Source organism: Haliotis rubra, unplaced genomic scaffold (genome assembly GCF_003918875.1).
Source record: "Haliotis rubra isolate DU_JTF1 unplaced genomic scaffold, ASM391887v1 Scf487, whole genome shotgun sequence".
Taxonomy (NCBI): domain Eukaryota; kingdom Metazoa; phylum Mollusca; class Gastropoda; order Lepetellida; family Haliotidae; genus Haliotis; species Haliotis rubra.
In genome coordinates, this window is record NW_025767176.1 from 85,193 (window position 1) to 207,065 (window position 121,873).

General features: G+C 40.0%; 3 protein-coding genes and 2 long non-coding RNA genes across 5 annotated transcripts; 2 read left to right on the forward strand and 3 right to left on the reverse strand.

Annotated features, from left to right (window-relative positions):
* Positions 1–3,732: 3,732 nt before the first annotated feature.
* Positions 3,733–36,116, forward strand: LOC124291233 (ankyrin repeat and IBR domain-containing protein 1-like). Its single transcript, XM_046728177.1, is given in 25 exon segments — positions 3,733–3,823; positions 7,339–7,550; positions 8,107–8,308; positions 9,751–9,807; positions 10,289–10,414; positions 10,897–10,950; positions 11,379–11,496; positions 12,251–12,426; positions 13,558–13,646; positions 14,222–14,366; positions 14,879–15,063; positions 15,825–15,913; positions 19,316–19,333; positions 20,240–20,370; positions 20,941–21,075; positions 23,470–23,556; positions 24,697–24,766; positions 25,245–25,387; positions 26,660–26,872; positions 28,718–28,889; positions 30,285–30,413; positions 31,144–31,264; positions 32,199–32,362; positions 33,618–33,784; positions 33,787–36,116. Coding segments are annotated over 24 exon segments (4,122 nt in total). The 5' UTR covers positions 3,733–3,823; positions 7,339–7,362; the 3' UTR covers positions 34,930–36,116.
* Positions 36,117–48,375: 12,259 nt separating this feature from the next.
* Positions 48,376–58,063, reverse strand: LOC124291229 (tRNA wybutosine-synthesizing protein 5-like). Its single transcript, XM_046728175.1, has 7 exons — positions 57,931–58,063; positions 57,313–57,467; positions 56,622–56,691; positions 55,219–55,401; positions 53,593–53,680; positions 48,932–49,048; positions 48,376–48,701 (listed from the first exon to the last, which is right to left on the reverse strand). Exons 1-7 carry the CDS (start codon positions 58,030–58,032, stop codon positions 48,436–48,438), a joined length of 981 nt encoding a protein of 326 aa, XP_046584131.1. The 5' UTR covers positions 58,033–58,063; the 3' UTR covers positions 48,376–48,435.
* On the forward strand, positions 58,054–68,494 carry LOC124291230 (m-AAA protease-interacting protein 1, mitochondrial-like). The gene is made up of 5 exons (XM_046728176.1): positions 58,054–58,629; positions 61,213–61,284; positions 63,147–63,276; positions 65,393–65,525; positions 67,435–68,494. The coding sequence occupies exons 1-5, from the start codon at positions 58,054–58,056 to the stop codon at positions 67,523–67,525; spliced, it is 1,002 nt and encodes a 333-aa protein (XP_046584132.1). The 3' UTR covers positions 67,526–68,494.
* Positions 68,495–68,560: 66 nt separating this feature from the next.
* LOC124291232 lies at positions 68,561–77,119 on the reverse strand. Its single transcript, XR_006902171.1, has 3 exons — positions 77,109–77,119; positions 74,147–74,156; positions 68,561–68,673 (listed from the first exon to the last, which is right to left on the reverse strand). It is a non-coding gene; the product is annotated as an uncharacterized LOC124291232 (long non-coding RNA).
* A 1,858-nt stretch (positions 77,120–78,977) lies between these two features.
* LOC124291231 lies at positions 78,978–88,610 on the reverse strand. The gene is made up of 3 exons (XR_006902170.1): positions 88,599–88,610; positions 83,755–83,761; positions 78,978–79,103 (listed from the first exon to the last, which is right to left on the reverse strand). It is a non-coding gene; the product is annotated as an uncharacterized LOC124291231 (long non-coding RNA).
* Positions 88,611–121,873: the final 33,263 nt, after the last annotated feature.

The following is a 121,873-nucleotide window of genomic DNA, read 5'->3' on the forward strand; positions in this document are numbered from 1 at the left end:
TTTTATGATACCTTGATAAAGAAAGACAATCTACCTCAGGTCTGTACAAAATGGAAAACCAAATTTCCTGAAGATATGAACTGGAAATATATATTCACTAAATTTAGAAAATGTACTAATGATGTTAAATTGATCGATTTTCAATACAAATGTATTCACAAGATAATTTACACCAAACGTGAGTTGCTATATATGACAATTGTTGATGACGATGTTTGTTCGTTCTGTACGGAAGAAAGAGAAGATATAGAACATGTGTATTATTATTGTCAGCATATCAACAACATCTGGTCTCACTTTGAAGCTTTTTTGAAAGACAAAATACCAGGTTTTGTCCTAACTAAGTCCACAATCTTTTTGGTTCCCATTCCCAATACTCATAGATTATCAAGATATCATATCATTCTCCTAAAAATAACAAGAAATTTAGAAACATAATCCCAATGAGATAATAAAAAATAACATTCCTGTATTATGGAAATTCAAGAAATCTCTCAAAGAGATAATGAAAATAGAAAGATATATTGTAACAAAGAACAATAAAGAATATAAATTTGAGCAAAAATGGAGACCACTGGTGGGTATGCTTCAATAGTTCCAGTCTCAGTATATCTTTTGGTATAACATATGAAAATGTATTTGACATTTAGATATTTGACATTTAAATGTATCTACATTGAATCAATGAAGTGTATATAAAGACTATGTAAATATATGAATACTCTTGAACTGAATAAAAATATGTGACAACCCCCCAAACCCAAAACAACCTCCCCAACCTCCCCCAAAAACAACAACAAACAAACAACAAAACAAAACAAACAAACAAAAAACCAAACAAAAACAAAACAAAAACAACAAAAAACAAAACAAAAAAAAACAGACCAAAAACAAAAACAAAACATTTATACGTGGCCGCAAAGGAAGTTTCACATGCAGAATGTATGTGACAATTAAGGATTGGTTACTTGTTTCGCATGGATCAATATTTGAAATATACTTATTATCTAGTAAATTTGCAGGCTGATTCCGGGCTAACGTTTTAGTTTTAACTTGGGAATCAACAAGTAATAATATACAAAAGGATATTATTGTGAAAAAGATTGAACACATACACAACGGAATACCTATGGACATTTGAATACCGGGGTCCCCTTCCAAAAACATCTGAGCATCTGATTTGTTCTGCTATATCCGAACGCATCAATACAAACGCTATACTGTCTTCTATATCAAGTCTTTGCAAGAGGCTAGCAAAGTCCTGTCCACTACCACCGGAGTAAGAGGCGACTAACGGGATCGGGTGGTTAGGCTCGCTGACTTGGTTGACACATGTCATCGTATCCCAGTTGCGTAAATCCATGTTCATGCTATTGAAGCTGGATTGTCTGGTCCAGATTATTTACAGATCGCCACCATGTAGCTGAAATATTGCATGCAGAGTGCGGCTTTAACCAACCAACAAACTATCACCGGCAACAACAATTGGCGTCAAAGGAAGCACCAAGACACCACTGATATTCATGAATCTTGCGCTTGGGACTTCATGAATTATCTGTGTTGCTATCCATCTTGGTCGTTTATCCATCTGACTTTCATTTGTCCATCACTATCACCAATCAGTCCTGCTTACCCCTTGCTTTGCTGGCCGCCTCCGTGGTGTAGTGGTTAGAGCGTCCGCCCGGAGAGCGGAAGGTCGCGGGTTCGATCCCCGACCGCGTCATACCAAAAGACGTTAAAATATGGTACTTGTTGGTCCCTGCCTGGCGCTCGGCATTAATGGGTACAACAAGGACTGGTCGACTCGGAGTCAGTATAATGTGTCTGAGTGGAGTATTCATGCTTCACTGCGGCATGGTATCTCAGTGGGCTAGCACTATAAAACCAGCTTAAGTCTGGGCTAGCAGCCGCACCCACACATACACACGCATGCACGTCGTCATATGAGCGAAATATTCTCAAGCACAACGTTAAACCCCATATCACCTCACCTCACCTTGCCTTCCTGTTGTCCAATGGACGATCTTTTTGGAGTTTATATTGGAAACCCATAGCAGTCAGTGATTATTACCTGTCAGCATCACTTCACTCTGGTTTCCCTTGTAAGGTGTCCCACTGGTTTTGTTGTTATCACATGTTCAAATATAAGCTCTTAGCTTTCATTCACCCGATGAAGAAGGATATACTCCGAAACGTGGGGTTCATTGTTACGAAAAGATGGCATTCATACATGTCCATTTAAGGCGCCATCGGGTAAACTAAAATCAAACCTAAACGAAACACCACCATTTTCAAAGATGAGTACCAATATCTTTCCAAACGTCTATGGTTACCCTCCTACATACATGTAATACTTATCACTTTGACGATTTTAAGTCTGGAGAACCACTGAGAGACATCATGGGCATCGACCCACGCACGAGGGTTACAATGAGGTGAGGTGAGGTGAAATTGGGTTAAACGTCGTGCTTGAGAATATTTCGCTCATATGACGACGTGCATGCGTGTGTATGTGTATATGCGGCTGCTTGTACTAGCCCAGACTTAAGCTGGTTTTATAGTGCTAGCTCACTGAGATACCATGCCGCAGTTAAGCATGAATACCCCACTCAGACACATTATACTGACTCCGAGCCGACCAGTCCTTGTTGTACCCAGTAATGCCGAGCGCCAGGCAGGGACCAACAAATACCATATTTTAACGTCTTTTGGTACGACGCGGTTGGGGATCGAACCCGCGACCTTCCGCTCTCCGGGCGGACGCTCTAACCATTACACCACGGAGGCCGCCCAGGGTTACAATGAGATGCAATCACACTTCTTCAGTTAACTCCATCCAAAAGCATTACAATCGATATATTACTGAAAAAATGTAACCCCGATTACATACGTTTCATTTGACCATTTTAAAAGGCATTGTGCATTCATCTTATCACGAAGGTATCCATTGTCAATATAACTCATTTTACAAATACCTACCTGTTATTTTGCAAGTTACGTTAAAGAGATATGGAGAAAACCGGTTTACAAAGAGTCCGGGTTTGTCAGATTCCACTGTATATGTTTTGACTCAACACATGTTTAGAATAGGCCCCTCACTAAAGGTATTGGGTAAGTCAGGCTTAGGTGATTGCATCTCATTGTATCCTTCGTTCGTTGGTCGATGCTCATGATGTCAGTCATTGGTATGTTTGATCCAGGCTATATTGCTGTAAAACACTGACTGTGACGTTAACCTACCAATCAACCAACAAACAAAAACACTTCCCCAATGTTGCGAAATTTGGACGGAGTTCAGATCTGACAAACCGAATCCTGAAATGTGGCAGATTTTACGGACGCTTCCAAATATGATCATCTCGCGTCTGAATGTAAATTTACTACTAGATAATTAAATATTACTTTCATTAGAGGAGTTAGTTGCTTTGAATGTACGAGACTTTTTAATTAGGAGGATGATTGAAATTATAACTATGCTTTTTATTGCATTCGAGTGCATAAATGTTCGTGTCGTCCCGAACTATTAAGTATCATCATATCATTGCTCGAAGCATGTTTGCCCTTTATGAGACTTTTGATCATAAAATTGTGGATTAAAACAGGAGTTTGACAGTTAACATACAACTAAGAATCTCAAATACAGAAAGCAGCTGTCAAGTTAGTGCACCCACTTCGACTTACTTCGGCTACTTCCGTACATTTCCGTCCTACTACTTCCGTCAGGTGCGCGATGAAGCGGAACAATATATCATGGAGTCTAGCATGACCGTGTTTTGGTGTGAGGTGTGATTTTGTCGCTCAGGGCCCTGTCCCTAACGTCCAGGTAACGTGATCTCAACATAAACATAACATTCGATGAATAACCACTTCAATATGTCTAGAATTCCGACATATTCGGAGGTCACGGTGAAAAAAATCCACTTGTCGCTGACGTATTTTGTTCTCGATTCCGACATAAACAAAGCCAAACTATAGACCTGGGCCGACACGCCTGAGAGGTTCACGGCTGACAATAGACTGGCGTTGTGTCTGGCAACACCCCCACCCGTCGAAATGTTGTCTGTTTACTTCGTGACTCAGTCAGATATGACTGGGACGCGAGTATAAAGGTCCGTGTTTATTTTTATCCAGACATTTAAATAAAATCAATTCCAGAATGCCATCTGCATTTGAAGGATATTTTCAGAAATCGGAATGCAGAAATGCGAAAATTCCCAAGTGTCTGTTTCTCTGGGCTTTGTCCTGTTCGTTGTGCATGTTGTTATTTTTTTTATGCATTCCTGTTGGGTTTAGTCACCAAATGTCTGAGTGTGATTCTGAAAAGAATATGGCAGAAACTATACTTATTTACTTCATCAAGCCCATGGTCAGTGTGTTATAATGACATGAGATACTATCCTCAGTCTGGAAATTTATATGTTTAGATATTTTTCATACCTGACGTTGTACCAGATGGCAGAAAGGAATACTACTAAACTGATGAAATCACCATAAACATGAGATATGTTCTATGTATATGTGGACTGGTGTTATCTTGGCCTAATGGTAACATCAGGACTGATGAACATTTGATGAAATGCACCATATGCTTGACTGAAATGGGACATTCATCATATCACTACATCAACATAGGTCATATTGGTACAAACACCCTGATTTTGTCTGTGAGTGGTTTGTTAAATGTGAGAGTGGAGGTACTAACATAAATCATGTCAAAATATTTGGAATATTTTTATTCATACAATGTTGTGAGAAACAGCATTTATTATTTGTATTAAAACTTCTTAACATGTTGGACATGTAAGGTTTTGCTTTAAGATTGGATGAGACTGAAGGAATAATGACATTTTATGGTTTACTGTCCATTTTAATTTATAGAAACTTTAGAGAGAGATTTAGTGTATGTTTTTTAAACAATGCAAAACATGTAAATATTACATCTTATAATTCAATAGAGGAAACTGTGTCATTCTTGACCATGTTTACCACATTCTAAAATATCCTGTAAAGACCCTTGAAATTAGTAATTGCGACTCCACTGGACTCCTAATTTTGTAGGGCAAGGTACAACATTTACATACTCTACCAGTCAGAGACCGCCTCCGTGGTGTAGTGGTTAGAGCGTCCGCCCGGAGAGAGGAAGGTCGCGGGTTCGATCCCTGACCGCGTCATACCAAAAGACGTTAAAATATGGTACTTGTTGGTCCTTGCCTGGCGCTCTGCATTAATGGGTACAACAAGGACTGGTCGGCTCGGAGTCAGTATAATGTGTCTGAGTAGGGGTATTCATGCTTCACTATGGCATGGTATCTCAGTGGGCTAGCACTATAAAACCAGCTAAGTCTGGGCTAGTACAAGCAGCCGCACATACACATACACACGCATGCACGTCGTCATATGAGCGAAATATTCTCAAGCACGACGTAAAACCCAATTTCACCTCACCTCACCAGTCTACTTGCCTGAACTTAGTATCATTTTCAGTAGAATTAATTGATAATGTGTGCATGGTAACTAGCTGAGTTTAATACATCGAACAGACATTTCCATGTGGCTGAAGTCACAGACTGCTCTGCAGTAGTACAACCAATCATTACCTGCAGTGGACGTCTAGATTGCCTTATTGTGATGTTATTACCTGTCAGCTGTTTGTTGCATCATTCGGCCCCAGTGTATACTTCAGGTCACTACACCTGATTGGCTTCTCTTCAGTTAATCACATCGGCTTCATCATTATGTTGTTGTCCTTGTACACAAGTCCTACCTTGTGTAAACACGCTGACATGTTTACACTGTATATATATTAAATCAGTACCCTTACTCGGTATTCAACTGATGAAGGGCCAATAACCAGCCCTAAACCTGTACAAACAATAATGAAGTGTTTTCAGGTTTACAGTGTGATGGATATATTATATTTTATATATACTAAATAGTTTGGTAAGAAATGGTGAATAATGCATGTAAAATTCTTTAGGGACTGTTCATAATTTAAGTCTGGGGTGGGTGGGGTGATGATGATTTTAAAGGGTGAGGGGGGTGTCACCCATTTTGTTCTAGGGAGGTGGAGGCTGGGGGGTCAGCAATGTTGTACACATGTACTAGGAGGTACATAAAAACGTTGAGAAATGTTGAAAAATTATGCTTAAAAATATGGGAAGGGGAGGGGGGTAATTGATTTTGTTCATGACATGGACATGTGTGGGGGGGGTGTGTCACATACTTTGTACATAAATTTTAGGGGAAGTCAGTCACATTGTACATGCTTCTCCATAAAAATCATCATCACCCCCCAAGCCATAAATGAATGGTCCCTTATTCTTACAAAAAGAATGATCAGTTGTCTTTTGATTTTCAGTTTTCCCAATCACACTTTTGTGGTGGTATGACCTGTGAATAGGTTTTTGGATGATTACTAGCTGTATGAAAAAGAATAATCACGATAATAAAATGTTTTGCAACATTGTACAACAGTCGTGGCACTACAAGTACTTTGTGCATTGCATCCAAGAACTATACACACAAGGAGACTCCTTTTAATCAGAAATTGCTTCTTTATTATTGGCTTAGTCTGCCACACAAAACCTATAACACAAATACCCATTACAGTCCATGCAAGTCTGGAATATACTTGTCTTGTGAAATTCAAAGCAATTATAGCTTTGCAGATTTGTTTAGTCTATGAAAATGAAGAAAGTCTCAGTGTTCCTTTTAATTATGTTTTGTGAAAATTGTTTAGGAACTGCTTTTTTCTGTAAAATATGTAAGAGGCGACTAATGGGATTGGTGGTCAGGCTCGCTGACTTCGTTGACACGTCATCATCGTAATACGATGCTTATGCTGTTGATCACTGGTTCTCTGGTCGAAAGTATAGGATTAAGTTGTTTGTGAATATTTGGTGTGTTTTTGTTTTACGCCGCACTCAGCTATATTCCAGCTATGTGGCGGTATTTTGTAAATAATCGAGTCTCGGCCAGACAACCAGTGATCAACAGCATGAGCATCGTACTACGATGACGTGTCAACCAAGTCAGCGAGCCTGACCACTGATCCCATTAGTCGCCTCAATCAATCAGTCAATGTAAATATGTCCATTTCAAGGTTTAGATGTTAGTCCAATGATTTAGACCACTAAGACAATTTGAAACACTGTTATTCTGTTTGTATTAGAAATTGTAAATGAAAGTAAAAGAAATTAAGACTGAGAGAAAAGGATTCCCTGTAATAGATTAATAGTCTATTTGTACTCCAATATTATCAAGGCAAACCCAAATCAACCAAATCCCTCCCAGAATATCTATTGCTGTTCATTATATTCCATCTCTGTCAATCCACAGACTGCATGTACGGGACTCTGGAGGATGGGGAGCGCATCTTCCAAGTTCCGGAAACATCTCCAGAATGGGGACGAGGTGATGGCCTTGCAGCTTTACGGGAACAACAGTGACCTGCGCAAGGCTCTCGACCCCAACTGTTCCTATGGAGATTCCCACCAGCATGAGACTCCATTGCACTATGCTGCCCGGCATGGCATGAAGGGATTACTAAGGTATAGACTCATGTGCTGCCGTACTGTACTGTACACGGACCGGCCTGGTGGGACCAAATGAGTGGTTAGAGGTTACAGCGTCCGCCAGAGGCCGGAAGGTCTTTGGGTTCGATCCCCTACTCTTTCAAATATACCAAAAGACGTTAAAATATGGTACTTGTTGGTCCCTGCCTGGCTCTCGGCATTAATGGGTACAACAAGGACTGGTCGGCTCGGAGTCAGTATAATGTGTCTGAGTGGGGTATTCATGCTTCACTGAGGCATGGTATCTCAGTGGGCTAGCACTATAAAACCAGCTTCAGTCTGGGCTAGTACAAGCAGCCGCACATACACATACACACGCATGCACGTCATATGAGCGAAATATTCTCAAGCACGACGTTAAACCCAATTCCACCACCACCACCTACTGTACACACTCTTTCTATTTCCCCCATGTCTCATTGTGATAATTTCTGGAACTGACATCCTAAACCATTAACATGATTAAATAATTGTTCATAAGACTCATCATGGTCAATGCAATATGATCTAAATAAATATACATTGCTTTCAGAATATTTTTGGAACGAGTCGGAAATCCCAATAAGACCAATGGCAAGAAGGAGACCTCCCTCCACTGTGTGTGCATGGAGAAAAGCACCCAGTTCTATGTGCGACAGCGGAGAGCTGACAGTCTGCTGCTTATTCTTAAGTGGCGAGGGGCGACTCTACAAGAAGGAGAGATGGAGAAAGCTGACCTTGCTGCCCAAGATGAGGTGGGGTCTTTGATGTTTTGGTCTGCAACTTTGAGTCAGCTGTTCGTACTTGTCTTTCAGGACCTTTTTCACCATATTTTAGAAAGATATTTTTTGAACTGTGGAAATGAACTGTAAACAAATTTTTGGCCTTCGCCCGAACACACCCCTGCTTGTATCTGGACACTCTGGAAGCTCTTGAGAAGCATGCAGCTTGTCCTCTGATCGATCATGTGATCCTTTGTGTAGTCATTTCTCTTTCTTGTCACACTATGGTGCTAATGTGCTGTAAACTGTGGCAAATAAATAAATGTGGCAAATGACTTAAATAACCTTTACATCATGAGAAATAAAGAATCTTCGTCTAGGAAAGGGAAAGTCTCTGCTGATTGTCAGAATATCTTTTTCTACTTTGGATCCTCGTGCGTCTTGCATTAATTGCACTGGACTTTGCAACTAGAAAGAATGATGCAGCGTGTTTATCAAGATGCTAGCTACAGGAAGGTGGGGTCCCAGCATCTTTGTTGACCGGGACTCCAGACACAAGTCAGAAGAATTTGGCCCTTCTTCAACTAAGAAAACCAAGAGGTCCATGAAGGAGGCACATAGAACGACCACACATATATCAGATCAAACAGCTTCTAGATACGCCATCAAATTACCATTGGTAGGAATTCGGATGCATCAAGTGGATCGCCAATCACCCGAACTGGCACGATGTGACGGATCCATAATCGTCGAACTGGCACGCTGCGGCGAACCCACATTCATTGGTATTACAAGATGCGGCGGTTCCTCACAATTCGATGAGACTTCAGACATCGGAGCACATGAACAGTTTTATCGTGGGTAGTGGTCATACAACGTTCTTCGAACCCACATGATTTGTTGAACTTGATCCTACGACTTTTTATGATCACTAAGGTTCACCAATCTCACCCACATTCGTTGTATAATCAAGAAAAATCCCAGGTGGCTCTTCCATACATTGGATGCCTCCGACAGCTGCTGAACACCAGACCTACTTTTCATCGTGAGTGGTGGTTGTTCACTATGTGCCGGACCCCGGGGTTTGTCGATCCAGCCATGATTGCAATCCTACCTACATCAGTGAACACCTTGCTCTCAGTTCAGCCATCCTTGGCGATTATGACCCAGTCCTTGGCTGCACCACCGATCAGCGATTACAACTTACTTGCGGCGTTCCTGACCATTCATCAATCCACGTTCCTGGCTTTCGAATCGGTGGGCGTGGTTGACATGCTGAGCTCTGAATTTGTCTTCTGACAAATTTATGGCGGAGGAAAACCACATTTACTCAGGAGTGCCTACTCCCTGGGAGTTTTGTGCTGAGTAAGCCAAGGGTTTTGGAAGAAGTAACCCATCACAAGTATAGGAGTTATGTAGTCAGTCAGGAGATTGTACTAACAACAGGCCACATGTATTGATTCCTTTGTTTACAGAAGAAGAACACATCCCTTCACTATGCTGCCGCTTCTGGTCTAAAAAAATGTGTGGAGGTACGAACATGATGAAGTGCTTTAGTGGCTTTAAAATAATTCCAAAATGATTTAGGTTGATTTCTTTACCCAGTTCAGCCTTTGCAAATAGAACTTCTAAAGAGCCCAAATATTCCCACCATGGTATGCTCTTTTGAATGGAGATGCCATGACATGCTAGAAGTACTAGGTATGATTTTGCCATTTATTGGACACCCTTTAATGGTTTGTCGTCATTATTTTTTTTGTTAAGTGTCATTAATTATAACGGCCTATTTGTGGGTTTTATTGTTTATGGGGGCGGTGGGGTAGCCTAATGGTTAAAGCGTTGGCTCGTCACGCCGAAGACCCGGGTTCGAATCCCCACATGGGTACAATGTGTGAAGCCCATTTCTGGTGTCCCCTGCCGTGATGTTGCTGGAATATTGCTAAAAGCGGCGTAAAACCAAACTCAGTCAGTCAGTTTTATTGAAAGTTGAGAGTAATGCTTTTTATTTATCAGTGGCTGGTCCATCATGGTGCTCCGCTGTTTGTTGAAAATGATGACAACTTAACCCCATGTGACTTGGCTGAGAAAAACGGACACTCAGACATCGCTCTCTATCTGGAATCAAAGATGGTATTTTCGGTGAGTACTGATATGAACTATTAATACAAACATTATGATTTTAGAGTTTCTTTAGAAGATGGCGTCAGTGTTAGTTTGTAAGGAGTCATTGAGAAACCTTACCTTTTCCAGAAAAATGTAATACTTGGTTGTGGTTTGTGTGTCATCAAACTGTAAACTGTCTCCGGGTGGTGGGGTAGCCTAGTGGTAAAAGCATTGGCTCGTCATGCCGAAGACCCGGGTTCGAATCCCCACATGGGTACAATGTGTGAAGCCCATTTCTGGTGTCCCCCGCCGTGATGTTGCTGGAATATTGCTAAAAGCAGCTTAAAGCCAAAACTCAGTCAGTCAGTAAACTGTCTCCAATGCAGCTGAAGGGTTTTGCTAGAATCATGTTCATTACTGTGACATGCACAGGGAGTAGAACATTTGTCCGGCACTCACCTAGATACGCTGATGTGACCTCCAACTGCTGCTGTCTTATGTTATCCCTCTCTTGTCAGACCGATGGTGTGCCTGAAGAGGAAGAAGACGATTTCACTTTGTCACCTATAGAGGTAATGATTTACATGATCCTTCTTTGAATTGTGTGTAATAAGTGCAACTAGAGCTTGATACTGAGTATTTGTGATTAGTTAAGATTGGTAGAACCTTTTAATATCTGTATTTCCAGTATGTGACTCGTTCTGTGGTTTAAGTTCTTGTGCTAGTTTTCAGTGTTCTTGTCTCACATATTTATCAGTGACCTCATGTAACATGTATAGTAAGCATGATTGTGTTTCCATCAGCCCTAGGACCATTTCAGTGATGCCATTTATACTTTAACGTTGTCTAACTTGGTAAATGGTCACAATCTAACCACTCCTTTACTGACAGTGCCTTCAGTTTGTCAAGTTTATGATAGTAGCAGGCATTTCCTACTGAAAGACATGTGATACTGTCATTGCTGCCAGTTGTTTGAAGGCTCTCTGTCTGTGTATTGCAGGAATACTCCGGTCTGCGGGCCCAGGACTTGCAGGAAGCCAAGGATCAACTGCTGGTGGAGACGGCCGACATGTTGAGTGTTCCGCTGTTCACAGCCGAAGCCCTGCTCAGGAACCATGGTAGGCTGCTGTTCCTGTGTAATTGGGGTGGTGGTGCTGTAGTCTAATGTACTACAATTTGTTGTGCAGTCACATTCCTCACAAGGCGGTATGGTAGCCTAGTGGTTAAAGCGTTTGCTCGTCACTCTGAAGGTCTGGGTTCGAATCCACACATGGGAACAATGTGTGAAGCCCATTTCTGGTGTCCTCTGTTGTGATATTGCCTGAATACTGCTAAAAATAAAAGATGTGCACATAAAGTGTAGTGACTTCATTAATGTCAAAAAGAAATTTTTGATTTATGGAACTTCATTAGTTGTTTTTGTGTGATCATTAAAAGTTCAGGGCCTAGATTTTCGAAGCTCTCATAGCGCTATGATAGTCGTAAGTGCCATACATTAACAATAACTTACGACTATCTTATCCCTAAGAGAGCTTTGAAAATCTGAGCCCTGGTTGGCTATTGCTCCCAAAGCACTTTTCTGACTTCGTTCAGGTTAGTGCCTGGCGCTTGGCATTAATGGGTACAACAAGGACTGGTCGGCTATGAGTCAGTATAATGTGTCTGAGTGGGGTATCCATGCTTCACTGCGGCATGGTATCTCAGTGGACTAGCACTATAAAACCAGCTGAAGTCTGGGCTAGTACAAGCAGCCGCACATACACATACACACTCATGGACGTCGTCATAATATGAGCGAAATATTCTCAAGCACGACGTTAAATCCAATTTCACCTCACCTCACCTCAGGTTAATGTGAATTTCTCTTCTTAGAATGGTCAAGGGAGGCCTTGCTTGAATCATGGATGACTGATGCTTTCGCTTGCTGTGAGAGATGTGGAGTTACTCCCCCTGCCACACTCTTCAGTGAGAAGCCCCTAGTACAGGAACATCTAGCAAGTCCTCTGCCAAGTCCCTGCAAGTCGGAACCAGCCAGTCCAGATACTGAGGCATGTTGACATGACAACCATTAATCATGATGCCTCTGCTCTGGAAACCTTTACTCAGATGATAATGTGGTTGACTTATAGTGCGTTTGGCTCAAAAGCGGATCGATGAATTGCAATCTAACTCGAAAACTAATAAACATATAACACTCAATGAAACGCTGATCATAATCAAAACATCAAACCAACTCTGTGATTTGTGTGCAGAATTTATGTCCTAAAATTAAAAAAGTTGTTTAACAAACTATCATTAAAATATTGACACAGTTCACTTTTTGCACGAGGGAGGAGTGCAGAGAAAGGGACAGCCAGATGTGTGAGAAAGGATGGAGATGGCACAGCACAGGTTAATGAATCATTAACTTTGTCGGCACTTGTGCACGTGCTTCTCTAACACCTGGCTGTCCCTTTCTCTGCACTCCTCCCTCGTGCAAAATAGTGAACTGTGTCAATATTTTAATGATAGTTTGTTAAACAAGTTTTTTGATTTTAGGACATAAATTCTGCACACAAATCACAGAATGGGTATGATGTTTTGATTATGATCAGCGTTTCATTGAGTGTTATATGTTTATTAGTTTTCGAGTTAGATTGCAATTCATCGATCCGCTTTTGAGCCAAACGGACTATAGAGGGTCTTTGACTATTGAAATAATCTCAGTGATAAGATTTTCATTGATAAGATTATGGAAATCATGCAGTGTTGTTGCTCAGGATATCCTAAATGTGTCATAAATCTTAAGACAGCCTTACATCTTCAAAACTTTTCTATTTCATCTTCATCCTAGATAGCAGCATTATTTGCCATAGAACACTGTCTACAAAGCAAATATTTTCATTTGAGATGTCCAAATCCTGGATTTATGGGTTACCTCCCTTTGTCTTATTTTGTGAAAATGTCTATGGGTACTTCTGAACATTCTGCTGCCAAAAAACATAAACAAACAAAAACAATGTTAAACTGTGAGGACTGCTTTTCTAATTTGCAACTTTTACACCTTTCATCTACCTAAAAACAAAATTCAAATGGCTACAGTTATCTTGTTGATGCCTGACACATATATTGTCAGTTATAGTCACTAACATTGTTACAGAATGAAAACATTGAATTGATGGTTGTGATTGTTCTTGCAGTGTGAAATTTGTGCCTGTACTTTCCCTATTTCTGATGAGCCAGTCCACATGACATGTAACCACGACTTTTGTCGAGAATGCTGGGAAAGGTTTGTAGTTCCTAATATTATAACCAGTACACAGTATGAACAAAAGTGTTCTTGACTTAGTAAGAGTGTATGACATAAGGCCCGTCCGACTGCCCGAGACGGGCTAGATTTCTGATGGGCGGTCTACATTTTCAGCTAAAAATTATAGATGTTTCATACATCAGTAAATTCACCATATCTTGGTGTCTGGTCTGGTTAAATCCATTTTGGGCTGGTAACATTTTGAAATTAACAGCCCTGATGTCTGGCTGGGTTTCTGGCGTATTTCATACACTGATAGTAATGATTTCAAATTTCATGTAGGGGTGGTGGGGTAGCCTAGTGGTTAAAGCGTTGGCTCGTCCACGCCACCAAGACCCACATGGGTGCAATGTGTGAAGCCCATTTGTTGTGTCCCCTGCCGTGATGTTGCTGGAATATTGCTAAAAGCGGCGTAAAACCAAAACTCAGTCAGTCAGTCAAATTTCATGTACCTCTTAATTATGCCACTCAAGATAATCTGTTTTAGGACTAGTCTTCAGTAACCCATGATACATGCACACACAGTCTTCACTTATCTTATGTCATGTTTATAGATATCTCAACCTAAAGATCCAAGAAGGCGATGCCCACCACATCACCTGCCCAGCATTTGACTGTACCATGCTGGTACCTGTGGATGTTATAGAGAGTGTTGTATCCAGAGATATGGCACTTAGGTACCTGCAGTTTGATATCAAGGTAAGATGCTGTTTTATATTCCAGATAGGATGGAAACTAGGGCTGCAACAATTCGGTTCAATTCATCGAAAATTGATTCTGACACCTTAATATCGATTTTTGACAACCATTATCACTATTTCGATTCAATATTTGTATATCTATTCAAATTATTTCCACACAACCTCAGCGCAATTTTGGCTCCAACTTTCGAAGTAGTTTGGCTGAAATATGGCTTAAATGTGTTTGGTTGGGCTGGAGGCTAATTATCCAATGAGAATTGTTATTAGTAAACATTGCCTAGTTGACGATGGATTTCATGCTTAAAAAGCTGACTCTGAGAGTTCAATGAAATATGATGTTTTTACTTGTATGAAGAATCGAATCGAAAATGATCGAATCGAGGGTCCAATATTGAAAATCTAGGCCCTGGGATATAGCCAAGTGCAGTGTTCAACAACAAATTCATTATTAATGGCTTCAAACTGTAAATGCGAGGTTTTCTTTATCATTGTATTTGACTGTTATTCCAGGCTTTCGTGGACAGCAACCCAGATATGAAGTGGTGCCCCTTCCCTGGTTGTGGACGGGCAGTCAAACTGCCAGACTTGGACAACCAGGCCTCGTCATCGTCATCATCGGGTCCCCAGGGGCGGATCAAGATCCCCAGTGACACCTCCCGGGGGGTGGACTGTGGGGCAGGGCATTACTTCTGTTGGTAGGTTGGACAAGATGGAAATAAGATACATGTTGTGATGGTAAATATGATAAGATGAGGATAACCTTGTGGCTGCTTGTGCCAAATAGAGAGATCTAAGGAACAACAGGGAACATTTTCTTTGAAACCGTTTTTCTAGGGTGGGTATTACAGAGAATTTTCATATTGCGATATATTGTGATGTGAAAGCATATATTGCGATAGGTATTAAAATATATTGCAAGAAGTTTTTAAAAAAAAAAACTACTCATAATCGAGTTATTACTTGATTTATAAAGCAAAAATACAACTAAATCACTATGTTTGATTAAGCTTTAATAAAAACTTTTAATCATGACAAAATAAAAATGTAAACAATATTTGGCACAAATGAAACAAGGAAAAGAACAATTTAACATCAACTCAGAGATTTTAGACAGCAACTTGACCTGGTCAGAGATCACTGGTCATTAATGAGTAAATATTTAAAACATTTCGATCCAAAACATTGCGAAACACTTGAACAAAAATTAAGAACACAACTTCAAACCGAAGTTAACTTGACTTCCAGTGTGAAAATCGGAAATATCTTAAGATTTCCGAGTGTTACAAAGTTTTCCGAATGCCTGTCAAAATACCGGTTTTCGATGAGCATCTCGCAATATGTATCGTTTTCATGTCTGAACCGGTTAATACTGGTAAACCGGTTATATTGTGCAGCCCTACTTTCTTCCCATGTGGCTGTTACTGTGGCATTAGCGAGGTGTATCATCTGTTCACAGGGAGTGTCTGGAGGACGCCCACGAACCCTGTAGCTGTGATAACTGGAAGAAGTGGGCCGTGAAGGTGTCGGAAGTGAAGCCTGAACAGTGTAAGTGGATGTTCTTCCTCGTGAACGTGTACGCTCTGTTCTTAAACATTGACCACAAGCATTCAGCTGTGGATGCTAACTTGATTTTTGGACATTAATATTTTTGTAGGTTCTCTTCTGTATCTGCTCCCTCCCTAGACATTTTGCCAGGATTTCTTCTCATTCTAATAATAAGTCTGAGATGTAATTTGTCATGAGGATGTTCAGATAAGGGAAGTAACTCAGCCTATATATTTTGTTTTCTTCTTTCCACTAAATCTCTCTACAGAAAAATTAGAATGGCTCCTTCTGATATGGAAATCAGGTTCATCAGGTCCTTGTTAGTGAGGAAAGCCAGTTAGTTGGGTCCTTGTTAGTAAGGAAAGCCAGTTAGTTGGGTCATTGTTAGTAAGGAAAGCCAGTTAGTTGGGTCATTGTGTTAGTAAGGAAAGCCAGTTTGTCAGGTCCTTGTTAGTAAGGAAAGCCAGTTAGTTGGGTCATTGTTAGTGAGGAAAGCCAGTTAGTCAGGTCCTTGTTAGTAAGAGGAAAGCCAGTTAGTTGGGTCATTGTTAGTAAGGAAAATGCCAGTTTGTCAGGTCCTTGTTAGTCAGGAAGCCAGTTAGTTAGTCAGGTCTTTGTTAGGGACCATTCATAATTTATGTCTAGGGGGTGATGAAGATTTTTTTAGAGAAGCATGTACAATGTGAATAGTAAGGAAAAAAAAGTTTGTCAGAAAATTGTTAGTAAATAAGTACCCCGTTAGTCATGTACAAGATCAATGACAACACCCCATAATTGTCAGGTCCCCATTAGTATACCATTATGCATAATTTGTAAGGTCCTTTTTAGTATGTACAAAATTGCAGACTACCCCCAGCTAGTATGTGAACAAAGGTTTGTACCACCCCAGCACACACACACAAGAACAAAAGCCAGTTTGTCAGGTCCCCCCAAATCATCATCAACCCCCTAGCCAGGAAATTATGAACGGTCCCTTAGTAAGGAAAGCCAGTTTGTCAGGTCCTTATTAGTAAGCAAAGCCAGTTAGTCAGGTCTTTGCTAGTAAGAAAGACAGTTTTCAAGGTCCTTGTTAGTAAGAAAGCCAGTTTGTCAGGTCCTTGTTAGTAAGGAAAGCCAGTTTGTCAGGTCCTTGTTAGTAAGGAAAGCCAGTTTGTCAGGTCCTTGTTAGTAAGGAAAGCCAGTTTGTCAGGTCCTTGTTAGTAAGGAAAGCCAGTTTGTCAGGTCCTTGTTAGTAAGTAAGGAAAGCCAGTTTGTCAGGTCCTTGTTAGTAAGGAAAGCCAGTTTGTCAGGCCCTTGTTGTTAGTAAGAAAAGCCAGTTAGTCAGGTCCTTGTTAGTAAGGAAAGCCAGTTTGTCAGGCCCTTGTTAGTAAGGAAAGCCAGTTTGTCAGGTCCTTGTTAGTAAGGAAAGCCAGTTAGTCAGGTCCATGTTAGTAAGGAAAGCCAGTTAGTCAGGTCCTTGTTAGTAAGGAAAGCCAGTTTGTCAGGTCCTTGTTAGTAAGAAAGCCAGTTTGTCAGGTCCTTGTTAGTAAGGAAAGCCAGTTTGTCAGGTCCTTGTTAGTAAGGAAAGCCACTTAGTCAGGTCTTTGTTAGTAAAGAAAGCCAGTTTGTCAGGTCCTTGTTAGTAAGGAAAGCCAGTTTGTCAGGTCCTTGTTAGTAAGGAAAGCCAGTTTGTCAGGTCCTTGTTAGTAAGGAAAGCCAGTTTGTCAGGTCCTTGTTAGTAAGGAAAGCCAGTTTGTCAGGTCCTTGTTAGTAAGGAAAGCCAGTTAGTCCTTGTTAGGTAAGTAAGGAAGCCAGTTTGTCAGGTCCTTGTTAGTAAGGAAAGCCAGTTTGTCAGGTCCTTGTTAGTAAGGAAAGCCAGTTAGTCAGGTCCTTGTTAGTAAGGAAAGCCAGTTAGTCAGGTCCTTGTTAGTAAGGAAAGCCAGTTAGTCAGGTCCTTGTTAGTAAGGAAAGCCAGTTAGTCAGGTCCTTGTTAGTAAGGAAAGCCAGTTTGTCAGGTCCTTGTTAGTAAGGAAAGCCAGTTTGTCAGGTCCTTGTTAGTAAGGAAACCCAGTTTGTCTGGAATCTGTTGGTATGGAAACCCAGTTGGTCAGGATTCTGTTGATATGGAAACCCAGTTTTTTCAGGATTCTGTTGGTACCTCACTATTGCCATCTGATGTTTAAGTAACTGTTTCTACCATTACCATTTACTTCTTTCGAAGTAAAACAGAATCAGATATCTGATCACATTTCATTCTCACATGAAAAGAATGTTTTCAAGTAAAAATATTATGGCTAGCTATGTCATGATACTGTAATAAGCATGGAACCCAATTATTTCTTTCTTTTCTGTCTGTGCTAGAGAACTGATTCAAAGGAGGTATTTCAGACCAGCTTATGCCGATATGACCATGTACATCAATTACCCGTAGATGCCCTGCTTTAAGTTTAGCTCACCCGAACCAAATGTTCCTGTGAGCTTATGGCATCATGAAGTATCATCATCAGCGCCAAGGGGTGGTGGGGTAACCTAATGGTTAAAGCGTCCGCTTGTCATGCTGAAGACCTGGGTTCGATCCCCCACATGGGTTCAATGTGTGAAGCCCATTTCTGGTGTCCCCTGCTGTGATATTGCTGGAATATTGCTAAAAGTGGTGTAAAACCATTCTCACTCACTCATCAGGGCCAATAAAACTGTCATGTTAACTGCTCTATTGGGCTCTTAGACACACTCTTGTATGAAGGTCTAGGATTGAGTGACTCTCGCTAAGCAACAGTCATCATTATTGCATAGTTACCATGACAACCTGTAAATAATAGACAATGCCTACAAGTGACTGGAAACATTCATGCTAATTAATGGGGTACGATGACATGCAGCAAGCCGACCACATGTTAGTTGGAGCAAGACATGCTTCTGTATCCTGCCCATTTAATTATCAAAGGAATCTTTAGACATTTTATCTTGTTTAGATGATAATAGACGATGTCCTAAAATATACTAGTCCACATTAAATGGTGATATATTTGCCTTTCCATTAATATGGAACACTCATTCTGATAACATGTCAAGTGTACTATGAATAGTTAGATTCTTTAGTCTTTGTTTAGTATCTGCTTCTCGTGACAATATGTATTTTTATGTTCTCTGGATAATCTTAGATTGATGAAGCTACTCCTTTGTGTGGAACTAACATTGTCATTCAGATTCTTTACAGAACTCAGAACAAATTTATCGAGTCCACCAGAGCTACGATATTAAAAATGTATTGTTGACCCACAACATGGGAATGTATGGATGTATAATCTAGCATTAGAATTGCCTTTTGTATGAAAATAGTAATGTTCAGCACCTTTTGATTGTGACCGTGATATGACCTGTCTTTCTAAATTAAAACACACCCCATGATCTATAATGTTGCAGATGCTCCTGGGAATTCAGGTGAGCTACGGAATACCTCTATTTTCACACACCCCAGCTGACTGTTTCCTCAGAACCTTTATGCACAAATCTAATAGAATTCTGGCAAACATGAAATGGATAACATTGCTCCGAATTAGCGGCTTGGTTAATCTTTTGCGTTATATTTAAATATTTATGCAGATATCATATATAATTCTCAACAATGTGAAATCTATGTAATCAGGGATGCACTTAATTAACAGCTTGGTGAAACTATTGAGATGTGTGATTATAACTAATAACATGTTAGATAGTGAGATACTGATATAGAGATTTGTGTGACTGTTTCTTAAAATATGTAGAGATACTGATTAGGAGCTTTTTGTGAATGCTTCCGTGAATGGTAGCTGAGATGCTGGTGATGAATCCTGATACACATCTGTGTGATGTGTCAGTGAATGGTGCATGTACATCTGTGGAGAATGGTGTCAAATGTCTGTGATACTGAAGCTGACATTTGGGTGAATGTGTCAGAGAATGGTGTCAGTGAATGGTGCAGTATAGATACTGAAGCAGTGACATTTGGTACATCTGTGAATGTTTCAGTGAATGGTTCTGTAGGTGCAGTAGAGTAGAGATCCTGATCATGTGCTGATGCACATCTGTGTGAATGTGTCAGTGAATGGTGCAGTAGAGTAGAGATCCTGATGCACATCTGTGTGAATGTGTCAGTGAATGGTGCAGTAGAGTAGAGATCCTGATGTACATCTGTGTGAATGTGTCAGTGAATGGTGCAGTAGAGTAGAGATACTGATGCACATCTGTGTGAATGTGTCAGTGAATGGTGCAGTAGAGTAGAGATCCTGATGCACATCTGTGTGAATGTGTCAGTGAATGGTGCAGTAGAGTAGAGATACTGATGTAGAGGTCGTGTATATGTTTCAGTAAATGGTACGGAGGAGGAGACGGAGACAGCCGCCAACTGCCTGTGGCTGGTGACTAACTCCAAACCCTGCCCCAACTGTAAGTCTCCCATACAGAAGAATGAGGGCTGTAACCACATGAAGTGTTCGAAGGTAAGCACGGGGACACTGCCTTCTTACTGACAGAATATTTCTGTAACCATAGTAACCCTGTAATCCAAAGTCAAGAATATCTTCAGTTATGGACCAACATAATATTATATCCCACTTTCTCCAGATTTGTAATCAGTATTTAGTTGAATATTCTAGATGAGGGAAGTCTTGGTGTCAAGGAATATTAAACTTCTTTGAGTGGCATTTAGAAGTTGGTGTGACGAACAACGAGGAGAGTTCTATGGATATACAACTTCTTTAATAATGATATGAGTGACGCGTAGCTACTTCACTGTAGCTAGCTACTAATCACTATCCATGCTTGATTAAGGGTGTTAGTAGCTGCACTGAAACCTAAGTTGACATATGTTCTGGCCTCATGTCATATCAATATTAAAGAAGTTGTATATCCATAGAACTGTCCTTGATAGCAATCGATGTATTTTTCATTCACGTTGTTCAAGAGTCAATATGCTGAATTAACTGCAAAAGATGATTTTGAGTCCTACTGTTGCTGCATTTTCACATCTAGATGAGCTATATAGTGTTTGACAATGTTGATGTTTCCAGTGTAAACACGACTTCTGCTGGGTGTGTCTAGAACAGTGGAAGCGCCACAACTCCAGCACTGGGGGGTACTTCAAGTGTAATAGGTACGAAGCTGTGAAGAAAGTGGAGGAGAAGACTGCCCAACTGGTCACAGAGGTATGGAAGACTTTATTGAGGGGTCTGTGTGTTGGCAGGAAACAAACTGCATGGCATTCAGTCAGTGTCCTGGGATATCAACTGGACCCCTTTCCACAAAGTTTGTCAGATCCTTGTTAGTAAGGAAAGACAGTTAGTCAGGTCCTTTTCTAGGAAGGAAAGCCAGTTTGTCAGGTCCATGTTAGTAAGGAAAGCCAGTTTGTCAGGTCTTGTTAGTAAAGAAAGCCAGTTTGTCAGGTCCTTGTTAGTAAGGAAAGCCAGTTTGTCCGGTCCTTGTTAGTAAGGAAAGCCAGTTAGTCAGGTCCTTGTTAGTAAGGAAAGCCAGTTTGTCAGGTCCTTGTAAGTAAGGAAAGCCAGTTTGTCAGGTCCTTGTTAGTAAGGAAAGCCAGTTTGTCAGGTCCTTGTTAGTAAGGACAGCCAGTTAGTCAGGTCCTTGTTAGTAAGGACAGCCAGTTAGTCAGGTCCTTGTTAGTAAGGAAAGCCAGTTTGTCAGGTCCTTGTTAGTAAGGAAAGCCAGTTAGTCAGGCCTTTGTTAGTAAGGAAAGCCAGTTTGTCAGGTCCTTGTTAGTAAGGAAAGCCAGTTAGTCAGGTCTTTGTTCAGTAAGGAAAGCCAGTTAGTCAGGTCTTTGTTAGTAAGGAAAGCCAGTTAGTCAGGTCTTAGTTAGTAAGGACAGCCAGTTAGTCAGGTCTTTGTTAGTAAGGAAACCCAGTTATTCAGGTCCTTGTTAGTAAAGAAACCCAGTTATTCAGGTCCTTGTTAGTAAGGAAAGCCAGTTGGTCAGGTTCTACTTTAACTTATGAGTTATAACAGTAGTAATGGCACAGTCCTTTGGTGGAACATGATCTAGATCTGAAACACTGCAGGTTTGTTGTTCATCCCAAACGTGATTCAGGAAAGAAAGAACTTTTCAAGAAAGGTTTTCATACACAGTGAAAAGTTTGAAGGATTCCCTGGCTTCAGTTAGCATGATTGGCAGATAAATATCATATTATGTGTTTATATATTTGTGGGGGTTCTTAACTGTTCATACCTTAAAAATGATTTGACACTCATAAATAACGTTTGGAATAAAGAGTGAGTGAGTGAGTGAGTGAGTGAATTTAGTTTTACGCTGCACTCAGCAGTATTCCAGCTATATGGCGGCGGTATGTAAATAATCGAGTCTGGACCAGACAATCCAGTGATCAACAGCATGAGCATCGATCTGCGCAATTGGGAACCAATGACATGTGTCAACCAAGTCAGCGAGCCTGACCACCCGATCCCGTTAGTCGCCTCTTACGACAAGCAAAGTCGCCTTTTATGGCAAGCATGGGTTGCTGAAGACCTATTCTACCCCGGATCTTCACGGGTCTTTGGAATAAAGAACCAATACATGTAACATAAGTGAATAGCTGAACATCTTTGGACTTCTTGTAAATGTTGAGTTGTTTTAATATCATAAAGCATATCATGTATATATCTTGGTGCATTGTGGTGCAGTATGGCAGCCTAGTGATCATGCCGAAGACCCGCGATTGATTCTCCACATGTGTACAAGCCCATTTCTGGTGTCCCCTGCTGTGATATTGCTGGAATATTGCTAAAAGTGGTGTAAAAACATACTCCCTCACTCACTTTGTGTATTGTTTGATTTGAATCTATAACTTCTTGTAACTTGTAACTCTGAAACTAGGCAAAGCAGGAGACAAAATTAAATGACAGTAGAACATATAGCTTTCATTTTTCAGTTGTCACGATTTCAGGTTTATACAAACCTGTAAACAAGATAATTTACCCCCTGAAATGTACATGAATTTTGCATCGGCCCTCATATCTATTCCTCATATAACGTCACAGAGATGCACCGCTCTGATTGGTTGAAATTTCGTTAGCGGGTGAGAATTGTGCACTGTTGTCAAAAAGGTCGATTTAAGTTAATTAAAGATCGAAATAAGTAGTTTTAATGACGGGGTTTCATTTATAACGTTGCCAATTAGTGATTTATGTATTTGTACCCCCCTAGAGTATATGTGATCTTTAAGAAACTCCCGATTTTTTAGAAAAAACTTCTGAAAATATTTTTATGGTATACATACAATTTCGTAAGTCAACGGTGATTTATTTGCCTTTGGAAGCCTAGCGTGTGATCTTTTGTGTGTAGATTATGTGTATTGTGTATTATTGACAACAAAGTTTTTCTGAATGCCTGTCATAGCTCTTTGTATGTAAATGAAACACACAAAGCTTCTGACACTCACACATCACCCATTTCTGGTGTCCAGGCATGACTCGTAAAACCAAACTCAATCAGTCAGTCATGACTCCTCTGTCATTAGACTCAGGGTTGGCATCTCTGCCAATCTCAATCCCTTCTGGATGTGTGTGTTTAGGATGCTGCTGTTTTGTTTCAGGCTGAGGAGAAGAACACTAAACTACAAGAACTAAACCGTTTTGTTCACTACTACACAAGATTCAAGAACCATGAGAACAGCTACAAGGTAGGAAGGCTTACATTCAGTCTTTGTGCTGTTAGGTTGAAGCCCACTAATATTAAAATTGAACATTTGATATTTTCCAATTTTCAAAACATACAGAGGGTCTTATTTATTTTCTTCTATTTCCTCTATTGTTCTATGTTGCTTGTGGTATCTAGTGTTGGGAATTGGTTGAAATCTCACAATTGATGATTGGTTCGATACCAACGACCAATCATCGAAAAAAAATTGGTTAGCCATTTTTTTAGATTTTCCTATTCAGGTTGTAGTTGCAGATAAGTATAAAGAAAAAACATTTGGTTCTCTGTTGTTTTTTGTTTTATTTAGAAACTGCACAAATTACATTTGCAAATTTCACATCCAGTGGAAAATGATTCAGTTCCAGTGTAACATAAACTTCCCAGATCCTTCAAGAAATATTCAGTCATGACTTTTCAGAAAGTGAAGTGAGTTTTCTAAGAATTAAACACGCTTTCTGGCCCCTGACAACTTATAATAATAATACAGGTACGGATGATTGGAAGTCACTTGTAGCAAAGAAATAGATGAGTCTTTAGCCCGTGTTTTGAATGTACTTAGGGAAGGAGATGATTTTAACTCGATAGGAGAGAGTTCCACAGAGAAGCTGCTGCATATGAAAAGGTCCTTGAGCCAAATGATTTGAGATTGTAGCTCGGGGGCAAGTAACAGTTGTTGTGATGAGCTGGTTCTTTCTGGAGAGTAATGTGTCAGAAGGTCTTGAAGGTAGGAAGGTCCTGAGTTGTAGAAAGACTGGTAGGTGAGGCAGAGAATCTTGAAATCAATCCTTTCCCTAATCACGGAGCCAGTGTAGAGAGTTTAGGATGGGAGAGATGTGACAGCGAGGACTGGTGAGAGTGATGATGCGTGCAGCTTTGTTCTGGATTTTCTGAAGGCGATGGAGTTGAGAGGAAGAGATGCCAAACAGTAAACTGTTGCAGTAATCCAAGCGGGATAAAATCAGTGTCCGCACAAGGGTGGCAGTGAGCGGTTCCAAAATCGTTTGTGTTCGATTATGAGAAAATGTGATCGATTGCTTGGTCGTTTGGCCACTGCGACCAATCTTCGATTATTTCAATTAATCGGAACACCACTAGTGGTATCTGTAACTATTTTGCTTTGTAGCTTGAAGAACCCCTGTTAAAAACAGCTAAGAATAAGATGATGAAGCTAGCACAGGCTGTGACTGATACAGGTAGGTGTGAGGGAAACCGTTTCTTGTGATGCTATTCAGCTGATGTTTACAACTTCCTGCAGTTTTAACAAGCTAGACAGCAGTTTCTGTGAATGATTTTCATTGGTCTTATGGTCACATACACTGTCTGAGGATTATGTACATTGCTTGTGTGTATGGCAACAGCTACTGCTTAGGCTGTCCTAACTTAATTTACCATATATTTCATCACTTGTGTCTATGGCAACAGCTACTGCTAAGGCTGTCCTAACTTAATTTACCATATATTTCATCACTTGTGTATATGGCAACAGCTACTGCTAAGGCTGTCCTAACTTAATTTACCATATATTTCATCACTTGTGTATAACAGCTACTGCTAAGGCTGTCCTAACTTAATTTACCATATATTTCATCACTTGTGTCATGGCAACAGCTACTGCTAAGGCTGTCCTAACTTAATTTACCATATATTTCATCACTTGTGCCATGTCAACAGCTACTGCTAACACTGAGACGAAGTTTGTAGAGGATGCTGTACACCAACTCCTGAAGGCCAGACTGGTGCTCAAGTGTTCCTATGTCTATGGCTACTACCTGGATGGGCCAGGCTATAAGAAGATTGTGTTTGAGTTCATGCAGGTAAACCTTTTGTGTTAACAATTGCATGATCCTACTTAGGTCTGTGTTGAGGAATTTCTATTTGTTGCTGATCATCAGCTGATGAGACAGTTGGTTTTACGCTGAACTTTCAATATTGTTCACGATGATCCAGCACAATGGGCTTCACAAATGCTGAAATGTAATGATTACAATTGTGAGCTCGCTTTAATCATGTTGGTTAGAGTCCCCACTACCCCAGAGCCCAAGGAAAACAGTTCTTTGTTGGTCCCTGTGGCTTCGGCATTTTTCAAAATCCGGGTTAGAATCCTGATTATAACCAGCACACAATGTAAACACAAATGTGCTTGAAATAGTAATGATTACAATTTTCATGTACCTCTTAATCATGTTACCCAAGATGATCCAGGTTAGAACTGGTCTTCAGCAACCCATGCTTGCCGTAAGAGGCAACTAAAGGGATCAAGTGGTGAGGCTCGCTGCCTTGGTTGACACATGTCATTGTATCCCAATTGCATAGATGGATACTCATACTGTTGATCACTGGATTGTCTGGTCCAGACTCAATTTTTGACAGACCGCCGTCATATTTCTCCAATATTGTTGAGTGCTGTGTTATGCATCTAATCAGCCATCACGTATATAGAGGATTTTATATGTGTGTCCATGTCATTCTATGTTTACGACACCAGTGCCTAAATGTTGATATTTATATATTTATTTATATATCGATATTTAGGCACGAGTGTCGTAAACATAGTATGATATGGACACGAATATAATATTCTGTTTTTTACTGAAGTCGTAAAATTGAGGAAAATAAACCCAAATCCACTTTCAAACATCGTCTGGCTTCCCGCCGTCGCTGTATGTAGAACGCAACGTCACAGAAGAAAATTGACGTCATAGCATTGTTCATGACGTCACGTCACCATGACAAAGTGATATTTTGCCCTAGGGCATCGTATGAAAAATATGAACCCCGATATGTTCGCCCTCGTAGGTAATAAATACCACAGGTAATGTTTATAAGAGAAATACCTCCAGATTTAGATGTCCAGCAGTTTTTGTGCTCAGGGATAGAAGTATATTTTTTTCCAGTGTATCATCAGGGGCTCAAAGTTTCAGATTTATGACTTCAATATCATTTTACATTTATGTTTATATTAATGTGAGATGTTGTGTACACACATTTCCTAATGGATTTATACATTGTGTGCACTGTTGTTAATTTTTATGCTCTCATACAGACACCAAATATGAAGTCTGTTCTTCAATAATCTGCTGTTTCAGACTGAGTTGGAGGAGGGTATCGAGATTCTTTCCCAGATGGTAAATCGTCTCTATTTGCGCACACCACGGAAGAAGATTATAGACCAGGCACATATTGTTCAGCGTAAACGACTCGAGTTCATCACCGCCATTTCCATGGGGCTGGTGCCTCCGGAGACTCCGCCATCCATGAGGAAGAAGAAGAGGAAGAAGTACAGCATGGAAACAGAGGATGTGAGTACATGTGATGGATGTGTTGTGAATGATATTACCATTAGTGAATTTGAGTTTTCAGCTGAGCTGCTTGCATTTCTTTGTGACGTAGGGGGTTGTCATAGGGAAAACGTTAAAGTTTGACAAGAAGTCATTCTGTATAATTATATCATACTGCTATATTTGCCATAGTAGTGTTTTGGATGTTGTTCAGGTTCAGTAAGCTGTTATGATATTTGCCAGACATCATGACTGTTATGACATGACCTCATGACCTCATGAGGTGATATGAGCCTGACATCATGACATGACCTCTTGAGATGATATGACCTGACATCATGACATGACATGACCTCATGAGCTGATATGACCTGACATCATGACATGACCTCTTGAGATGATATGGCCTGACATCATGATATGACCTCATGAGCTGATATGACCTGACATCATGATATGACCTCTTGAGATGATATGACCTGACATCATGATATGACCTCATGAGCTGATATGACCTGACATCATGATATGACCTCTTGAGATGATATGACTAGACATCATGACATGACATGACCTCTTGAGATGATATGGCCTGACATCATGATATGACCTCTTGAGCTGATATGACCTGACATCATGACATGACCTCTTGAGATGATATGACCTGACATCATGACATGACCTCTTGAGATGATATTGCCTGACATCATGATATGACTTCTTGAGATGATATGGCCTGACATCATGACATGACCTCTTGAGCTGATATGACCTGACATCATGACATCACCTCTTGAGATGATATGACCTGACATCATGACATGACCTCATGAGCTGGTATGACCTGACATCATGACCTGACATCATGACCTGACCTCATGAGATGATATGACCTGACATCATGACATGACCTCTTGAGATGATATGGCCTGACATCATGATATGACCTCATGAGCTGATATGACCTGACATCATGACATGACCTCTTGAGATGATATGACCTGACATCATGATATGACTTCTTGAGATGATATGGCCTGACATCATGACATGACCTCTTGAGCTGGTATGACCTAACATCATGACATGACCTCATGAGATTATATGACCTGACATCATGACATGACCTCTTGAGATGATATGACCTGACATCATGACATGACCTCATGAGCTGGTATGACCTGACATCATGACATGACTTCTTGAGATGATATGACCTGACATCATGACATGACCTCATGAGCTGGTATGACCTGACATCATGATATGACCTCTTGAGATGATATGGCCTGACATCATGACATGACCTCTTGAGATGTTATGGCCTGACATCATGATATGACCTCATGAGCTGATGTGACCTGTCATCATGACATGACTTAATGAGTGAGTTCGTTGGGTTTTACGCCGCTTTAAGCAATTTTCCAGCAATATCATGGCGGGGGACACCAGAAATGGGCTTCACACATTGTGCCCATGTGGGGAATCGAACGCAGGTCTTGGGCGTGACGAGAACGCCATAACCACTTGGCTTCCCCACCGCCCCACATGACTTAATGAGCTGATATGACCTGTTATCATGACATGACTTAATGAGCTGATATGACCTGTTATCATGATATGACCTGATGAGCTGATATGACCTGTTATCATGACATGACTTCATGAGCTGACATTACCTGTCATCATGGCATAACCTGTCATCATGACATGACCTGACCTGACCTGAAATTGTGACCTGACTTCATGACCTCACATGATGTGACCTGACCCTAACCCTGACATTCCCTTACTGAAAGCTGTCTTACTTAAATTCCATCATGGATTATTCATGTATTCATAACCCATTATTACTGTGCTTTGCAGGAGGACCTCCGCAAGGCCATTCTAGCCTCCATACAGGAAGTGGATCCAGCAAACCCCTGGATCAAGGACTCCTCAGGTCGACACACCAACGTCATGGCCTACCTGGAGTGGCCGGCAGAGGACAGTGATGATTCTGACTCTGACATATCTGTCTCCGCCCTCAGAACATATGGTAACATCATCCTTTCTTTGCATTATGATCATCCACAATAGGGTATAATAGGGTCACTGGTGGAGAGACCCGTGAAGATCCGGGGTAGAATAGGTCTTCAGCAACCCATTCTTGTCATAAAAGGCGACTATGCTTGTCGTAAAAGGCGACTAACGGGATCGGGTGGTCAGGCTCGACTTGGTTGACACATGTCATCGGTTCCCAATTGGCGCAGATCGATGCTCATGCTGTTGATCACTGGATTGTCTGGTCCAGACTCGATTATTTACAGACCACCGCCATATAGCTGTAATATTGCTGAGTGCGGCGTAAAACTAAACTAACTCACTCACTCACTCACTCACTGGTGGAGATTCAGATTATGAATATAGTGAGTGAGTGAGTGAGTTAGTTTTACTCCGCTTTTAGCAATATTCCAGCTATATCACGGCGGGGGACACCAGAAATGGGCTTCACATATTGTACCCATGTGGGGAATCGAACCCGGGTCTTCGGCGTGATGAACGAACGCTTGAACCACTACGCTACCCCACCGCCCCGATTATGAATATAGGATCCCATCAACTTTGATGGTTGTAAGAGGCCTTAAATGGATCAGGTTGTCAGGATTGGTGATGACATGTTGTATCCCAATTGTTTGGTGTGATACTCATGAAGTCAGTCACTGGAATCTTGGGTATAGACAATCCAGTGGTTGATATAATGAGCATCGATCTACACAATTGGGATACAATGACATGCATCTTATGACAAACATGATCAATTCTAACCCGGATATTCACGGGTTATCAGGGAATGTAACTATAATCAAATATCTTAGGCGTATGGGGCTCACAGTTCCTCCCACTGTGTGAGTGAGTGAGTGAGTGAGTTTAGTTTAACACTACATTCAGCAATATTCCAGCTATATGGTGGTGGTTTGTAAATAATCGAGTCTGGACCTGGCAATCCAGTGATCAACAGTATGAGCATCGATCTACGCAATTGGGATATGATGACATGTGTCAACCAAGTCAGCAAGCCTGACCACCCGATCCCGTTAGTTGCCTCTCACTCCTCCCACTGGAGTGAAATGATGCCAGGATCTGCTGATCCCCAGTCTGTTTCCAATTTTAACTCCAGTTATGACACAACCCAAAACTAAAAAAGTGGTGTATTTAAACTCACTAAGTATCTTTTTAATAAGAATGACACTGCAGACAGCTATGTCAAGACTTTATTGTAAGCCCAGTCCCCACCCGTGATACTGCTGGGATATTGCGAAAAGTGGCTTAAAACTATACTCACTCACCTACTTATTGTAAGCATTGCTGCTTTTGACGTTCAATTGACTTAACTCACGAATGCTATGTGAAATTTGTGATTGGCACATACACACCATGCCTCTATTTGTAGGCAAATGTTGTCGCCCTGGGTGCAGCCGCCCCCGTGCCCCCAACCCCCGCACTGGGGACGTTCACGACTACTGCAGTCTGAGCTGTTTGAGGAGGGACCAGGAGGAGAAGGTGGAGCAGGAACACCAGGGTGAGTAACCGTGGTAACATCCAAATATTATCTCTATTTTGTAGCATACATTCATTTACTGAGAGATGGATCAATTGTTTTCGTACTGTAGACGTCTTTCACACAGGCAAATAAGAAAACATATAGAATGACTTTGATGTTTATTTGTATTGGGGCGGTTAGAGTGGTGGTATACAAGACCGGGTTCAAATCCCCACATGGGTACAATGAGTGAAGCCCATTTCTGGTGTCCCCCGCCGTGATGTTGCTGGAATATTGCTAAAAGTGGCGTAAAACCAAACTCAGTCAGTCAGTCAGTTTATTTGTATTTGTCAAGTCTGTTTTACAGTTAGCTTATTGGGGCGGTGGGGTAGCCTAGTGGTTAAAGTGTCTGCTCGTCATCCCGAAGACCAAGGTTCTATTCCCACATAGGTACAATGTGTGAAGCCCATTTCTGGTGTCCCCTGCCATGATATTGGTGGAATATTTCTAAAAGTGGCGTAAAACCATACTCACTCACTCAGGTAGCTTATATGATAAGAAAACACATAAATAAATCAAACCCACTTCTGTGCAGATACTTGTTAGGTTGAAGCTGTTCGTGGAAACCCTGATGCGTCTTGATACAATACCTTCAATATGATGCATGATGCACCCAAGCCTGTATTGATATACGTAACCATATGAGATACATTTATCGTTTATTCCTGCAACATCTGCATCTGGGACCACAATCATTGATCTGTTACAGAGGACATTCCAGAGGTGATCCTAGATGAACACATGGATCTGCTTCGAGCCCTGGAGATGTCCCGGCTCCAGTACCTGAGGGAGAGTGGACTCATCCATGTGCCCGACACAGAGGCTAACGTGTGAGTTTATCACCATAGGTCACCTTATCTTCATAATCAGATAACCGCCTGCGTGGTGTAGTGGTTAGAGCGTCCGCCCAGAGAGCGGAAGGTCGTAGGTTCTATCCCCGACCGCGTCATACCAAAAGACGTTAAAATATGGTACTTGTTGGTCCCTGCCTGGCGCTCGGCATTAATGGGTACAACAAGGACTGGTCGGCTTGGAGTCAGTATAATGTGTCTGAGTGGGGTATTCATGCTTCACTGCGGCATGGTATCTCAGTGGGCTAGCACTATAAAACCAGCTTAAGTCTGGGCTAGAACACGCAGCCGCACATACACATACACACGCATGCACTTCGTCATATGAGCGAAATATTCTCAGGCACGACGTTAAGCTCAATTTAACCTCACCTCACCTCATAATCAGATTCCTTTTGTTTAAATTCTAATCGGCTCGTTGCATTAAGATTTCTTGCCACCATCAACTCATTTCAAGTTTGGAAGTTAGTCTGTAAGTGATGTAAATCTAATTAGGGACTGTTCGTAATTTACGGCTTTGGGGTGGGGATGGGGGTTTGATAATGATTGTAAGGTTGGATTGGAGGTAGGGTTGGGGTGGTGGGTCATCAATTTTGTACACATGTACTATGGGGGAGGGAGGAGGAGGCAGCAATTTTGTACATATTAAATATTATAAAAGTTATGCTTAAAAATTATCGGAAGAGGGGGGTCTGATTTTGTACGAGACATGCTTGGGGGAGGTGGGGTGTCACTTACATAAATTATGTCACATAAATCATATGGGGGTCATTCTTATTGTACTTGCCACTCCATAAAAATCAACATCAGCAAAACCTGGCCCATTCCTCATCCCAATATCCCCCTCAAACCCTTTCTCCTCTCTCTTGCTCCGTACATGAACAATAACATGTTGTCTGACTTCTGTATACAGTGACCAGCATATGGAGAGACTTTCCTTCAAGAAGTCACCGGTCAACTCCGGTCGACCCCGATCCAACTCCGACACCATGCCCAAAAAGAAGGGGCTGACCCCGATGGAGGAGCTTGACCAGGAGCTGCAGAGGGTTCTGGAAATATCATCCACGATACCTAAAGGTCAGTGGGTCAACATCTGTCATCAGATGTAATATGATTATCACTGTAATTTAATAACTGGATGTTCGTCTTTATGTTTCAAAATACAATGGTAGGCCTATATTTATCTTTTTATATTTTGTTAAACAAATCTTTGAAGGTGTCGGTGACATTAACTGTCAATGGATATGATTCGAATAAAGCATGAATGTGTGGTTGGACAATGTACATAGTGCCATACATCAAGAAATGAGATGTGAACACTCAAAAGGGCCTTGTTTTTTTTCATTATGTACGTGGAGGAAAGTATAATGTTTTGAGGCAGGATTTTTGGTCATGAGGTAGCAGATAACAGATATCAGGATTTTGGTCATGAGGTAGCAGATGACAAATATCAGGATTTTTGGTCATGAGATAGCAGATAACAGATATCAGGATTTTTGGTCATGAGGTAGCAGATGACAAATATCAGGATTTTTGGTCATGAGATAGCAGATAACAGATATCAGGATCTTTGGTCATGAGGTAGCAGATAACAGATATCAGGATTTTTGGTCATGAGGTAGCAGATAACAGATATCAGGATTTTTGGTCATGAGGTAGCAGATGACAAATATTTTTTAGGATGTGTTAAAAATGTTAATGTACAGTGCCGTTTTTTATAACAAATGTTAGTTTGCTGCCCAGACACCACCGGGTTGAATCCCCACACTGGAGACAAAAGTACAATGTGTTTATTAAGCCCATTTCTGGTGTCCTTTTGCTCAAATTAACACAAAGTGTGATGTTGCTGGAATATTGCAAAAGCAATGCGTGCTAAGGCCAAACTCAGTCAGTCAGTCAGTCAGTCAGTCCGTTACAGATAATTGATGATGGCGTTGGAATCTGATTATGGGGTACCAGACTAATAGAGTCTGTTCTGATGGCGCGGCGTGACTGTATTCCTCTTTTTGACTTGAGAATTATGTACACTGTAGATCCTTGAGTGGCCTGTAACAAGGGCAGCCTGTATTAAAATTATTTCACTTGAAAGAAAATAGAGGTTAATAGAGTAGAATTAATGGCTTTACTGATGGTTGAAGTATCACAATCTTTCACTTAAAAGAAAATAGGTTGTCAGTGGAAATAGCCTGTGTTAAAATAAGAGAGTCATGGTTGTGAGATCACTTCATAGAGCAGGGCCGCAGATGATGTCACCATGGACTTTATATCAGAATTAATGGCTTTACTGATGGTTGAATCATCACAATCTTAAAATATTTCCCTGATATTGCAGAGAGTGACTCAGACGATATCCTCAAGGTGGATGTTCAGAAGGGAGATGGTAAGATTGGACTGCACAAACGGAAATGTAGCCAGTCTCATTTTGATGAGACTACATCAACCCTGGTACCGAGGGTGCCAAACAAGAGCGTGGAGGACTTGTACAGAGGCGTGGCACATGGCTCACCAACCCTCACACGCCGACCTGTGCTTGTGATAAGTGTGTTGAGAGCCTGGGAGCTTATGCAGCCCCAGACAACCCGAGAGGATTCAATCTTCTCAGCCTTGAAAGCAATACTTTCGGTGCAATCAAGGATCTTTCAGTGTCCAATATCCATTCTACAGATGATGATAAAACCAAAGACTTTCTTTCAAAGGATTTTGCTGCTCTGTTTCAAAAACAGGAGAGCAAGGCTGCTTGTTCTCAATCACAAGGTAATGGTGGCAAGCTTTTTGCAGCGAACACACCTTCTGAAGATGACTGCTCTTATGTGCTGAACAGCCCATCATCAGAAAAATCTGCCTTATCTACCCAGTTGTGGCGCCCACGGGCTGCCATACAATCTATATCAAGTGATCAGATTACACCAGTGGATTACGAAACTGATCATTTAGCTCTAAGGACCCCATCAGACACGTACAGTCATACGGATGACAGCAAAGACACACCCCTCTCACCACCAGAAGATCTGTTCACTGAGGCTGACATTCATTCTAACTTGGCCTCAGAACTGGATGAGATTATAGCTTCAGGGTTTGATGACTTGGTGAAGTCTCCCTCCGAGGCAGAACTGTTGGGTAACAAGGTGGACCTGCCTGAACTCAGCGAGGCAGACATTGAGATTGCATTGAATGAGGTGTGTCAGGTGCCGGAAGAGACACCAGACACCAGCTACGGGGACTCAGGCCATGTGTCATTGCTGGAGATGGCCGAGAACCTGCTTCAGATGTCGGAGGACATGCACATGGAGATCGAGGACATTGACCGGATGTACGAGGGTGACAGCAGCGGGATGGGGGGTGAAGAGGACACACATGGGGAGGATGCAATGGGGGAAACAGTGGGGAGTGAAGATGTCGGGAGCGTTTTGGATAAAGACCAAGGTCACATGGACCAGGCAGATGTGTGTTCCGGCAATGTTGGTTGCCTTGGTGATGTAAGTGATGTGCAAGAGGATTTATCTGTGACATCTGGTGACATTGAAGCTGCTGGTGGAAGCGCTGATGATACTGGGATTGTGATTGTTGACTCTGCCAGGGAGGAGAAGAAGGTGAAGAGGAAGAGTAAGAATAAGAGGAGGGAGAGACAGTCTTTCTATGTGTGACGGGCAGTTGGATTTTTGGAGAACAGTGATCAGGATATGTTTCTTTGATATTTCAAAAGCAAATAATAATGACCGAAGTGATGAATGAGTCATGGTGTTCTGATCATATTATGTACAGGAATCATTTCATAATCTTAACAAAATGTATCCAATAACAAGTTTTTCGAGAAATTACAAATTACTGTACACATGTAATGTTAACATGTATCAAACTAAGTTTGACAGAATTTTCTGGATTCTCTTTTGAGATGATCTTGTTTCACAATATTTGAAAATCAAAGGGATATTTGCCAGCAAGAGCTTTATTTATTGTCATTATATTTACACAGCTGAGAGTCAAAACTAGCAACTGACATTCTGCTCAAGAAAGTATTTAAAATAATATTTAAACCAGGTGAGTGGAGATGACATAGTACCAGCCTGGAGAGGTAAACAAGAAATATGGCCTGATCATCCAGTCATCTCTCAACTCCATGAGGAGAGTGCTTGCTGTGTACTATAAGAGTTTATTATAATACTAGTGTGATCGTTGCTTGAGCAGAGGCTGGTGGACTCATAAGTGTGCTTAGTAGGGGATTTTGCACAAAGCATATATATTATACTTGGGAGTAACAAAATGTGTGAACGCTGTGTATGCCTTTGGAAAAGTATGTGAATTTTGATATGCAATTTTTTTGACAAATATTGTTTGATTTGTTTCTTGTTGTAGAAATAACAGTTCAGAGGAATATTTCTATTTTGTGTAACTGCGCGAGTTTTTTGAGAATGATTGGTAGTGATTATAAGAACTGTCACAGTTTAAAATTGGTGAGATGTTGCTTTGTTAACATACATGTTGAGGGCCAAAGGTCGTAGTATTAATGCCCATGAGAAGGATACATATCAGCATATTCTGGTTTTATATGGATTTCATAAATCTATATTATGTTATGGGGCCTTCATCAAGTTCATTTGAAAAGTAAATTTAACATTTTGGAGTTGAATGTTTACCCGTAGAAGTTTTTTAAAAATGGTTACTTCTAACGTGAAGGCAGTTTGTATGGACAGGCATTATTCCAAAAGAAATGGGAAGTAATGTTATGTGCATTCTCTTCCCACAGAGGTTACTTGTCATATCTTCCTACGAACCTCTGTTCTAATACAGCCATATTTCCGGGTTCTCGTAAAATCACCTAGCGGCAAAAGATCGCAACACGAATTATCTCCCTTCTTTCTATCCAATCAGAACGTGTTACATCGACTTAGATTCAATTTGACTAACACAAGCAAATGTGAGGCCACAAATATTCCCCATCTGCCGGGGACTTGTGTTGATGTTACACACAAGACGTTTAATGGCTAGCTTGTCCGTTGTCAACGAGGGCGATGGAGACGCCACTGATCCGCCATAACATGACTGAGTTCTGTCTAGAAGAAACGTTTGCGCATCGCGCAGGGGAAGAGGTTTAGTTTTCTCGAAGTATACGGAAATTACCGAGGCCTTGCGAATGATCACTTTTGAAACAACGTCGCTGATTGCACAACTAAATCTGATTGCCTCCAATCATGAGTCTTAAACGCTCACACCATGAAAGGGCCGTATTAGAACAGAGGTTACGTAGGAAGATATGACAAGAGTAACCTCTGTGGGAAGAGAATGTGTTATGTGTGGCTATGAAGGATATTTTTGTTTTGTTTTGGGAAACATCTTTAACATGGTTTAACATGTTTAATGTTATGTTTATAGTTTCGTAGGTTCCATAGAACCAAAGTGCTACTATCCACAGTTTTGTAATTTATCAAACTATATAATCATGATATATGTATATAGGTGTTGATATTGTTGTAAGAAAATATATAAATCTACTGTCAGCCACTTTGTGCTCATGTTTACTATATTCGTTAGTGTTCTCTCAGATTTTGACGCTCCATCCTCGCCATGTCATGTGATGTCATGGATATGTGCCGAGGATGCAGATGTTTTCAGAATCACGGATGTCCGCAACAAACTTTGATACCCAATCACTTTATTTGACGTGCCGTTACATAACTGGAATACTATCAAAGAGATGTTTAGCCCATCTTCACTCTATAGGACAATAACATAGACCAATTTTTGCTGCAACTGTCCAAACGATAAGGTAGTAAAGCGGCCTTCACAGGGTAAACTAAAGCCTGACAACACATGTTAAAATCTTAAAAGTTGGCAAACTAAGGTTTGACAACACATGTTGTTAAACTTTCGTGTCATTTGAGCGCCATGGCCCTATCGGTGCAGTCACGTGACAATTTTGTTGACTGCGATTGGTTGTTTCTGAACAACATGAGTTTGACAACACTTCACAACACCGAAAGTTTGATGGAAAAGTTGGTGAGAATAGAGACTGATCCTATTTCTCGACAACAGTTTGACAACTCTGAAATTGGTGGTGGTGGCGAGTTGTTGGAATGTTCACACTCTCAAACTCGAGTTTGACAACATGTGTTTGACGTGTGAAGGCCGCTTTAGGACTGTAGAAGTGGAGACCATTCTCTGCTTCCTGATCCCCCTGGATTGGCCAGTGAGAGGTAGTCTTGTAACAAATTGTAGCAAATTATGTTAGTAATAATCATTACAAGTTATGGTTGACAAAAAGGATATCTTTGAATTCTTGAGTTTGAAGTAAAATTGGTAGTAAGTTTTGTATCAACTATCTTTTATTTAGTGACTACTTAGGTACTTTGAAAAGAATATTATTGACCTGACCTGATGTTTTTTTAGAAGTGGTATATAAGTAGTACACGATAGAATACCTTTCTTCTGTTAACTAGTGGGTCCACAGTGCAGCAGGAAGATTATACAGCGTCCTCTTGTCAGTGTGCAAAATAGTTTCCAAATTTTGCTAGCCAATCGGGCTAGCTGTGCCTGAAAGTTACTAGCCCACAAAATAATTCACTAGCCCAAAATTTGAATGTAGAAACGAGGCAAAAGATTGCAAAAATAGATGAGAATAAGATATTGTTGGCATGACATGAGTTTCATCATTAAACTGCTAATATGATGAACATTTTTATCAGGCAATAATCTTGTATTATAACTTAACAAGTCGGAGGGATAGATATATTTACGAAATAACCTCATGAAAATTCACTAGCCAGTCAGGCCAGTGACTGTAAGAGATTTACTGGCCCGTCTAGATGTTTTTTACTAGCCACAGGCTAGCAGGCCGGTGGCTATTTCACACACTGCCTCTTGCACAAAACCTAGGCCTTGTCTGTGTGCTATGGTAGTGTTATCTGTCCCAGGTTAACTAAAACCCAGTGTAGTGTTAGTTATCCTCACATCACCTGATGAAGCTGGGAGGAAAGTTCAATGAGTAGAATTTACCGATTTCTTTAAGAAGAGCACTCTGCAGGAACACGTACATGTAAAAAGATGCATTGGGAATTATTTTGAGACTTCAGAGTTAAACGGATAATTCGATTTTTAAGTCATTCAATGAAATAAGGCCAATGTGACACTGGTATGTATCAAAGTAACATGTGAAGTAGATTTCTGCAAGGTTTTTGCGCATGTTACGTGAGACATCTTGCTGTTGTTACGATGTAATGGAAGCACTCATTGGCCAGACAGCCTGTTGGTGTTTCTCTTGCTGGAACCAAGCCGAATGCTTGGTTGAACGTTGTTGTTTTTGTTTGTTTCGTCCTGCGGCAAATTTCCAGCAAGTTACAGCAGTCTATAACAAGTCAAGACGAAAAGCGACAAGTCAACCAAAGCAACTGGGATACGATGACATGTCTCAAGTGGGTGAGTCTGACCACCTGATCCCTCTAGATGCCTCTCATGACATTGGATGCTGAAGAACAATTCTAACCTTTCCTTCATGGTCTGGTTTAAGAAGCATCTTCATCCAAAAGCAGCCATATGAATTGGTAGGTGATGAAGAAATGAAGAGGAGTGCTTAAGAAAGAATTGACAGTGCTTTGGTAGAAGACATGAAGAGGAATACTAAAGCTGAAGCTTAACAATATACAAACTGGCAATAGATTAGTCTGGGTCTCAGTGAGAGATAACATTGAGACAGTACATTGGAACATGAAAAAATCTGGTGGTTATAACTTGTTTTGATTATATATGTAGGACTCGGATCCATGGCAGGCCTCAAATCCGTGGTGGATTTCCAAATCCATGGCAGACTTTCAAATCCATGGCTAGTTGCCGTACCTACCCTAATCTGTGGCGGATTTCCTACACATCGTCATTAGAGCATTTCACCTCGGTACAATAGGGGTTTATGGCATTTCATTTATGTGTTTCTAACTTACTGATACTAGAGCATTTACTGATACCCCTGGGCCTAGATTTTCGAAGCTCTGTTAGCACTAAGATCGTCTTTCGATATTGCTAATGTTTTTACGACTATCATAGAATTAAAAGAGCTTTGAAAATTTAGGCCATGCTAATCTTGCAAATCTTTACACTTCCCCATTTCGGATTCAGCATTTTCAGTTTTGTAATCTCACATATTTTTTCCATGTCTTTCCTAAATGTTTCTGCATTGGGTTCTTTTGATACGGATTTCTTCTTCTTTGTAGGTGGCTCCACAATTGCAAAACCATCATTTTCTATGGTTTCCATTTTCTTAGCTTTGCAGATTTCTCCTGAGATTACTATCGCCACGAACGGCTAGTGTCGAATAACGTCGGGAACGGTTAGCGATTATGACGTCATTACGCGATGACATCATGTACATTAACAATCGAACCTGCCACGGATTAGGAAACCCGCCATAGATTAGAGACCCGCCACAGATCTGAGTCCTACATATATATTGAGTGACATGCGTAAATATGATCTTGGAAAATTCACTTTGAAATATATCATTATGAATAACAAAGTTTATTTCAAAGTCAAGTTATCCATAGATTTCTGTTCAGAGTAAACAGCTTATCATTTTGACGTGTCTGTTTACATACTACCAGACCCAAGCCTTTCATCATGGCAATGGTATTTGTCATCTGGATAGATGACGGATTTATCTCCACCTGCTTCAAGGTCGATAATCAGTTGCAGCAAAAGAAAGTCCTAATTCCCAAACTGGATGTAGAATATTTGCAGTTTATATAATGTAATAGTCCGGTTTTAGGGCATTGTAGATGAAGAAGTGGAAGCAGCTTTAGTTAAACATTATTTTACTGAGCCTGATGTTAAGATACCCCTACAATTAAGGATTTTATAGCTTCTAAGAAACCACTCATTTAAACAAGGACGTATGTCAGAGGTTTTTGATCTACTAATATACTGAAAATATTAACTCTCTCAGTTTTGGATGATTAGTCCCTAACAAAATAATGTATTTTAATCACATTTCCCAACAAGGGCATTTAGTTGGGAGTTGATTCCCTGTACATCTGTCCAGAACGAGGAATCATCCCTCCACGTAACAGAGATTTGTATTCATAGTCTAGACATGTCGGGCAAATAATCTTCCATGAACAAAATATCTTCAGTCTTTCAAGATCGTGTACACAGCTGTATGAATGAAATGCTCCAGACGTTGGACATGAACTTATATTGTATACCTGTATATGTATCCAAAGGTAGAGAGGTTGATGTGTAGCAGTTATTCCTGTGATTATCAAACTGGATAAAGTCTACAGAAGTTGTTTAATGTGTTCAGTTAGATGCCAGACATTGAATGTACAAACTCAGCATTTTGTCATAAAATAATTATCTGTGTTAATAGTGTTAAGGGCAGATATGTCCTTTGATTCTTGTTTTATTTCTTTTTGGTCTGTATTTCAAGAGGCAGAAGGTTATATTTAAGTAGACAAAAGGGAATAAATAATTTGACAAAGCAACTATAATAAATGTCACATTATATTTTTGTATCATTTTTTTAATTTACTTTAACACGATGGACTTGCAAGTAAGACAAAAATGTGGCCTGTCATTAAAAAAGAGAGCATGTCCTGTGACAAATTAAGACATTAAGAATAGTTTGTGTTTGTTTGTTTGTTTGTTTGTTTGTTTTGTTCTTTTAAGTGAAAGCAATGTATTTATCAGTGTGGCTAGATGGCTGTTCTTGGATGTAAATTTGAACTGATCACCTCCGATGTGATGATGTTAGAGGTACGTTGTGTACAATGTTAGTCTCAGTCAAGGATAATTGTGTTGTTGATGTTTTTGTTGTATTTATTCTGAAAGCATAAGCCAAATGAAGTGTGACTATTTTCTGCACATTACATGCACAAATACATTTGAAAAGTGTGAAAACAGAATACATCATTGAGAAGTCATCCTCTGTAATCCAGGATATGATATCACCATAGAGTTATGATATGTACCCTGGAGTACTCATCTTCTGTAATCTGGGGTATGATATCACCATAGAGTTATGAAATGTACCCTGGAGAACTCATCCTCTGTAATCCAGGGTATGATATCACCAAGGGTTATGATATGTACCCTGGAGAACTCATCCTCTGTAATACAGGGTATAATATCACCACAGGGTTATGATATGTACCCTGGAGAACTCATCCTCTGTAATACAGGGTATAATATCCGTTTTGGTTTATGATATGTACCCTGGAGAACGTGGAGAGAATGGGTTTGTGTCTGGGTTCAACCCAAATATGATTTTACGATTGCCAACACCACAGTAGTACGTTCACTGAAAATGTGATACAACAGGTAAATTTTTCAAAGCGGTATTTTTCTCAAGTGACTTCATCTGTTTAAAGCTCTACTGAATTTTGCAGGCCAATTAGCTCGGGTCTTTTGAAATAAAAGAAAGAAATAGTCTTGTGTATCTCGATTTATTTATGCTATAAACCATTTTTATGTATTGATCTGTTTATTGTGGTGATATAAATGCTGGTACGAATGATAAGTGTAAGACGTTAGATAATTTTACATTAACAGTGATTACCAACTTTACTTCTCAGAAGACTTTGTTCTTTCATAGAACATATAAAAAAAAACCATCGGTTTAATTCTTTGTTTGGGTCCAGTGGACGTGGTTGTTTATTGACAATTAGCATGAAGTCAAATTGAAAAGCTCAGACCAAATAGTAATGTTTTGAAGACTGAAAATCTCCAAGTTTTAAAACAATGTGCATTGTTTATAGTTTAATGCTACACTAGAACAGGTAGATGACCGAAATTTCTATGTAACTGAGTGTGTACCAGACAATTCAGTGGTTGATACTGTGAGCAATGCACCATGCCGTCTGGGTTAGATGACACCCAAATCGTTATGTTCTGCTTATGACCTGTAAATGTTGCTTGGGATCACTTCTAACCTGGAATCACCCGTGAAGGTCCGGGTTAGAATATTGATCTTCAGTAACCCATGCTTGTCGTAAGAGGCGACTAACAGGATTGGGTGGTCAGGCTCACTGACTTTGTTGACACGCCATCAGTTCCCAACTGCGCAGATCGATGCTCATGTTATTGGTCACTGGATTGTCTGGTCCAGACGTGATTATTTACAGACTGCCACCATATAGCTGGAATATTGCTGAGTCGGCGTAAAACTCAACTCACTCACTCTAACCTGGAATCCCAAACACTCACTGATACCTCATTCAATTTATGAAAATATCCTTATTCGTGAATTGGATATACAAAATAAATCCCCATGCTTGTCGTAAGAGGCTACTGAAGGGATCAGGTGGTCAAGCTCGCTGACTTGGTTGACTTATGTCATCATATCCCAATTGTGTACATTGATGCTCATGATCACTGGATTGTCTGGTCCAGATTTGATTGTTTACAGACCGCCACCATATAGCTGGAATATTGCTGAGAGGGGCATTAAACAACAACTCAAACAAAACCTTCAAAATACATCTTTCACAAAAATGTTTAGTTTTGAAAATAGGCATTTCTATAATTGTTTCACCTTTTAACCAAAAGACCATTATCAGTTACAATATTCATAGTAATTAGTTCAAAGTTCATGTGCATATGTAGTGTGTGGAAAATAGTTGGTTCATTCATGAAGCTGTAGCTACTCACTTTGTGATTTTGTAGTCACTATTCGTGTATTCATTGGCTTGTATAATAATGATAATTATTATTATGTGTATATGTATTGTTTGTGGATCATGTATATTTATACATGCAGCGTGGAGCATTTGCCCAATGAACTGCTGCCTAACTACTGTAGCAAGGTTTGTTGTGTTGCTGATAAAGTAATCAATAATAATAATAATAATTATCATGCATATATAACGTTCAGGTATAGTTCATTTCAGAGGCTGATTGCAGGAAAAGGTGAAGAAAATATTCATTTTGGATGTTTTCTGAGAATTTGCAATTGGGGTTTACATATAAAACACACTATATGTTGGATGATATGTCATTTTTTATCTGATTTTATTTATGAATAGTATCCAGATAGTACTGTTTGGTGAAATGAAGTTGAAATATAAAATATTTGTTGTTATGACATGGTTGTGTGATTCCTATGCCAGAAATTGAGATTTGCAAAGCAATGTACGCTGACAACATATATTAATGGAGGTAGACGTTCCAAGTTCCTTGTTGGTCTCATGACATTATTCACTTTGTACAGAAATCTGGCAGCATTGTTTTTCTATATTTTTGAACATAAATAATTATTGAGGTTCTTAAAGGTGTTATATCAGAGTTGTAAGTTTTAAAATATATCTTTTCTGATCTTGTGGTATGTAGAAAGACCAGTCTCGTAGTTAGGTATGGTTTAGTGTATGATAAAAAGGTTATTCTCGGTACAGTTATCAGCTAAAAAATGATTCTTCACACAGGGCACAGCACAAGCCTGTAAGAGATGTCTGTTACAATTGACAAAGTTTAATTATATATGCACAGAACTGTGCCTTCACTGTTTATGATTATGTTGATTAACATTAAATTATACAGACTTGTTGGCGGAAAAATTATCTTTACAACTTAAAAATGTGAAGAAACAAGGGCCAACCCCATGCAACTCTGATCTGACACATTTAATAACACAAGAATACTGATTCATTTACCTTGCAGGGACTAAAATCATCGGAATAGTTCATCCTCTTTGTACGCAGAAGTTTAATTGGCACTAACTAGAGTAGTGTCCCTTAGCTCTGCCAGTAACACATGACTTGTGTCCCTTGGCAGAATGAAAATAAGCTACAAGGAATTCCAGATGATCTGTCCCGAGTGAGTTTCCGACTTTGGCAGGGGACTTTCTATGTTAATTCACCAGGCATAAATCTGTTAGTGTTCTTCATTACTAGAAGATTCTGTAATTTACCTAGTTCTTTTGTCATGTAAGGAAATATAGAATATGTCTGTTGGTCACATAACAAGCTATTGCTGAAGACATGAAACATGTCTCGGGACATAATAATAATAATAATAATGATGAGTATTTATAAAGTGCTGTATCCATCCACAAGGTGCTTGCTCAAAGCGCATGAAAATGTCAACTCTAACAATTAGGCAACACTGCACTGATGTGACATATGACATAGCTATACGTTGCTTTACAAACAAGAAAGACAAAAAAGCCATCAATGCAGATTGGCAAATCATGAAAAATATATTTCTCGAACTACTGAAAAAATGTTCCTCATGTAAGTACCCCAAGTGCAGTGTTATACAAACCAGATATGGAAGTATAGACACTGAAACTAATATTCTGGACTATCTTTCACTTAATTGTGAAAACACAAGAATGGTCACAGACAACATGATCACTGGGTCCTTTTCATTCATAGGTGTAAAATCGTTCTGTATGTGTATATTCTCATGATGCTGTTACTTTAGAAGTTCAGGTAGAACAGTTATCTATGGAGTGAATATAAATGGCACAAATTAGACAGACTCTTCTGAGGTCACATAGGTAAATGACATGATATATACAGCTCAACTTTTGACAGGGATCATCAGGGTCCCTTTCCTCAAAGCAATCTTAGCTCTACGTTGACTGTCGTAAGTCTATGTTAAAGCATGAGAGTTGCGATTATCTTAGTGCTACATTTACTTAGTGGAACAGGGCACAGGATTCCTTTTCTCAAAGCGATCGTAGCGCTACGACTGTCGCAAGTCTATGTTAAACCATGGGAGTTACGATCATCTTAGTGCTACGTTTACTTAGTGGAACAGGGCACAGGATTCCTTTTCTCAAAGCGATCGTAGCGCTACGACTGTGTCGTAAGTCTATGTTAAAGCATCGGAGTTGCGATTATCTTAGTGCTACGTTTACTTTGTGGAAAAGGGCACAGAATTCCTTTTCTCAAACCAATCGTAGCACTTGACGTCTATGTTAAGGCATGAGAGCTTATTATCTTAACGTTTACTTAGTGGAACAGGGCACAGGATTCCTTTTTATCTTAGTGCCGACTGTAAGTCTATGTTAAAGCATGAGAGTTGCGATTATCTTAGTGCTACGTTTACTTAGTGGAACAGGGCACAGGATTCCTTTTCCCAAAGCGATCGTAGCGCTACGACTGTCGCAAGTCTATGTTAAACCATGGGAGTTACGATTATCTTAGTGCTACGTTTACTTAGTGGAACAGGGCACAGGATTCCTTTTCCCAAAGCGATCGTAGCACTACGACTGTCGCAAGTCTATGTTAAACCAAGGCAGTTACGATCATCTTAGTGCTACGTTTACTTAGTGGAACAGGGCACAGGATTCCTTTTCCCAAAGCGATCGTAGCACTACGACTGTCGCAAGTCTATGTTAAACCAAGGGAGTTACGATCATCTTAGTGCTACGTTTACTTAGTGGAACAGGGCACAGGATTCCTTTTCCCAAAGCAATCGTAGCGCTATGACTGTCGCAAGTCTATGTTAAACCATGGCAGTTACGATCATCTTAGCGCTGTTTACTTTGTGGAACAGGGCACAGGTCCTTAAATCTATTTAAATATTCACATCATGAGCATCTGTTTTGTGTGGGATGGAAAGATAAATATTCCTGTTAAAAGTTGAGTGGTATGTATAGACGAGATGGAGATTGTGATAAGAAGGAAGTAGTGCTGATCGGAGACACGTCCAGAGGACTATGAGTCCTCAACACACGTTGGATAAATTAATGTATTTGCTGTCTGAAAGACATGTAGACTTGCTATGATGTGAAGGTGTGCGGCAAAAGCTTCCTTGAATAAAGACTGAAATGTATCTTGTATGTGTTGTGTGCTGTTATTGGTAATACTTTCATTTGGGGGAACAGACCGCCTCCGTGGTGTAGTGGTTAGAGCGTCCGCCCGAGAGAGCGGAAGGTCGCTGGTTCGATCCCGACCGCGTCATACCAAAAGACGTTAAAATATGGTACTTGTTGGTCCCTGCCTGGCTCTCGGCATTAATGGGTACAACAAGGACTGGTCGGCTTGGAGTCAGTATAATGTGTCTGAGTGGGGTATTCATGCTTCACTGCGGCATGGTATCTCAGTGGGTTAGCACTATAAAACCAGCTTAAGTCTGGGCTAGTACAAGCAGCCACATATACACACACACACGCATGCACGTCGTCATATGAGCGAAATATTCTCAAGCACGACGTTTAACCCAATTTCACCTCACCTCACATTTGGGGGAACAGGGATTTACACGACATGCAAATGGACACAGAAAATTCATGCAGAAAAAAAAAAGCACAATATTATTCATTGTACCGACAACACTTCTATGACTTTGCTATGTGTTTGGTTCTTTCTTTCAGAGCAGTTATGTGCATCATTTCATGAACCAGTCCATATGATCAATGATTCATTCCAGGCTCTATAGAAATTATCAAAACGTACAGTTCTCTACACTGTTACGTCAAAGGACCCTCACATTGCCTGCACCCCTAGAACTAATAATTGGGTTAAGGTGATACCCAGGGGGTAGTCAAGTGGATAAAGGGCATATGAACAATGTGTGAAGTCCATTTCTGGTGTCCCCTGCCACGATATTGATGAAATATCATTATAAGGGATGTAAAACCATACTCATTTTGCGGGTATGGTTTTACGACAATATCACGTTGAGGGACACCAGAGATGGACTTCACACATTGTACCAATGTGGGAATTGAACCCGAGTCTTCGGCGTAACCATTAGGCTACCACTACGCCCACATACACAATGTCGTGACTATATGGCTGAAATACTGCCGAGGTGACGTTAAATTTTAACTCACTCACTCACTCACATATACAATGAATATAGTCTAGACTCATTGCTCATTACATTGGACATGAAGCAAGTGCACATACAATACAGAGCATTATATGTATTTTAGTAGCAATCATTTGAACCTCGCACAGGACCCGTGAAGATCTGGGGTAGAATAGGTCTTCAGCAACCCATGCTTGCCACAAAAGGCGACTATGCTTGTCGTAAGAGGCGACTGACGGGATCGGGTGGTCAGGCTCGCTGACTTGGTTGACACATGTCATCAGTTCCCAATTGCGCAGATCGATGCTCATGCTGTTGATCACGGGATTGTCTGGTGCAGACTCGATTGTTTACAGACCGCTGCCATATAGCTGGAATATTGCTGAATGTGGCGTAAAACTAAACTCACTCACTCACCTCGGACAGTTTAGAAAACATCTTCATAATTCCAGTCAAAATTATTCAGATCTACTACACGGCACACAACACTGGAATCGGCATGACCAGTGAACACTTTAGTTACTTTAATCCTGCTGACTTACATGAGATGCATTTTTTTAGGTATAACTGTAATTTTGGTGAAATCCTTTCAAAATATGGGAGTAAGCTTTTGTTATTTTCCCACAAAACACACAGTCCATATGACTGCCCGCTATTTTGGTGAAATCCTTTCAACATATGGGAGTAAGATTTTGTTAGTTTCCCACAAAACACACAGTCCATATGACTGCCTGCTATTACCGGTATCCCAGTATGGTTGTGTATCCATGTCAAACTGCCTGCTATTTTGGTGAAATCCTTTCATATGGGAGTAAGCATTTGTTATATATATGGTTGTGTATCCATGTCAAATGATATATATTGCAATATTTGTTTGTGTTCTGATATATTGGGAAAAAGATGTACATCCAGTTTTGTTTTTACTTGTAATTCAGGTTCTAAGCAACAGTCATTCACTCCCTAAACTAATGAAAGTGGAAGCATGTGAATCCGAAGTAAGAGTGGTGAGTAAGTGAATGATTGTGTTTGGTTAAACACTGTTGAATAGTACTCCAGTATTCCAGTACCATGGATCATCAACTGAATTGAAGTGAAAAGCCTGAAGTGATGCAGAGACATTAATTACAGCTTTGGTGAAACCTACAAGCAAGGATACATTGCTGACAAACCAAGAAACATCACTGGGCAAACCCATTATCATAGGTGCTGACATGTCTAAGGGAGGCAACTCTGCAGAGCAAATTACTGCACCTTAGATCAAAGGGCACCTACTGCCCCAAGTGTTTCAGGATCACCACAATAACCAGCCTTATAACACACAGATGTTCCTATATTGAACTAAAAACACAGAATTAGGTTTCTTCAAAAACATTTAATTGCATTTATTTACACAATAGCAAACAACACTGATGTCATGAAACAGAGTCATCCTGTTTCATGTAGGCTTTGGTCTGGATCCTTGTGACCAGTCGACGGGCGTAGAAGTCCCGGTACTCGGGCGGCAGCTCCTCTAGGGTCTTCAGAGCACGGTCTAGGATCTGGGTGGCTCTGGCGGCTGGCTGGGGGTCCTTGTTGCCATATGTGTCCTTGTGGTCATAGAGGTTTGGGCTGAGGTGTTTCCAGAATACATTCACAGCAACACCAAACTCCAGGGAGATCACATTATGGAACCAAAGGGCTGAAAATAATGGAAAAATCAACATTATTGAAGAATAAAGTCATGTTGTTTTTTGTTTATGTTGGTTAGAAATTGAATCAACATTATGAATAAAGTCTAGTTAGATAATGTTTAATTAAGCTACAAATACACAAATCAGCCAAATAATATTACTTTTCTGACACAACCATCAACAAAAACATTGAAGTTTTGTACAATTTTGAGGATTTTTGTTTTGTTTTCTGCCTCACCAGGAATGAAGAGAATGTCGCCTGGGTCGAGGAATCCCTCATGTCGTTCTGCATCTGGAAACTTGGGGAACCGCTCCAGATCAGGATTGTCGATGTCAATGACCTCTGACTTGTCTCCTGACAACAACAACAATTGATAAATGTAGTTCAGTTGGTTCACACCCGGACTGTCGAATGTTTTATTGAATACACACCCGGACTTTCGAAAAGCAGTGGAGTGTGGCAATGCTCCACACCTGGAGTGTCGACTGCCTTGGAGAACATGAACCTGCGAATAGCAGAAAGACTGCGCTAATCCGCTCTACTCTAATTAACGAGGAAGAAGACGTGAGTATCATTGTTGTTGAAATGAGAAAAGAGTATGACGTCACATACTGGCGCTGTGTGGAGAAAACTTGCAAGGCTACCCTTCAGAGTAGAGATGACGTCATATCCAGTTTCGGAAACCATCTTGACAACCATGCCTCACATGTCTTCCTGCTTCACATCGACCAATTCAAGTCTATGCTCATTCACTACTCCAAGACAGAGACAACAACCATCAACACAATTAAAAGATAAAGCTACTCTGTTTTCAATTTTGCGGTCCTTTATCGTTCATTTAAGACCGCTAAATGTAATTTAAAAAACTAACGCGTTAGCGTGAGGTTTTAAATTAAACATTTAGCTGTCTTAAATCAACGATAAAGGACCGCAAAATTGAAAACAGTGTAGCTTTATCTTCATTCTAGCACGACTGATAAGCGTTTTAAAACCGAACTGTTTGGCGCGCAAGAACACATGGCGCGAAGGGGCCTTTTTCCTGGAAATCGCTTGGAATCGTCCCGTTCAGGGACAGGATGTTTAATGAACAAAATAGGACATTTTCAACATCATAAATGCTTTATTTCAGGAACCAGTATGCTTGTATTTGTAGCATACATTAATTAAAAACAATACAGTTTATACTGTGAGCAAGTACAATTATTTGATTTTCCTCAAGCGAATTATTGATCTCCCCTACTGATCAATACGTGTGTTGTCGACGTCAACATATGTAGATCTGGACCCGATTTGAATATACTGCCCCTTTTGGCGCTGCTGACGGATTTGCAGCTTCTTAGTTTCTCCACTGGGATTTGGTTTAAGATATTCTCCTTCAAACCATTCGCTTTTTACTTAAAAAAACCCCCAAAGATGCCGCCGAGATAAAAATTGCCGATGTCCGACATGTTTGTTTACAAACAATAGGGTCAACGAGTTCGTTGTATTCATACGCTGTGAATCGGTCACTTAAATTAGCGGTCTTAAACTGCTATTTTAAGTACGGTTTTGATGAGCTCTCAGCCAATCAGAATCGAGTATCACACAATGTCGTGCTAGAATCTTCGATGAAGAACTGATCAACATCCGAAGAAATGCCGAGTCCCTGCTAGTGGTGGTCCCATTAATTAAAATAATCGAAGATTGGTCGCAATGACAAAACGACCAAGCAATCGATCATGTTTTCTCATAATCGAACACAAACAATTTGGGAACACTTGTTTGCAATAACAATATTTTTTAATAGGTTTATTTTGTCTCTACATTGCATAAGCACTACAAGCTCGTTCCAAGTCATGATTAAATCTATCTAACAACTCCATCCAGGAAATGTATGTTCCTAACACACTAGTCATCCTTTAAAGATGTGAAATTTGCAAATGCATTTTGTGCAATTTGTGAAAAAACACACAAAGAGAACTACATGTTTTTTCTTTATTTTTTGTGCATTAACAAACATAACCAGGAAAATTTGATAAATAACGCTAACCAATTATTTTCGATGATTGATCGGTTGTAATGAACCAATCATCAATTATGAGATTTACACCAATTCCCAACACTAGTCCCTGCCATATGATATCTTGCAGCACATTCCTATGTTTGACACTGTTAGAACATCCATGTACCAAGTGAGGCACAAGACCATTCCCAAGCTACCCATGAGTAGAGCCACCGTCATTCAGATGGATTTTGAGAAGGCCGCCCTCAACGCCGTGTCGACAGTGTTGCCAGTGTTGCTATCGTGGATGTTACTTTCACTACTGTCAGTGTGTTTGGAGATGTATCCAGAAACTTGGCCTAGTGACTGAGTACAAAGAGTGTGATGACTGGCGACGACGTGTATGACATGCTGTTCACTAGCTTTGGTGCCTGTTTATCAAGTTGAGGATGTTTGGGTCCAAGCTATTGCCGATGCTCCTCAAGGCTCTGCTATCACCAGATTTATGGACTACATCACAGAGACATGGGTGGATGGACCAAATCAGTGGAAGCAGGACCTGTGGAACCAATTCCTGAATGATGGCCATCACACACGTAATGAACAATAATCTAGAAGGTTGGCATCATCGTTTGACCAATATCACTGGGAAATGTCATCCCAACATCTATGAGCATGTTCATATGTTGAAGAGAAAGCAGTCCTTTGTGGAGGCCCACCGTGCTCAAGTGTGTGGCCACAGACGTGCACCAGCAAGGAAGCGCTGCTACCGTGAGCTTGACGGAAGGCTTCAGTGTCTCAAGGACCAGCCTCAGAGACAAGAGATTTCCATAATGAACTATGCTGATCAGACTGGGCTCACTTGGGATGACTATGATGTGAATCAAGGGTCTATGAGCAGCGTACACTGTATATTGTTACAAAGTGGCCACAATAAAGAATGTACTGCATAACATATTTTGTTTTCCTTAACGCCTGGAGAGTCAAACGCCATAGTGTTAACACCTAATTACCCCTGTACGTAATAACTCAAACATCGATTTTATAAAATTTCAGTTTTTGACAGTCTGGGTGGATAGCGTTAAGTTATACTAGTACACTGATTCCCCTTCACTTCCAACTAAGTGCCCTTGTCAGGTAGCATTAAAGCCTCTTGCTTGTTATTAACTCTTGTTATCATTGACCACAATTTGTGGTGTGTCCCCATTTGCCCCGTCCATTTCCCGTGATGTTGTTGGAATATTGCTAAAAGCGACGTAAAACCAAACAGTCAGTGTTATCATTGAAAACTACAGATCCCTCTGAAGGTTATTACCTGTTATGTATAGTTTCCATGTCAAAGCTTTGGTAAATAACTGCCTTTTCAAGAACCAGTTTTTGCATTTCTACAGGTACAAATGTAAAAACTGCATACTTATGCAATCTGTTGAGTGGTGACTGTGTTTATATCTTCATAAATGCCTAGTCCTGTGATTGAGGGTCCTGGGACTCATTCTCAATTTTCAGGGCCTGGGTTCAGTTCCACTAATGATCTTAGCCCTCCCTATTGTAACCCCTAAAATCCCAATCTTAGCTGCGTGGCGTTGCATCCGTTGTCCACTAACCAATCTTACCCATGTCATGAGTATTAAGATCCAAATTCTAAGTTCTCATCCCACTTAGAATGCTAAAATCAATAAATAAATCAACAATTAATGGCTTTCATACTTGTTTGAGTGGCATTTTAGAAGTTGAGACGTACAATATATAACAAGTTTTATGGATAACAACTTCTTTATTTTGGTGAGTCTGACGTTTCGATACAGATTCTTGTACCGTTGTCAAGCAAAGAGTGATACATGAAGTGTAGGAGCTGCATATATATACTGTATATAACAATGAAACAACATGAATAGACAAAGGAAACAACATAAATTGCCACTGATTGGTGCTAAGCAGTAAGCTGATGAAGCCAGTGAAAATACATAAAGGATAGTGAATGGAAGCCAGAGATGTAGTTACAATGAGATGTTTATACAATGGATCTCGATGTTTATACAATAGACTGGGCTTGGTGGAGGAGTGGAGATATAAGCAGATGGAATGAAGTCTCATCTAAGCTTGATTAGATCACGGTTGATGGTAGGCTTGTGGCGTTTGATCTGTTAGTGGAACTTCTAGCTAAGCTTGTAAAATTTAGTGAACTCCAAGATTGATCTTAGTTAAGATCGGTTAGTGGAATGGTCCCTGGACACAACATGGGGTCCATTAAATATTATTACTACTATGTTGTAATATTCCAAATTCACTATCCTATTGTATTGTATCATTTCATCACATACATTACAGTAATTAAACTACTTAGCCTGGCTAGTAGCAGACTCAGTGATAACTTCTTGCTACTGATTGACATTTTACAAAAGCATTCAGACTTTTCAAGTTTCCCCATGTTATGCACTAATAAATTTTGTTGCGTCCGTTGTCAGTTTTAATGAGTATAGGATGCAGGAATTCACATCCTGTAAATCCCTGTAAATGCAATAAATAAATCAACAAATAATAAGTTAACAGCTTGCTTGTTCTATCATTAACATAACTGTATGTAAATACAAGGACAATGACACTGTTCAGAGTGAGGGGCGGTTGGACAGCCTAGTGGTTAAGGCGTCTCGCCGAAGACCCAGGTTCGATTCCCCACATGGGCACAATGTGTGAAGCCCATTTCTGGTGTCCCCCACCCTGATATTGCTGGAATATTGCTAAAAGTGGCGAAAAACTAAACTCACTCACTCCCTCACTGTTGAGAGTAATGGTGCAGCACTGGGATGTCAAATTATTTGTAATAAGTTTACACAAACACAAACACCCCAAACTGCTGATCCGATGTTTATAGGATTTTACTGTTCAGTGAAGACAAACACACTAAAAGCCCACAAACCATTCAAGTATAAATTTTCCACTTCTCTAGGGCTGAAAAGCACCACCCGCTTGCGGCCATTGACTTGTATAAGCAGGTTGTCCATTACCTACATAGAGATGAATATGATATTAACAAATCAACACAAACTCATAGTCTGACATGCCTTACTCTCAGAGTATGGGTTTAAATCCCAGATGGGACTGAGCTCCCCAAAATGCTAGAATTTGTACTTTACTGAGAAAGCGCAATCCCATAATTACATATGTTGAATTAACATTAATGGAAGCTAGGCATGATACTGACAAACCACAAAACTCAGGATTCAAACTCACAATCACAATCAGGATCCTGACAGAAAAGACTCAAATTTGCACATTGAACTTACAGCACCAGAGGTGAGGTGAAATTGGGTTTAACGTCGTGTTTGAGAATATTTCACTCATATGACGATGTGCATGTGTGTATGTGTATGTGCGGCTGCTTGTACTAGCCCAGACTTAAGCTGGTTTTATAGTGCTAGCTCACTGAGATACCATGCCGCAGTGAAGCATGAATACCCCACTCAGACACAGTATACTGACTCCGAGCCGACCAGTCCTTGTTGTACCCATTAATGCGACAATATTTTAACGCGTCTTTTGCCAGGCAGGGGACCAACAAGTACCATATTTTAATGTCTTTTGGTATGACGCGCATGTCTACAGCATCGAACCTGCAGACCTTCACATACTCTGTCGGTGGACGCTCCCAATAACATACTACACTCAGTTTATTGATAATATCATTCATACAGCATTATATTATTACTATTATATTATATCTCATATAGTAAAGGACCCAGTGAAGATCAACTGGGAGTATCTCCCAATATACATATCAAGATACACATAGTTTATTGATAATATCATTCATATCGCTACAGTTAATTCACATCAACTTCATTATATTATTACTATTATATTATATCTCATATGGTAAAGAGATGAACAACAAAGCATAAAACAGATATTTTGAAAATATTTCTGGTGTGGTTTGACAATAAATGTCTCATTACAATCAAATTCAAAATTAAATTCAGACAAAACTTGAGTGTGAAGACGAGTCAGAAAAGTCAACATTTAAATCTTAAAATAAAAAACAATGTACAGATGGCATAATTTATGATGAAACTGTTGATTAAATGGATGTTAGGTCCAATTGTTGCCAACAAGTCCTTTCAATACTGTTTTGAGGTTTTATGTTAGAAACTGGTTGGCATGATGGTGTTACGGACCTACGTTGTGAAAAATATGGTATGTCAAAACTATTTTCATGTAAGCTTTACTTTGGATCGAGAGGTGATAAAAAGGTAAAAGAATCTTGAATTGGTTTTTGGTCTTGATAGTGGCATTTCAGTTTTTACAAAGATGATGATACTAAAAACATTGTCAATCACATAAAAATCCTTTGCATTATTTTTATAGTCATGGTGATCTTTACTGAAGGAGGTATTAAAAAATATCTTCGGATTCTGATTGTATTTGTTTTCTGAAACATCGATTTTTATGGTAAATGGTTAAAGAAATGCAAAAATATTGCAAAAATGCAAGCAGACTGAAAACGTTATAGCACAGACTGTCTCCAGTGATATCATTATGCCCTTACATCATAGTGGGTCCACAACTGTACTCCTGGTGATGCTATACGGAACACGCTGGAGTAGAACTTGGATGGCTCATAGAACTCGGGCAAGTGGATGTCAGCAGCCAACTCCGGGAACTGATGGTGAATATCTGCTATGTCTTTTCTAGGATCATCCCCTAGAGCCCTCAGGTAGTAATGCTCTTCCTGCAACAGTGAGTGGGTGAGTGGGTGAATGGGTGAGTGAGTGAGTGGTGGGTGAGTGAGCAGTTGAGTGGCGAGTGAGTGTATCCTTTTGTAGTTTCTGTGGAAATAAGGCCTAAAAAAAGTTTGTGGTTCGATTTCCCGACCCTGCATCCTAAATATTCCTAGCTGAGTGAGTGAGTGTGAGGAGAATTTATTTTCTGACACATGAGTGTGAAAATATTTTGCAGTGTGTGTACCCCAAACCTACCTACCTACCCTAGTTCTGAAATGTAGGAAATCGGGGTGAGCCCACAACATTTATATTTTTGGGAAATAACATGTGATCTGAGATCAGATGCCTCATTCCCCAAAACTGAAGGTGTTATCCTCATCTGAGGAATGACTCCACTTCCTGCTGTTTAATAGTAATATTTTGCTACTTAGACTTGCATAGTGAGTGAGTGAGTATGAGTGCAATATTCCAGCAATATCCGACAGGGGATACCAGAAATGAGTTCATGGTTCGAACCGAGTGAGTCAGCATGATGTATGGTTTTTTTAAGCATGAGGCTAATATTCCAGCAATATCATAGATGAAAGACAGGGATACCAGAAATGGGCTTCACACACTGTACCCATGTTGGGAATCGAACCCGGGGTATCAGCATGATGAGCAGACACTATAACCATGAGGTTATCCCACTGGCCCCTAGACTTGCATAAAGCCTTGATGAAATAATTTGAATCAACAGATTTGAACCAAGAGCTTCTGTTGAATGTGGGACAAAACCCACAGTGATGCAGATGGTGAAACACATTAAACCACTGATCAAGACACAAAGCATAGAAGCCAATCTGGATCCGAGCACGGGCAAAATATTTATAGTTGAAATTTCCATTCTGGACAAAATGGCACTTCTGACACAGCTAGTAATAACACTGATATCTGGCTTCACTCATGAGATTCTACATATCCACAAAATAAAATGCATGTTGTTTGGGAATTTTTTGTTGTTTAATGCCACAGTCAGCAATATTCCTGCTGCCTGGACCAGAATATCCAGTGACTGACATCAGGAGCATCAATCAATGGAATTTGGTTTTGGTGACATGCATCAATCAAGTCAGTCAACCTGTCCACCTCATCATGTAAGACATCAATTGGTAACAAGAGACAGACCATTGTCAGGTAGTGCCATGACACTCTTAAAAAGATATCTACGGTGAGCAAATTTCCTTACCTCAGAAAGGAAAAACTCGGAATGTCTTTCTTCTGCTGCCCTTTGTACAAAAGTTGAAAATGGTAATGATCTAAAATGGAAAAAGAGATCAGAAATGAAATTAACAATCATAATGGCAAACTAATGACAGTGATGGTCAATGTCTGGAAGGAATAAAAATTATATAAACGATTATCATTTGTAGAAAATGCCAGCAAATTTAAATGTTACTTGATGAGAAGCCATGCTGGATATTTTGGTTGGGTGACTGACATCTAAATGTCAATCAAAGCCCTATTACCTTCATATACATAATAAAACTGAAACATAATAAAGTTACGAGTACCATAGTTGCAATAATAATATATTCTAAGCACCCTATATTTAAAAGTTATTTTGGCAGACGATGTCATTATAAAAACACACATAAAAACTTATATTTGTTGTCAGAGCTATCAAACTTAGTTCAAATGTAGATAAAACTTGATGAAACAAGAGACCATGAATAATTATTTATTTAATGAACCATCCAAAGGTATTTGAGGAAACTCAGATATTTTTGACAATAGTTACAAGGCAATTACTCTCACCTTCCCTGCTGTGATTTATGCGAATATTTTAAATACACTCTTCTTGCCAAATTATAAAACAATCTTGAACAAACATGTTAATGTCAGAAAAATTTATATATAATCACTGTATTGGGTTCTACCTGTAAACAAAATTTTTCTTTAAAAAATCCATCTGTGGAGTAGTGGACACATGAATCTTCACCTCCTTGTCCCCTCCAAATTTTCTGAGATGGTCAACTGACCATTTCTCTCTGCATGGCCCAATGTCTATTCCTCTCAAAATAACAGGTTTTCTCTGAAAAAACATTCACTTCTCATCACATGATCAACACTTGGAACACAATAGATAAACACATTATCGGTGTCATCAATTTCTCTATTCATTATGAATTGAACAAATATTGGTGCACTTACAGAATACCGGATACATACCAACCATATTGTTAATGTCACGTCTATCTAACTCTAACGCTATCCCTAACCCTAAACCTTACCCTAATCCGAACCCTAAACCTTACCTTAACCCTAAACCTTGCCCTAACCCTAAACCTTACCCTAACCCTAGGAGTTAGGAAGGTATCCGGTATTCTGTAATCTTACCCAAATATTTACGACAGTTTTACATATTCTTTCATTTATAGCATTTAATTCATTCCAAAACCAGGAATAATATTCGACAAATGAGCAGTGCAAATGATATTTTATATGCGCTTCTGCCACATGTAACAACGATTTGTCTTAACTAGTCCTGGGTTTACCTTTGGATACACGTCATTCAAGAATATATCTTTTGTAGCATTGTGTATAACTGGTAAATCATAATTCGTTCGGAATATCGATGTTGCGTTGTCACCATTCATTTGTTTCGGTTAGTAGAATCTATGTCTTCTTCGCGTAATGTGAGTAAGAGGAAGTGGAAATCTTTAGTCAAGAAAACCAAAATTGATTCTCGTAGAAGGGAGGCAACTCCAGACCAATGTGTATTTTCGAAAATGGCCTTGCGATCGATTTGGGCTTTTGGAGCGATTATTTACTCAAACATACGCCCGCGTGTTATTTCAAAACTTTCAAAACTTGGCTTGCGGACATTCCCTTTGACGCATAGGCCCAGTCTGAGTCGTGTCTTGTTGCGTCAAACATCAAAATCATCTTGTCAGAACTTTCCCCAGTTGTCAACAATCACATTCGCTAAGCACGAAGATGGTTCTTGTTGTAAAACGTCTGCAAGCAACGTGCCTGGCTCCAAAGTGGAACAGCGCCACAACGCGCGTTCTTTCTCTACAGGATTTGACGAGAGTGGGAAGAAACGTAGAATTCCACTGAAGTTAATGGAATTCCCTGAAATTTTATGGCCTAATATCATAAAATCGATGAAAAATAGAATTTTTGCCTTTTTGATTACAGGTTATTTCGACAAATCATTCACGATTGACACTTTCATAGAGGGATGTATACAGGTAATTAAATTGACTGTACACAACACAAGACAGGAAGGGGGTATATAAATTTCAATGCTGGATTACTGTATGTTTGTCATATCGACCATTTGTCTTTCCAACTTTTATGTCTACAAATATCACAAGATGATATAAAAGGTAACCTCTCTTGCATTGCTGTTACAAATATCCTGTGTTAAGTTTAATAATAGCATCCTATGTAATCAGCAAGCATCAATGAACTCTCATGGCAAAGATGACAATAAGAAAATGCATCACTTTTAGGAAGGGTTATTGTAATAGAAATCTAAAAATAAAACCCGGTAATGTAATTTCAGCAGTGAAATTTGTGTAACCCTCGAAAATCTAGTGTCCGGACATATTCATCAATAAATTATCATAGTTACTTTTGTTTCACACTAGGTGAAGCAGTTGCAATAGATTAACATGATTTTATGTTTAGTGAGTGCCTGTGGACAAGTATTTGAAAACCTCATAATATCATCTTGTTTATAATGAATACAAGTATGACAAGTTAAAGGTCACATGCAACCAAAAAAGCAAACATACTTAAAACACAATTATCACTTATTCATGACATATAATATACATTGCTGATTATGAAAAACAAATAAAAAATTATAAGCATACAATCGCAAATCAAAAGTGCAATATTTTGTACTTGGGTTTACTTCCCTCGAAACAAAGCACCCGGGAGACCGAACCCAGTCAGAGCGGGTGGGTGTGCACTCAAGTGTAACGAGGACTTTCACTGGCTGGTTCATTTGCCATACGTGCTGAGGGCTCATTGTGTGTGTATATATAGAGATGTTGGGTTTTGTCCAGGTGGTTTTTGTCCAGGTGGCTTTGTCCTCCTCCTGGTTTTGTAAATACATGCTCATAATTTTCTGCATTTGTGCTAGATCCAATCAACAAATACTGAGATGGTGAACTACTGCGTGGCTGGAAACTGTCGTTTGTCCAAGTACAAAGCACGACTTGAAACTGACAATCTGAGTTTGCACCGGTTTCCGTCCGATCCAGTCATCCGAGAAAAATGGATGCAGTTTGTTTGCAACCCACAGACATAATAACATGTCATGTGTACAAGTATCACACCTGCCTGTCTGTGTAATTACATAATGTGACAGAGACAGAACTCAGGTGCACGAGCCATAAATCAATGTATTTTGTTTATGGTGTATAGCCTGATAGGTGTTAAGTTAAAATTGCATGTGGTCAGTGATCGAAGTTGTGTATTACATATTGTCATTAGAAGACAGGAAGGCAGACACATAGGTGTCAATAAAACAGATATTGAGTTTTGCCTGTGACAGAGACTGCTTATCACAATCAACATATTTTTCAATGTATCCAATTTAACAATGAAATTAGTATTTCTAAGGCTACACTTTCTTGAAAACTTGGTTTGCAAATCTACCAACCCCCAAAAAGCAAGATGTGAAAACAAATAAGAAAAAGTATGGCACCAGTGTATTTTTATTACTGCAGACCCAAGATGCTTGTAACCACAAGAAACATCTTTTGTTCTCCAACTTCGACCACAGCGATAATCCTTGCACGCATCACTTGCTGTGTTTTTATGAGTCGCCTTCCCGGTTCAAGCCGCGTGAACCTAATCACTGCGCATGCGCTCTGGGCGCAGCGCAGCACAGCTGTTGAAACAACTTTTCACCCCAGCTCGGGGGTGAAATTAGTGAATCGTTTGAACTCCGATTTCGATTTTTTTTTCATCACATATTTTTCAACTTTATAAGCTGAATTTGCATTTTTGATAATTTGTTACTGTAAGTCCATACCGAAAGGTATCAGAATCTGCAAAGTTGTGTTTTATGTTGCATGTGACCTTTAATGTTTTGCTATAAAATGTTGATTTCAACTCATTTTCATGAGAACATGTGGAAGGGAATAACTAATTTCCAAGTATGAATCCTTTTAGGAAAAGTTATGAATATACTCTACAAAGGTATCTGCAATAGTTAACAGCTGGTTAAACATCATGAGGTTAGACAGGTTATTGATGACTCATGATTAGTTGACAAAACCAATTGAAAATTCAACATGCACATACACATTCCTTTCTGACAATTCTTATGATCTGTCCAGCATCATGATCATATCTTGTTGAAAACAAATTAATATCTAAATTTAGCATAGTCTTTTCAATATTATAAATTATTGGAATATTTTTGGGTGGTCAAGCCTGCTGACTTTGGTGACACATGTCATCATATCCCTGTTGTGTAGATCGATGCTCATGGTGGGGCGGTGGGTAGCCTAGTGGTTAAAGCTGCCATTGTCAATTGACCGTGGCTTAAACCAAACAGAATCCCCCATGGGTACAATGTGTGGAGCCCATTTCTGGTGTCCCCGCTGTGATGTTGCTGGAATATTGCTAAAAGCGGCGTAAAACCAAAACTCAGTCAGTCAGTCAGTCGATGCTGATGCTGTTGATCAATGGATTGTCTGGTCCAGACTCGATTATTTACAGACTGCTGCCATATAGCTGGAATACTGCTGAGTGCAACTTAAACAACAAAACAAAACAAAACAAAACAAAACTGTTCTGGCTTTGTTTTTCAGGCTGTGTCCCTTGTCTCCAGCTGCATATCTGTGGGCAACTTTGACAGTCTGCAGGGACTAGTGGAAGATGAGGTAATAAAATCCCTCTCTACTCTATGTCAAGTGTTTGCATGTCATAACAGCCAAAATGTGTGCTTGATCCAGGTTTATCTCAGCCCATCCATGTCATTTATGTGTTTTTCAACTCCAACCCCAATCAGTGAGAGAGTGTCGTGCGAAAAAAAGAAAAGTTTTCCAACTAATTTTGTAACCTTTCTTAGCTTTTTATTTATGACACATGTCAGCCAAGACCAATTGCACAGATCAATGCTCATGATGTCAATCACTGCATTGTTTGGTCCAGACTTGATTATTTACAGTACCCCATCATATATCTGTGGTGTCCACCTATAAAATGAGGCTGTGGTGTCCACCTTTTCCTTTAAAATGCAGCATTTCTGAGTGTGGAATATTGGGACTGTCCATGGTGCAGCATATGCACCACCTTGGGAGCCGTAAATTTTTACAGCACTTCACCACAGATAAATCAGTGGATATCTGTGTTTAAAAACAGCTTTTACGGACATGTTACAGAGTTTTGTTTTTAAAAGAAAGCAAGGAAGTGCAACCTCCTGAAATTCTGCCTACACAATGTTTGGATGGGTTGAAATAGGAATTCATTATGTTTTGTTTGCCCTGAAGCACTTGCCCTGGTCATGCATTTATTGTGGAAGGTGCTCACTTCTGGTACCTGATTGCTCTAGTGATATAGGGAGCATAGGTGGCCCAGATGGATCCAGATCTTAAGATCCACAATTTGCCGTGATGAGTTGTGTCCCATGTGGGTACTCCAGAGTGAGTGAGTATGGTTTTACGCAGCTTTTAGCAATTTTACAGCAACATCAAGGCAGGGGACACCAGAAATGGGCTTCACACATTGTACACATGTGGGGAATCAAACCTGGGCCTTTGGCGTGATGAGTGAACGCTTTAGCCACTAGGCTACCCCACGCCCTTGGTACTCCAGAAACCTATAGTATGACCATTGTTTGTAATCCAGGTTCTACCCAATTATGTTTCTTGATTTGTCAACACAATACTCATGCTTGTTGGATTCACCATAATGATTAAAAGTTTGAGAACTGCTTCTCTTGGGCTTTCTTCCCACATGAGGGGGCGGTGGGTCACGCCAAAGACACTGGTTTGAATCCCCACAAGGGTACAATGTGTGAAGCCCATTTCTGGTATCTCCTGCTGTGATGTATAGTCCGTTTGGCTCAAAAGCAGACCGATGGATTGCAATCTAACTCCAAAACTACTAAACATATAATACTCAATGAAACGCTGATCATAATCAAAACGTCAAACCAACTCTGTGATTTGTTTGCAGAATTTATGTCCTAAAATTAATAAAGTTGTTTAACAACCTATCATTAAAATTTTGACACAGTTCACTATTTGTTACGAGGGAGGAGTGCAGAGAAAGGGACAGCCAGGTGTTAGGGAAGCACGTGCACAAGTGCCGACAAAGTTATTGATCCATTAACCTGTGCTGTGCCGTCTCCATCCTTTCTCGCACACTTGACTGTCCCTTTCTATGCACTCCTCCCTCGTAACAAGTAGTGAACTGTGTCAATATTTTAATGATAGTTTGTTAAACAACTTTATTATTTTTAGGACATAAATTCTGCAAAAACCTCACAGAGTTGGTCTGACGTTTTGATTATGATCAGTGTTTCATTGAGTATTTTATGTTTATTAGTTTTCGAGTAAGATTGCAATTCATCGGTCCGCTTTTGAGCCAAACGGACTATAGCTGGAATATTGCTAATAGTGGCGTAAAACCAAACTCAGTCAGTCAGTCAGTCTTCCCATATGACATGCCAGGATAAAACTGGAACACAGTACTGTTAAAAGTGGGAATAAAGAATTCTGAAACCCTCTATTTTTTACAGGCCATTCAAGAAATCCGGAACTCATATGCAGATTTAGATGTGAGCCAGAGAAGATTTGTCGGTGTTAATCCTCGGGATATCTTCTTCCGCTTTGTGTACGAGATTGGCATGATATTTGATGATCACTCAGGTAAATATAGATGTGTGTAGACGAGATGATTCTGAATCGCCCAAGTGAAGCCCTTATTCAACTTAATACTTGATAACCGCCTCTGTGGTGTTGTGGTTAGAGCGTCCGCCCGGAGAGCGGAAGGTCGTGGGTTCGATCCCCGACCGCGTCATACCAAAAGACGTTAAAATATGGTACTTGTTGGTCCCTGCCTGGCGCTGGGCATTAATGGGTACAACAAGGACTGGTTGGCTTGGAGTCAGTATAATGTGTCTGATTGGGGTATTCATGCTTCACTGCGGCATGGTATCTCAGTGAGCTAGCACTATAAAACCAGCTTACGTCTGGGCTAGTACAAGCAGCCGCACATACACATACACACGCATGCACGTCGTCATATGAGCGAAATATTCTAAAGCACGACGTAAAACCCAATTTCACCTCACCTAATACGTGATACACTTGCAGTATAGTTATAAATATTGTGACAGAAGCTGGAGGAGTACCTGTGCAATCCTTCACGATTGGTTCAGATGACTTGGTTGATGTCATTGTGTCGCTGGATTGTCTTGGTTTTATATACTTCCCATCAAAAGTCTAGACTCACTAGTGTAAATATAGCCACTTACTTCAGGCAACCGTTCTAACTAAATGTTGCAAAATATTCCATACTATTTAAAGGTACTGTTTACACATTAACTGATGTAATGTAAAACAAATTCGTAACGTTGAAATGATTATTGTCATGAGATCAATGAATGATAAAAATCGGTGAAAATTGGCGAATTCTTAACAAAACTTTACACCAAACCGCAGATGTTCACATGCACGATATTTGCACATGCTTTTCAGCAATTTGATGCATGATCCTCGTGCAACCCATCTGCATAAGGATTGCAGTTGGTTCCCCCAAGTTATTGGAGACATCAATCTTCGATGTAACCATATATATATACATAGCTTATAGTGAGTGTTATAAGTGAGTCTAAACTTTTGGTGGGAAGTATATATAGACTGCGGTGTTGGGAATTGTTTAAAATTTCATAATTGATGATTGGTTTAATACAACCGATCCATCATCGAAAATAATTGCTTAGTGTTATTTATCAAAATTTCCTGTTATGTTTGTTAATGCACAGGAAAACATGTAGTTCTTGGGGTTTTATTTTGCAAATTGCACCAAATTCATTTGCAAATTTCACATCTTTAAGGATGACTAGTATGTTAAGAACATAAATCTCCTTGATTCTTTGAGATAAATTCAGTCATGACGTGGAACAAGCTTGTAGTGCTTATGAAATGTTAATTTCATGACACAGACAAATCAACGTTTGAAAAATATTGTTAATGCAAACAAGTGTGTCAAAATTGTTTGTGTTCGATTATAAGAAAACATGATCAATTGCATAGTTGTTCAGTCACTCCGACCAATCTTCGATTATTTCAATTACTCAGACCTCCAATAATATTAGACTGACAGCATATAGCTGGAATATTACTGAATGCAACAACAAACAAACAACACCGATTTTCTACTGACATTATGACAATGATTAATATGTGTGCCAAATTCTAGATTTTGCATGTTGAGAAGTCATTAAAGGCGTATGGAAAGTCTGTGGGTAACATCTGTTTGATAAGACCCTGTAGGACCCAGATTTCTTGTTAAAATTAGTCCCTTGAACCAATGTTAGTTCTAAGAGAGACCTTAATGGATTGGTTGATCTCGCTTGGTGACTTGTCTGATTCATGTCATGCCAGAGGCATGGGTTGTTGCTCATTGTATCGATCACTGGTTTAATATGTCCAAGCTTGTGTATATACAGGTTGCTGCCTCAAAGCTTTAATTGCTAAGTGCCATATTAAACAAATATAAAATATGAAATACAAAATTATCAATCTTTTCATTGAAGACCATCCTATCTCTTCAGCAGGGTGTCAGTTACTGTTTTTTCTTTTCCATTTCCATAATGCTCACTGATAGCTGTCATGGCAACTTAAAAGGGGCACTCGGTATTGTTCAACCCTTTCAAGATGCTTGTTTTACCTTCAAAGTTGAAGTCTTGTATGCCAGTACAGTGTCAATGTCAGTTGAATTGATTTACGTTCTTTAATAATTGGAGCTACTTTTCTTCAGAGAGAAGATTTGTGGAGGTTACAGTGGTGCTCCAGGGTTTCCATGGTTACAATGAAGCCAAAGAAAAGGAACCTATGGAATATTACAATGAAGTGCGAGACAACCAAGAAAGACTGTATATATGTAACTATAGGTGAGTGCATATTCATTTATTCATAGAATTTACCAGTGTGTGCTTCTGTTGCTATGGTAACTATGTATTAATGGTAAAAAAAAAATATAAAAAAAAGTAACTGCCATGCCCTTGACAGTAAACCCCCCCCCAAAAACAACTATGTATTAATGGGCATTATCTTGGTACATGGTTTTTGTTAACATCTGCAACATTTGTTTTTACCAGATATTTCTATTTGTAAGCAAATGTAGTATATCTGTATATATATATATATATATATTTAGGTACATATGCCAAGATTTCATCCTCTGTAAATACCCAGATGAAAACTCAGAAAAGTGTATGAAAAGTGAGAAACCTGACAAGGGCCTTGGTTTCAAGGTTCATGTTTCTCTGTAACCCATGCTTGTTGTAAGAGGCGACTAACCAGATCGCGTGGTCAGGCTCGCTGACTTGATTGACCCATGTCATAATATTGCTGAGTGCGGCATAAAGTTAAACCTACTCACTCACTCACTCATGTTTCTCTGTGGCTTGAAATGCTTTTCCTCTCTCTCTGCTTCCCTCTCTCACTCCTTTTTCCTTCAGACCCAAGCAACTTGCCCCATGTAACTTTCAATACAGATTTATAAACAGAATAATTTATACAAATTTTTTTTATTGAAGATGAAGATAGTTGATGATGATACATGTACAGTTTGTAAAACCGCCTCAGAAGATTTATCACATGAATATGTCTTTGAATGTCAATTTGTTGGGAACTTTTGGCTTAAAGTTGAAGAATTCCTCCAAACCAATTTCACACTCTCTAAATTCATTATTATGTTTGGACTGTCCTCCAACAACCATGTAGCAGATCACATTTTACTACTTGCCAAAAGATTAATCTATACTTCAAGCCTTAAACAGCAAGCTACCAGGATTTCTCATGCTGCTTAAAAAGGCCGGGGCTCAAACCTCCGAAACCCCCGTGGGTTTCCAAATAGTCTCCCATTTGCTACTCCTCAGCAATGAAGATGTTATCTGCCCGTGAGTGACAAGACTGTAACGGCTAAACTACTACTAAAATAGACATGTGTCAGAGGCCCAGATTAGCTGCGTATCCGGGTAAAATACGCATAGAATTACGCATTGAAAAATAATTGTTGCGTACCAATTACGCATTTAAAATGTTAGATACGCAAAAAGTTTAAAACAAATGCGTACGGAATATATTTATAAAAATCTCTTGCGTAATGAAACAGGCATAGATTGCTATCAAGTTGTACTGTCAGTAAAGGATGAGTGATTGTTTATGAAATAATTTCCATTATATTTAAGTTGGTTTTGATTAGGTATGACATAAGGCAGAACATACCTGCTTAGTAAACTTACTCAATGATGTAATACTTAGGTGAGTAAAGTGACTGAAATACGCACATATTTGGCATTTTCCCAGCCTGCCTGAAATATGAAACCCTGAATGAACATTTTCCCCACTCCAAGGCTTGTTTCTATGGCCACCTGACTGACACAGTGGGAAATTCAAATCTGGATTTAAAAATTAGAAATTTATTTTCAAAATGTATGTTTTGTAGACTCTCTGCATCCATACTTTTTGCTGTGAGTCTTCATAACATACTTCTTTATACTATGACTTAATATCAATACATGCAACTTGAAATGGAATAAATAAAGATGAAAACCAAAACCAAAAAAACCTTACCCCATGTGATGTTAATACAAACTCTCTCCTTTGTTTCGGGCGTTGGGGTAGCCCAGTGGTTAAAGCGTTCGCTCGTCACGCTGAAGACCCGGGTTCGATTCCCCACATGGGTACAATGTGTGAAGCCCATTTCTGGTGTCCCCCGCCTTGATATTGCTGGAATATTGCTTAAACGCGGCGTAAAACCATACTCACTCACTCACTCACTCTCCATTGTTTCAGGTTTATCCGAGAGTTCACGAAAGGTGTGGAAGGAGACTGGAGTATCAACAAACTAAACCACTTCTCTCCCAAAGAATTTACAATGATATGAACGATTCGCTATAAACACAATATTCAAATTTGGATGACATGTTTACTCTGGCACTGGGAATTATGAAGACTGGTAGTGCCCTAACACAGTTTTACGGTGACAATATCATGCTATACTCAGAGCTTTAAGGTAGAGACTTTAAAGAAAGACACTTCACTGCTTCCTTCATCAAACTTAAATATATTGTTGTGTTGCTTAAGTTGTTGAAGATATGCCTCACCAACTGCAACTTCCTCCTTGTTTCAGTTTTGAGAACTCACATATTTGAGAATTTTATTTGTGAAATAGTTAACTGGCAGCTAATTGATTAATATCAACCTGTCTATACCAGACTGTTTGACTATGAATCATATTTGAAGTTCTGGGTCCTGATTGTAAAATTGTGCCCTGTTGTAACTCTATTGTGTATCATTTACAAATATTGTAGTGCTATGAACGTTTTGTGGATTTGGATCAAGGCACCAGTGAAATGATCCTTAAGATGTGATGGTTTGAGTTGAAAATAGCTATCTGTATCACCTTATAGTTAAAGCATTAGTGTGTCATGCTGAAGGCCCATGGTCAGTTCACCACATGGGTACAATGTGTGAAGCCAATTTCTGGTGTCCCCTGCCATGATGTTGATGGAATATTGCTAATTTGGTTGATTGGCTAATGGCTATCATACCAATATTCTGAAAGTGTTGATCAGTCACAGTATTGAATACTGGATTATCTAGTCCAGATTCAGTTTTATACAAGTGTCATGTAATTGGAATAGTCTTAGAGCGCTGTGAGCGGTGACAAAGTGGATTGTGTGGTCAGACTCTGTGACGTTGTTACTTGTGTGTCATGGTACCCAAACAGTGCGGATTCTTCCTCACAATATCTAGACCTGTCTGGTCTAGACTCTATCATTTAAAATACCCGTGAAGGTCCGGGTTAGAATGAACCTTGGGATCGGGTGGTCAGGCTCGCTGACTTGGTTGACATGTGTCATCGGTTCCCAATTGCGCAGATCGATGCTCATGCTGTTGATCACTAGATTGTCTGGTCCAGACTCGATTATTTACAGACCGCCGCCATGTAGCTGGAATATTGCTGAGTGCGGCGTAAAACTAAATTCACTCACTCAATCATTTTAAGGTCTGTGTCACAAAGCAGGCTTGCTTAAACAATACAAACAGAATAAGCCTACAAGGAAAGTCATGGAAAGTTGATGTACAATCACTGGTGAACCGACAGAGGAAAATCCATCACAGAATTTACTTTTGTTGGCCATTTGTGTAGCTTTGGGAAGCACGTGTTCTTTTTGATGCTTGGAGACATACAATCATGAGACTGACCATCCAAGCTTTATAGCAGTTGTTTGAGATTCTTAAACATGATTCATAACTTTTCTGTTCCACTTGCAACAAGTTGGAAAAGTTCCAGATTCAGACACTTCTTATCGATCACTTAAAATGAACAATAGATGAAGCTGAAAGGTAAATTGGTTTTCACCAACACATGTATTGAACATTTTTGTTTACTCATTTGTATATATGTATTAATGGTTTATCTGTGTTTATGAAATAGGAATAATCAGAAAATATACCATGCTAACAGTTTGTTTATATTTCTTGCATGGACATCAGGATTCTTGTCATCAGCAGGAATTGTAGGGTTTAGGATCTCTCAGGGTTCCACTAAGCTGCAGCTATATCCACACTCTTGTAATGGTCTGTCTGCTGACTTTCTTGAAAATGTTAAGTTTCAATATCTTTGTTTTTAACCATAACTAGAATGACCGTAGGTTCATATAAGGAGTAAATTTGGGATATTTTTTAGAAACTATTTGACAGGTTTTAAATTTGCTGTTGCTTCTGTTAAAGCTGTGGTTTCTGTATCTCCTAATCCATTCTTTTTTTATATCAGTCATGGATTATCTTGTTCGAAATTTGCCAATATGTGCTTGATGAAAACCATAACTGGGCCAGGTTTTAAAAAATATAATTGTGTCCCCAACAAAAGCACCACAGGTTCTTATTTCCCATCTTGATACTTTTACCAACAATGTGTTAAGCCCATTTCTGGTTCTCCCACCGTGATGCTGGAATATTGCTAGGTACTCATTAATTTCCCATCTTGATACTTTTACCAAAATTTACTTTTGATGGAAAATAATTAAAACTAAGTGATTGAATAAGAGATTTGTGTATTAGATTCTGAAAGTATCTCAGGGAGATGAAGAAGGGTAAATCCTACAGCTTGCATCAGCTGATTTTTGGAACAATCGAAATTTGGAAATCCATGGTAGTTCATGGAAGGAGCAAAGGGGGCATTGAGGTAGCCTAATCGTTAAAGCCTTTGCTTGTCATGCCAAGAGCCGGGTCTGACTCCCCACATGGGTACAATGTGTGAAGCCCAATTCTGGTCCCCCCTGCTGTGATACTGCTGGAATATTGCTAAATGTGGCGTAAAACTAAACATATTCACTCACTAGTAGCAAAGAAAACCTAATAGTCAACAAGTAATGACTGAGAGCACAAGGTAACAGCTACTTCTTTGATTGCTAATGGTAATGGCCCTGGTTGCCCACTGTTTTTTGTGACGGATTTCGGAGCTGTATAAATTGAACCCTGTTAGAGTCAATTTCATATCAGGTTGAATAGGCATGTTATGATTTTGAGGTTCTCAGCATGTTCATATTTCAGTGTCTTGAGTTTACCTCTATGATGAATTTGATACATTACCCAAACATATGTTTTGTTGATTTTGAAGACGATTAACATTTCTTGTACTATGCTTTTGTTATTAATTGTGATTTGTGTTTTGACTTCGTTAAGAAAAGAGTCAAAAGGGCATTAAGAGTTAAAGGGCATTTGGTGTGAGACTGTTCATAGTGACTTCTTTGAGGTGTTTAGGTCACTAAATTGGGGTTGGATTGTTGGAGGGCTAAATAGTTAGGGCATTGGTTGTTGAGTATATGATATACTAGTATACCAGAGGTTCCCACTGCTGACTTGCACATGTTGAACAGATCTCTGTGTGCAGTAGTTTCGCACTTGCATATTCGAGTTTATGTTTCCTGTGTAAGTATACACCTATCTGTAATTCGTAGTCCTATATCTGTTCCAAATTGTTGTTGATGACTTGTTTGCATTGAATGATGTGGTTATGTGAGGTGCTGTGTACATGATGTCAAATACACTGACAATAACAGTATTAAACTATTTTAAACAACAACTTTAATTTGTTTATTGAGAATCTTTCATATAGCCTCCAAGAAGGTGTATTCAAACACGAACAAGAAGAAGGAGGGTTTTGAATGATCATCAGCAAGGATTTCTTTCTTACCAGAAGGGAACATCGAGCAGTGGCCTTTTTAAATTAAAGGGACAAGCAGAAATATTTATATTTGGTGATGACATCTTTAATAAAAGTGGACATGAAACGTTTGATAACAGGCGACAAGAAAGATGTTTCGTATTTGGCAACAAGAAAGATAAGTTTTGAATAACAGTGAGCTGAGTTTCTGTGCAGAGGCCCCGTATGAATAAAATGTGTTAGCAGGTATAGAACACCTTCAGAAACATCGGTGGCTGTCGCAGGTAACTATAACATCCTTTTTTATTGGCTTACTAAACAGATATAACAGCAGGTTCAGAAGACTCGAACGTATGACCACGTTTCACCCGAACAAATAGAATCCCTCTGGCTAAAAGTGTCAGACAGGGTCAGACAAAGACTCAGCCTATCCCAATTGCTTAGATCGATGGTCATGCTGTTGATCACTGGATTGTCGGACCACCGCCATATAGCTGGAATACTGCCGAGTGCGGCGTTAAACAACCACCAATTAACCAACCAAACATATGAATTGTAAATGATTTTTTTTAAAACAACGTAATATTTGGTAATTCGTCAGATCAATGTTCTATCATAACAAATTCACAGACAAATATCATACCTTGTATCAGGAAGCAGAACGACACGCCCTAAAGGTTTCGCGTAAAAATGAAATGAACAATGTTCATATACTGGACAAAAATAGTTAGGGATATATGTAAATTTTGAAATTATGAATAATCTATTCATTCATTGACACGCTGATAACATATCAATCATAAAAATACCAATATCCCTAACTTATTTTGTCCAGTATATGTTATGGTAGCGGCGGCACATCCAAGAGGGCAGACTGAAAACGACCTGGGAATGTTCTTATTTAAATATCAAAGAGATGGAAAGAGAGAGTTACTGGCTGGTTCAGGTCCTGTGGTTGGCCTCGTTTCCTCTCATTCCAGACATGTTCTTTAGAGAACTGGAGAAACAGCCGGCAATGGCTGTACAACAATGTTATACTGTCTCAAACATTCTGTTTCAAGACATGCAACATGTGGACGAACGATATCCTGCTGCAACGTAACGTCCTTGCATTTGCACAGATGCATTTGATACAGAACGATGTCCTCCCAGTAGCGTATGTCATTCAAACTGCCATAAGAAATGATGTGTTGTGTATGGGTTTGATGCCACCGAATACTATAACACTTCCATCCTCTGCTAATGGGTCTCAACAGAGGAAATCACCAAGCTGTAAATCGGGCCTACTGCCTTGGTCTGACAGACAGATCAGTCATGATGACTATCATTTAAGGATCAAAGTGAAAATTGTTTAATATCAATCCAGGGAAATATGAAGTTCAATTGTAAATCCCAAGAAACCAGGACTTCATTCGTTTTTCATTTTTTTAACAAAGCTCTTCATATTTCATCATAGGTGAGTTTGCCTCTTTGCTTTTTCACCTGTGTATCTGGATCCCTTTAATTAAGTGGAGGTATCCATTGTCTTGGTTCTGCGTTTAGTGTATAGAAAGAGTGTTTCCTTGATTAGGTCTCGGTTAGTTTTGCTCTATTTAATCTCATTTTCTAATCTTGTTACTTTGTTTTAGAGTTTTCTTGAAGCATTTCTGTTTTCTTTTCTCCCTTTTCAGTCCAGTCTAATCTAGATAGCAATAGTATTCCTTCTGTTTTATAGTTTTATAAATGCACCTGTTTAGCGTCTCTTAATTTATTTTGTATCTTGATCAACCAAAGTATTTATATAGATTTCCATGTCATTAATTTGGTGTCGAGATACATTTTTCTTATAGGATGAATATTTAATGGCAATGACGAAGAAAAGTGTTAATATGCTAATAATCACTGTTAAGTCTAATTTCCAACCTCATCTAAATATTCTTCATATCAGCCTGTGGTTAATCGTTGATGCTTTCTTAGATATGATCAATTTCCAACTAATTATGAAAAAGAGAATTATAGATATCCAATGTACGTCGTGTACTCATGCGATGTAATAGCCTAACCTGGTCTGTTTAATTAGATTTGGTTGTGTCTGATATTTGTGTCGATTAAACTGATCCCAAGCGTCAGTTGTATAGATTAAAGTCATTTAAAAAATGCCAGAGGATTGTTTCTTCCGGGTCATTTACGTACATGTATTTGTTATTTTACACGTCTATTTTGAACTGTGCTCCAACTTCCACAAATACCATAGTATTTTTTTATATCTCAATTATGATCTTACGAATGTCAGAGGAGGTATTGGATCATACAAAGATGTGAGGTGAGGTGAAATTGGGTTTAACGTCGTGCTTGAGAATATTTCGATCATATGACGACGTGCATGCGTGTGTATGTGTATGTGCGGCTGCTTGTACTAGTCCAGACTGAAGCTGGTTTTATAGTGCTAGCCAACTGATATGCCATGCCGCAGTGAAGCATGAATACCCCACTCAGACACATTATACTGACTCCGAGCCGACCAGTCCTTGTTGTACCCATTAATGCCGAGCGCCAGGCAGGGACCAACAAGTACCATATTTTAACGTCTTTGGGTATGACGCGGTCGGGGTTTGAACCCGCGACCTTCCGCTCTCCGGGCGGACGCTCTAACTACTACACCACGGAGGCGGTCGGATCATACAAAGAGAACTGTGAGCCCGGACGATGAGGTCTTTAATAGCTAGTTGTGACGCCTTGCATTGATTGATTGATTGGTTGTTCTTTTACGCCGCACTCAGCAGTATTCCAGCTATATAGCTACGATCTGTGAATAATCGAGTCTGGAACAGACAATCCAGTGATCAACAACATGAGGATCGACCTATGCAATTGGGACACGATAATATGTGTCAACCAAGTCAGCGAGCCTGACCACCCGATGTCGTTAGTCTCCTCTTACCACAAGCATGGGTTACTGAAGATCAAATCTAACCCGGATCTACAGACCACACAGTTTCTCACCATGCCTACACTGATGACACCCAGCTCCTGAAAGCATTTCATCTGTCAGATCTCTCCACGTCTCTTCAGTGCATCGCTGAATGTACGCAGGACATCAAGTGTTGGATGACAGGAAACATGCTTAAATTTAATGACACAAAAACAGAAGCAGTTCTCATTGGTACAAAGCAACAACTTAGCGAGGTCAAAACCGACTTTCTTACAGTCGCAGACGCTGACGTCAGATTCTCTGATGTTGTTAAGGATTTGGGTTTCCACATCGACTCTTCCTTGACTCTGGATGCTCATGTTAACCGTCTGAGCAGGACCTGCTACTTTCACCTAAGATCCATTGGTAACATTCGGCAATACCTGACAACTGCTGCAGCTCAAGCCCTTGTTCGAGCTCTTGTTACATCTAGGCTTGACTACTGTAACAGCATCCTTACAGGCCTCAGTTCTAAACTCCTTGATAAGCTTCAGAAGATCCAAAACACTTCCACCGCATCATCAGCAAGACCTCTTAACGTTCCCATATAACACCGGTGTTCACAGAACTGCATTGGCTACCAGTTAGGGCCAGAACTGACTTTAAGATCCTCTGTCTGACATACAAGTGCCTCCATGGTTTGGCTCCCTCCTACTTGTCTGAACTCCTACATCCGTATGTCCCCGCACGCATCTTGGGCTCAAACACACAAAATCGACTGGTCATCCCATCCTACAAACTGAAATCCTTTGGACACCGATCATTCTCTTACTCTGCACCTGTACTTTGGAATTCTCTCCCATGTGCCCTTAAAAGCTCTGACACAAATGACATTTTTAAGTCCAGACTTAAACCCACCTTTTCTCAGTATATTATGTATAACTTCATCTATAAATACTCCAGTGTAAATATTCTGTAGCGCTTTGAGCATGCCTTAGGGTGTGGAAGGGGCGCATTATAAATATGCATTTATTAGTATCTTCACGGGTCGTGACGCCTAACAATTTCCTGCTTCTTTTTGATGGATTTCATTTACAACTAAATTGTTATGAAATGTAAGCAAACTTCTCTTGACTGCTCTTGTAGGAACTAAATATGAGCTGTTGCTGCTTGCTGCCGCTCAGAAACATTCCAGCCATACACGACATCCGCTTGTAGACTATGAGTCATTGTAAACACACACATTGATCAAGATGATAATTGATTGTTATCGCTTAACCATGTCATCTGTCAACGAACATGATGGAGATGGGATTGTTTCAACACTTGACCAGAGCATGTTTTAGCTGACGGTCACACTGAGTTGAACGTTTATTGTCTATGGAGCTGGAATGTGGGTATGGCCGCTGACAGACCTTTTCAAATTCCGCCGCGGTTTGTTTACCCATTCATTACAGTTTGTTTACCAACACCATCATGCGTGTCGCATGTTTGTCGAGGCAAATGCTGATGAAGGTGCAGCTCCCGTGTTAACGAGGATGGTAAAATTAATTCAGTAAATGCTTACTTACCGACATGTTTAGTACCATGGCTTCGTCTTTTGGTAGTTTTGAAACCAGTCATTGGGCAAGAGAACCTTTTGCCCATTTCCAAAAGCATGTGGCGCTGGGAATGTTTTAGGAGACAGGCACACTGGAGAGACAGACAATATCCATGATTAATTAAACAAAACAAGCTAAAAGTAAGATTAATAAAATAACAACGATTAATCTACAGGTAACCTAGCTCGACATTAAAAACGCATTATGTCCATTCTATCTCGACAGAATTAAATACGAACTGCGAACTCCTTGGCGTTAGCCAAGCGACACTGAGTGAAAAGTTTGGATCGCGTTCTGGAGCTGAAATAAGAGGAAACATAAATATTCCACGTATCACAAAGGTGCATTATACTCTAAAATCCTTTCTTAGCATTACTATTCTTTTCTCTGCAAGCAAATGGAAACAAGATGGATGGGTACCTCCATCCGATCTGGGTCCCGATCCAGAAAACGTTCATAGCGCTCCCACATTCGTAAGCCTATGATAAACTACAGAGTCACGGCAGGTCGTAACGTTACGAACGCTTTGAGGATCGGGACCCTGGACGATAATGTAGACGCTATTCAACACAAGAACAACCCATCAGAGACACACATTCTTTTATCCTACTTGTGCCTTTGGCTTCCGAGTGTATCCGAAAGATACTCACAAGATTCAGGATAAAAAAAAAAAATAAAAAAAATAAAAAAAAAAAATAAATAAATAAAAGATTCAGGATATTCGTGGTTGCAACAGCAGATAGGTGCATACTTCAACCCGACAATTTGTCACTTCCAAATCCGTCTAGGAAGAGTTGTGGAGCCCATAACGGAACCCACGCCACTGAGCGCTTATGGGCCACAAAAGTTTCGTACCAACATGGTACAAATGAAAGGGATTTTTGGAGTAAATACAAATGCCAACGGATTCTTACTGATGCAGTTTCATCATAGCTCAGATATTGACATCACCAAACAACAAGCAGGAGAAAACGAACCTCAAGTTAATGCAGAAAACCGATAATTGTACACAATGAAACAGGTTCAATGTTCGTACAGACATGTTGTCAAAAACTTCGGTTATTATAAAGTTGAAATGGACGCTCAATCCGGAGGTCTTTCAGTGTAATTTCTCAAATTTGGGAGATGCCTCAGATCTGTTGCCTCAGTCATGAATGTTGTGTGGCCATTCTGTTGATCACCTGCCTCAGTCATCAACGTTGTGTGTCCGTCCTGGTCAGATCATCAGTGTTCAACGATCCTTACTGCACCTAGTTTATACCTGAGACAAGACAACGGATTCTGAACTCAGCTTTATTAGTTCAAGTGGTCCCCGAGTTTCTCCATCTACTGAAGTTTAAATTAGGACTTCCACTATCCAAAAATACTCATCAACATGGACGTTGGCAACATTCAGTGATCAACGCCATTGTATTCTCGGTTATACATCCAGTGATCAACGCCATTGTATTCTCGGTTATACATTGTGTCGGTAAGTGTATTCTCGGTTATACATTCAGTGATCAAAGTCTTTGTATTCTCGGTTATACATTCAGTGATCAACGCCATTGTATTCTCGGTTATACATTCAGTGATCAAGGTCATTGTATTCTCGGTTATACATTCAGTGATCAAGGTTATACATTCAGTGATCAAGGTCATTGTATTCTCGGTTATACATTCAGTGATCAAGGTTATACATTCAGTGATCAAGGTCATTGTATTCTCGGTTATGCATTCATTGATCAAGGTCATTGTATTCTCGGTTATACAATGTGTCCGTAAGTGTTTTCACAGTTATACAATGTGTCGGAAGTGTATTCACAGTTATACAATGGATCCAGGTATTTTTGCATGCTCGTAATCATGCTCTGGCAAATTTCAACAGTAAATTAGTTAATATCTTCTTTATTATTTTCTTTTGTCCACTTTCTGGTTAGCCTCACTGTTATGCTTGTACTCGACTTGAAGGCAATTTAGCACAAACATGAGGGCCACGGTTGCATAGTCGCTCAGTCGTGTATTCGGCTTGTAGAGTAACGTCCCTTATACGTGCAAGGATCGTATGATCGTTGGTTCGATTTGAGATTTTGATTCTTGGTTTTTCAATTAAATGTTTAAGATTTACCTCTTTCTTTCTCCATATACTGTTACACCCGGATGTAGTTGGATTAATGTTGAGACAAATCCTGTATTAAAAAAGAAACGCCTTTTTCATTTTGGACGGTTATACAAGCGAACCATTTTGTAAATTGTATGAATACTCTTCGGAAGGTTTGTGATTAGCAATTGGTTTAAACCTTCTGTGGTTAAAGATGTCCTTATTACAAATCTATATTCGTCCTCTAAACCCATATCGCCTTCCCGTTGTTCTTGGCCTGTGGGGTTTGATTACTGGATAAAGCTTTCATTTGTCACGTCAAATACATGGGTGCCATTCCCTACATGGTTACAATGTGTAAAGCCCATTCTTGGAATCCCACATCGTGAAATTACTGGAATATCGCAAAAAGCGGCATAAAACCCATCCTCGATATTCTCCAAGGGTATACGTTACGATCACTCACCACTGTGTGATCGTAACGTATACTCTGGAGATTATCGAAGATGCATAAAACCATACTCACTCACTAACCACTCTTCTACTGGTAATTACTTTGGGGCGGTGGGGTAGCCGAGTGGTTAAAGCGTTCGCTCGTCACACCGAAGACCCGGGTTCGATTCCCCACATGGGTACAATGTGTGAAGCCCATTTCTGGTGTCCCTCGCCATGATATCGCTGGAATATTGCTAAAAGCGGCGTAAAACCATACTCACTCACTCACTCACTCTCCATTGTTTCAGGTTTATCCGAGAGTTCACGAAAGGTGTGGAAGGAGACTGGAGTATCAACAAACTAAACCACTTCTCTCCCAAAGAATTTACAATGATATGAACGATTCGCTATAAACACAATATATTCAAATTTGGATGACATGTTTACTCTGGCACTGGGAATTATGAAGACTGGTAGTGCCCTAACACAGTTTTACGGTGACAATATCATGCTATACTCAGAGCTTTAAGGTAGAGACTTTAAAGAAAGACACTTCACTGCTTCCTTCATCAAACTTAAATATATTGTTGTGTTGCTTAAGTTGTTGAAGATATGCCTCACCAACTGCAACTTCCTCCTTGTTTCAGTTTTGAGAACTCACATATTTGAGAATTTTATTTGTGAAATAGTTAACTGGCAGCTAATTGATTAATATCAACCTGTCTATACCAGACTGTTTGACTATGAATCATATTTGAAGTTCTGGGTCCTGATTGTAAAATTGTGCCCTGTTGTAACTCTATTGTGTATCATTTACAAATATTGTAGTGCTATGAACGTTTTGTGGATTTGGATCAAGGCACCAGTGAAATGATCCTTAAGATGTGATGGTTTGAGTTGAAAATAGCTATCTGTATCACCTTATAGTTAAAGCATTAGTGTGTCATGCTGAAGGCCCATGGTCAGTTCACCACATGGGTACAATGTGTGAAGCCAATTTCTGGTGTCCCCTGCCATGATGTTGATGGAATATTGCTAATTTGGTTGATTGGCTAATGGCTATCATACCAATATTCTGAAAGTGTTGATCAGTCACAGTATTGAATACTGGATTATCTAGTCCAGATTCAGTTTTATACAAGTGTCATGTAATTGGAATAGTCTTAGAGCGCTGTGAGCGGTGACAAAGTGGATTGTGTGGTCAGACTCTGTGACGTTGTTACTTGTGTGTCATGGTACCCAAACAGTGCGGATTCTTCCTCACAATATCTAGACCTGTCTGGTCTTCACGGTAATTACGTTAGCTGGTTACCTGTTAGATTTTGTTTTGATGCCAGACACTCAGTTGAACACAGTCCGTGAAGGGACAGGAAACATAATAGAAATGAGATGGTCACCCTCTGTTCAGGGACCTGTGAACCTTCGGGTTAGAATTGGTCTTCAGTAACCTGTGCTTGTCGTAAGAAGCGACTAACGGGATCGGGTGGTCAGGCTCGCTGACTTGGTTGACACATGTCATCGGTTCCCAATTACATAGATCGATGCTGTTGATCACTGGATTGCCTGGTCCAGACTTGATTATTTACAGACCACCGCCATATAGCTGGAATATTGCCGAGTGAGGCGTTAAACAACCAGCCAACCAACCAACCAACCAACCAACCCGACCCTCTGCTCTTAAATAGGATGGGTTTTGGTGTTCTGGTATGTCATTTCCAGTTCATGTAGGGCTCGGCAGGTCGAAGGGGATATATATGGAATCCTGGAAGGGACATTGTCGCGTTGTCGCCCTCTCAAATACAAGCAAAATTAAACAAAACGCGACACGCGACATTTCGCCCATTTGTCGCATTGTCGCGTTTTGAATAATATATTTTTTCATTCCTCCAAAGGGCGACACGCGACATAGCGACAATTTTCAGGGTCAAAATATGTCGCGTGTCGCCCTTTGGAGGAATAGAAAAATATTATTCAAAACGCGACACGCGACATCGCGACAATGCGACAAATGGGCGAAATGTCGCATTGTCGCGTGTCGCGTTTTGGTTTATTTTGCCTTACTTTACTTGTTTTTGAGAGGGCGACAATGCGACATAGCGACAATGTCCCTTCTAGGATTCCATAGATATATTAGGTTAATTAAAATTGATATACGATGAAATATGAAATGTAGGCAATGCATAATTTTACGCCATGTTTCTTCTTGTGTTCTGATTCCAGGACGTAGCTGCGGAGACGTCAGTAGGAGACGTTGAATCATCGGCCGACAAAATAACAATTACATATGTGTACAGATTGTGTGGGTTTCTGGTGTAACGGGTAATCCATGACATTCTTACCCTTTGGCGCTTTGACCCGTGAAGATTTGGGTTAGAATTGGTCTTCAACAACCCATGCTTGTCGTAAGAGGCGACTAACGGGATCGGGTAGTCAGGCTCGCTGACTTGGTTGACACATGTCATCGTATCCCAGTTGCGTAAATGGATGTTCAAGCTGTTGATCACTGGATTATCTGGTCCAGACTCGATTATTTACATATAGCTGGAATATTGCTGAGAACGAGTTAAACAACACTTTTGTCTCTTTACCTGACCACCCGGTGTCATTGCTTAGTTTCAGTGATGCAATTAAATTTCCAACGCTTATTTGCCGTTAACGTTCAATAAACTATGTTTTGCCGATAATCGAGACTGGTTATTCTGTTGCTTTATTTTCCAAACAACAGCCAGCAGAGCACAATGACATCCGATGTCTGCGGAATGCTTTATTCGAATCGCTCAGTTTTTAACAGAGTCGAAGTAGAACCCTGAAGGTAGAGGTGTGTCAGCCCTCCGCATTTTTAAAGCCTTTACATCCTAAAACGTTTGTAAAATGACTTTATGGCTATGTCCAACTTGTTTCTCATACAAACAAAAGCGTACGTAAGTCCCAAAACTTTCAAAGTTAAATGTTTGCTTACCCGATTTTTAAACGTAGTATATTTGTTCCTTTAAATTTCGGCTAAACTTGTCCTACAATCGCCAAGGGCTGAAGGGATTGTGTAAATCCAACTAGGGTCCATGCAGGTAGTAAAGGCACTGTAAGTCCCCATGGTCCCTAGTATGGTGATCTACCTTCAGTTGATGGCGATCTTTAGCCCATTTTAACATTGTATTGTCCAGAAATAAATTTCTACTTTTAAAGATATATGCTAGCTAGTTTTAACTCAATCTGTGATAATCTAGTGGTTTTACTGTCCTTCGTTGACAGGGTTTTATATATTATATGTATGTATTATAAATTTAGAACTAGTTTTAGTCACGATATGGCTGAAATATTGCCGATGTGACTTTAAATCTTAACTCACTCACTCACTCACAAACAAAAGCATCCATATATTTGACGTCAGTCTTTAAAAACTAACCATCAAATTTTAGACTCACTAGTGTAAATTTAGCCACTTACTTCAGTCAACTGTTCTAAACTAGATTTTGCAAAATATTTCATACTGTTTATAGGTATTATTTACACATGAACTGATGTATTGTAAAACAGATTCATAACGTTGAAAAGATTATTGTCATGAGTTCAATAAATGATGAAAATCAGTGAAAAATGGCGAATTCTTAACAACACTTTACACTAACACGCAGCTGTTCACATGCATTATATTTGCACATGCTTTTCAGCAGTTTGATGTATGATCCTCAAGCAATTCATCTGCATAAGGTTTGCAGTTGGTTCCCCAAGTTAGTGGAGAAATTCATCTTCGATGTAATCCCATATATATTTGCATAACATGTAGTGAGTGCTTTAAGTGAGTCTAAAATTTTGTAGTATTTTGAGTTTTCTTCCTCTTGAACTCTAGTGACTCTTTTATATGTAGCAAGAGCATGCTCTGGATGGACTATGGATTTTTCGATTTTCGTTGAAGTGATTATCTGTGATCGTTTCTGTTATTAACTTAGATAGTTTAACCAAAATTAAAAATATATAAAATGACATTATTGTATAGAATGCTCACGTTGGTGGTTCGTGTGTCTACTAGTGAAAACGAAGGAGGTAACGCATGCAAATCACCTAAATCCATTTCATTTACTCGGATTCTCTGTCATCAGAGATAATTGATTCTAAACATTCCTCAAGGCATCGATAACCGAGAATGATTGTCAGGATGATGTTCCAATTCGACCCGTCATCGGACAACAAGTATCCTCCGTGGTGTAACAATCGCCAGAACCAAATCAACATATTTCGATATTTCATTAAAACTGCTCCAACTCCCTTAACTAATTACGAAACCTTTTCATTGTTTCCCTACTGTCCAGACTACCTTCAATTGTTATTCTCTTTGAACAGTGAGGTATTTCAATGCCAGGGTCTGCACACTGCAATAGTAATGTCGTCCGGGAAATATAACTCCAAGTCAGACTTTCAGACACATTAACCTTTACTCACCCAAAACCCGAGTACTGCTACTAGTGAATCATTTGCTCATTGAGCTAGCTTCGGAACGTTCTGTGCTGCAAATATTTCTATCATTCTATACTCAAAGGCCACATTTAGTGTGATTAAGATATTTGTTTATATAAATGATAAAGGTTCATAACGTGTTTTAATACTCTTTATAATACACTTAATCTATCGCCCAAATTGGGCCCTGTCTGTAGTTTTTGCTTTGCGTGGGTTTTCGTGCTTTGATGAAGTCCGCGGAAGAAAGGCATAAAACGTGCCCTTTAAAAGTGTGGCTCTAAACCTCGAATCATTGTCACCCAAATCATTGTTTAGACGTCGACGGGTCCGAAAAACACAAATTTGGAAGAATCTGCTTGCATTTCTCTATGCCACGGCCAACTGAAAATGAAAGATGGCGAGCCATTGGAATGCTTACAACCGGACCACCCCTGCGGAACGTTGCATAGCAGTGTAACGTGCACAGGAACACTATATGCCGTCTGTGGAGACGTTATCAACAACACGCCGTCGTTGCACACCGTCTCCGAAGTGTCCGTCCACTTGTAACCACGCCACGCAACGATCGTTGGATTCGAAACACCTATCCACGCCAAAGATTCCAACCAGCCACACTGGCAGCCCGAACACTTCCTGGTGTCAACAGGATATCGCCAAGGACCATTCGTCGGCGTTTGGTTGCAAGCGGAATACGTGCTAGACGTCCTATAAGACGACAAATTGTTGACATTTTGACATTAAGTCTTCGACTGCAGTGGTGCAGACAACATCTGCGGTGGAGAGCACGTGAGGTGAGTGGAGACGAGTCCAGATTCTCCTTGCACCGCTCTGATGTCCCCTATCGGAAACGTCTGGGACGAAATGGAGAGGATATTGTGACGTTGGCCAAATCCCCCAGTCACGCTTCAGGAACTCCGACAGGTGCTTCCACAGATATGGAATGGCATTCCACAAGACTTCTTACGGCGTTTGATTGGCTCTATGAGGTGCAGGTGTCTAAACCTAAGTGCACTTCGCTGTGTAGAGTTGCCTCCCTTATGCATACCAGGCTCCGGTGGTTGCTGGTTCGAATGTAGATTGGCACTGACGAGCTTGTCGTCACATCCTTTGGTTTAATCTTTGAAGTTTCCACGACTGGATACAGATTAAATGCTGTTCCACACACCTTCCTCACTCGCGTGTAAGTATGTAAGTAAACATAACGTAAAGGATACCCATTGATAATCCAGGCGGAAATCTCCATTGATACCCTGCACTTGTACGAGCACGGTATGAATGTCCCCATGTACCATTCTTGCATACTTCGTTACAAAGGGGCCTTTTGAATGGAAATACAATAGATTGGAATCTCGTTGATATTTCACAATATATATCAACGACCTCAAACGGATTAACGCGATCATATATAGAAATGATTAATTATCAGTATATTAATATTTAGGTAACTACCAAGATTGGCTGATACATGATACAGAGTTAAAACCCAGACACTAGAGCTAGACTTACATATTTGACGCTCGATCACACAATTATACGTTCACATTTAGACAATATTATTTCCATTCATAACAGAACGTTTAGGTTATTTCTTTTGGGGAATTCTGTCCTTGTTGGAGGTATACTGACCTCGGAATGAAACGCACCGCCGGCATGTTGGTCTGACTGACACGCGTTGTCAAGGGATTATAGCTCTGGCTACTGTCCAGATATTAGATTTTCTGCCCCAAAGAGAATTGTTTTGGATGTCAACGAACCTCCTTCCGCGGGGGAATTCAAGCAACCATCATAGGTCAGAGTTATCGATTGAATATCATTTTTTGCAGCCTTTTTGTTATTTATAATTATTTAGAGATATTTCCCAATTTTAAGAACAGCTGGCAAGCAACTGGCTAGCTATTCTCGAAACGTTCGTAGCCCTACGAACTTCTTTAGCCCATTCTCAACACACTGGCCACGATCAAAGTTAAGAATTCTTAGGGCTACAATCGTTTCGAGAATATGGGCCCTGGTAACAGTTTACTGATGGGTAACGAAGCATTATGATGTTATCTACAGATGCAAGGAATTTACTTTACATGGCGTTTAGGGGTAGGCCAGTTTGAATGAAATATGGCCATTCTGTGGAAACAGGACGTTGCAGGATATCAGTGTGTACTCATTTGAGAGTCATTAAGTTCACGAATAAAGAATCTACATAGGCGTCCGTATCGTGCCATCTATACCAGGCTGAACGTATTGGATGAAAATGTACATAAACTGGGCTTTAATGTATGGTCCTCAGTTCACTTCTTGATGTTTGGGCCAAACAGTTTGTTGTTGCTTTTTTACCAAAATTATAAATATTTATGCTTAATGCTGATATGATTCAATGACATTTTTTACCTCATTACAGTAATGTCCAACTATCTGGCAGATACCAAATTGTTAACAAGAGTCTTTTGTAAATATAGAATTTGTTTACTAGTTTTTAGGTAGACAGCGCTCCTAAATGCAGAACAGTATATTTTTAAAATGTTCTTCCTGGTTTTGTGGAAAATGAAATCCGTTTTATATCCATTATAAAAAGATATTCAATGTTAAGATCCAAATATTTAATTTGTTCAATTTCAGATACAAGTATACACACGAAGACAGTTTGAATTTATCTGGACCTCATTATATCTTGCTCTCTGAATAATAATTAATAGGGGAATTAAAATGGCAAATCTAAACGCAAAAAAGAACGAAAATCTGTAATTTACTAATAGGTGAGGTAAGGTGAAATTGGGTTTTACGTCGTACAGGAGAATATTTCGCTCTTATTATGACGACGTGCATGCGTGTGTATGTGTATGTGCGGCTGCTTGTTCTAGCCCAGACTGAAGCTAGTTTTTTAGTGCTAGCCCACTGAAATAACATGCCGCAGTGTAGCATGAATACCCCACTCAGACACATATTATACTGACTCCGAGCCGACCAGTCCTTCTTGTACCCATTAATGCCGAGCGCCAGGCAGGAACCAACAAGTACCTTATTTTAACGTCTTTTGGTATGACGGGGTCGGGGATCGAACCCGCGACCTTCCGCTCTCCGGCAGACGCTCTAACCACTACACCAAGGAGGCGGTCATAATTACTATTCTACCATGGCTACGTGAAATGCTCGAATTTGATTGGTCAAGCCATAAAATCAGACGGTATCAATTTGGATTGAAAATGCGTCTGATTTCACGGCGCTTCACTGCGCACGTATACAACACTGCCGCACTACTTCAGCTTGGCCACCAACATGACTAATATCAACACAACAGACGTGATGGAAATGCTGCTGAAACATTGATTAAAACTCGAAAAATACGATTTTTCCTCCACAATTATTAGGGGACCTCACTATCATAATTATTACCTTCTATTATAAAAATATTCAAACTCAATTACAATACACAGCCCCAAACATAAACAAACAATATCTAACATATAAATCAGAAAACCTTGTAAAAATACATCCCTATCTATCCCTATTTGTGCGGCAAAACGTTCGTAAACATTTACCTACCTGTTAAATGGTATATTTGTTTCCGTTATGAATGGGAAATTCGCAATATAACGGTCAGGCGAAACACAAAATTTGCCACTCACACTCCATCATGTCCCGTTGCATCGTTCAAAATGTCAAAAACTGAACCATGAGAATTCAGTTCTCTGCCACCTTCCCCGAAGGCTGTCACTGCTATGTTCGTACACTTTGAAAGGCTTGGCCACAATCCAGTCCCAAATGATGAGAACAATGTTCCAAGGAATCCCAAGTTAGTCGCATGTATACAAAGCTGCACTGTCACTCTTCCTCGCATGCCGGGGTGAAGGCACGTACGTGAAATCATGATCGACACTCGCCGGTCATAAAAATCAACAGTCTTTGATGAGTTACAGGTTATAGGTCGATCAGAAAAGGATCTATTCTTCGATTCTGCAGGGTTCAGGTTCGACAGTCAGTCAAGTATTTTCCACTGTCACTTCGAATTTCAACCTTTCGTAAAATGTAAACACTGGCTCGTCCGTCATTTCAAACTGTTGCGTAACTGTCTACTTCCAAGAAAATAAGTAGGTCAGACGATTCCATTATACTGTGGCCAGGGGGGTACAGTAATACGGCACACAAAACAATAGGCTGGTTTCAGTCTTGTGGAGTTATGATTATAAAAACCAAGCTCTTAGGTGTTACATTATTGCATTGAATAAAAAGTAGTTTGTTTTCTTTGGACAGAATATTTGTTATGTTGCAATGTTTAAAAATACGAACGGAACCTACCACTCCTTTATCAGACGAGTTCAATCATTCGCCTCTCATCCCATGCCGGATTACGCAGTGTCTTCCGCAGGACGAGGAAGTTCGATGTTAAATCGATTATGGTTGAATGGAGATAAACATACTGTGTTTGGAAATTAGATGAATGTTAGACCAAAATTGATAGTCTCTAAATTAATCATTTGAAACCTCACGCTACGCGTTCGGCTTCAAATAAAATTTAGAGACTATCAATTCGGCCTAACATTCATCTAATTTTCAAACACAGTACGTTTATCTCCTAAATAGAAGCAAACATGGCAAAAACGGACACATTTAGTAGTGCTGATAACTATGGTCGTACAACGCTACCAAGTGCTTCATATTCAGGATTCTGGCATACATTCCTCAAGAAATCATAATTATCAATAACCGAGCAGAGTGTCAATATCTGGTGCTAGCTCCGCCAACTGCAATAATATCCCTGACCACCCATCTCACTGACTATTATACGTTGAATTTGACGTTGAATAATTGCCTACCATTCTCGGTGGAGAGTTTGTTCCAATGCTGCACCGTTTTGTACTGGAGGATCTCTCTATGGTATTCAGCGATCTATAATGTCCCAAAGATGTTCTATGGGATTGCAATCTGGACTTCTGGCGGGAAAAAAGGTAGAGTTGGTACCGCCACTTGACGTAAGAAATACCTAACGGCAACCGCACGATATGACCTAGCTTTGTCGCATATGAAGTCTAGCCTTGTGTCGTCCGGTGATTTCGGACCTTTCTGTTGGACAAAAGACGGTATGGAAGCCACCCTGTTTCAAACACGTCACTTGACATGATGATGTCTTGTGATTCTGAAAAGAGCTTTTGACTCTTGGTTGACCTGAACGCTGACGGCCCTTAACGTACTTAGTTTGCTGATGTTTCCTAGCCAATCTGCTGATAGTCGATGGATGACAACCAACACCTCTTGTAACAGCTCTCAATGACATGCCAGCATTACGTATACCAATAACTTGCCGTCTTTGGGCTGTTGTCAGTTGAGGAGGTCACCATTTTTTGCTTATCACCTACGAAATCAATTGATGTTCCATGTTATTGTTATGTAGCCTAGTGGTTAAAGCGTTCGCTCTTCACGCCGTAGACCCGGGTTCGAATTCCCACATGGGTACACTGTGTAAAGCCTATTTCTGGTGTCCCCCGCTGGAATATAGCTAAAAGCGGCGTGAAACCGAACTCACTCACGTGGGGACCAGTTTTAAGTCCTATGCCTATGTGACCTCGTGATGAAGAAACCAACTGAGCACGTAAAATCACGAACATCACGCTATTGACACACATTACACAGGAATGGTCAATGCCCACTGATGACATGTCAACTATTTGTACAGGGGCCAGGTTGTAACTCACCCTGTTCCCGAACCTTCCAAGTAATAAAGCTTTCGTCATATACTTGATAATTGTCTTTAGATCAAGGTTAAAATGATTTTAGGTGATGCGCCCATATGCTTTTCACCATTATTTTGCCTTTTGTGCCGAGTGGAACCGGTTTGGACAGATAATCGAGAATTTATATCTCTGGCTTTGATGTTCTGTTTTTTGTGTATCCATGTAAATGCAAAAATGAATCTCTCTTTAAAATGACTTTTCAAATTTACACCGATTCGTTAATTTTGCATTTTCAAGATAGTAAATGACCACGATTCCACGTTTACGCATATCGCTCAAAGTGAAGTTTCTCATAGGTATCTGTGAGTAGTTTGAGTCTTGCAATGCAAGAGTTTAGAAAACTTGCATCGTTCAGATCGTTCAAATGAAGATATAATCAATGCCCCTTATCGAACCACGCGAAATTTTACCAAGAATCTATATTCTCTAGTACCTTTAAGAGATTAAAGAAAAATAATACATTTCAACATGGTTGACATATTTCTACTCTTTGAACTGTCCAATCACACCAGCGACAAATGGAAGCTTGGATTACGTTTTGTGTGGAAACACCAAGAACTTCCATGCTGTGAGTTTCTTTTTCGTTTGAAGCTGATGCAATATTAACCAATCATTTCAACTTTGAGTGTACCCACTGATAACTGTATGTACACTTTGAGGACAGAGCTACGAAGAGCCCACACACTGATCAAAGATAACATTTCCTATTGCTTAATCAACCGCTTTCAAATGATCCACCTCCCTAAAAATTAAATCCCATATAATCTTCACATTGTCGTAAGCGTTTGAAAAAGCGCCTCTGCGATACATTACACAGCGCTTCAATCGATAACACTCATTTACCCGAAAACAGAACATCAGTTTCATGCTTACGAAAATCCATTAGTGTAAACAGAGATTAAAAGTGTGTTTGTTATGTCGAGATTATAATTGACAGTCGACTTCCTCACTTGAGTATCAAATCACCTTAATTCATCTGCCGGCGTTCCTGCGCTCCACCTGGGTTTGTTCAGCTAATTAAAATAACACACGAAGAGCTGAAGGGCGTGGGGTGAAGGGATCGATTAAATATCATGATCTTGTAACAGTTCCCATCATGCCTCACTTGTATCGTCGCAGCATCGTCGATGGTGGTCTTTGAATGACGTCTACAATAATGAATGAATTAACGTCTTGGTTTGTTAAATTTGTAATGAAGTTTTTTTTACAGGTTCTCTAATGGCGCGGTTGATGTGACGTTGTTAAGGCATCGTGTTATTTTGGGTTTCTCGTAGTCACCTGGATCTAAATTTGGGTCTGTCAGTCGGTTTACAATAACAAAATTTAATTAAATAGTCTATTTGTTGATATTTACATGAGATAATAAGACAAAACCAACTGTAACTTTGGATTCTGTTATATTTTGCCGGTATAGGAGTGGCTATGGGAAATCTGCGTATGGAAAAGAACAAAAGACCTGTCTAATTTATTTTTTATACAACTTATTATTAATATGTACAATTTATATACAATTTATTTATACAACTAATTTATTTGTTGTTGTCTTTGGTTTTCAGGAAATAAGAAATATATGCAGCAAAATCATTTGCTTTCAAATTTTCAGAATTCGAATCCATAACACAGATTCATAATATTGCAAGCAAGGCGACAGAGAACAACAAAGAAAAGCAGCAGAGAATATCAAATAGATTTAATCGGAAATTACTGTCACAAACTTAGACATCTCGGTCATTAAATGTTTTTGATTCTTTAATATATAATAGTGTAAGAAATATAATGTAAGAAAGAAGAAAATTTATGTTAATACCCAGCTCTTAGTTTTCTTATAACCTTTCACTTTTCCTCAACCTGCAGCCTTCATACCAGCACTGACACAGGAAGGAAGCTATTGCACGAGAATTCGGTAATTCCTGAGTTCGAGTTGGCGGAAATAAAAAGAACTTTTTATTATCGGGTCGGCATCCAATTAAGTCGGTCGGGCGATGAGACGCACAGAAATAAAAAAAAGTCCATATTATGGGTATAATGAGTTATCATGATTAATCATCTACGTGGTCCTAAGGAAACAAAAGATTAAATATAATTTGATACAATACTGACTGACTGGTTGACCCCATCAAATGTCCGAACCCGAGTCTTCGGTGATGAGCGATTAGTGGCTGGTAGGCTGACTTGTTTTTGACAATATACTATCACAGGGTTCTTCAAATGTCCAGACAAATGGATGTCTTGTCGATGAGTAATTAATGGCTGGTTGCGACTTGTGATGACAATATTTTTGGATTTTAGAACACATAAAACACCGTCCCCATAAGTCAACAACATGGCAACCATGACATCATGGACCCAAAGTGAGCAGCAGTGGGTTTCAGAATTCATTAGAGGTAATCTCATCAACAATTCAGTTTCCATGTCCGTTAACCTCGCCCACAACAGCCTCAATTCAGAAGCCATCTCCGGTAGCCCGAACCACCACTACCACAAATCAGCTTCCATACCCGTTAACCTCACCCACAACAGCCACAATTCAACATCCATCTCAGTTAACCTCACCCACCACTGCCACAGCTCGTCCACATCAGTTAACCTCTTCAACGACTGCCATAATGCAGCATCCATCGCTGTTAACCTCACCCACCACTGCCACAGCTCGCCCCCATCAGTTAACCTCTTCACCGACTGCCATAATGCAGCATCCATCGCTGTTAACCTCAACGACTGCCATAATGCAGCATCCATCGCTGTTAACCTCGCCCACCACTGTGCGAGTTCATCATCCACCTCAGTTAACCTCTCCAACGACTGCCACAATTCAGCATCCATCTCACTTACCCACACTCAGCACAGCCACAGTTTAGCAACCATCTCCTTTAACCTCACCCACCACAGCCACAATTCAGCATCCATCTCCTTTAACCTCACAAACCACTGCCACAATTCAGCATCCATCTCCTTTAACCTCACCCACCACAGCCACAATTCAGCATCCATCTCCTTTAACCCTGCCCACCACAGCCACAATTCAGCATCCATCTCCTTTAACCCTGCCCACCACAGCCACAATTCAGCATCCATCTCCTTTAACCTCACCCACCACAGCCACAATTCAGCATCCATCTCCTTTAACCTCACCCACCACTGCCACAATTCAGCATCCATCTCCTTTAACCTCACCCACCACTGCCACAATTCAGCACCAACCACTTTAGCATCCACCATAGTCACAACCTCTCAGAACATGACCTACCGCAGTCACAATCTACTAACCTCCTCCTGGAACATCACCTTCCCCATTCACAACCAGCCACCCATCTATAACATTACCACAGCCCCAATTAAACGCCCATTAACATTTACAGCCTGGCAGTTTCATTTACTCGGTTGAACTTCAGATTGCAAATCACTCTCAGATTACAAATAAACCTCCCACATTCCTGCAGAGAACGTCTTCATAAAGTTTTGTACCAGGGACATGGTTCACGAACTTGGACATTTCTCAATCCGGACGTTTTCATGGGACGCTATCTCTACGATTGACGAGATACCACTAAGAGATTGAGCATTTTGAAAATCCCAAGATTCTTTGACACAAAATGTATTTACCTCAACAAACACAAGAATTATAAAATTTGGTGATAAAGGATGAATAATGATATACATCTTCAAAAAATTCTCTCTATGTACTCGACACTCATAGCAGAGCATTGATTTAGTCCTGTCCTAGAGTTTCTGTGAACCGATTCTCCTACATGTGACGGATGCCCGATACATTACACACGATCATCCTGATCTGTATCATATACTCGCGTTGTCATTACTACGGCAGTTAAAATGACCGTAACATCACGCCTCCAACATGAATCTTTCACACATGTCTGATATTATGACTCCTAATGAACATTCGGCCCGATGTCTACAAATTAAAAATGCTAGCGTTTAAACCCGACACCCAGGTGGGGATACGCTAAGCTTTATGTCTCATTAATGATTGACGTTCAGCAGGAAGCACCATCCCATTAGAGCGACAATAGGTTCGTTGGATCACCCACAATCCCGCGGGACGCAGCAGGAAGTCCCTGTTGTTGAGGACGCTCAGCCGTGTCGGAATTTAATCGCGCTGTTCCATTTACAAGAGATATTTTTCTTTATCCAAACTCATCAAGGTAGAGCTCATGAAGTGTGCCGGTAATTAATGAATGTATCAATTAGTGATGCTGATGAGGAATTGACGAATTTCCTGTGATGCAATGGCACTTATGTGTCAGTTGTTGTATATAAACATCTCGTCATTGTTCAAATGATGTTGAGTCAACTCTGAAGGGGGGAATATGTTGGTTATAAATACTTTATATCCGATCAGCGTGATTCACGAATTACAACTTCCTTATTGACGTATCATTTTAGCTGATATCCTGTTAAGTTCGGGATCGTGTACCAAAGTTCGAATGCAGAGGAGTGGTATAATAGTCATATGTTTAATTTTTCACTTAACGAGAGAGTGATTATGGTTTTTCGCAATATTCCAGCCAAACCGGAACATGAGTCTCATTAACCTATTCAGACAATGACCTACTTTTCAGCCACCGGTTACACCTGTTTTGTGTTTTTGCGCTTATTCAGTGTAGTTCTGTAACGCAGAATGTGATTGATATAATATCAAGTCCGTACCAGACCGCCAAACTTTTCTAGCGGGAGAGCCTCGTTTTGAGATTTCTACGATTTCCAGGTTTCCGTTTGTCAGAGCTCGCTGTACGACAGAGCACGCTGCAGGATGTGTTTGCAAGGATTAGAAGGAGCAATATACAAGTGCTTAGATGTATCAAATAATACTGATTAATAATTATGTATCCAGTTACATGAATTGATCTCAAAATTCTGGACTGGTTATTGTACTAAATTGCGCAATAGGACGGGACCCAGTCAACATGAAGCGAGACTGTTTTGTAATCAATTTTTTGACTTGATATCACGGCGTAGGACACAAGAAATGGGCTTCACACTGTACCCATATGTGAATCGAACCCGGTCTTCAGCGTGAAAAGCGGACACTTGAACCACTGGACTAGCCCACCTCCCTGTCACCGACATACAGTATTTGTGATGATTACTGTCTTTGTATCATTAAGTTCTACTTTCCACCCTTAAACACATAATGTGACATACGGTTATTATGTCTAAACGGGACAATATGACTAACAGTTAAAACAATTTACATTTAAAAAAAATTGTCCGAATTAGAAGGTGAGGTGAGGTGAGGTGAATTAGGTGAGGTGAGGTGAGGTGAGGTGAGGTGAGGTGAGGTGAAATTGGGTTATACGTCGTGCTTGAGAATATTTCGCTCATATGACGACGTGCACCCGTGTGTATGTGTATGTGCGGCTGCTTGTACTAGCCCAGACTGAAGCTGGTTTTATAGTGCTAGCCCACTGAGATACCATGCCGCAGTGAAGCATGAATACCCTACTCAGACACATTATACTGACTCCGAGCCGACCAGTCCTTGTTGTACCCATTAATGCTGAGCGCCAGGCAGGGACCAACAAGTACCATATTTTAACGTCTTTTGGTATGACGCGGTCGGGGAGAGTACACAATTAGCGGTGTAACGGCATGATAGAGCTGAGAAACAAGTAGTTTGAGAACTATTGTGCGAACAAACCCACTGATTTTTGTTTAACACTGCTCCCACCAATATTCAAGCTATATATATTCGAGTCTGGACCAGACAATCCAGTGATCAGCAGCTTGAGCATGAACATTAGGATACGATGACATGTGGCAAACAACTCAGAGAGCCAGATCACCCGATCCCGTTAGTGGCCTCTTACGACAAGCATGGGATGCTCTTTCAACTGGAACCCGTAAATCAGGAGACCCCGCAATCCTGTTTCTATAGTGAGTGAGTGAGTGAGTATGGTTTAACGCCCCTTTTAGCAATATTCCAGCAATATCACGGCCGGGAACAAAGAAATGGGCTTAACACATTGTACCCATGAGGGGAATCAAACCCGGGTCTTCGGCGTGACGAGCGACCGCTTTAACCACTAGGCTACACCACCGCCCCCTGTTTCTATAGTGTATATTAGGTAGATATGCGATAATAGAAAAGAAAATGATAAAATGATGAACATTATATCTAGGATTATTATACAATATTAATCAATGACACTGCTCGCAACTTGAAAATGTCGTAGTGAGTTGTTCCCACAGGTGCCGATGAGCAACTCAGATAGACACAGTGGCCAAACACTCGCATCACAATGTGTGCGAGATACACTCTTAAATAAAGAAACGCATAGGTGATTTTGAGAAAATTGGACTTATGCAGCTGCGGCAAACACAATACAAATATACTGTCTCTTTCCAAAACTTCATCTTTGTGTGATTGTAAACAGCTTCAGCGCCAAACGGCGGTATTTTAACTTCCCCTCTTGTTTTAGAAGCGTTTGAAGAAATATTCGCCAAAACGTCACCAAGAAAACATGCAAGAAAATTGCACGTGCAAGTAAGCGTGTGAGTGAGTGAGTTTAGTTTTACGCCGCACTCAGCAATATTCCAGCTATATGGCGGCGGTCTGTAAATAATCGAGTCTGGACCAGATAATCCCGTCATCAACAGCATGAGCATCGATCTGCGGAACTGGGAACCGATGACATGTGTCAACCAAGCCAGCGAGCCTGACCCACCCGATCCCGTTAGTCGCCTCTTACGACAAGCATGGGTTACTGAAGGTTCATTCTAGTGTGAGCATCGATCTGCGGAACTGGGAACCGATGACATGTGTCAACCAAGCCAGCGAGCCTGACCCACCCGATCCCGTTAGTCGCCTCTTACGACAAGCATGGGTTACTGAAGGTTCATTCTAACCTGGACCTTCACGGGTCTGCAAGTAAGCGGAAAAGCATATATTGATCACTATAAAAAGGCAAACGTTGTAATTAATTTTGTCATTCGTTTTTGCCTGAGGAAATCATAATGCCACGACTGAGTGCCGCCAATCGAAACATCGCAATAGGCCGTCTTGAAGCTGGGAAGTCGCAGTCTGTAGTTGCCCGACCATTCAACGTTCATCAGAGCACCATGTCTCGCCTTTGGGATCGTTTGCTGCAGACCAATTCCGCCCAAGATCGAGCGAGAAGCGGCCGTCCAAGAGTTACCACTCAAGCCCAGAACCGCTACATCCGGGTTGCTCACTTGCGTCATCGTCTTGCCACAGCCGCGGAGGCTGCACAACGCATCCCTGGTTTGAGAAGAATTTCTGACCAAAGTGTCAGGAATCGATTGCGCGAAGTGGGGATTCGACCAAGAAGGCCAGTTGTCGTCCCTGGTTTGAGAGATTTCCATCGGCGCTATCGCTTGCGGCGGTGCCATAGAGTCCGGAACTGGAACCTTAGAAACTGGTGGCAGGTCTGGTTCAGTGATGAATCACGATTTCCCTTCACCGGCGAGATGGAAGACAGTGTGTTTACCGTCGGAGAAATGAACGTTTTGCCCCTAATTACAATCGACAGGTCGACAGATTCGGAGGAGGCTGGGTAATGGTGTGGGGTAAGAGATCCAGCACATAAAGATCTGATTTAGTGGTGGTTCAGGGGAACTTGACAGCAAATCGGTACATCAACGATGTCGTTGCACGTCACATACCGCACGTGTCACGGTCCGCTACCTTGGCAATTCTAACGTCAATGTCTTGCCATGGCCTTCCCGATCACCAGACCTAAACCCGAAAGAACTCATATGGGATGAATTCGATCGACGTGAACGTCAACGTCAAAACACGCCTCAGACACTTCCACAACTGACCATCGCATTGCAGGAAGAGTGGGGAATAATTCCGCAAGAGCGACTTCGTCGACTTATCCAGTCTGTGCCGAGACGGTGCCGAGCAGTAATTGCTGCAAATGGTGGCCATACAAAGTACTAACTTTGACGCCATCTTGTGGACTCTAGTAAATTAAACAGAAACACAATAATAAAGGCTACTGTTGTGTTGGCGAACTCTTTGTCTATAGACATGTGAATATTCACCTTTTTTATACCATTGAAATTACATGAAATAATTGCTCTTAAACTAACGCTATAAATTCTTCTAAAATTGACCGATGCGTTTCTTGCTTTGAAGAGTATATGACAATTTTGGGAGAAACGGTATTGATAATCGCCGAGTTGTCATAATTTAAATCAAAACATTATTTAACAGGTCGTTGATGTCATTAACATCCATTGGGATGGTTGCAATCTTGATATTTCATGTACGTAATAAGCGAGTCGTGGGGGTTATTTACCGTGCAATAAAACTCTGCAGAGAGAAAATACACTCGGTGCAGCACAACTCACGGTCTTCTCCCTGCAGTGTGTTATTGCCCAATAAACAACTCCCTCCAGCTGTTATTTGTTCATACGTACACGAACAAACCAAAAGCCACACAAGACGAGGGCACGGAAACTCTTAATGTCTTGATTATTTCTTGTGCAGTTGCGTCCCTTAGTTGAAGCAGGATCCAGTATTGTTAAGTTTCGAATACAAACTATGCTCATGGATCTGTTAGTACCATTGATGGTAAACGTCTACAAGTGAGTGAGTGAGTAAGGATTTACGCTGCTTTCAGCAATATTCCAGCAATATCACGACAGGGGTCACCAGAAATAGGCTTCAAACATTGTACCCATGTGGGGAATCGAACCCGGGTCTTAGGCATGACGAGTGGACGCTCTAACCATTAGGCTACCCCACCGCCCTTAAACGTTTTAAATACTGAACCTGGCTAGAGTTTTCTCCTGCTAAAGCTGACATCTCGAGATATAACTTAAAGGATATAAAAAAGTATCCAAAGCTGAATGGTACAGGAGATATAATGGTCGAGATTGCTATTTGCAAATAGTGAGGCTATTTCGGCGTCACTCTAAACACTTTTAACTCAAGCGTTAAGTCGTTGACAATGCCGACTGAACTCGACCTACATTGAACCATAAAGTATAGTAGCTATAAAGACACTGATATTACTTACTTATCGATCTCGGTTTTTTTCAGGTACAGGTGCTAGTGTTCTTAATACTTCTTATCATACAAGATCGTTTCTAGGGAATTAGCATCTGATGCGGAACGTCGTATTCAAAGACGTTGGACTCCGTAAGTCGTTCCTGTGTCTGATGATCTGGGTATCAAGGGAACCGTTGACAAGAGAGGACAAGTGGTTACAGAACATTCGATGTATTAAGGATATTAGTATATAAATATATGAGCATATAAGAGTACATTGGCTATGTGAGTGAGTGGGTGAGTTGAGTTTTACGCCGCACTCAGCAATTTTCCAGCTATATGGCGGCGGTCTGTAAATAATCGAGTCTGGACCAGACAATCCCGTAATCAACAGCATGAGCATCGATCTGCGCAATTGGGAACCGATGGCATGTGTCAACCAAGTCAGCGAGCCTGACCACCCGATCCCGTTAGTCGCCTCTTACGACAAGCATGGGTTACTGAAGGCCAATATTCTAACGCGGACCTTCAAGGGTTACATTGGCTATGTAACAAGAATTGTTTTCGAACCACTGATTCACAAACCCTCATATTTCATGTATGTTTGTCAATACGCATTATGAAATTTGGTACCTCTACGTCACCAAGTTCCCCAAAGGGAGGGCCGGTAAAATCTGAAGTCAGTACCACTTGGTTCCTAGGCATAAATGAAAAACATATAGTCCTACAAGACGGGGATATCTCATCCTGGTGTACGCCACTGTTTAAGGGGCTCGTCAAGACTTATTTGACACATGTCATCGTATCCCAATTGCGTAGATCGATGCTCATAATGTTGATTACTGGATTGCCTTCCAGACTCGATTGTTTACAGACCGCCGCCATATAGCTGGAATATTGCTGAGTGCGGCGTAAAACTAAACTCACTCACTCACTGTTTTAGGTTCCACAACGCCAAATGTTGTCCATAGTAATCTTCTGCTGTTGTAGCGATATACATCTTTAAAACCATTTAGCTGAGCTATTCCATGTACATGTGTGCAAAGAGTGGTTTTGAGGAGCAAGAACCTAAAATGTCTGGCTCAATCTGTTTTCTCGAGTACATGAGGCTTAAAATACCAATTAAGTTTCGAACCATATGTCACCTGTTTGAAAATATCCGTGGTCAAATTAATATAGTGGGGAGAGGAGAGAATATTTCGGTCACTTTATTAAAATTTAGTGCCCATTATTTAGTTAAAAAATATCTACAAAAATATTCATCATCTTTTTTTTCAATATATAAAAGGTAAACCAGCTTGGTGTCACGATGACAAGTTGCTTGGAGAATAATTCAATTATCGAAATATATTGTATCTGTATTTCCGTAGCCCGACAATATAAACCTAGACGGGATCCAGCCTGCGGTCGGTAAAAATGTCAATGGTTCCAAGCGTATGTCTTGCAAATGCAAAGTGGTTTTCGAAATGCAAGATATTTCTTAAGCAGACAAGACTATTTAGTATCATTTTCTCAGCTCCGACTCTACCTTTGATATTTTACTATATTTACCTTTAAACTGTTGTACGTTATCACAGATCTTGAAATATTGTCATATTGCGGAAAACTGAAGATTAATGGTTCAACACGATAGAGTTACAGTGTCGCAATACCATCAATTAGACGGTAATGTTCAGTCTGAGTAGAATCAAGGTGGCGTTGTATTGCGCTCTAATCACTTCAGGATCAAATATCACTGCCATAAGTGCCAGACTGGTGCGCTCAGTTAAGAGCGCCTGGCACTCTGTTGCAAAAACACACTGCAGTGTTTCGAGTATGTGAGGTGAGGTGAGGTGAGGTGAGGGTGGTGTGGGCGTTTGTGTGTGTGTATGTGCGGAACGCGGGTGAGTGAGTTTAGTTTTACGGCGCTTTTAGCAATATTCCACCAATTCCATGGCGCGGGGACACCAAAAATGGGCTTCATTTATTGTACCCATGTGGGGAATCGAACCCGGGTCTTCGGCGTGACGAGCGCCCGTTGAGTGTGCACTAGGCCACCAGGCCACCAGTGGAACCGCCCCGAGTGGAACGTGAGTGTGCGTATGTGGTTGTGTGTGTGTGTGCGTGTGTGTGAATGTGAATGTGCGTGTGCATGTGAGTGTGAGCGTGAATGTGAGCGTGCGTGTGATTGCGTGAGCGTGTGCGTGTGAGTATGCGTGTGCGTGAGTGTGAATGTGAACGTGAATGTTCGTGTGTGCTTATGCGTGTGCGTGTGTGAGAGTGTGAGTGTGAATGTGAGTGTGAGTGTGAATGTGAGATGCGTGCGTAGTGTGCAAGTGCTTGTGAGTGTGAGCGTGTGAGTGTGAATGTGCGTGTGCGTGTGCTGTGCGTGAGTGTGAATGTGAATGTGCGTGTGCGTGTGTAAGAGTGTGAGTGCGAGATGTGAATGTGAGCGTGTGTGTGCTTGTGCGTGTGCGTGTGAATATGCGTGTGCGTGAATGTGAGTGCATGTGAATGTGAATGTAGTGTGAGCGTGTGTGTGCGTGTGCTTGTGAGTGCGTGTGCGTGAGTGATTGAATGTGCGTGCGTGAGAGTGTGTATCTATGTTATTCACAATAAGTGAAGTGACACCCAGCGTGAATCTTGCTTTTCTCATACATTCCACTTCTAAATGCCCTTCAAAGATTTGAACCATGCTCAGTTTTTCACGCTTCTACAAAGAAATCTGAGAAAGCCCTTGTTTTGACAAAGGAAAGGACCTATGATAATTAATTTGATTTGTTCGATTCCGGCATCTTAAACGCACATTCAGTGTTAAACGCACATTCGTTTATGGTGCGACTCACGCATCAGAGGATAATGCTTTACATTCATAGCTGCGTTTATGTAACACCACTGTAGACAGATACAAAGAGTGCCCAGTGTTTGTTCCGCCCCAGTACAGGAGCTGATTCACCACAGCTAAGTACTGAATTATTGACCATTATATCACTGAAAGGAAAATAATTGTGGGAAATTGCGCTGAAATGTGTTCGCTTCATCGATGTCATAACTGCTTTTTGATAAGATTTAACAAACCAACTGAACAACTGGCGTTTACACATTGTCCTTCCGAGCCAGTGAACACTGACTGAGTTTAGTTTTACGCCGCTTTTAGTAATATTCCAGCAATATCACGGCGGGGGACACCAGAAATGGGCTTCACATTGTACCCATGTGGGAATCGAACCCGGGTCTTCGGCGTGACGAGCGAACGCTTTAACCACTAGGCTACCCCACCGCCCCCACTGATAAGAGTGACACGTAGGTGAGTGTATATGTAATAGTTAATAGTGTGTGTGACTAACAATGAAGCGGTGTAGAATATAATACCGTGAGGATATTGGTATGTGGGTATACAGTAGTGAGAGCGTTGGGTGGTGTTGGTATGTTGTAATGTGAGAATATAACAATTGGGAGAATTCACTTACATGTGTAGGTGAACATACAATAGTATGAGAATGTGAACAAGAGTGTAGCAGGTGAATGCATGTGTATGACTAAATGAAGTGGGTGTATGTCTGTGTAGCGGGTGTATGACTATGTAATGGGTGTGTTTAGTTTTACGCCGCACTCAGCAATATTCCAGCTATATGGCGGCGGTCTGTAAATAATCGAGTCTGGACCGGATCTTCACGGACCGTGTGACTGCGTAGCGTATGTATATATGACTGGGTTGTGTGTGTGTGTGTGATTTTGTAGTGGGTGTATGACTGTGTTGTATGTGTGTGATTTTGTAATGAATGTATGACTGTGTTGTGTGTGTGTTATTTTGTAGTGGGTGTATGACCGTGTTGTGTGTGTGTGATTTTGTAGTGGGTGTATGACTGGGTTGTGTGTGTGTAGTGTGATATTGTAGTGAGTGTATGTCTGAGTTGTGTGTGTGTGATTTTGTAGTGAGTGTATGTCTATGTTGTGTTTGTGTGTGTTATTTTGTAGTGGGTGTATGACTGTGTTGTGTGTGTGTGTGATTTGTAGTGGGTGTATGACTGTGTTGTGTGTGTGTGATTTTGTAGTGGGTGTATGACTGTGTTGTATGTGTGTGTGATTTTGTAGTGGGTGTATGACTGTGTTGTATATGTGTGTGTGTGATTTTGTAGTGGGTGTATGTCTGTGTTGTGTTGTGTGTGATTTTGTAGTGAGTGTATGTCTGTGTTTTGTGTGTGTGTGTGTGATTTGTGAGTGAGTGTATGTCTGTGTTGTGTGTGTGTGTGATTTTGTAGTGGGTGTATGTCTGTGTTGTGTGTGTGTGATTTTGTAGTGAGTGTATGTCTGTGTTTTGTGTGTGTGTGTGATTTGTAGTGAGTGTATGTCTGTGTTGTGTGTGTGTGATTTTGTAGTGAGTGTATGTCTGTGTTGTGTGTATGTGATTTTGCAGTGGGTTTATGATTGTGTTGTGTGTGTGATTTTGTAGCGGGCGTATGATAGTGTTGTGGGTGTTTTTGCGTGATCATTCCCAAGTTGAAACTAAAGCGTACGTGGGAAACAAACGACAGAGAACTGTGCAATAACTCATAATTGTATTCTAATATCAACACAAGTTCACAAATCAATGCCAATATGGTGTGGATCAGTTCAAAGTAATTAATTAACAGTGGGTGTTGATTATCAATCAAAGCTTTGTTTCCGTACAAAGGCTATCGGGCCCATATACATACAGTTTTATACATACAATACACTTTACATATATGTATACACGTCCACCCGCAGAGATATATACAAATAAATCAGAACATACAATACAGGTTAATATGGATAAAGTAGATAAAGGTATGATATGGTATTTGATATTATCATTCTTGTAATAGTTCATAAGAATGCATTATATATAGGCTGAGCATTTTCAAACCGTGTACGTTATCTGTCATAGGTAGTTTCTTAAGTTATACATATAACATATTAAGGACAATGGTTGTAATATATTCACTTCTCAGCAACAGTGATACACTTCAAACTAGACCTGTGTGAAGCCCATTTCTGGTGTTCCCCGCCGTGACATTGCTGGAATATTGCTAAAAGCGGCGTAAAACCATACTCACTCACTCACTCAAACTAGACCTAGGAAGGGAAAGATCATAACACTCAATAATGGTCTTCTTTTCACTTGAGATGTGCGGCAAAGTTAACTCCACTTACGGTATAGAACACAAGAACAAGATGCTAGAAACTTCTACCCTGGAATAAGCTCCTTGTAGCACTTTCCAGATTATTCTGTCCAAATCTAGTACAAATCTAAATATAGCACACCACTGAACCCTACTGAATCTACAGGTACAATGTATAACAGAAGAAAAAGTAATTGTTACACAACGTGTAACATTGCCTCGTAACCGTGTTCGCTCAACCAGTTAACCGTTCGCTCACGGATACACAACCCACTCCAAACTCCCAACCACTCATCCACCCACTCACGTTTCATTTTCTCTGTCAACCTCTTAGAACAGCTCGAACGGATCACACGATCATCGATCTATCTATGTACATTCTATCACTGCCTTAAACCGTGTCTATAGATTGACCTAATGAAAACGCCAGCACGACACAGAACACACAAGGACACCACTTATACACCATGGAATTCATTTCCTGGCCAGCACAATCCCCATGTCTGTATCCAACTAATGTTTTATTTGACATTGTTCATTCTTTCGAAAACTGGAAACTAATCCGCATGAAAGACATCCAACACTCATATCACAGAGATCTTATTACCTTGGTTGTCGCGTCTCCAGCTTCATTGAGACTGTACCAGATCTTTAAAGCTTCTGTGCAATGTTTCAGTGCTGGCAGATACCATCCAATCTACAAATAATTGTCTTATTGGGTTCTGGTCATAGACTTTATGTATAAGCAGATTACTATTCTCCCTTCCCGTGGTTTCTTTCCTCAGAGTGTACATTGGTCTATAATTAAGAGACTGCTATGCTTGGATAAGGCTGTGGATCTGCAGTATTTTCCTGGACGGATTAACTCCGTACTTTCTCCCTGTTTACATGATCCGTGTAAGGTAGAATGTGATGAATGTATGAACTGAAAAACTCTTTCTGTCTCTGTGAAAAGCAAGGAGTCTTGACACACAGTCATCGGTACTTATGTCAAAATCTTTTTCAGTTTTGTGCAGGAGAATTCATGCATGTTAAGACATTGAGGCTGTAACTGTCTACTCCTTACCTCAATCTTGCATTGTCCACTCCTTACCTGAAGCTCATATTGTCTACTCCTTACCTGAAGCTTACGTTGTCTACTCCTTGCCTGAAGCTTACATTGCCTACTCCTTACCTCAATCTTACATTGTCCACTCCTTACCTGAAGCTCATGTTGGCTACCCCTTACCTGAAGCGTACGTTGTCTACTCCTTACCTGAAGCTTACATTGCCTACTCCTTACCTGAAGCTTACATTGTCTACTCCTTACCTGAAGCTTACATTGTCTACTCCTTACCTGAAGCTTACATTGTCTACTCCTTACCTCAATATTGCATTGTCTACTCCTTACCTGAAGCTTACATTGTCTACTCCTTACCTGAATCTTGCATTGTCTACTCATTACCTAGAGCTTACATTGTCTACTCCTTACCTGAATCTTGCATTGTCTACTCCTTACCTGAAGCTTACATTGTCTACTCCTTACCTAAAGCTTACATTGTCTACTCCTTACCTGAAGCTTACATTGTCTACTCCTTACCTGAAATCTTACATTGTCTACTCCTTACCTGAACCTTACATTGTCTACTCCTTACCTGAAGCTTACATTGTCTACTCCTTACCTGAAGCTTACATTGTCTACTCCTTACCTGAAGCTTACATTGTCTACTCCTTACCTAAAGCTTACATTGTCTACTCCTTACCTGAAGCTTACATTGTCTACTCCTTACCTGAAGCTTACATTGTCTACTCCTTACCTCAATATTGCATTGTCTACTCCTTACCTGGAAGCTTAACATTGTCTACTCCTTACCTGAAGCTTACATTGTCTACTCCTTACCTGAATCTTACATTGTCTACTCCTTACCTGAAGCTTACATTGTCTACTCCTTACCTCAATCTTACATTGTCTACTCCTTACCTGAAGCTTACATTGTCTACTCCTTACCTAAAGCTTACATTGTCTACTCCTTACCTAAAGCATACATTGTCTACTATTTACCTGAAGCTTACATTGTCTACTCCTTACCTAAAGCATACATTGTCTACTATTTACCTGAAGCTTACATTGTCTACTCCTTACCTGAAGCTTACATTGTCTACTATTTACCTGAAGCTTACATTGTCTACTCCTTACCTAAAGCTTACATTGTCTACTCCTTACCTGCTTACATTGTCTACTCCTTACCTAAAGCTTACATTGTCTACTCCTTACCTGAAGCTTACATTGTCTACTCCTTACCTGAAGCTTACATTGTCTACTCCTTACCTGAAGCTTACATTGTCTACTACTTACCTGAACCTTACATTGTCTACTCCTTACCTGAAGATTACATTGTCTACTGTTTATGTATATTCCTTACCTAAAGCTTACATTGTCTACTCCTTACCTAAAGCTTACATTGTCTACTCCTTACCTAAAGCTTACATTGTCTACTCCTTACCTGAAGCTTACATTGTCTACTCCTTACCTAAAGCTTACATTGTCTACTCCTTACCTTAAGCTTACATTGTCTACTCCTTACCTGAAGCTTACATTGTCTACTCCTTACCTGAAGCTTACATTGTCTACTCCTTACCTGAAGCTTACATTGTCTACTCCTTACCTCAATATTGCATTGTCTACTCCTTACCTGAAGCTTACATTGTCTACTCCTTACCTGAAGCTTACATTGTCTACTCCTTACCTGAATCTTGCATTGTCTACTCCTTACCTAAAGCTTACATTGTCTACTCCTTACCTGAATCTTGCATTGTCTACTCCTTACCTAAAGCTTACATTGTCTACTCCTTACCTGGAAGCTTACATTGTCCACTATTTACCTGAAGCCTAACATTGTCTACTCCTTACCTGAAGCTTACATTGTCTACTCCTTACCTGAACCTTACATTGTCTACTCCTATTTACCTGAAGCTTACATTGTCCACTCCTTACCTGAACCTTATTGTCTATTCCTTACCTGAAGAAGCTTACATTGTCTACTCCTTACCTGAACCTTACATTGTCAACTCCTTACCTGAAGCTTTACATTGTCCACTCCTTACCTGGAAGATTACATTGTCTACTGTTTATGTATACTCTTACCTTGCAGCTTACGTTGTCTTCCATTTACCGGAAGCTTGTATATTCAGTTCCTCGCCTAGAAGCTTACATTGTCCACCCCTTACCTGAAGCTTTCATTGTCTACTCCTGACCTGAAGCTTGCATGTACATTGTCTTCTATTTACCTGAAGCTTACATATTCAGCTCCTCACTAGAAGCTTACATTATCATTGGAATGTGGAGACAATACTCTGGTACTGACAGACTGCCATCCTATACTTCAAACATTGCTCAATGCAGCGAACAATATTTTTTAAACGATGATTATCAAAGCATCATTGGCAATGGTTCTACATCTAAATTCTGAACATCATTTTAAGTCCACTGCATATTTAATCGATAGGATGGCGCACATTATATACACTGGGTTTGAAAAGATGATTTGATTGCCAGGAATGATAAACAACATTAAAAGCTAATATGATGGATGAACATTGAAACATTCCTGACACATCTACATTATATAATGTAAAATCATCAAGACTTGCAAACAGAAGATACCTACGTCCCCGATCGAGTTGATTAAACACAATGTTAGACTTAAAATGGCTTTGCGCAACATCGGACTAAATTTTCCATGGTATTTTAATTTTGTCCTTGTTGTACTCTTACACACTTCACCCAATGCATTTAAAGAGAAATGACATGCATTTATCAATTTTAATAATAATCACTTGAAATAATTAAGCGCTAACGTAAGAGAATAATCAGTTTTAAATCCTGTGTAAGAGAAAATAGTGATGAGGGTTATATGGATGGAACGTCACTGATTGTCAGTGATGATCCCAGGTGTTTGCGTAGATTGTTAACATGTCCTACACTACCAGTAGTGAGTGAGTGAGTGAGTGAGTTTAGTTTTATGTCGCTTTTATCATTATTCCAGCAATATCACGGCGGGGGACATAAGAAACGAGCTTCACACACTGTGCCCATGTGGGGAATCGAACCCGGCCTTCGGCTTGACTAGCGAACGCTTAAACCACTAGGCTACCCCACCTCCCCTACACTACCAGTATCATCCGTCACTCTCGCAATGTGCTTAAAAACGAGGACCTTGCTGCTCCTGTCGTATAGACAAAAGAATCGCATACTCTGCATGTCTATTATACTGGGCGGCATCAGAATACTACCCTGAGCTGTTTCACGCGGGTTGCTAAAACATAGCAGTCAACGATATGAGATGGAGGAACATCGGACAGACCGGGGAATATTGATGACACAGTGTTCACAAAGGACATACAAGGTTCATTCCTCTGAGGGGGTATCACCGTATATTTGTCGCCTCTATGAAAATAATGAGCTACAATATACCGACACATTAGGATTCCATCGACATCAGAGTGAATTCCGGCGAGACTATGACAACCATAAATTATTAAAACGTCGCGCCTATCTTAATTTAGGTAAATTAATATAGTTTTGTAGAATGTTGATTCGATGGAATGAAATTATTCCAGGTTTAGCTTCCTACACCGCACACTGTTATGTAATGCAGTATTTATTAACTGATATACGCCGAAAGCACTCATTGTCGAAATTTAATCCACGACATACGGGGTTTTATTGGACGGGAATCCAGTCACGTGACAACACAAACGAGGAAAAGATGCGTATTTGATTTTCGTACGTTTTTCATATATTTCTTCGGCAACCCCTTTTAATGTATTCTTTACTTTAATACATGTAGACATGTTATTTGTGGTCTTCAGCTTCAGTACCAATTGCAAGTTTCATCCTTATGAAGAAAACCAAGTTTCATAATAGGCGAAAACAAATTCAGTTTCCTGCCAAGTTTCCTGAACAAAAAATCATAATTTACCTCGCATACAACCAGTCCTGTCATTTCTGTCATACTCATGTCATACTCGTCTGATTTCTGTCATACTCTTCTGATAATGTTGAATGACAACTCAACAAACAAGGGGTAAAAAATCATTATGGAAGTGAATCTAGGAATCGAACCCGTAGTTAGCAGATCCTACAAACTAAGGGACACAACACGTCGAATAGCATCACCTTTGACGTCTCGGCGTCCCATGTCCGCTAAATACATAGGATGAGGTCAGCAGATGTTATATCTTTAAATGTTTATTAAAGGTCACATAAACCCTAGGGGGGGTAAAATACATAAATCACTAACTGGCATCGTTATAAATGCAACCCCGTCATTAAAACTACTCATTTCGACCTTTAATTGACTTAAATCGACCTTTTTGACAACAATGCACAATTCTCACCCGCGAACGAAATTTCAACCAATCAGGCGGCGCGACTCTGTGACGTCATATGAGGAATAGCTTTGAGGGCCGATGCAGAATTCATCTACATTTTAGGGGTAAATTATCTTGTTTACAGGCTTGTATAAACCTGAAATCGTGACAATTGTTGTGGAAAATGAAAGCTATATGTTCTCACAATCTACTGTCATTTAATTTTGTCTCCTGCTTTGCCTAGTTTCGAGTTACAACTTGTTTTCATAGACGCTTCTGTCACAATTGATTGGTGTCGTTAGGCCCTATTTGTATAATGACTGATCCAAATTGATCCCATTTCTGTGTTTTTTACCTCGATATTTAATCATGTCATGTAAAATCTGTTTGTATTCTCAAAACAGTGTCGGCCCATAAGTTTTCACATGCAATACAGCAATTAATACTCCTTGTTGTAACCCGTGTTAGGTGGTATAAACCTACACATGTTATTTGTCATCATTCACTTGATGGTCAGTTAATGAATTTATAACAGGTATAATTAGTGGTAACACACTTAGATTACCCGACAAAGGTTCCCATTTGGCATTTCTTGTGTCTGGAGTAAATATTCAACATTATGAACATCGATCAAAGGATTAACCGATAACACGCTGATTGATTAATTACTTTTATCTTACACAGCGGAATTGTCAAAAGGTAGTGTTTATGTATGTAGATTTACTAATCTATACTGAATACACTCTGCTGTGTCGGTGTCTGCGTAAAACAACGTCCTTCTTTCAAAGGATTAACCGGCAATACATTGATTGATTGCCCATTATTGGCTAACTAAATTACTGTTTTAATGAAAGGCGGACATTATGCAATTAGTTGCCAGGTGTGCTATCTTGGGTGACCAATGAGACTATACACCAATACCTGAAAAGATTTATCACTTTTTCGTATATTAAACTGTTAAAAGACACATCATTTGGAACAGTTTTGTGGATATTGATGGATACATTCCTCAAACAAGGTAATGGCCTGATATTGTTCCTATAACTTTAATCTGTTTTAATTTTAATATTTGCATTTTGTTTTTAATCATTTGTCGTAGCATTCAACAGAATCATTGTTTTCGCCGTGAAGTGTAATGAGACAGACAACATACACTAGGGTGTGTGTGTGCGAATTATGATTCACATTGGCAAACTATAAAATGTCTAGATATTACAGTTCTGTTATAAATTCACTATAAGTATCAGCAGATCGTCAGCTTTTTATTTAGTTTCAAAATGCATAAAAGTATGATAATAAACTAATTAGGATTATAAGACCAAATATAAAGACGCACATTGACTAGTATCTACATACTGGTGAGTGGACATTAACCATGTGAATGTAGCAAGAAATTTATCGCGCAGTATTGTGATTTCGACCCCCACCTCGCTTCCGTGAAGAAATCGTTATGTTATAAGTTGTGTCATGCAAAACCCTTTTGGTTATGATTCCAATACATATTTAACTACGAGTAGAAAGTAGTTTTGATTTTCTAACTTGTGAAAACAAACTATAATCTCATTAATTCTAACAGACTTTACGATTTTCAAAATGGCGGCGCCTGTCGGGAACATCCGCCAGTCTGTGGATAAATGCTATTTAGGTTTGTTTTCACCGAGTTACAAAATCAAAACTACTTTCTACTATTAATAATATGTATTTTATTGATAACCAATAGGATTTTGCATGACATAACGTATAAAATGACAATTTCTCTCCTGGCAGCGAGGTGGGTGTCAATATAATACTACTTACAATATTATTGTTACTTCGACCACAACCTCACTTCCGAGGAAGAAATCGTTATGTTACAAGTTGTGTTATGGAAAATCTTTATGGTCATCAATCATATACATATTTTACTATAACTAGTAAGTAGTTTTGATTCTTTAACTTCCGTGAAGCGATCTGAACACAAGTAAGATATCGTTTCAGGCTTCCACAACGCTCGCTTCGCACTCACAAACATAACCCATTTAGCACGAACTGCGGGATCCTGTGGAAATCTGTGCATGGTGACACCATCACCCGACCCCTAGGAGCAATTGACGACAAAGCAACGATTCGGCATGTCGTCGTTCATGTCGAGAAATCATCAAAATGATGAGCGTGCTACACACTTTCTATACAACTAACTGAAAATCGTTCCTCATATGACGTCACTGCAGTGCTCTGGCGACAGAGTTACGTAACCTGTCTGTGGTTTCGTTGGCGGGCGAGAGGGAAGCAGGCGACTTTTGGCCACTTTTAATCGCTCGGTATTAATTAACCACAAGTTTTAAAGAATAAATTTGGTGTTCCGCATAAGACTAACCACAAATCTTTCATATGTAATGGTTAAAAGAGTAACAAAAACAAAGTTTAGTGGTTCTTTAACGGAAAACATTAAACGTCAATGCTAGGAAATACTCTGCCTTGATTATCCTCAGAAATATATTCCGTTAAGTATAAAGGGAAAATTGCTGTGAAAACGATCTGAATGGACAACTGAAAATCAGCGATGACACCGGGTGTTCGTGAAAAGAATAAACATGCCCTGCTCTGCCTTTAGCTCCCGCTTTTCACACAATTTGCCTAAAAATGTAAGTATTTCAGTCTGGCCTCACACAGCATTTTTCCTGCCAAGCGACGACAGGCTGTACACAAACCAGACAATCAAGTGATCGATGAACCAGAAAATCCAGCTGTTAATTTTGATTAACGATTACTGAGTAATGATAATAATAATACTTGGTGGGTTCGACTAGGCAGCGTTTCCTGGGAGACGTGCCATTCGCTGTCTTGGCTGCGTGTAGAGGGGGCAAGGGCCCTGAGCTGATGATGAGCCTTACCAGCCTGACTGTGCCAGGATCACCCGAACCCTCTCTGCTGCATATATAAAACATAATGATAATAGGCCATTTATATAGCGCCTTTCCACGTCACAGAGATATGCTCAAAGCGCTTTGAGTAGACGTTTCCACTGCTTAGGTAAAGAAACACGTTTTGGAAATAGATTTGTTTTACGACACACGAATCGAGATCGAATCGAATGCTGATAACAGTAGTTGAAAACATTTGTCACATGATACCAATTAATATATGCATGGATGTAATCCGTGCGACAAGTTCTCTATAATGACGTGCATCGTTTGGACAACAGGCGAGGCAGCATGTGTGGGAAGATTAACTATTCATATACAAACTCATGCAAGTCAATATCACCACTGCATCCTGTCCATATATGTACTGCGGGGGATCAGTTTCAAAATAGAATTGATTTCTTCTTGGAAGCATTGTCCGAATAATGAATGAGCCAAAGTGTATCTAGAAACTATGACCTCAAACCATCTTGTCCATACTTGACCGCAATGGTCTAAGATCGAACATTGAGGCCACGTTGAAGTATAGGAGAAACAGTATCTCAATACTGCCATGCATTTTAGCATATATTTTGTTTATCTGTGTGTTAGGATATATTAGAATACTTACAAACATACTTTCATTCACACACAACGTCCAAAACATGAGTTTTGAGCAAACGTAAACATTCTCGCCCATCGGGAGATATTTTAATAAATCTCTAAATTAGCCGAATTAGATTACAATGACATTTTCTATTGTTTGTGCGTGCTTTGTTTCATCCGTATGTCCATGATAAGTGCGTGTTGAATTTTGTCAAATTCTTTGTCAGAAACTTGCCTTTGCGTGAATTGACTTGCCGTTGCGTGACTTGCCTTTGCGTGAATTGACTTGCCTTTGCGTGAATTGACTTGCCTTTGCGTGAATTGACTTGCCTTTGCGTGAATTGTCTTGCCTTTGCGTGAATTGTCTTGCCTTTGCGTGAATTGACTTGCCTTTGCGTGAATTGACTTGCCTTTGCGTGAATTGACTTGCCTTTGCGTGAATTGACTTGCCTTTGCGTGAATTGACTTGCCTTTGCATGTTTTTTGCCACATGAGGGGCAGGATTTGATCACTTTTTCGCGATCACCCGAAATCATCACCATTTGGAAGTTATTGCCTGTAATTTAGATCTGAGGGAGTGAGTGAATTAGTTTTGCGCTGCGTTTAGCAATCGCGGCATGGGGCATCACAAATGGGCGTCACACATTGCACAATGTAGGAAATCGAACCCGGGTCTTGAGAGTGACAAGCGGACGTTTTAACCACAAATTGCCCCCTCTTCGGTTCTGTGTGTTCACTACTGACAGCCAACTGGAAGTTCTGGTTCAGGGATTTGTAGGATGAAGTTCAGAGGTTGTAGTTGTAGGAGTTCAGAGGTTGTAGTTGTAGGAGTTCAGAGGTTGTAGTTGTAGGAGTTCAGAGGTTGTAGTTGTAGGAGTTCAGAGGTTGTAGTTGTAGGGGAGTTCAGAGGTTGTAGCTGTAGGAGTTCAGAGGTTGTAGTTGTAGGGGATCAGAGGTTGTAGTTGTAGGAGTTCAGAGGTTGTAGCTGTGGGGGATCAGAGGTTGTAGTTGTAGGAGTTCAGAGACAATGCCAGAAAATAACCAGTCACCATAACCTGCCGCCTTCGTTTACCTTTACAGGCAAGGTGTCTGTAAAAATATAATGACTGGATAACTGAAATTGTTTGGCATGGCTGGCCCTACCAGACAAGAATAATATCAAATTTTACAAAGGTTTTAAGAAAAACAAATTATTTTCATCATGGTTGGCAGATATTCGTGTTTAGGGCATTGAGTGCATAATTTAAACATCAAACAAAAGACATGGTTTCGAGAAAGAAGTAATGTAATTGGAGATAGGACATGATTAGGAAATGCTAAAAACATAAATGTCAACAATACTAAGTATTCTTAAATTTAAGAAACACCTAATACAGTTGAGGCTTCTATTCCCAATATAGATGAAACTCCGGCCTTCTGAATACCATGACGTCATTCAGGCTTTGTTTTTCCTATCATGCTATTTTAAGGTGAGACCAGTGTGGATTGTATATATTTTGCCATTTTAATATATGTCGTCAAATGCGAAAAATTATACATTTTTATGAGCATCCATACAATAAATATGTGTTTTCAGGTGCATCCTTTCCTTTTTAGCCTCTGGCCACTTCACCGCTGCGATGCCTATTTGTTCCCACGCATTGGGAAATAGCCTGTTTACTTTTCCAGACAGACGTTGTGTTGAGGACACTCTATTTGTGACCGAAAATGATTTAGATTGCAAATACTGTTCCTTTAATCTTTGAATGCCACCACTGTGGAATATATTTTTCTTCCATTGTACATCTGATCTGCTTCACTTGACAGCATTCCTCTTATAGTTCATAGTGTTTGAATCAAAATGACTTTTACTCTGGCTAGCCGTTGCGTCTGTAACAGATGTCAATACAAGTAGCTTTGTTTTCACCATGTTAGAGAATCGTTATTGGCCTTTAGGAGTTTGATATTCCAATGTGTGTGCGTAACTCTGTGTGTGTGTGTGTCCTTCTGTCCTCATGCCTATGTATGTATGTATTTGTGTGTGTATATATGTGTGTGTGTATGTATGTATGCATGTATGTATGTATGTATGTATGTATGTATGTATGTATGTATGTATGTATGTATGTATGTGTATGCATGTGCATGCATGCGCGTGTGTGTGTGTGTGTGTATATATATATATATATATATGTGTGTGTGTGGATGGGTGTATGTGTGGATGGGTGCGTGTGTGTGTGTGAGAGAGTGTGTGTGTGTGTGTGTGTGTGTGTGGATGGGTGCGTGTGTGTGGATGGGTGCATGTGTGCCCTGTCATTTACCTGATACAGGGAGAGGTAGCCTTGGTATATAACACCAGGTGTTTCTTCTTATGAATACACTATTGGGTCTCCACTATCCACTGTAAGGTGATAGTGCTGAAGCCTTGGTTCCTAGAAAGTAGTGAGTGAGTGAGTGAGTTAAGATTTAGAGTCATATCGGCAGTATTGCAGCCATACCGTGACTATAACAATATATACTGTAATAATGATGAAACGTTATTTTGTAAAATCTGTCAACAAAAGGACAGTAAAACAACTAGGCTATCACAGATCGAAAGTTAAAACTAGCATATAAGCATTAAACATGTATTACAATAGAGGACAATACAATATAAAAACCGGGCTATAGATCACCAACAACTGAAGGTAGATCACCATACTAGGGACCATGGGGACTTACAGTACCTTTGCTACCTACATGGACCCCATAGAAAGTAGATCATTGTGATAGAGTTAACTCGTATAATCATGAATGACTGACTGACTGAGTTTGGTTTTACGCCGCTTTTAGCAATATTCCAGCAACATCACGGCGGGGGACACCAGAAATGGGCTTCACACATTGTGCCCATGTGGGGATTCGAACCCGGGTCTTCGGCGTGACGAGCCAACGCTTTAACCACTAGGCTACCCCACCGCCCCTTTATAATCATGAAGTTAAATAACACGTTCAACTGAATACAAACTACAACTAAAATTAAAGTTAAGGAAACAAACCAGATACTTCTCTGTCAAATATCATAGGAATTTCTAAACTATTTAGAAAAGTATAACAGAAATATAAAGAAATAAAACAGCAATTCTTAAAAGATGTTGGCAATCAGTAGTAAAAAGCACAGCCCAGTGATACGAAACTCAAAAAACGAAACTAAAAATAACCACTCCTGCATGTATATTTTTGTTTCAAATTTTTAATTAATTTTTCTGTGCTTAATAAGTTACAAACAGTAGTTATATCACTGTCTGTGTCTGTTACTTCTGTTACTTATAACGTAGGTTTTACAAACAGTAGTTATAAGCACAGCTCCCAATGGTACAAAAGGACTAAAACTACAGAAACTAAAATGATCACTCCTAGCACTATAAAACTTCTGTCTGTTACTTCTGTTACTTCTGTTACTTAAGGTTCATACATTTCAATATAATGTTTGTCGCTATACAGGTTCATATAACAATACTTTGTGTTAATCTGTAGGGCGAGATTATGGCTGGATGCATTGCATGTATGTATGTTGTTTTTTTTTTCTAATTTTATTAAAAGTTTTCAGTTTAAGTATCACTGTCTGTGCTTAATAGCGTAGGTTTTACAAACCTTAACTATCATCACACGTCATTTAATACCACTCAGACGTTAGTAATTTATTCGAGTCACGATAGTTTATTCCACAGTGATGTAGACGTCATCCTACACACCAAGTTTCATGACTCTCTTGTGACTGCTAAAACAAGACAATGATGTTTCAATTTGATCGATGCCCTCCTCTTTTATCTTCGATCCCACGCCATGCAAAATCATCAGGTTTGATTCGCACTTCAAACAGTCCAGACAGTGATGACGTCACTTTACATTGTCGAAACTAAATCTGATGATCTTGTTCATGGTGTGAATAATTAAAGCTACATGGTTGTACCAAGCACCCGGCCCTCGGGATGCCTAACACTATCTCACAGAGGACAACGAGTGGTAACTTGCTTGAGGCAGAGTTCCATTCAGTGCTAGCTGGTTCGCCACACGCTGTCCAGCAATAGCTGCTTCATCGTTGTATACTGTTAGAATTATAATTGAATTTTATGTATGTATTGATATTTCCTGACTGTCTATTATTTGTTTCTGAAGACAGTATTAATGAAAGGTGAAGACAGTCCGAATGCTTACATCACAATTTTTGTCTTAATGTGTCATTGTAAGGATCTATTTATTGACTGGTAAAATACAATGAAAGGATTTGTAAATTAAATAACAATGATGGAGAGAGCATAATAACATTGAGATGAGGGTTATCGGGGAAAAATACATGAATTGGAAAAAGAGTCTTTCATTTTGATTTGATTTCAATTTAAATAATCCAATTTTGGCTAAAACGACGCTGGAATGATACTAATGAACGACAACATTGCTATCAATTGGTTTCAAGGATGTGCTCTTTCATGTTGTCAGCGTGCTGGAACGTCACTCATTTAGCTTGTTAATCCAACACAACGCGCCATATTTCTTCAGCTTTCACAGGGTAATTTATTCTTTTAGTCCCAAGGGCATTTCGCGTTTCATCCACGTCTCAAAGCTGACACACGGCCAATTGGAGGACAGTGTTCCAGCTGCCTAATTACGTTAAAACGTCAACAAATAAACGCGATATCTTGAGACCAGATCAATTCAAATGCATGTCTCTTACTGCCATTTCTGTCCAGTTCTTTCAACATTCACGTCTTTATGCATGTACTTAATGCAGTTTATGCATTCACCAGTCCACGTTGTTTAATGCATGAAATTATCCAGTTGGTTCAATTCCAGTTCTCCTGGTTGCAATTTACATAATTAGAGGTACATGTGTGTGTTTTATAACCATTACACAGTTATATTTGTTGTTTGTGAAAAACATCACGATTGTTCTGAATTGTGGTTTTGTTTGTGTGTTGTGTAACCCCGCCAATATTCCACCTATATGACGGCTGTCTATAGATAGTGGATTGTGGGCCAGACAATCCAGTGATTGACATCGCGAGCTTTGTCAATCGCACTTGGTTGAGTTGAGTTGATTATTATTTCAGCCATATCGCGACGAAACCTGTATTCATATACATGTTAAGTACAAAGTTTAAATGAGTTTTTATAAAAACATATTTATTCATGTCCAAGATATTTTTATGGATTAACATTCTTTATTATTTCCCTCACGACGTTTCGAGACCATTCCAGGTCCATTCATCAGGTGAACTGACAGTTGGGACTATGACGTCGTCACTATGACATCATAACTGAGTTATGACGTCACAATGCAAGTGACATCACAGTACACAAGGGTGAGTACAGTATAAGTGAAGGGACCTGGAATGGTCTCGAAACGTCGTGAGGGAAATTATAAAGACGTTTAATCCATAAAAACATCTTGGACATCAATGTACAACTTCTAAATGCCACTGAAAGACATCATATTTATTCATTATATTATTAATTACAAACAAAAGATGTCATAGCACCAAATTAAAAAACAAGCTATCCGTCATTCACAATACATAGTTACAATTTATGTCATCGCAGTTGGGATTGATGACATTCGTCAACTAAATCAGTTAGTCTGACCACCCGATCCCGTTAGTCTTCAGTTGCGACAGGCACGGATTGCTGAAGATAGGCAGTGCACGAGTGGTCCAGTCATTCAGACCCTGAAATTCTGGCTGTGCTGAATAGAGTGAGTGAGTGTGGTTTCACGTGGATTTTAGCAATATTCCAGCAATATTACGGCGAGGGACATCAGGAATGGGCTCACACATTGTACCTATGTGGGGAATCGAACCCGGGTCGTGACGAGCGAACGCATTAACCACAAGGCTACCGTCACTGTACTGAGTAGAGAAACCTTGCGTTTGAACCCCGGGTCGCTCTAGGCGTCCAGATTTGTCAGCACAAAAATGTTCTCCTGTGGTCAACCAAAGTTGTTTTCCTCCCACATCAAGATGGCATAACGATATATAATACAAACTCTGTTCACTCATACACGCGTGAAACCCATTTCTGATGTGCCCCGTGAGGATATTGCTGGAATATTGCTAAAAGCAGCGTAAAACTAAACCCACTCACTCACAAGAAACCGTTTGAAGTCAGAAACTTGTCCATTTAAATTCTTAATGTAATAGTACGTGTAAACAGTGAAGCTTCGTGTACGTGATAGGGACGGTGGGGTAGCCTAGTGGTTAAATCATTCGCTCGTCATGTTGAAAACCCGGGTTCGAATCCTCACATGGGTACAATGTGTGAAGCCCATTTCTTGTGCCCCCCGCCTTGATATTGCTGGAAAAGCGGCGTAAAACCATACTCTTACTCACTCGTGTATGTTATAAACTCATTATAGATACCACTCAAAGTGAATATTCCTGGCTTTCCGAAAACTTACACTGGTTGTAAAAGGTTTTTATGGGATTGGGTGTCCACAATGGGTAAATTGTTCAATTGCTTGGAATCATATCCCGATGGCGGGGATCACTGCTCACAATAACGATCACATGATTGTGGTTTACAATCGGTCGCCTATTTACAGACAGTCGCCATTTTGCTGAAATAGAGCTGAGTGCACCTTTAAATAAATAAGACCCCAGACAAAGCAGTGGTTGGAGATGACCACCTTGGGACCTGCCTCCTGGTGGTACAACAAGGCTCTTTACTGTCCACACCCATCGTTGCCTGATGGTTGGTACAGCTGGGTCTCTTGATACTCATTAGGCTTTCATTGGGATATGTGCTGTCCATGAATTCTACCCACTAATTTCAGCATTCATTATGTCGATATAGGTTATCTCCTACGTGTAGGGAACCCGTGAAGATCCGGGTTAGAGTTGATCTTCAGTAACCCATGCTTGACGTAAGATGGGTGGTCACGCTCGCTGATTTGGTTGACACATGTCATTGTGTCCCAATTGCGTAGATCGATGCTCATGCCGTTGATCACTGGATTGTCTGGTCAGACTCGATTATTTACAGACCGCCGCCATATAGCTGTAATATTGTTGAGTGCGGCGTAAAACTAAACTCACCCACTATTAACTAACAGCTTAATCCTATACTTTCCTATATTTCGGTTATCTCTAACGTGTAGGGGGCGGTGGGGTAGCTTAGTGGTTGAGGCGTTCTCAAAGACCCTGGTTCGATTCCCCATATGGGCACAATGTGTGAAGCCCATATCGGGTGTCCCCCGCCGTGATACTGCTGGATTATTGCTAAAAGCGGCGTAAACATAAACTCACCCATTCACTCACTCTTACGTGTAGGCAAACTTATCCTTGCATTAAGGATGTGTTAGTAACTTTGATGTCCCTCAGGAGCAGGATTATTTAGCACTATGTAGATACAAATGTATTTATCATATTGTCATTCTTTTCACCTTGCGAATTGTACAAATCTGGTTGTAAATGTTATTGGTAGCTTATGTTCAGTGCTTTTACTTTGGTACCCACAACACCCTCAGTTGTTTAGAAGTTAGTTTCCTACACGAGTGTATCCAAGCCGAGGTTAACTGCTCGAAAGCGCCGGGAACGATGACTCCCAGGTGATAACTGGCCACAGCCAAATTCTCCCTATGCTGCTTATGCAACCTGTCGAACGAACGAACGAACGAACGAAACGAACACCAGATACTCATAAATGGGCATTGCAAATGTTAAATGGATCCATATGATGAAAAGGAAAATATTTTGTTATAAATAGACAACTTCTTTATTGCAATGGATACAGTGTTTAGGTCTACAGTCCGTTTGGTTCAAAAGCGGACCGATGAATTGCAATCTAACTCGAAAACTAATAAACATAAAATACTCAATGAAATGCTGATCATAATCAAAACATCATACCCACTCTGTGAGGTTTTTGCAGAATTTATATCCTAAAAATAAAAAAGTTGTTTAACAATCTATCATTAAAATATTGACACAGTTCACTATTTGTTACGAGGGAGGAGTGCAGAGAAAGGGACAGCCAGGTGTTCGAGAACGGATGGAGACGGCACAGCACAGGTTAATGAATAAAAAACTTCTGTGAACGTGCTTCTCGAACACCTGGCTGTCCCTTTCTCTCACAGAGTGGGTATGATGTTTTGATTATGATCAGTGTTTCATTGAGTATGTTATGTTTATTAGTTTTCGAATTAGATTGCAATTCATCGGTCCGCTTTTGAGCCAAACGGACTGTCGATGCTAATACAGTTATCAAGCAAGTTTTCCTATTCATCATCCCAGCTTCTAAATGCCACTTTGACCCTTATGATATTTATGAACCCCCCATCCCTCTACAATGATGATTGGAATAACGAATTAAAAAATAAACCTAGAGTCATAATCTGTAATAAACTAACAGCTTGATCTTTATCATAAAAATTGATACATTGGGAAGTTTACAACCTTCTGTTTAACAAAAACGTTCATGATTGGTGACATCAATTATTGTAAATATCATTTGTATATAATTGCAGCCAAACTACAGACGGTGATAAAATTATTAAAAGATTGGCGGTTTATGGATGGCACTCATCTACAAGACGGGAACTTGGAAGGCTGATAATAAGAAATAAAAGCTTGAGAACATCATCTGAACAATACACCTCACTCTGTTGTCCAGACGAATAATGTCATGGTGAAGATAATTATTGACTTTCGCCAGCTAAATTTAGCCAAAGTGTTGTAATTTCATAGGTTAAGCGTATGGGAACCTATCTGATGAAAGTTCGAAGCCTTTATTATACGCGAAATACATCCAAAGATTTCTATAACGGCGACTATTCTATATCTGTCTGAACTAAATTCTTGAGAGGTGTATACCAACTAATCATTGACGCAATAGTTTCGCTGATCAAAACAATTCGCTACTTGTGACGTACACCGTTTGAAATTGTTGAAGTTTGATTTTCGTTTATTCTCGCAAATGAAAGGAACGTTATTGTTTTATGAACATGTAGATGTGTGGGAGCTTTCAAGTTCATAACCTGATGTGATTTCAAGAGAAAACAATTACTCTGTTTAGACATCAGTAAAGGTAACTGTGAATGTCAGCGTGCATTTGATCTTGAAACAATAAGTTGTTGGGGATCTGTATCTCCCTTTAGAAATAGTGAATGAGTGAGAGTGAGTTTAGTTTTGTGCCGTTTTAAGCAATATTCCAGCTATATCACGGTTGGGTACACGAGAGGTGGGCGGAACACAATGTACCCATGTGAGGAGTCGAACCCGGGGGGTCTTCGGCGTGACGAGCAAACGCTTTAACCACTACGCCCCCCCCCCATTCATTATTAAACTTTGTGTTGTCAACTATGGTTTATGCCATAACTGTATCAGTTCTCGCCCCCCCTCCAAAAAAGAAGAAGAAAGAATATAAATAAAATAAAATAAAGTATTAAATTTAAAAAAAATAATAGCGTAACAAATGATTCAGTTACTGCAATGTCATAAAATGAAAATATTATTTAGATTTTACATTTTTTTTATAAATTCAGAAAATGACTTATAGAATGTAATACGTAATACCTGTTTCCGATTAAGCACACAAATAAATTCCTCTGGGTGATAAAACATTATTTGCGGTGGAAATTTCATTTGAATGGATCACTGTAAATCTCTACGCGTCCATTGTACAAGTGTAACTAAGTAAAACAGAACTTTACAGTTGATTGTAAACTCCAGATTGTCCCCTTAAAATGAACTTTAGGATTTCTAATAATTATACCAAAAATGAAAGTCTTACTTCTCTTGATCTTTACATCAGTGACAATATGCAGTTTCCCTATTTTGTGTTCCTATTTTTCAAACCGTGAAGATCCGGGGTAGAATAGGTCTTCAGCAACCCATGCTTGCCACAAAAGGCGACTATGCTTGTCGTAAGAGGCGACTAACGGGATCGGGTGGTCAGGCGCGCTGACTTGGTTGACACATGTAATCGGTTCCCAATTGCGCAGATCTATGCTCATGCCATTGATCACTGGATTGTCTGGTCCAGACTCTATTATTTACATATAGCTGTTATATTGCTGAGTGTGGCGTAAAACTAAACTCACTCACTCACTCACTCCTATTTCTCAGGTTAACAGCTGCCTAGTCTTCGTGGGTCTTTGTGACGGATGTTACATATGGAGTAAGATGTGAACACCTATAGCTTTTCGCGAACACCCTGTATAATAACCGTTTCATAGTGATTCCTAAAAGAATGTTCGTGATATATCCAGAGTCGTACAATAGACTCGGCTTTGGGAGAATTTTTATGAATGTGTAAAATTATTTTATCGCATTTATTTGGGTAATGTTTATCAATGTTACCATAATGCCAATCCATTTTACAGGTTAACAGCTGTCCAGCCTTAGCGGGTCTTTGTGAAGAATGATATCCGTGGCACACCCGATATCATCACCGTTTCATACTGATTCCTAAAATCATGCTCATGATATATCAGAGTCGTGCGATGGACTCTGCTTTTGAAGAGGTTTTAGCGCTTTTATTTATGTAATATTAGTACTTATCAATGTTACCATAATGTTACCATTTTTTATCCTTTGTGGATCTTTCTGAAGGATGATATCCCAGGTGTCAGAAACGCACACCTATAGCTATTCGCGAAACATCCGATATCGTCACCATTTCATTCTGAATCCTAAAAGCATGCTCATGATATATCAGAGTCGTGAAATGGACTCGGCTTTTAAAGAGATTTTTATGAATGTGTAAACTGTTTTATCGCTTTTATTTATGTAATACTTATCAATGTTACCATAATGACAATCCATTTGTTAGCCTTTGTGGATCTTTCTGAACGATGATATCCCTGGTGTCAGAAACGCACACCTATAGCTATTCGCGAAACATCCTATATCGTCACCATTTCATTCTGATTCCTAAAAGCATGCTCATAATGTATCGTGAAATGGACTCGGCTTTTAAAAAGATT

Bases quoted from the DNA above. Each gene is read 5' to 3' on its own strand.
- LOC124291230 (XM_046728176.1), top strand. From the start codon at position 58,054: ATGTCTTCTTCGCGTAATGTGAGTAAGAGGAAGTGGAAATCTTTAGTC. The intron at 58,630-61,212 runs GTAATTAAATTG...TTTGTTTTTCAG, and splicing joins TCATAGAGGGATGTATACAG to GCTGTGTCCCTTGTCTCCAG. The intron at 61,285-63,146 runs GTAATAAAATCC...TATTTTTTACAG, and splicing joins AGGGACTAGTGGAAGATGAG to GCCATTCAAGAAATCCGGAA.
- LOC124291229 (XM_046728175.1), bottom strand. From the start codon at position 58,032: ATGAATGGTGACAACGCAACATCGATATTCCGAACGAATTATGATTTA. The intron at 53,681-55,218 runs GTAAGGGCATAA...ATCTCTATGTAG, and splicing joins AGTTGTGGACCCACTATGAT to GTAATGGACAACCTGCTTAT. The intron at 48,702-48,931 runs GTGAGGCAGAAA...CATTATTTTCAG, and splicing joins CGACATTCTCTTCATTCCTG to CCCTTTGGTTCCATAATGTG.